Genomic DNA, 144,179 nt, shown 5'->3' on the forward strand with positions numbered 1-144,179 from the left:
AGCCGCACTTAGCCCGTCAGGGCCAGGGGACTTCCCGGGATTTAGGTATTCGATTGCTTTCTCTACCTCTCCTATCGGGATTGAAAGTTCCAATCTATCCTTTGTTTCGTCATTTAATTGTGGAATATATATCAAGGACAAAAATTCACTTTTGAAGTGGTCGCTATCTACCGTACCTAAAGAAAACAGAGCACTATAATACTCGTAAAAGGCTTTCTCAATGTCGTCTTTCGCACTTCTCAAGGCACACTTGTATGTTATTTCTGCAATTATATTACGTTGCGCGTAAATTTTTTCCGTCCTTAGTGCGCGCTTTGTAGGGCTTTCTGCCATGACCATTTTCTCTGCTCTCGCTCTTATAATTGCACCCCCAAATCTTTCCATGTCTAACAGCTCCGATTTTTCTTTCCCCACACGGATATCTGCCTTGAAGGTTCCAGGCGTTAGACACTCTTCTGTGACAAGAGTTTGCAAGTTCGAACATAGGAGTCTCTCATTAATTAGTTCTTCTTGTTTAAGTATGCTGCCTCTTTCTACAGCTTTCATTTTTATTTTTTGCTTAAATGTTTCCCATTGCGGCCCAACTTCTGCGTTATTGTCACGGTACAGTTCTTGTATGCCCTCATGTACTAAAGTTTTGAAAACATCGTCATCAAGTAGTTTATTATTAATTTTCCAGTTAATTTTTCTCTTTCTTTCTTTTTTGCTGCAAATGCTAAACATCACGAGGCAATGGTCAGTGAATGAGAGGGGTGTTACGCAATAATCCTTACACAGAGGCACAATATCCAGCGACACATATGCACGATCTAAGCGTGCGTGACTACAACCTTGAAGATGTGTGAATTGGACATTATGCCCACTGGTAATACATTCTCCCACATCTTCAAGAGCGAAGTCATTTATGATATCCATTAATTTTATCGTGGTAGTCTCACGTTGCGGCGTACTACTTGTTTTGTCTCGTGCTGAACATACACAATTAAAATCACCGAGAAGCATGAATATACGAGCATGAAGCATGAATTACAATACGCATTAATACGGCAGAAAAAAATCTATACGCTGTGCAACGTCAGTTGTAGCATACGAACAAACCACGCACCATTCATTGCCGGCAAAAAACAGTCACAAACTACAAAGCGGCCCGATGGACAGCTTATAACAGACTGTATAACAATCCCTAAGCAACTACGCACAAATAATACACACCCCTCCTGACGTCCCCACCGCATGACTGACGCACACATTATAATGAGCCGAGAACGGGCGTAACATGCCGTCGGTCTGGTCCTCGCCTTGAACTTTAGTTTCCTGCACTGCGATTATATCCTATTCTTGTTCCATCGCAATACGATACAACTGATTTTGCCTTCTTCTAGTCGCTAATCCTCGTACATTAATTGTTCCTACGTGCAGGAACCTTTCCAACGACACAATTTTCCTGTCGGACGAGACTGCCGGGAAGACGCCCTCATTTCCCATTTCGACGCTTTGTGCAGTCGCCATTGTGGCGTCTAGAGTTCACCTCTTTGCCGCCCCTTTGTCAGGAACGACGCGCGCGCCCGAACGGCGCTGCGAGGTTTCTTCTTCACCCTATTCGCTTCCAGCGAAGCTTCGACCTGCCTCAGACGCTGCTCCTGCGACACCGCAACCACGTCGTCATGACGATGCTTTGCCGGGGTTGCCTCCGCGTCCATCTTTTCCACAACACTTTCATCGACCGCTGGCTTTATGTTTGCTGCCTGCTGCGTTTGAGAGACGCTGGTCACATCCAGCGACTCTCCAGTGGGGCCCTCATGCTGGAGCACCGGACCAACGCCAACCGCGTTCGTTGTAGCAGACTCTTGGTGCTCAGCGACGCTTAACACCGTCATGGCCGGCGTCTGCAGCCCCGAGACGCTGTCTTCCTTGTCTCCTCCTTGATCGGTTCCGCTCTTGTCAGCTGTCGCGGGTGCCGCAGCTTGCTCGGACTCTTCCTCGTCCATGGAAAGCTGGCTTTGGCCTACAACCGTAGATCTGCAGACGGCTTTGGCGTAGCTGCGAATACATGCCTCCTGTCCATGGCCAAACGCATGACATTCGGCGCACTTCGGTACCCTGCAATCACGCTGTATATGACCCATGTGCTTGCAACAAAGGCAAAGAGATGCTCGTCCTGGCACCACAATGAGCACTGTACCGCTGCCAAGGCGCATCTGGCGCGGTATGTGGTCCAGTGCGATACCTTCTTTCAAAAACAATCGCACAAACTTTGTTAGAGTCAGCACATTCGAAGCACACCGATTTCCACGTTTATTGGCCACCTCCTTCAATTCGCCGTATTCACTGAATGCCTTCCGAATGTTATCGTTCGTGACATCCAAAGCCACCCAAAGCAACTTCAGACGCATCTTTTGCCTGTTGGGGTCGATGACGATGCAAAGACGATCCTTGACGACCAACCTTCCTGCTTCTATAAACTTCTTTTTAGCGCCATCCGTCCGCAGGTTAACAAGCCATACGTGGGACATCTGGTAGGCACCTGTTACAGCAACGGTCTTGATGACACCGGCGTCTTGCAAGGACTTTTGAAAGTCTTCGATGCGATATGGACGACCTGAGATGTCGCAGTGCAACATGACTTCTCGCTTCATAGCTTCACCTGATGAAACGTGGGGCCGAATAATCCTGTAGTCCTTGGGCACGGAAAACGACGGGCTACCACGGCCGTTGACGAGCGCTGTCGCAGCTCGCTCGGAGCCAAACATCCTGCGTCCGCACGCGTCGGTGACCGGGAGCAGAATGACCACTAAGCCATACAGCCACGCTTCCAGAACTAGCATTCACGCGTGCTCTACGAATGCGTTCGAGCACCCTCGGCGAAAGAAAGCACCTAGAAACATGGTACGCGCGAGCGGCGCATGGCGTCGCCAGCTGTCGGGCGCTGGGCTTGGGCGCAAATAGAAACACGCGTGTGGCGACCGTCTCGTACGCGCTGACTTCAAAATCCTTGCCCCCCACCTTGATTGACCTGAGTCTGACATATCGTTTAGCGTTGCTCCTTTCTGGCGTACTAGCCACCAAGATATTTTGCATAAAGTTAGGGTAGATAAATACTTCCCTAGTCTGCTCAGTACTGAGGCCTGCCGCCTCTACGGTAGCCCTGCCTACCGTTGGAGGGCTAACGTTCTCCAAATTCAATTCACCCCGTGGGCGAATGACTATTTTGATGTGCTATTCTGGCATCGGTGGCATGCGCGATGCCTTCACAATGCCATTCTTGATTACCAAGCCTCCACACCATTCACCTGCGCCGCTTCGTTCAGGCATATCGCTTCGCGTACCGCAATCACCCAATCCAGGCTTCGTCATGACTATATTTTCAGCTAGACACTGTCCGCCATGCCAGGTGTTCAGAAGAGTCCTTCGCCAGGAGCATTTCCGCTTCGACTTTCAATGCTGCCATGCCGGACGCGCGGGTCCTGCCGCGCTATGTCTACCAGACGCTAGCTCTCGGCCATCCTGGCGATTACATAAAAGTTCTAATGAAGTCCAAAAAAGGTGGGCCACCTCAAAATCAGGTATCCGCCGAATCCTCTCTTCTTGACGGATCCGATTATATCAAATTTGTGACACAAAATCACCAGAAGCCCGCGGAAACATTCGAAAAAGACGGAGGCGATATGAGTGTGTCCGTTCACTGCAGCTGATTTCCGCTTTCCCCCACCATCAGGAGTGGCAAACGCTGTTTTCAATGCGAAGCATTTCTTGGCGAAAATTTGCTACTTTGACAGTATCTATCTATCTATCTATCTATCTATCTATCTATCTATCTATCTATCTATCTATCTATCTATCTATCTATCTATCTATCTATCCATCTATCTATCTATCTATCTATCTATCTCTGTCTGTCTGTCTGTCTGTCTATCTATCTATCTATCTATCTAGCCGCATACGTCTTCTGCTCTCATGGTCGTTTCGTTAACCTTGCATGTACCAAGATTGGCATACTGTGACAAGATAATATGACGAACGTAAATGATTTGTAATGTCATCACATGCTGTATGTTATGTAGGTCATTAAACAGCCGCCTCCGTCTTGGTGCTCTCATGGTCGTTTCGTTAACTTGGTAGGCACCAAAATTGGCTTAGCATGACAGGAGTGTTTGACGAACATAAGTGATAAATCATGACATAAATTTGATGAAATGCGTGTCATGTAGGGCCTGAGAATGACCCAGCGAAAAAGAATAACGCTCAAAAACCAGCGAAATGGGTTTGGCCGTGCGTACTATGTGAAGGAAACACTGAAGGATGCTGGTAGAAGTCATAGTCATGACCGTGACTGAACAAAAATGACAATGACTAATCGAAAAAAAAACATTAACACTTAAAAACCACTGGAATGGGTTCTCACATTGGTACTAAGTGAAGGAAACACTAAAGGATGGTGGTAGAAGTCATAGTCATGACCATCACTGCGCAAAATGACAATGACTCAGCAAAAAAATATTAACACTCAAAAACCACTGAAATGGGCTCGGACGTGGGCACTAAGTGATGGAAACACTAAACGATTGTGGTATAAGTTATAGTCATGACCCTGACTCAGCAAAAATGAGAATGACTCAGCGAAAAAAGATTAACTTTAAAGAACGAATGGATTGAGCATGACTAAGGCTTTCGCTTAAGATCTCTTAGTTGCAGCTAAAGGGACTCCTGAAGACTCAAGACATGAATGTGATGACATGTGTCTCATGTAGGTCGTGAAAGAGCCGCCTACTACTTGGTGCTCTCATGGTCATTTCGTAACGTGGTAGGCTTCCCGCACACTGCTTCGCATAACATCGATTCCCGCAGGGCGTGTGATCTGCCGGCTTTTTTTAACAGAGAACCGGTTAATCTCGAGGTTGTCCGGTGGTGTACGCCAGAAATGTGGCCCAATCCTGGAGGTAGCGCAGAAAGCGTCCAAGCGCAATGTCATATACCCCTGTGAAGTAGCGAAGCTGTTTCAGCTCGAGGATGGTCCGTCGAGTGTACGCCGCACAACCTACGCCTGGTGATGACGTCACCATGCATCGCCTGGCAACGCTTCGCCCGAGCTGCGCCGACCGCACCGCGCCTCGCCACAGCTGCGTGAACCTCATCACACGCGCAGTATCGCTTCGCCTTAGCTTTGCCCAGCCATGCTGTCACCGCGCCGTGCGGAGTGGTCGCCGCGGCTGCGCAGAGGCGGACCTAAGTCATGACGTCACTGCGCCGACCCACGGGACATATTGAGCCTTTTCGCGGAGCAGCTTGTTTTAGAGAAACGAGATGGCGCTCACTGCGGCGCGCCAAACGTCTCCTCAGCGACCACACACGAATACGAAACCATTACCGCTTCTACCTTGCTTCTGTGCGATCAGCTGTCGGAAATGCAACTGAGTTTCCGCTAACACACTGTGCTCCAATCATGCTAGATGGAATAATGTGGATTGAAGACGAGTGCAGTAGTTAGCTGCAAAAATAGTGACTGGCATGTTAAGGAATAGAATGAATCTGTGTGGCCAAGTTCGCGCACCGCTGCTGCAACTGTCCGAGTGTGTTACCGGCACTTCGTGACGTACGGCTTTCCTCGAGGATACAGAAATTTGCTTATCCGCCAGCCTTGTATCGCTAACCTTCAAAGAAAGGGCTTCATCCCCAGAACGTCGGCAAGAGTGAGTACCTCTCGTTAAACAATCACAAAGGAAGTAGCGCCGCTTCCTGTATTAGTAAGTTTCGCGCACGTTATCATACACATCTGTCCCAAATGGCAGGAAAACTTACGCCCACTCTATGGCTGACGTATCAAGAATTAGTGAATGGGCGCACACTTGAATATATGCGCACTGTATACGCACAATAAATGACGTACTACACCGATGGCGCACGAATGGTCGCAGCTGAACGTTTCGTGACGGTCCACAAGAGCAAGCGAGTTACTAGCTGTAATATATATTTACTACAAGGTATTACACTGTACAAAACAGCTACGTTTCAAGCCTTGTGGGCAGCAAGAAGAAATCTATGGGAACGGAGCACACCCGCGAGCGATTAGGCAGAAAATAATCAGATAGTAGCAAGACCGAGCAACTTCACTGAGTCAGAAACTGACAAGCCACTGCTTCAAAATATTAGCCGAATAAAAGAGCAAAACACACTAATCCTGACTGAATTCATGAGCGGAATGTTTGGATAGCTTGGAATACATATTTAGCCCCGCTTTTAGAACAAGCACCATATACGCTGCTTATCAAGCACCATATACGCACCATATAAGCTCCGAAAACGCTTTTGCATGCCCTCGGAAGCTGTGATCAAAGCTTCGTGTCGTCCACCTAGTCACCCTCTACGATATCTCCGAAAACAGAGGTTTTATAAGCCGCGCCGGCGTCATACACTTCCATTGTAAACAAGGAGGCAACGGAGGCAGTTGAGGCAAGCAATGGACGCGTCACCACGTGATCAAACATGGCTGCGCCCGCGGGATCGCCGCGAAAAGGGTCAATAGCTCCGCGTCGCCGCCGCCGCGACACAAAAGCACCGCCGACTCCGCGCCAAGCAGATGGCCGCGAAGATGTAACGGCCTAAGAAGAGTATCACTCCTGAAAAAGAGGAAGCGTGGCGCGAAAGCCGCCGCGCCGCTACTCGAGAGCGAGGGAGACAACTTCGGTCCGATCTTGAGCATCGCGCCGCCGAAGCGGCAGCGAAACATCGGCGATTCGCAGATCACGAGCCCACGAAACCGAGCGAAAGCGTTTGAGCGTCCAGAAGCGTGCATATACTATAACGACCGAGTGTTCACTGCTTCTCGGGCTGTCTCAGATTCCGGGGTGATCTTGCGCAATACGTGGCCGAGTCTCGAAGCATAACCTCGCAAAAACTTGGCCGAAGCGAGATAAACCTAGGTGGGGTCGCCAGTTTCGCTGTTTGCCGAGTCTTCGCACCACTAGTGTAAAGCTGCCCCAATTTTTTTCTTTATCGTCTTCATGCATGGGAATTTGGCAATAGCCGGAACGCATATCGAGGCTTGAAAGGTATTCTGCGTCTTGTAGCGAATCAAAGACGTCGTCAATGCGTGGCATAGGGTATACGTCTTTTCGAGTGATCTTACTTAGAGACCAGTAATCGACGAAAAAGCGCACGAAACCGTCTTTTTTTCGGACCAAAACATCAGGAGATGACCAAGGTCTAGCTGAGGGCCATATGATCTTCTGTTGTACCATGTCCGCGACATTTTCTTCTATGATTTTGTGCTCGGCTAGGTAAACGAGGTACAGGTGTCGGCGCACTATTGACGCTTCGTCTGTCTGCGTTGCGCAGCAACTGTGGTTTCGCCCAGAGTCAACGAATGGACATGAAAAGAATTTGTGTGTTTGCTCAACAAAGCAAGCAGCTGCTGAAGGTGGCGAGTCACTGCTGATGGCTGCAGTAAGGGCGGAGGGAGAAGCAGTATCGCAAGTAGAATGGTCTTCAGAAGACGTATATTTAAGGCACACGACGCATACAGGCCCCGGGTCGGCCGCGCAAGCCATTGTTGTTCCTTGCAGAAGGAGAAGTTTCTCCCATGTAGCATTTGTTGTGACAAGCGCCGAGCCATTGTGAAATCTAACCACACCTGGTGCAAAAGCGGTGCGCCTATGAAGGCAACGGGAAGAGGGTGAGACCAAGACGTCACCATGGTCAATATGGTTGGAGATAATGGTAACAATTCGCTGTCAGTCGGGAGGCAGTTCGGTATATTCCGCAGCGATGAGGCGCAACGGCGTGTAAGTTTCCTCCCAAGTAAGTGTCCATAATATGCACCACGCAGTGCCCACAACAAATAGCCGCGGAAGGAGAAGAGAGAAAATCCCACCCTAAAATAAGTTCTTGAGCGTACGGGGACAGCACAGCTAATTGTATGTGGCGCACGATATCATCGATTAGGACACGGGCAGAACAAAATGCGGAAGGACGAACGGTGTCCCGTTGGGCTGCAACTAGCGTCGGTCCATCGTACAGCGTCGTGACTTTCCTGACGGGGGTACATAAATCAGCATGGATAACAGAAATTATCGCACCAGTGTATGTACATCAAAGCATCGACGGGATCCCCTTGTACAAACACCGAAAGCATATTGGACGGGCGCGCTGGAGGAATTTCAGTCCTGTGGACGTATGCAGTTTGTCCTCCAAAAACTGTATCGCTTAGTTTTCTGGACGAACGTTCATTTGGAGTGAGAGTCAGTAACGTGGAGGGGCGCAACGGCGAAGGGGAGCGGCGTCTGCCTCAACGGTAAGTGATTCGGTCTTCAGTCGATGCAGGCGTAGATGTAGAGTGGAGCGGAGTTGAATAAAAACGCCGGCTTTGGGAAGAGGCTCCACTGGAAAAGTTGCGTTGAGACATGTCGTACCCCCGACGCTCGTCGTGCTGGCGCTTGCGGCAGAAATGTCAAATATGGCCGCGATAGTCGCAATAGCACGTGGGACGCGACGGATGCCAAGGCGGGTAGTACAGGGTGATAGGGGCTCCGGGAGCCAGTGCAGTTAGATGGGCCAATGAAAGCTCGGGTGGCATTGACGGGATGTTCACTGGAGGCGTGGCAGCAACCGACGCGTACGTTGTTAGCGGTACCGTTGAGTTGACGTTGCCTGGAGGCGTGGTAGCAACTTGCGCGTATGTTGGTAGGGGACGAGAGACGGAGGTTTACACGTGCGTAGAGCAAGTCAAGGACGCCAGTTCATCCCTGATGACGTCACGCAAGGCCGCGCCAGAAGGCGGTCTGGGGCACACCGGCGGTGACGAAAAGACCATTGATTGTAATTCATAGCGTATCCTTGCTGTCATTGTAATACGCAGATGTACGTCGGCTGTAGAAGAATATTCGCCAACGTCCGGCTGAAGGCCAACCGACTCAAGTTTGTCCAGGTGCTGAAATGTGGTGACGATGTCAGCGATTGTAGCGGGGTTCTTAATTGCAAGAACATTGAATGCGACTTATCTAATGCCTTTCATAATGTGGCCTACTACTCTGTCTGAATCTGACATAGAAGAACTCACACGGCGGCAGAGCGTAAGAACATCCTCGATACACGATGTGTAAGACTTGCCTGGCTGTTGTTGGCGAATATCGAGAGTTTCTTTGCGATGGTAGAACGAACCGCCAGTGTACCAAATAGTTGGCGCAGCTGCTGCTTGATGTCAGCCCAAGTGTTCGTTGACACAAGATAGATTACTGACGTAAAGTCTATCTTGTGGTTGAAGAACCATGTCTTCGCCACATCCGTCAGGTGGAAGGAGACATAGCGGAGCTTTAGGGGGTCGTCCCAACGATTAGAGGAACTTGCTTGCTCGTAGCCGTTCAGCTAGTACTCCAAATCTTCCCCACGAAGACCGGCGAAGAAATGGGGGTCACGCTGGTGGCTACTTAGGATATAAGGGTTCGCTGGCGGTGCCAGAACGGTAGCGGTATATAGAAGTGGAGGGTGGGTCGTCTTGAGACATGATAGTGGACAGTGAGCGCAAGCGGCGGCCTGAACGAAGCTCCAGGGGGTAGGCTGAGCGGGCAGAGGACTGAGGATCGAAGAGTCACCTCCACCACGTATGACGCCTCTGTTGGCACGGCGTTTATTCGGCCCGAGTACTAGGCATCTAACCTGCAAGGTAAATACCCGATGATGATAGTCACAAAAAACTGAAGATGAGGATGGAGCAACGTAGGATGATGATAATATACATATGAAGAAGATGTGCGTAATAAACTCCCACAATATCGTGTATCAGTGACTCATTCCCGTCCTACTAAAAGCGCGCACAGAGATTTCAGTAGTAAAAATAAATAACGAAATAATATACAATAAAGCAACAAGAAATATATTGTTTTTTATTTGGCTGATTATTTATTAGTGCAGCTAAGAACAATTCGACGCTCTTCTGACACTCCCTGGGTGAGGATTTGACGCGCGCGTGCATTGTTAATTTAATGGCCCGGAGCAACAGAACATGGCAGTATCGATGTTGTGCGCGAGTTTGGCACGAGCGCACCAAACGTCGTAACGGAAGAAGCCAACAAAAGCTAGTACCGATCTGCGAGGTTCTTGGGGTGCAAACGCTGAGGGAGACGATACAGCAAAGCTTTGTGCGAGTGCATAAAGAATCGAAACACGAGCACAGGCACACACGCACACACAGAAATGATACCGAGCCTTTTGTAAAGCGGAGTTGCTGACTTATAGCGAGCATGACGAACGCCTTTAACGCATCATGGTTTAAGAGGCAGAATGCACATAGTTCGATTCGAAACCATTCTATCCGCAAGAAGCTTTTACTTCCTCATTACCATGCAGCCGCGGATGCGCAAAGGCGAGCTTTCTGGTTCTTTTTTTCTTTCACAAGGCGCCACCGCTGTCGCGGATTCGCGGAGGCGAGAGCCATCTAGTGGTGCTGCAAGGAACCCAGCGGCGCACGTGCTCCAGTTTGATTGGTTAGCCTATTCCGCACAAAAACAGCCAGGCCGCAGCACCCACGGTCGCGAAACCGGGCGAAGTTGGCAAAAATAAGCTTCCGTGTTAAAAGCGAAGGCGCCTAGGGTGCAGCTTGACAGGTGCTTGGACACGGCCTCAAGAGTCCTCTCATGAGCCGGTTGTGTACTTTCCGACAACATGGTGTCTTCCCGCAGCAGCCTAATGTTAGCATGTCAGTGAGCACTCGCCAGAAGATGGACGATGAAGCGCGGAAAAGCGAGGTGCTGGATTCCTGAACCTGAAGGACTTCCCGTCAATCACAGCCGACCTTTTCGAGTAGCTGGAGGTGTCGAGCTGCGACTTCTCGCCCCTCTCTGTTTCTGTCTCTCGAAACAGGCTGCTGTTTTCCTCCGACTCACGCAATTACCAACTGGCGCCGTCGTTAACATGCCATCTGCTTAAAGATCTTCATCGCAGTGGTCAACTCATTACTTGCTGGCGACGTACTTAGTTGTTTTTTTTTTTCTACTCCTGGTGCGTAAGCGTAACGAATTTGCGTTCATACAAGTGAAACGAGGCGAGGGTGAGCCGAGGATGATGGTTTGATTTCGCGCTCGCAAGGCACGATGCGCGCCATCTTCCTTCGCCCGCAAGGTACCAGGAGATGGGGGAGGAGAACTTTCTACTCTGGCGGCGGCTGCCTATTAGCGGCGAGAAATTGGAGTGGCGCCCTCTACGAGTGACGTCACGGCCAGGACGGCGCTCGCTCGCTCGCCTGCTGCGCGCGCTCGTTCCCTTCGTGCATGCTTGTGGTATTGGTGGCTCGAGCCGTACTTATTGAAGGATATGTCAGCTTCTTTTTACTGTCATGCCTGAACGGCAGTTTCTTCTTCAAAATCGCGAATCGTGAACATTTTCGACTTGGATATCGCAAGCTATGTAGCATTTAAGGGGTCTACTGGTATTGCAATGCGTATATGCGCAGTGTCTGTCCATAAACTTTGCGTAAAAAGAATGTCTGTAATTTCAACACACGACGTTGTGTATGATGCTCCGCAAAACACTTAACATCCCCGTAGTACATAGCTATGAGAGACATTGCATTGTATAAGGAAGAAAAATCTTGGTATTTCATGTCAATATTATAAATGCGTGTTAGAAGGAAACTGCACAGCGAATATTTTATGGTGATTCTTATTACTATGGTGAATGAGTTGTTCTAGTCAAATATGGCTACTTTATTAATGCGTAAAAGGAAGAGTTAGGCGCGCATTTTGCATGAAAACGCTTGCTAATTCTTTCACCGTTCTCTGAAACAGGCACCCAGAAAACGCATTGCTCATGGCTATTAACACGACGGCGCGTCAAGTATAGTATGTATATAATTCACGAATACCATAACAATCACCTGAAGGAACAGTTTCATGGTTAAGATCGAGAGCCTATCAATTGCAAGCGATAAAATGTTTTATAGTGACCCTCAGTTCCCTTTATCGACATCATGGCACAGCCCTTACGCAAATAAATCTACTGACTGTCGTTATGGCGAGGGACGCATTATTTGCGAAACCCATCAGTTCACTACAACTTGGAATTGAAGCCATGAAGTAGTTCTTTAGGTGCCAATTGCAATGCCTAAGATATACTCGAGGCTATACAGCGCAGCTTAGGCTGCCCTGAAGAGGAAAATTCAAACGCCTTCTGCCTCACCATGTCTCGATCCTGCGTTGTTTAACTACACCCAAACTGAGAACTATTCGCTTCGTGAGCATAAAAGAGAACCTCACATACCCGCCTCATGGAGAAGACACCACAGGCTTCAAATGAATTGACCTCCACAGGGGAATAGTTTTGACCTCCACAGGGGAATAACCAGGCGCGGATCCAGGGGGGATGTCCGGATGTCCTGAACCCCCCCTCAGATTTCTGCATCGCCCCCTCGCTGACAGGGGGATGGCCCTGTCGCAAAAAAATATGGCCACCAGCATTTTTCAAAAGTATTTTTCGCGAGTACCAGTGATATCAGCCATGTAGAAGTAAAGCTAGCTCGCTCACAAAAACTTAGTTGTATTCCGTTGGGGTGTGGTGTCGCGAAGTTGCCGTAGCTATTTTTTCTCATGAACACCTTGGGCCTCCTGGCGCCGGCGATGCCTTACTCGTCCCGTCGGTGGCGTCGGATGAACGAGGGGACGTCCCTTTTGCCAAGAACGCCGATGTCCGCGCGAGTGCCTTCGCGCCTGATCAACTTAGTTGCCCTTTGGGGTGTGATAGGTTGCCTCATTGGCTGTCATCGGTTCCGCGACCAACCTGCTTAATGAAAGAGATCATTTGCTGAAGTGTTCATATACAGGGTTTGTCCGAAAAGCAATGTCAGTGATTATATTGTGAAGCGACTATACGTCGCAGTGCGCTAAGACCAGTTTGGATTCGTGGAGGGGGAAGTTAGCTTACGCACGCGCTGTCGCTCAGTCGTCTGCGACCATCTGGAGAGTAAGGACAAGGTTTTTCGTCAACTCATTTTCATTTACGGTGCAAGTCGTAATGCAGTGCTCGTTGGAACAAAGGATTGCCATCGAGTTTTGTGTGAAACTCGGCAAGTCTGCAGTGGAAACTTTTCCTATGATAAAAACAGCTTTTGGTGATAATTTTTTGTGGGAACATCAGGTTTACCGGGGGCACAAGGTATTTTTAGAAGGTTGTGAAGAGGTCAGCGATGAAGCCCGCGCTGTACTGCCGTCAACGACCATCACCGACAAAAATGTGACGCGCGCGAGAAATCTTTTGTACTCAGACCCTCGTTTGAGTGTCCGTTTAGTGGCACAGAGTAAACATTCCAAAAAGTACCGTTCACGAGATTTTGACGAATAATTTTCAGATGCGAAAAGTGTGCGCGAAGATCTTGCGCAAAATGGTAATGGACGACCTACAATCGAGCCGAGTTGAAACGTGCGAGGAGGTTTGGGACTTGTGCGAAAGTGACCCCCACGTTTTGGACAATGTCATCACAGGTGACCAGACTTGGGTGTTTGAATAGGACCCCGAAACAAAAAGGCAAAGTGGCAAGTGGCACAGCTCGGCGTCCCCTTGCCCCAAGAAGGCCAGAATTAGCAAGTCAAAGGTCAAGACCATGCTGATTGTGTTCTTTGAAATCAGTAGCCTTGTCCACCATGAGTTTGTACCCCATGGCACAACCGTGAACGCCAAATTCTACGTGAAAGTGCTCAAGCGACTTAAACGAAGGATTCATCGCACCCGGCCTGATATCGGGGGCGATTTGAAACTTCACCATGGCAACGCACCATGCAGCCTGCACCGCCTTCCTCGTGACCCACTTCCTGGCCGATTGAAAGATGCCTACGGTTCCCCAGCCGCCCTACAGTCCTGACGTGACTCTCTCAGGCTTCTTCTTTTTTCTTCACTTGAGAATTGTCATGAAAGGACATCATTTCGCGACAGTTGGCAAAGTCGAAGAGGCTTGCACCAAGGCTCTAAAGGACATTCCTAAGGAGGCCACCATGACGCCTTCGATGGTTGGAAATCTCGCTAGAAGCAATGTAACGACGCAGGAGGAGCCTATTTTGAAACATTTTATTGTGTTGTACCGATCTCATCAATAATTTCTTTTTGATCAACTCACTGACATTACTTTTCGGACAAACCCTGTATAAATAATAACAACTAACAGCTAAACTAAGAACTGCGCATGGGCAACTTTTTTTAACTGTAGCACTCATTGTGATCACAGTTACACGTTGACAATATCCAGTACGAGCACAGTACCGTTCGTACGCTACAAGTTTTTCATTGTAACTTCGCAGTTTTGTTGCCGTACATTAAGCATAGTAGGGTCAAAGCCGCTGGATCCGTTTATCTGAGTGGGCGTTCTCGCGGAGCAGAGCGAAGTCTCGAGCAGCGGCTGTGAAGTGGGGGAGCGTGACGTCAGTGGCCAACGCCAGCACGCGGGCCAAGGATGGCGTCGCGTGGTTAGAGAAACGGGAGCAGATGCGCGCATTGTGTAAAAGGATGGCGTCGCGTGGGAAACAAAACATGAAGACGCTGGCTCGCGCTCTCGGCTACTACACCACATCGTTCTTCTTGTAGGTGGCGTCGTGAGTCTTTTTACGCGGTGATTCGCATATCGTAAACAACCAGCGTAATGGTTGCCGCATTGGAGCTCCAAATCAAACAAAGGTGTCTCAGCCAAACACACAGAATCTCCTTAAGGAAAACAAGGTGTCCCAACAGAACTCCAAAGACGGACCCATGCTTGCGCATTTATAACGAACCTGCAGCAGATCATCCCAAATTTTATTTTAAGAAACAATACAGGCTAGATATACCGGGTGTTCAAAATTAAGCATTATGATTTTCTTAAAATTAGGCACTGGGAGGCACGTGAGGACCACCTGCGCAAATAAGTTATGTGGCCAGGGGGACACAAAGTGAGATGATAATTATCGCTGTCAGCAGCCGAATTGACTAAAATTGAATAATTAACTTTGTATTGACTGCAGTAAGAAACACGACTGCCTCTAAGTTTTCAATACAAACATACCCACTTACTGCAGTTGACAAAAAATAATTGTTGAAATTGAGTTAATTAGGCTGCTCAGTGCGATTATCATCATCTCACTTTGTGCCCTCCTGGCTACATAACTTATGTGCAAAGGTGGTCTTCGCGTGCCTCCCAGTGCCTAATTTTAAGAAAATCATAAAGCTTAGTTTTGAACACCCTGTATTATCAGGCACAGCCGCCAAGCACATGACTGTATTGGGTAACGTCGTTTCCCTATAAGCTCGGAGAAACCGATATCTGGCTTCGCTACAGGTCTTCTTCCTCTTTCTGGGGTTTTACGTGCCAAAACCAGTTATGATTATGAGGCACGCCGTAGTGGAAGGCTCCGGATTAATTTTGACCACGTGGGGTTCTTTAACGTGCACTACAACGCAAGCACGTGGGCGTCTTTCCATTCCGCCTCCATCGAAATGCGGCCGCCGCGGCCGGGATTCGATCCCGCGATCTCGTGCTCAGGAGCTCAACGCCTGAGTTGACTAAGCCACCACGGTGGGCTACAGGTGTTGCTCTAGAGGTATAAAACGCAGGTTTATCGTGAGCAGAAACGGTGAATTTCGGTAAATATCAAAGGCTACTATCATCATCATCATCATCACTGACAGAAGCTGACCCCCCCCCCACCCCCCCTCAGAAAAAACCTGGATCCGCCCCTGGGAATAACGATATCTTCAATAAGCCCCATACTTCTAATGAATGAGGTTTCCGCTTTTCTTTCTAGCTGCAGCCATACGGTCCAAAAGGCATATTTCACTAAAAAATTTGTACCGAGCAGCCTGTGTCAGTTCGCCAAACACATTCGTGATGTCTGTTCCTCAAGAAACAAGCAGCAGTAAATTTCACAAGTGAGTTGAACGTGTAGCACGTACAGAACAGTGAATAATTATTGGTACATTCCTTTGCGTATTCTGCAAATAGCTGTAAGCCTCAATTAGCTTTACTTCAAATTTCCACTACTTAAAGTTAACTGGTGAAGAACGGCCTAATTTTGAGAAGCAGTTAAAGAAACAAGTGGTGCTGGTTGAATCTAAACTGCGTGTCAGGTCTTCGGGCTACTGCCGAGCGTTTCTGAGAAGAAATGAAAAATGAGATATTATAGCATGAGCTACTCGTCGTAAGCACACATGTTTTAATGGGTTAAAATCAGGTAAATGTAGCCGTCATAGGACATGCACGTTGCATCACTGCAGGTATGGTTTTCCTATGTGCTATGCTTATGTGTTTACGCTTTTATTAGTCAGGTGCTATTTATGCTTTTTTATTGGTCCCTCAATCTGCAAAGTCTAGATCCGCGCATGAAAAACACGCAATGGGCTGGTCTGAGCTCCTTCGGCTGGCACTGCAGCGTTGCCCTTGAGAAATAAATGGTCGTCTAGGAAATTAGCTCTTTGAATAAGTTTGTGCGAATGAAGACGTCGTAAAAATGTATTTGAAATGACCGTCATAAATATACAAGCACAGGGAACGACTGTGAACAAATGGAAACACTGCAGAATGCGCCCGGACAGCGCCCAAACGGCAGCAGACGACAAGCGCGGGTCCGTGCCCTGACGTCACGTGAGCAGCGCTCGCAGCGCCCCTGTAGGTCGTTCTCGGGGCTAATGGCATGGCTGAGCGCGGCCGGGCGGGCCCTATCTTGAAATTAATCTGTGGAGCGTGGAGAGTTTACGGGCGCCGAGGGCCGGTAGCTTCGTGTGAGCCGTATCATAGAGAAAGAAATTAAACGAGAGGGGACACTCGGCAAAAACTGGCAACAGGAAACACGTCACCATACGTCACGCTATAGTATTTATGCCGAACGTTAGCTGCGACGAGCATCGAAAAAAAAAAGAAAGTGAAATTAAGTTGACCATTGATATTTTTTAAACTCTTTCCGCGAAAACAAAAACGTTTTGCGTATAAATGAACTTAAACTTTGCGACTCATATTTCGTGCCTTACCTAGCGACAGGCCAATGACGCGCCAGATGCGTGCGTCATCCGCCAGACACTCCCCCGAAGCCAGCGAGGACGGCTGCGCGCGCGTCTGCGAGCTCGCTCGTCCGTCTTCTTTTTTTTTTTTTTTATGTAACCATGTTTATGCTCTCGGCGTATTCTTGCGTTCCTTCTGCGCTGGGACAAGACACCACTGCACTCTTGGACTACGGCAAGGTGAGATATATTGTTTCACAGTCTACGACGCAGTTAGGCTTACGGCAAGAGACCAAGACATAAGAGGCAGTTAGCGAAAAACAGCTCGGCCATCTTGGCGCAGTTAATTTGAGTAATGAATCGTGATCGTGCAGGAACATGTTTCCGACGCTTCCTAGGGGATTATGGTAACTTATTTCGGTGTTTGAGTCACACTGGCCGCTCAGGGCGCCGTGTCGCAGTTCGCGAGAACTCGGCCGTGGTGCGTAGTCTAGTGCATCTTGCTAGGAGAAGTTCGTGCCGCCTTCTCTGACGCTAGACATTACTGAAAATTAATTTCGTTACTTTCTGGGGTACTTTTGAGGCACGCTGGCCGCACGGCGCGCTGTGACGCAGTATGCGATCGGCAGCTCGGCCGTGGTGATAAAGTTAGTTTGGCGTGTAATGAATCTTAGAGGGACAAGTTTGTGACGGTTTTTGTGGCCCCACAACCACATACACCTTTGGGTACTCACGCCTGTCGAAAACGCGATGGGCGATTGCCAAGAGTGATAACATGAGAGTGTGTTGCTGGCGCTGGCAGAACGCGCGAAAGATAACGCTGAGGAACATATGAGAAACTTGTAATTCGAAAATTCCGTTTTCTAAAGGACTGAAAACAGGCTTCGCACCCACGCATTTGTCTTGAGTGCCTGTTGCGTCCGTCTCTGGGTATGTAGGGTACCGTCGCGTTGCCCAAGGCCAAGTTTTGGAAACGCGAAGTCGCCCGTGTATTTGTGCGGCTAAAGTGCTGGAAATAATACCCGGAAATGGGGAATGCTTGGAAATCAGATGTTTTCTTATTTTATGGTAATGTTTGGGATGAGTCGTGTATTTTCTACGCCATGTATGTAAAAGCGAATTGCTTTTGTTTGTGATGCAGCCCATTCACCGCTTTCGCACGTTTCGCCTCTACACGCAGTATTCCTGTATTTAAATTCCAAATGACACATGCTTGTAACATGCTGTTTCATGCTTGTAATTTACATTTTTTCAGCTGATGCCGTCCTGTGGAGCTTCATACAGTAACTACTGCTTACCTGGGGTCACAACGTTGGATGAACGCACAAAAAGCGCGGAACGAGCTTTTATATAGAGCAAAATAAATATTTCCTCATTTCACGAGGAGTCTTGCGTCTACTTTGTGAAATTTCACGTGGCACATATTCGATGGGACTTGACAAGATCGTTCGCAATCATGTTCACCAAAGAACCGATTCCACACGAAGACCGTGCGCGGTCGAGCAAAAAAAAAAAAAATAAAAGCAATAAAAGCGCAGCCGGCGTGCTAGCTAGCGTTCAAAATGCACGCGCCCACAACCGAAACCGGAAGTGATCTATGCCGATCGCTTGGCGTGCTGCTGTCAATTCGGCCGCTGGGCTCTATGGGAGTGTCCCCTCTTGGTTGAATTTCTTTCTCTATGACCGTATTCTCGCCGTTTAGTTGGCATTGAAGCGAAAGGCAGCACAAAGCTTGATTTACTCGCTGCTGGTGCCGCTCTTCCTCACGCAGGCGTTTTGACAGCGAGAATCCACGTCATCGAGTGAGGTGTGTTCATGTATGCCTTCGACAGCATGCAACTATAGATAATTTTTTCAGTAACCTTGCTAAAGAATGGCAATATACAGCCATAGCTGAGTAGACAAGTTACATATTCATAGCAAGACTGACAGTTTATATCGAGAATATTAATGTTTGTCTCCGCAAATTATATTTTAATTTTTATTTGTGAACGTATGTAATGTATCTTCAAGCTGAGAACAGAATTCCGCATAAGGAGTTGCTGGTGAGCGATGATGATGATATATGGGGTTTAACGGCGCAAGGGCCAATAATGGCCAAAGAGCGCCGGGCCAGTGTTAATGAGTTTAAATTGATGCGATGTATTACGAGTGGTGGATATGACGTGGCTGTAAAGGGGCCTAAAATTGTCGCTGTAAAGTGCATAAAATCTACAGGTAATAAGATTATGGGAACGACTAATGGCGTGTGCTATGAACATTGAATATGCATTGCAAATAAATGTTACTATTTCCAAAATATGTCCGATGCGAAAATTGGCATGAAGCACTATTGCCTCAACAGAACCCTTGAGCATAAAGGCCTGGAGGCATGTGCTATACTAAACACTATCGCAACAGCATCCTCTGGCGGGAGGATGTGCTACGAATATCTAGGGCTAATTACATGTAGTACCACGTCATTCAAGAAACCTAGGACTGCTTTGGTATTAAAAATCGGTTCTTTGCCAAGAAACATATTGGGATGGATAGGGATATGGTATCGGTATGCAAGAGGAAAATGTTTCCTTCTCTCTGTTTCGGCTTCCCGGCACTCCAGGAGGACATGGAGGACGGTCAGCCTCTCACCACATCTACCACAGGTTGGTGGTTCATCACCTGTCAACAAAAAACTGTGGGTTCCGTACGTGTGTCCTATTCTCAACCGACTGAATAGGACGTCAGTTCGCCGTGTTTTCGTTACGGGGGGCCAGAAACCTAACTGTGGTTTAATCAAGTGAAGCTTATTACTTGTTTCAGCATCCCACAAGCGTTGCCAGTGGCTTCGCAGTTTCTTTCGCAGGAAAGGTTTCAGATCTGTTACAGGGACAGCAGCTGTAGGGTTAATAGCGTGTGATGTTATTGACGTAGCCATTCGGTCAGCTAGCACATTACCCTCAATGCTTCTATGGCCAGGCACCCAGCATATAATGACATGCTGGTTACATAAATACGCTTCACAGAGAACGGAATAGAGCTCAGTAAGTACAGGATTTTTTTGTTTACCGAGTGACATCAATGCTTTTACGACGCTTAGGGAGTCCGTAAATATAATTGCCTTTTGAAGTTTTGATTTCCTTATATGCTTCACAGCCGACAACAGTGCATGGGCCTCAGCCGTAAAAATACTCGTTTCCGGGTGGAGTACACCGGATTCCGAGAAGGATGGGCCGACGGCTGCATAAGACACCCCGGCATGTGACTTGGAGGCATCAGTGTAAAGCTCTGTACACGAGTACTTGTATTGAAGCTCTAAGAAATGCATTTTAATGTGTGCCTCTGGTGCGTGTTTAGTGACCTCTACAAACGATGTATCGCAATCTATGAGTTGCCACTGCCACGGCGGTAACAGTTTCACTGGAGCCATAGGACGATGATCAAGCAGCGGAACACCCATTTCCTCACTGAGGTTCCTCACACGCAAGGAGAATGGCTTTCTCGCTGCAGGTCGATTATGGAAGAGTGTGGCAGCGGTAACGTCATTTATGGTTGAATAAGAAGGATGTTCATTGTTTGCTTGTACTTTCAGAAAATATGTGAAACTGCGATATGAACGCTACAGAAGGAGTGACCACTGGTTAGACTCTACATAGAGGCTTTGGATCGGACTTGTTCGGAAGGCACCGGTCGCGAGGCGGATACCCAGATGGTGAACGGGATCTAGTATTTTTAATGCACTTGGCGTTGCAGAATTATAAATTATAGACCCGTAGTCAAGCCGGGAGAGGACAACACTCCTATACAAGTTAAGCAAACATTTTCGATCACTGCCCCATGTTGTGCGGGACAGAAGTTTTAGAACGTTCATTGTCTTCAGGCATTTTGTCCTCAGATATTTAATATGAGGAATAAATGTAAGCTTGGAATCTAAAATGATTCCTAAAAACTTATGCTCGCTGCTCAAAGAGAGCGCATCTCCTTTGATTTGTATACTTGGGACAGGCGTTACGCCTCTCTTGTTTGTAAAGAGTATGCAAGTGCTTTTCTGAGCGTTAACATTAAAACCATTCTCCTCCGCCCATTTGGACAATCTGTTAATTCCCAGCTGTACCTGTCGTTCGCAGATGGCAATATTACATGACTTAAAGGCTATCTGCACATCATCGACATAAACCGAATAAAACATTGTGCGTGGGATGACTGTACGCAGGGAATTCATTTTTACAATAAATAGTGTGCAGCTAAGCACACCGCCCTGCGGCACACCAGTTTCTTGTGTGAATGACCTAGACAAAGCTCTGCCCACCCTTACGCGAAATGTGCGATTAGTGAGGTAACTTTCGATTGTGTTGAGCATATTGCCACGAACACCCATTGCGGAAAGATCTCGGAGAATTCCAAAGCGCCATGTGGTGTCGTAAGCTTTCTCTAGGTCTAGAAATACAGACAGACAGAACTGCTTATGTATGAAAGCATCTCTAATATATGCCTCAATCCGGACAAGGTGGTCTGTAGTAGACATACCTTCTCGAAAACCACACTGGAAGGTGTCCAAAATTTTGTTATTTTCTAGGAAGCATATTAGGCGCCGGTTTATCATTTTTTCATACAGCTTGCACAGGCAGCTTGTTAGAGCTATTGGCCTGTAGCTGCTGGCCAAGGACGGGTCTTTGCCTTGTTTAAGTATGGGGATGATTATGGCTTGCTTCCATGAAGACGGAATATATCCAGCCGCCCACATGGCATTAAAGAGAGAGAGGAGTGTTGTCAGTGTTTCGGGGTGTAAGTACCTAATCATTTCGTAGATGATACGGTCGCCACCTGGCGCTGAGTTGTTGCAACAAGCGAGAGATGCTTTACGTTCGGCTAAGCTAAATGGTCGGCTGTAAGCCTCATTTGATGAACCTTTGCGATTAAGGGGCTGCCGCTCTTCGCGTTCTTTGAACTTCAGGAAAGATTGTGTATAGTGCGATTCACTCGATACATATTCGAAGTGTTTGCCTAGAGTATCCGCCTGGTCTTCCAGGCTATCACCTTGGCTATTTACTAAGGGTAGGGGATGTGACTCCCGACCTATTAATTTATTTACCCTATTCCAGACTTTCGTTTCATCTGTATACGAGTTTATGCTGGAGATGTACTTTTCCCAGCTCTCTCTTTTAGCACGTCTGCGCGTTCTCCTGCCCTGCGATTTTGCTTGTTTAAAATTAATCAAGTTTTCGGCTGTTGGGGAGTTGCGAAACAATCCGCAGGCCTTGTTTTGCTTTTTACGTGCATTTTGGCATTCCTCGTTCCATCAAGGCAGGCGACGCTTATTAGCTAGTCCATTAGTTTGTTGTATGCACCTTTCTGCAGCGTCAGTGATAAAACGTGTTATATACGCCACAGCATCGTCTATGTTAAGAGACGCAATGTCATCCCGGCCTAAATATGTTATTTCTTTAAAAAGTTGCCAGTTAGCAGAGTTAACCTTCCATCGGGGAACATGTGGCGAGCAACCAACTTGTTTTGTTAAGCTTAGTATAATTGGAAAGTGGTCGCTCCCAAAGGGGTTCTTCAGAACGGACCACTGCAGGTACGGAATTAGTGTACTCGACACGATACTCAAATCTATGGAGGAGTATGAATTATGCGCCACGCTGTAGTACGTTGGCTCTTTCTTATTAAGTAAACATGCTCCCGAGGAAAAAAGGAAGTTTTCAATTAGGCGACCTCTTCCATCACAACGCGAGTCTCCCCACAAGGTGTTATGTGCATTGAAATCTCCGAGAACTATGTATGGCTCCGGAAGCTCATTTATGTAGTTTTGAAATTCAGTTTTATGTAGTTGATAATTCGGAGGGATGTATATAGAGCTGATAGTGATCAGCTTGTCAAACAACACCCCTCGGACAGCAACTGCCTCTAGGGGCGTACGAAGTTTTAATTCCCGGCAGGCAATACCTCTATCGACTACAATAGCCACACCACCGGAAGACACGACTGTGTCATCGCGGTCTTTACGAAAAATGGCGTATTGCCGGAGAAAGTTTGATTGTGTAGGTTTAAGGTGTGTCTCTTGAACACACAGCACCTTAGGATTAAACCTGTGTAGGATTTCTTTGACGTCATCGAGGTTGTGTAGGAGTCCTCTGGCGTTCCATTGTATTATTTGTGTATTCATGTTGGAAGTGTTTTTTTGTGCTGTGTGTTTTAAAAAGAGACTAATTTAACTTACAGAGCCCTTGTCGGGCCCTGTGATGCGGGCTTTTTCTTTTTTGGAGCGGTCGAGAGATTCTCGCCGCTCCTTTGGCGCTGGCTGCGCCGTCTGGCTGGAAGATGTGTCCATTGGCTCTTGCGGAGCGCTGGACACCCGCTCTTGAGAGCGGTTTGTTCGCGGTGAAGGCCTCGTCTCGAGGGACAAGGCCTTGGAGGCCACTAGCACGGAGGTTGATGGCCCCTTCTGCTGGGGTGGCGGAGCAGCGCTAGCTGCAGCCGCCGAGGGGGCGGATGGCGTCGCTGGCAGCTCACTGTGTGTGAGCCGGACAGCCGCCGGAAGCCGCTGTGGCGCTGCCCCCTGACGCGCCACTTCGGCAAAGCTGGTTTTTGGCAGGTGCAATACCCGCCTGCGTGCCTCCTTGAAAGTTTGTTTTCTTTTACCTTAATTGTCACTATTTCCTTTTCTTTTTTCCAGGATGGGCACGACCGCGAGTATGCGGCGTGCTCCCCATCACAGTTCACACAATGTAGAGAGCTTTCACATGACTCAGAGGAGTGTTCATGACTACTGCATTTCGCACAAGTTTGGCGGCCTCTGCAGTTCTGGGAACTATGGCCGAACCGCTGGCATTTGAAACATCGAAGAGGATTTGGCACGTATGGCCTAACACGAAGCTTGATGTACCCGGCCTCGATAGACTCGGGCAGAACACTTGAGTTCAAAGTAAGTATCAGATGCCTGGTCTGGAGTTCTTTGCCATCTCGCCTCATTTTAATCCGTTTTACATTAATGACATTCTGCTCACTGAAACCCTCCAGGACTCGAGTTCAGCCTCACTCAGCTGCAACAGATCGTCATCTGAGACAACGCCATGGGTGGTATTCATTGTACGGTGTGGGGTTACTGTTAATTGCGCATCTCCAAATGATACTAGATTGGGCAGTTTTTCGTACTGTTTCTGGTCTCGGAGCTCCAAGAGGAGATCACCGCTCGCCATCCTAGATGCTTTATAGCCTGGTCCAAAAATATCAGTCAAAGTCTTTGACACAAGGAAAGGTGAGATTGCTCGTACAGATTTGTCTGTTTTTTGCGAGTGAATCACATGGAATCGGGGAAAAGTTTCTTCTCTCTGGCGACCAAAAAACTGGAACACTTCATCGGTGCGCCCTCGTTTTAGACGGCGATCGGATAGTGGGGGGAATGAACTTGCCATAAGTATATATGGATTTTTCGGCAGCAACGCCAGCCACCCACCATGGAGCCCAACAAGGGGACGCTGGAGGGCCTGTAAACACAAGACCTGCAGACGCCAGCTGTACGTCACCACTATAACAAAATATGGAGTATCCGAGGTTGGGTACCCACACAAGGTTAACCCTAGCTGCCTGGGAAATTGGAAGTAATGGAAGTGAACAGAAGACAGGATAGACTGAAAGTGAGAGAGAAAGACGAAGATTAAAGAGGAGGACAGGAAAAGGCAACTGCCGATTTCCCCTGGGTGGGTCAGCCCAGGGGTGCCGTCTATGTGAAGCAGAGGCCGAAGAGGTGTGTTGCCTCTGCCGGGGGGCCTTAAAGGTCCGAACACCCGGCATCGGCTCAACCCCCAGGATCCCCCTTTCCCCAGACACGGCTCAGCCGCGCACGGCTACACGCGGGAGGGTCCAACCCTCATGTGCTCGGGTCCGTGGTGGCGCAACTCACCAAACGCCTGCTTGCAGCTGGTGAGCGATATATAGCACCTACTATTGTACAGCTATTATTGACCAGCAGAGAATTGCGGTCAAACTCTAACCAGATGGATTCACATAACAAGTCCCGAAAAGCAAGATCGTAACGTTGAACGCAGGGCAATGATGATCTGATGAAAATAGCCGACCGACCGCTGCGGTGGGAAGTTCGATTATTGAATTCAGATTTGTAGCCAGACAGACCATACAAATTTGCATCAGCTGATGTTAGCCAGGTCTCGGATAAGTATATCAAGGAAAAAGTGTGGTCAAGCATGGAAAGAAAGTTCAATAGATCGTCATAATGCTTGCGTAAACTACGAATGTTGCAATGAAGGAAAGAGAACGCAGATGATTTATCTTGGAACAAAGATTTCACTAGGTCACTTGAAAACATAATGCAATAAAGACCTAAGAGCAACTGTGGTTAACGGGAAAATGGCTTGCGCGATCACTGAATAATCGCCAGATCCATCACACCAGTGATGCGATAGACTCGGCTGCTGTCTGATTTCTTACCTTTAATCACACAGTTGTCAGTCCACAGGTACTTCCAATCTTTACCTCTTTTGAGCTCAAGAGCCTGCGCAAAGAGTCGTTTGTTATCAGGTGTGAGGTGGTCATTGATGAAAATTGGCTTGTTGCTGCTCTGAGCAAAACCGATGGCTGACGTAGTCCGTGTGTTCGTGTCCTTCTTAGCAGGAACACGATGCACCGCGTCAATGTCAGATTCCACGATAGGACAACCAATCCTATCACGAATGGCCTGCACCACCGCCAGGCAATTTTCGCCCTGCGTTGCGGGAACGCCCTTAATCTCGACGTTATTTAGACGAGAGTATTGTTCCAGAGCTGACAGACGCTTCGGCAGCAGTTCATTTTCATCCTTCAGTGATTTGTTCTCTTTGGTGAGAGATTCATTTTGGGTTTTCATGGACTCGTACAGCACATTAATCATGCTCATAGCCTCTTTCACAGAGGAAAGCTCTGCACGGAGGGCTGCAATATCTTTAGCTAGATCAGCACATGACGGCATGGTGGAAAAGAATTCAGTAGTTGACTAATGGCAGCAGTGGTAGCGGCAACAGGCTTACAAGTAATTGCAGAAGTGTCGAGCGACCAACCTGTACAAAGTACAGTGAATACGTTAGGCACGTTGACGTAGCCGCACCCCCTGCTGCCAAATGGAAGGCACGTAGTCCGGCAGCTCCTTAAGTAGAACTGTCGCTCAGGCAGGTGTCGCTTGAGTTGTTCCTAGTCGGTGACCTCAGATGCTGCAATCAGCGTTGTATCTGCCACGTGCGCCAGTCAGCAATTGTAAATCTTGACTTGCGTAGATCGGCTGCAACCTGTACAAAGTCCGGGGAAGACGTTAGGCACGTTGACGTAGCCGCACCCCCTGCAGCCAACCACTTGTGCCCGAAGTAGTAAGGTTCTGGTTTACATTCGCAAGGACCTTACGTATTTTGCTCAGCCTGTACCTCCACACGACGATAACCAATACGTATGTGTTACTGTGAAAAAGAAGAGGCTGTCTTTTACACTTATTGGCGTCTACCTTTCCCCAACAAGTCAATTTGATAGGAAAAGACTAAAAGATCTTATGGCTGCGACTCACGGTCCTTGGATAATAACAGAGGACTTCAACGCTCACCGCCAGATATGGGGAAGCTCCAGTATAAATTCAAGGGGCAGGTCACTCATATCCTTTGCATCAGGCCACAACCTGCGTCTTCTAAATGACGGAAGCCCGACATTTCTGCGAGGAACAACGTACAGCAGCTGCCTAGACTTAACACTGGTGTCACGTTGCCTAACTTCGAGAGTGCAGTGGTTCACTGATATCGAAACCCATGGAAGTGATCATATTCCGACCTATGTGAGAATCGATGGACTAGAAGCTGCAGAACCAACTAGCCCAACAATTAACTATTCTAGAAGCTACATTACCGATTATATCTCGCCAAATTGACTGGTCAGTCTTTGAAGATCTTGTGGAAGACACATGCAAGAAACCAATTGCACGCAGGCTAGAAGACATCATTGCAGACGCTGTGCAAGATTGTACGCGTAGCTTCACACATTCAGCAAAGCGTACAGAGTATGACATTGAATTGAAAAGACTTCGTGCACTACGTCGTCGAGCGATAGGCGCACGAAGTCAATTCTTGACCTCAGATTAGCTCGGCGAATGCAAAAGAAGATACAGCGCCGGATGGATAAGCTAGAAGATCAAAGATGGAAATGCTTTTGTGAGTCACTGGACCCCAGCAAGCCACTGTGCCGTGTGTGGCGCACCCTACGGGGTCTTCGCTCATGTCCCCAGCAACGACACCCTTTTAACGTCCTTGCTCTGTATCAAAACCGCCGTGAGATAGACGTTGCAGAAGAGTATTGCGCGAAAGTCACCGGCGGAACAGTTCTACTCCCTGACATGGTTTTAGGCGACATTCTGGTCCACGAGATACAAGTATGGACGCTCCTTTTTCTATGGAAGAGTTAGAGGCTGCTATGGCGCCATGTAGGTGTTCGTCTTCGCTAGGGCCCGACGGAATCACATATAATGCTCTGCACCACCTACGTCGAGAAGCACGACGAGAACTGCTCAACCGTTTCAATAGGTCATGGCATGATGGCGTCGTTCCACAGGAATGGAAACGCAGCCGCTTGGTACCGCTGCTAAAAGCAGGAAAGTCACCGCTAGAACTGGCGTCATACTGGCCTATAGCACTCGCCAGCAGCATCGGAAAGCTCATGGAGCGCATGATCCTCATGCGTCTCGAATGGTACCTTGAACACCACAATATTGTCACGGTATGATTGATCTAGAGGAGCATCGATGAAGAAGACGCTGATGATCTGGCGCGCGCTCTCGGCCATATGGTGGACGCTTGATCGCCTTGTAAATATACTGTAAATACGTTTTCCGGTTGTGTTTGCCTCCCCGTAACACCTTGGTGGAAGTGCTGGGGGTAGAACGCAAGACAGAGCTCCGCAGCGGCCGCCAAGTCGCCACTCTAGGCATGTCCACCAGCGGTGAAACTGCGTCAGTGGCGGCCGCCATGCCAACCGTCGTCCTGGCTCCAGCCTGTGACCCTGGGACCTTTTGCGGCACTGCTGGCGACGACGTCCACAAATGTATTCGACTCTACAAATCGTAAGCGCATATTACAGGTGGGACCCGACCATGATGTTGGCGAATGTCATATTTTATATAAAGGGAATGGCCAAGGCCTGGTTCGATAACAACGAAGAGAAGCTCACAAGCTGGAGCGTATGTAAGACTAAACTTCGCGAATTGTTTGGCCAACCTGCCGGCTGCCAGCGTGCTGCCAAGCAAGAACTTGCCTCGCGTGTGCAGACGCCTACCGAGTCGTACTTGACGTACATTCAGGATGTGCTGACCCTTTGCCGGAAGGTTGACGCCAAGATGACAGAAGCCGATAAGGTTGCGCACCTGCTGAAAGGGATCGCGGACGATGCATTTAACCTGATCGTGTTTAAAAACTCTTCGACAGTCAACGAGATTATTACTGAATGCCGACGCTTCGACGATGCTAAAAGCCGACGTATGGCCCACCAATTCGCCCGCCTTCCGAACACGGCAGCGACATCAACGTGTGAGGATGTTCGTATGCCGGCTCAGCCTTCAACGTCGGTGATCATCACCCGAATCGTTCGACGCGAAATCGAAGCCGCATCGCCCGCACATTTAATGCGAGGAGAGCCCTGTGATGCCCCACCTACGATATCCCTTATACAATCCGTTGTTCGTCAAGAACTGGCAAACGTGGGCCTTCAAACCATCTGTTCTGTGAACCACCCTGACCAGTTACCCTTCGGCCACCTTCAACCCTCTCAAACGCCGTTACCCCACTCAGAATTATCGCGATCTGAATGCGTGGCGGACGCCTGACGACAAGCCAATTTGCTTTCGATGTGGACATGTTGGACACATTTCACGATATTGCCGAAGTCCTTGGCCCTCGTCTTCTCTACCCAGCTCATCCAGCTTCCGCTATCCACCCCGAAGCCAGCACCAGGTACCAAGCCAACCTGACCAAGAAACATCTGCCGAGACCACTACTACCACCGCCCATTACAGCCGCTCGCCCTCCCCACGACGCCGACCTTCTCGGTCACCTCAACCACGCCGTTCCCCGTCCCCGTCTTACTCCCTGCGTTTTCCTTCGGGAAACTAACGGCTGCAGCTCCTGGAGGTGATGCTGCTATTCCGACCTGCTCTCCAATTCCTCTGTTGACGCTCCCTACCAATCAGAACTTGATCGACGTTGAAGTGGATGGCCTACCTGTTACTGCTTTGATTGACACCGGCGCCCATATTTCTGTTTCTTCAACTGCCACCTCCACCGGCGGTTGAAGAAAGTTATGACCCCTGCCCCATCACGTGTTGTCCGTGTGGCCGACGGTGGTACGTCTCCCGTAGCTGGCCTTTGTACCGCACGTGTGAGTGTTGCAGGCCGTCAAATTTCTGTTTTCTTCACCGTCCTCGTCTGCTGTTCCAATGACGTCATCCTCGGTCTTGACTTTTTGTCCGCCCACTCCGGCCTCATCGATTGTTCCGCTGGTACTTACTGTACAGCTCGACCTACCAAGTGTAATTGATCAACCCGGACCAATCAAGAGTCGGCTCTGTTCTGCTGAGCACGTCCGTTTGCCGCCACAAGCCATGACTTGTGTTGCTGTGACGCCCTCTCTACCAGTGCCCGACGGTGATTATGTGCTCGCTCCCATCACCGCCGTTCTGTTGACGTACAGTGTTGGTTTGCCTCACACTGTTATAACTATACGGGACAATCTTACTTGTCTTCCTGTGATTAATTTCGGACTGTGTTGACAAGTGCTCGCACAAGGCATTTCACTCGCTATGCTGACGCCCTCCTACGATTACGTTATCTCGACCTTGTCTCCTCCTGATGCTGGTCGCTCGCACACCACCGATATCCCGTCTTCTTCGCCAGATCTGTCTCCTCCCGACCTGAAGAAAATGATTGCTCCAGACCTCTCGCCCCATCACGCTGACGATCTCCTTCGCCTCCTCTTCTCATATAGGGACGTCTTTGACCTTTGCAACCGTCCTCTAGGTCAAACCTGCGCTGTCAAGGACCGCATAAACACTGGCGACGCCCATCCGATCCACCGACTGCCATACCGCGTCTCTCCAGCTGAGCGCCGCATCATTCAAAAGGAAGTCGACAAGATGCTTGCCAAAGACATAATCGAGCCGTCCTGCAGCCTTTGGGCTTCTCCTGTGGTTCTTGTTAAAAAGAAAGATGACAGCTGGCGATTTTGCAAGGACCACGGGCATCTCAACAAGATAACCAAAAAAGACGTCCACCCGCTCCCACGCATAGACGACGCCCTGGATTGCCTTCACGGCGCCAAGTATTTTTCTTCAATCGACCTTCGGTCAGGGTACTGGCAGATCGCCGTTGATGACATGGACCGTGAGAAGACCGCTTTTGTTACCCCTGACGGCCTTTATCAGTTTAAAGTCATCCCTTTCGGCTTATGCAACGCCCCGGTAACCTTCGGACGCATGATGGACACCCTCTTACACGGTTTTAAATGGTCCATTTGCCTGTGTTATCTTGATGACGTCATTGTATTTTCACCGAACTTTGAAACGCATCTTCACCGACTTTCTTCTATCCTTTCTGGTTTTCGCAAAGCCGGCCTGCAACTTAATTCATCTAAGTGCCACTTCGGACGTCAGCAACTTATCATGCTCGGTCATCTCGTCGACTCAACCGGTGTTCGCCCCGACCCTGACAAAGTTCGAGCTGTGCAGCAGTTCCCCGTTCCGACTTGCACAAAGGAAGTTCGTAGCTTTCTGGGACTGTGCTCCTACTTCCGTCGTTTTCTGAAGAATTTCGCGGAAATCGCACGCCTTCTCACAAACTTACTGAAGAAAGGCGTCTCGTTTTTTATTTGGGTGCTGCACAGGCTGCCGCCTTCTCTACCCTCATCACGTCGCTCACTACACCACCTGTCCTGGCTCATTTCGACAGCTCCGCTCCAATAGATCCTCGCACCGATGCCAGCGGCTACGGAATCGGAGCTGTTTTAGTCCAGCATCAGAATGGACATGCCCATGTTGTCGCCTATGCCAGCCGTCTCCTTTCCTTAGCCGAACAGAACTACTCTATTACAGAACGGGAGTGTCTTGCTCTCGTTTGGGCGGTGGGCAAATTCCGCCCCTATTTACATGGCCAGCATTTCACTGTGACCACCGATAACCACGCACTTTGATGGCTTTCGTCGCTTAAGAATCCCACTGGGCGTCTTGGTAGCTGGGCAGTCCGGCTCCAAGAATACACTTACTCTGTTTCTTATAAATCTGGTCGATTGCACCGGGATGCTGACTGTTTGTCCCGCAATCCCGTGGATATGCCTGAAGCCTCCGATGATACGCCTGCATGTCTACTCTCGCTCTCCGCTTTAAGCCACATCCGTGAACAGCGCCGTGATCCCATTTTAAGTGAGCTTATTCAGAAGCTGGATTCTGCAGCGCCCGATCGTTCCCTTCGCCTCTTCGTGCTTAAAGATGCCACGTTATATTGCTACAACGTCCACCCGGACGGACGCGAACTGTTGCTCGTCATTCCTGCGCATCTGCGCTTGAGCGTTCTCGGCCAGCTACATGACGCCCCGACCTCTGGTCACCTTGGAGTTTCCCGGACCTACGATCGCGTTCAGCGTCGCTTCTTTTGGCCCGGTCTTTACCGCTCCGTTCGTCGCTACGTAGCTGCTTGTGAACCCTGCCAACGCCGAAAAAAACCACCTAAGCCTCCTGCTGGCCTCCTTCAGCCCCTTGACGTCCCATTTGACCCCTTCTTCCGAGTTGGCCTTGACCTCCTCGGTTCTTTCCCGACCTCTACTTCTGGAAACAAATGGATGGTTTACAAGTTTACACGACCGATAAAACTGCTATCTTTACTTCGTATAGGTGTTCAATAATATCCTATCCCAATCAATGCTTTGCTTTTCCGTCGAGACTGCGACCATCCTCACATTTTTGTTACCTGCATCGACCAAATGTGTGCCTTACCATTTCAGGTATGACGAATAATCCTGATGTGTCGTTGGTTGCTCTGAATCAGCATGATCTGTTCAAGTGATGTAAGAACATCTCACTTATAACGAACGACGGGTGCTGAAGACACAGCTTTTTGTTACACTCATTATTTTGTTATGAATGATGTACAATATTCTCATCACGCACTTTTCCTTGCAGTTTTTTCTAGGAGACTTGGAACGCAGTCTACAGGATGTCCCATTCCTTGAGTGACATCAAAAATTATGACGTTGTAGAAAACAACTGCCAGACGTAGGTTGTGGCTTTCCTTGAAGAGCTTAAGCTTCCGCTTCCCGAAGAGGTCAGGACAATTGCCAAGACGTAAGTAGTGCTGTGCTTGCAAAACACTCCTATACTAAAGTATTACGCGACGATCTTCAAGAGCGAGCTAAAACGAGCGAAATCATCCCCCCTTTTTTTCCTCAGAAATTGCTGCACTTAGCCTACGAGCAACTAATAGAGACAATGTGTATTTGAAGCACCAGTACCTATCATCAGGAGTCGGTTACATAGGGGAAATGGCGACCGATGTAATGTCAGATTTGAACTTTACTGTACCTGAAAACCGGGTGTATGACGTTCACATTTGCCCAAGATACTCTAATGATTTCTTTACAGAGTGAGAAGATATCTGACAGTGGCAATTAAAAGTATACCACTTTGTTGTCCAACAAGTTAAAAGTGCTTTTATTTATTCAACGAAGCTCGGTGAAGGAAGCGTTCCGGAAGAGTAGGAAAAGGACAATATCAACGTGGAGGACAACAACAAAAATAATGAGAGTAGAATTCCTGTCTCCACCTGGTTTCACCTCAATAGAGAGAGAGAGTATGGAAGAAAGGAAAGGAGGTTAGCCAGAGGTAGTTCCGGTTCGCTAGCCTGCACGGGGAGAAGGAGTAGGGGGATAAGAAGAGGAAGAGAGTGGTAGGGGAGCGACAGAGAAAGAGGGACTCTGAAAAATTCTGAACTCAATTGCGTGCCATGGTGGGCTATGTTTAAAATGAAAAATTAGCAGCGCGCAGTTTGGTTTGTGCGTTGAATATTGATAACAGCACTCATTCTGAATTTTTTATTAAGTGTAATTTCACTGCGTATATAGCTGTTCCCGATTTTTCTAGAACCACTTCATAGCCCTAGATGCGCTATCACCTAAATTAGAGACGTATAAATCTTGCAGACAAACATACCTCTACAAGATTATTTTAAGCGAGGAGAGCTTATGGAGACGGATATTAGTGAAGCCTCTAGTGATGTCACCTACCATGGCTGAATTGCGATGGCGTTCGCTGCCAGAGCACAAGGTAACAGCTTAATTTATTGGTGATTTGGTGATTGTGGCAGCATTCAGTTAGGGACAGCTGCAAAAATTCTCGGGCATTTACGCACGTTGTTTAAATTATCGGGGAGCCTTTCTCTACGGCGCCCCTCAAAACCTACAGTATAGTTCTGAGACGTTAAACCCTAAAACTAGATTAAATTTTATTCGTTTTGTAGTCATCAACACAACAGCAGTGAGCAACCAGTTTTAAGGCGACATAAATTCATAAAGATATGCTTCTCTTCCAAGGTCATTACCTGAATTAAATTTCCTGGTACAATTCATTATTGCTTAGCTTAGTGGAACTGTTCTTGTGTCTTCTTTTCGATAATCTTGCTGAATTACACAGCTTCGGTTAGCGCCTGAACTGTGTTTTCTTTAACATATATTACTGCGGCTCTTCAATGTATAAAATTGCCTTCTGCTGCTTGGACCTCCTGTATTTCGCAGGGTGAAAATGTTTATTAGTTTATACCTCTTCATAAGAAAGAAATTCACAGAAGAATAAAATTCGGCATACGGCAGGCATCGCCAAATCCTGACTGGGAGCTTACCACTGTCGTTGAAACGAAAAGTGTACAATCATTGCATTCTACCGATGCTAATATATTGGGCAGAAACTTGGAGGTTAACAAACATGCTCGAGAACAAGTTGAGGACCTCACAAAGAGCAATGGAACGAAAAATCTTGGGACTAACGTTAAGATACCGGAAGAGAGCGGTGTGGATCAGAGAACAAACGGGGATAGCTGATATTCTAGTTGACATTAAGCGGAAGAAATGGAGCTGGGCAGGCCATGTAATGAGTAGGATGGATAACCGACGGACCATTAGGGTTACAGAATGGATACCAAGAGAAGGGAAGCGCAGTCGAGGTCGGTAGAAAACCAGATTAGATGACGAAATTAGGAAATTCGCAGGCACAAGTTGGAATACGCTAGCGCAAGGCAGGGGTAATTGGAGATCGCAGGGAGAGGCCTTCGTCCTGCAGTGGACATAAAATATAAGCTGATAATGATGATGACTTGGATTATAGTCTATTTACGGCAATGAGATCTGTGAAAGACAGAACTGCTGCGTGATAATTCTTAACTCGAATAACGATGCAATTTCGCCGCAGATTATTAGGATGCATTTAAGAATGCGTTTAGCCTCAGCGGCCGCATTTCAGTGCACGAGAAATGCAATAACTTCGTGTACCTTGCATTGGGTGAACGTTAAAGAACTCTACATGATCGAAATTAACCCGGAATGCCCCACTACGGCGTGCCTCATCATCAGATCCTGGTTTTGGCACGTAAAACACAAAGTTATTTTTTAACAATGCTTGCAGCACACGATTTTGGACAAAGTGGTATGACTTTATTCGTCGTCTTTCTGAAGTTTTACGTGCCAAAACCAGTTATGCAACACGCCGTAGTGGAGGGCTCTGGGTTAATTTTGATCACCTGGGATTCTTTAACGTGCACTACAACACAAGCACACGGGCGTTTTGTATTTCGCCGTATGACTTTATTGCTTCTAGGCTATAACGTTAATCAAGGTAAGTAACTGCATAATAATAAGTGAAACATTCCAAATTAACATCATTCGTAATTTTTTTCCCGCAACCAATGGTCGTTTCTTCACGCATAGGGCCTGTAAACAGTATGTCCTCCTTCGAGAGAGCAGGGCGTGGGTTACTAGCTGCATACACCTCGAGATCCCGCTCCGACACAAATATCCGAAACGCAGAAATAAAGAACGAAGCACAGCAGGTTACATGGGGCTTCGAACACTTGCACTACTAGGTGATACGCTTGTAATTAGATGTCGAAACTGACCACAAGCCACTAGTGTAGCTGCGGTCTTCAAGCCGCCTGGATGAAATAAGTCCACGTCTACAACGCTTCCGCATAAGTCTAGTACATTTTGGTTCCACCATCTCCCACTTTCCTGAAAAAATGTAATAACGGCTCACGTACTTTCAGAGGAATCACAGAACTGTAAAAAGAGCAGCAGCAGCAGCCCAAGAACTCTCTAAGAAGCCAACAGAGAGTGCAGAGGGATCGCATTGGAACATCTGCCTGTCTCCCACGACAAGTTTGCGAGCATAAAGGAAGCACACAAGAAAACTTTCCCCTATAAGAACTAGTCAGGAAAAACTATTCAACGTCGAGGCCCCAAGCCGATGTCACAGCTACTTACGGTGAAGGCATGCAAAAGTCGCCCATTATCTGGCACAGGTGGCCAACATGTAACTCAAAGACAACCGCATACTCATACCCCTGAACATGCAAAGCGACTGCATATAGGCCATCCTGGCATAGGAAGGTGCAGAACTTGAGCCATCCAATCAGTCATGTGGCCAGGCATGAACCAATGCGTCATATACTACACTTCGAAATTACCAATCTGCTCAAGAACTGTAATCCAGACGCTGAGCCCACGCTGCACAAACCACTTCCGAACTACCCACGCACAGTTACTTTGATGATGTGGATAGTGGAGTCTGGCGGTGACAAGACCAAGCGCCTGAAATACTAGCTTGGAATGATGATTGTGTTGTGGCCAAAACAGGATGATGCTAATGGAAGAAGACCATGTGCCACGGACAAGGAAGCGGTGGGCAGAGCGCGCAGAGCGTGAGAGCGAGCGGAAGCCTCGAACGTTTCGAGCGGAAGCCTCGAGCGGAAGCCTCGCAGAACGGCGGTTCAAGGCTCGGGTAATGGTGACCGGCGTCCTGCTACCTGCGGACCTGGGTGGAGATCCCGCTCATGGCTGGGCACTCCTGCGCACCAGCGGTCTGCTGTACGATAAGGGCCTTCATACTTCGGGACCAGTTTTGATGAGAGGCCAGGGGCAGTGAAAGGGCCTGAGAGCCACACGAGCGCTCCCGGATCGAAGGTGAGCGTGGAAGTGGCGTCACCGCGAGTGCTCCTCTGGCGCTCTTGATCATCGGAAGTAAAGGCCCGTGCTAGGTCGTGGCACTCTTCCGCATGCCTGACCGTTGCAGAAATAGGCACACCACACTCGGATGCATCCGGCCGGTACGGTAGAATGGTGTCGATGGTGTGCGAAGGGTGTCGACCATACAGTAAGAAATAGGGTGAAAATCCAGTGGTGATCTGCGTAGCCGTATTATACGCGTAGGTCACGAAGGGCAGAATGGCGTCCCAGTTCGTGTGGTCGGAGGTGACGTACATTGAAATCATGTCGCCGAGTGTACGGTTGAAGCCTTCTGTGAGGCCATTCGTTTGAGCGTGGTACGCCGTACTCGTACGATCAAAAACGTGGAAATCCTTGAGAATCGTTTCAACTACTTCCGACAGGAAGACGCGTTCGCGATCGCTAAACAGTTCTTGAAGCGTACCATGCCGCAGGATGAATCGGCGAAGCAGGAATGAGGCAATATCGCGCGCTGTGGCTGCTGGGAGAGCGGCGGTTTCGGCGTATCGCGTAAGGTGATCTACTGCCGCAATGGCAGTAGATCACCTTACCAGCCGACGTCAAGGGAAGTGACCCATACAGATCGATGCCAACGCGCCCAAACGGCCAAGTAGGGTAGGGTAGAGGCTGCATAGCAGCTGGCGAGAGCTGGGGTGAAGATTTCCGGCGCTGGCAGACGGGGCATGAGCGAACGAACTTTTGAACGTAGTTGTACATTCCTCGCCAGTAGTAGCGTTGTCGGGGGCGCTGGTAGGTTTTGAAAAGTCCTGAGTGTCCACAGTGTGGATCAGAGTGGAACGATGCGCAGTTTTCAAAATGCAGGCTTCGAGGTACTACTAATAACCATTGGCGGCCGTCAGCGGTGTAATTGCGTCGGTAAAGCAGGTCGTCGCGATTGGGGAAATGGCGAGCTTGACGGCGCAACGCACGAGTGGTTCGCGGCGATGACGGGTCAGCAAGGAAGTCTTTGACCGAGGCAATCCAGGGGTCCTTGCGCTGCTCGGAAGCGATGGTCCCAATGTCGACAGAAGAAACGTCAAGCTGGGATAGTGAGCAGCAGGCATGGTCGTCAGGCAAGGGAGAACGTGAGAGGGCGTCAGCGTCAGCATGTTGGCGTCCGTTGCGGTACAGTACGCGGATATCGTAATCGTGTAAGCGAAGCGCCCAGCGGGCGAGACCGCGTCAGAGATCCTTCACTGACGACAGCCAGCATAGTGTATGGTGATCCGTGACGACATCAAATTGGCGACTTCACAAATAGGGCCGGAACTTAGTAAGCGCCCAGATTATTGCCAGACATTCTTTTTCCGTGACGGTGTAATTGGTCTCGGCTTTAGTAAGCGTACGGCTTGCATATGCCACAACATACTCAGGAAACCCTTCTTTGCGCTGCGCTAGGACAGCGCCGAGGCCAACATTGCTGGCATCTGTGTGTACCTCAATAGGTGCCGTTGGGTCGTAGTGGCGCAAAATGGGAGGAGATGTCAGCAAACGACGGAGCTTAGTGAACGCGTCGTCGCACTCGGACGACCACGAATAGAGGGATCCGTTGCTTCTAAGGAGCTTCGTCAGGGGCGATATGACGGCGGAAAAATTGCGAATGAAGCGCCTGAAGTAGGAACACAAGCCTACGAAACTGCGAAGTTCTTTGACGGACGTCGGTTTAGGGAATTCGGCGACGGCACGAAGCTTGGCTGGATCTGGGAGGATTCCATCCTTCGAGACGACGTAACCTAGTATCCTGAGCTGCCGCGCTGCAAATCGGCACTTCTTTAGGTTGAGTTGGATACCAGCATTTCCTAAGCACGTCAAAACACGCCGTAGGCGTTGAAGGTGCGTGGTGAAGTCAGAGGCAAAAACAACAACGTCGTCGAGATAACATAAGCACGTGTGCCACTTCAAAGCCCGCTGAACTGTGTCCTTCATGCGTTCAAAGGTTGCTGGCGCATTACAAAGTTGAAACGGCATGACGTTAAATTCGTATAAGCCGTCGGGTGTGACAAAGGCTGTCTTTGGCTTATCGACGTCAGCCATGGTTACTTGCCAATATCCGGAGCGTAAATCTAGAAATGAAAAGAATTCTGCTCCTTGTAGGCTATCGATAGCGACATCGATTCGCGGCAGCGTGTATGTATCTTTGCGAGTGATCTTGCTCAGGCGCCAATAATCACAGAATCGTACCGAGCCGTCGTTTTTTAGTAACAAGGACGTCAGGAGATGCCCATGGACTGTTCGAGGGTCGAATCACTTAGGGGCGAAGCATATCGTCCACTTGCTCATTAATCACATGACGTTCTGTGGCAGAGACGCGATATGGGCGTTGCCGCAATGGCGGTTGGGAGCCAGTGTCAATATGGTCCGTGACAGCAAACGTCCGGCCCAGGGAAGGTTGCCTGACATCAAACGAAGAACGAAATTCTTCTAAGATGAGCAGAAGCTGAGAACGCTGAGCTGGGGTGAGGCCATCGGCAATAGATGATTCGATCACACCTATGGGCAAAGGGTCGGACGTAGAGAGAGAACCGAGCGTGTTTTAAGTAGAGCAGGACGTGGTTTCGGGAACATCCGTAATTTGTACGTCGTAGATCACCTCCACATGGCCAAGAAATTCGCCTTGAAGCAGCATCACGGGGTATGAGAAGGGGTTACAGGCGAAAATAGCTGTGGAGCCTTGTTAGACGTTCACAGTCGCAAAAGGTAGCAGCAGACCTTTTCGAGTATAAAAGCGGTCAGACGGAGAAAGTAGTGCGACGGCTTCAGAGAGGTGGCTGTAATGCGTAGATACAATGACTGATGAGTTGGAAGGCATGTTGGTGTCGTGCCTGACGAGTAGTTTGTTCGCAAAAGAAGCATTATCGGCAACCTTGATATCTGACATCGGCAACAGTTCTAGTTCGGCCCGTGCGCAATGAATGACGGCATTGTGGCGGGCGAGAAAGTCCCACCCCAAGATAACTTCGTGGGAGCATGATGAAATCACAATAAATTCGACGGCGTATAAACATCCTCGATGAGAACACGAGCGGTGCACGCCGCTATCGGGTGAACACGCTGTGTGCCTGCTGAGCGGAGGGAGAATCCCGCAAGGGGCACCGTGACCTTTCGAAAGAAGCGACAGAGCTTTGCGTTCATAACTGATACACCGGCTCCGGTGTATACGAGGGCATATGTGCGCACGCCGTCAACTAACACGTCTATCACATTGGTCGGGCTACGTTGAGGACTTTCGCGCTTCGACGGCGTCGCAGCCCTTGCCTAATGGACTGCGACGATTAGTTTTCCTCATCCCGAGCTACCGGACGAGGCCGCATCGGTGATGGGGAGCGTCGGCGTGGAGAAGGTGAGCGTCGGATGCTGGCAGACCGGCGCAATGGTGGTGACGCAGCCCGAGGTTCATTGTCGTAATATGGGCGCGGAGAACCCACCATAGGACTTGGCGCATATGGTGCAGTGCTAGGCGACTGCACGCGACTACAGTGGCGTGCGACGTGGCCTGCGTAGCCGCACGCAAAACATATCGGCCGATTGTCCACCGTACGCCACCGAGTCGCTGCGGCAGGTCCCATCCATGTGGGAGGGCGCATTGGACGTGGCGGCTGGTGAAGTGATTGGACGGCAGGCTGTTGTCGGGGCATAGCGACGACTTCGGCGTACGTGATAGGTCCCCGTTGAGGGAGTTGTTGAGGCTGCGTGACGACTTCCGCGTAGCTGAGTGGCACAGTCGTCGGGATCTGTTGGGGCCTGGCCATGACTTCGGCGTAGCTGCGAGGAGCAGCCGCAGGAACGTGCTGGTGGTGCTCAGGCAAGACGTCGTTGATTTCTTGCGCTATGGCGCGGCGACGCGGAAGCGCAAAACACGACGATGGCGCGTGTACCGGCTCCGGCTGTGCAAATCCCTCAATGAGAGTTGCCGGGCAACTTCCTCGCGGATGAACGCCTTCATTTCTGCGAGCAAAGCTGTCTGGTCGCACATGGCAATGTCACGAAACGGCACCGAGGCGACGGTGACGTGAATCACGGCCGAGGGGATAGTGACCGGGAGGCTGGGGAGGCTGGTGCGGTCAGAGTACGGTCGGAGGCAGGGGAGCGGTAGCGGTTGGGGGTTCTTGCTTCTCCAAAGTAGGTCTCCTGAGTGGTGCCTCGGTCCTCTCGGAAGTGGCTTCCTGAAGTGGAGTCTCCTGGCCACTGAGTGCGCAGTGTACGACCGCTAGACCACTTAGTCGGCGCTGACGGTCCGTAGTTGGATGCTCGGCGTTGGCTACAGTACCTAGCTCTGTGGTCAGGCATGCCGCAGAAGTAACACACTGGCAAAGGCGAACTTCAGGATGCGGATTGAAGTATTCTGCCGAAGACATCGGTTTAGGGTAACGAGGTTCTTCCCCTTTAAAGTCGTAGGTAGCGGCAAGTCTTCGTGGACGAAAGTTGCGTGGATGTGGATCAAAACGTTGAGGGGGCGAATCATTGCGTGGTTGTCCGGTCGTGTCGTAATGCGGTTCGTCTTTGGAACCGTTAAGATCCGCGACGTTCACCGGGTGGTTCCAAGTACCCGAAGGGGGCTCCCAAAGAGTGTCTCGGAAAACGGAGGAGCTGCAACGTGGCGCCGCATAACGCACCTGTTCGTCATGCCGCTGGAGCTCCTCGCGGACTATCTGGCGGATGGCGGACGAAAGCTCTGGGTGCGGAGGACTCGTCTCAACATTTGCTACGGTCGTTACGTTGGCCAGCCGTCCAAACTTTGGTGTAATTCGGTGAGTCTTCAGCGCCTCGACCGTACGGCAGTGGCGTATCAGTTCTGATACGGTCCGCAAGTTCTCGTACATGTCTTCCGCTATTCCTTTTAAGACGTTCCCCACATTATCTTCCTCTGTCATTTGAGGGTTGACTGTCCGGCACAGCTTCAAAATTTCTTCAATATAGGTAGTGCAAATCTCACCAGGTACTTGAGCTCTCTGGGCTAATGTGAATTCCGCACGTCTCTTCTTTGCGTCCGAGTCGCCAAAACAATTCTTTATCTCTTCAATGAAGCGTGTCGGCGTAGTTAGCATGTCCGCGTGGTTGTCGTACCACACCAACGCCATGCCGGCCAAGAAGAAAACAACGTTTCTAAGCTGACTGGCAGCGTCCCAGTTAATGTATTGGCTTGCACTTTTGTAATGGGTTAGCCACTCATCCACATCTTCCTCTGCCTTTGCAGAGAACGTGCGTGGCTCTCGGTAGTGCTGGATAGGGACTGGGTTCGCCAAGGCACTGCTGGTGAGGGTGTTTTGCTCGGTGGCCATGATTGAGCGCGACGGCGAAAGGCCGGCGAGGCGACGGCTTCGGTGTAGTTCTTGTGCTGAAGGCTCCGTTGTAGGTTGTGGGAGTTACCCAGCACCGCCACCAAATGCTACACACGAGGTGTTTGATGTCAAACCAGATGAATCTGATTGATGAGAGCGTTTCGACCGTTGTCCCGGGGCAGCTTTGTTCCCGTCGTTCTCCTCTTTCTTCCATGTGGTTGTCTATGCGGCAGCCGTGGTCCATGGCAAGAGCTCGTGACAATATCATTAGCACGTATATTTGCTTTTGCCGGCCGCGGCAGGCGCATTTCAATGGGGGTAACGTGCAGTGGGTGCTGTTGCGTCCCGAATCGGCCGGGCGCATTCTTTGAATGTTTACCATCGAGGCAGGGCCTTTCATCAGCGTCGCCCAGACGGCGACAGTTCCCGACACCGATGCTGACGGGCAAACAAGTGCCCCAAATCGGCAGGGCGCATCGTATGTGTGTTCCCCCAGTCCACCCCATTGATCAGCGGCCGCCTACCCGGCGACGGAGCGTGACACCGGCTGGGACGCGATGACACAGAAGCTCACGAAGCGACAACAATGGCCACCTTTCGTGGAAGCGTCGACCAGCGCTAAGGTCACTCTCCAGACCCTGGCAAGACGAACGTCACTGAGAGAGAGAAACCAAGGAGACGACTTTCGTAGAAACAGTGTGAATCCCCTGTTTCCAGGTTGCCTCGTCCTTGCCTCGAAAGTGCTACATTAGAGGCGGAGTTCTGTAAACAATAGGACACCTCTGATTGGCCGCACCAAGGTCATCGGATTCCCTAGTCGTGTCAACTAGGGAAAACCAATGCTTTATAAGCAGACACCTTGAGTGCAGTGGGGTGTACTGACGTGTTCTGATATGTGCTCAGACTCAGACATGTAGTGAGCTGAGGCTTTCAACGTGCTCTCCCATGAAGTGGGCTTCCATAATTGGAGCCACTGTATATATGTAGAATAAACCCCTTTTTCTCTCGCTTTGCTCCCGGACGTACTCATCCGTTCAGCTGAAGGATCACTGGCCTAAACGCTACCCGAGTCGCAACAAACTGGATGGCCGCGGTGAGATGGACCCTGCAGCCAACGTAAGTCAACAACATCTGGTTCGCGAGCAAAAGGATGACAGCAGCAAGATGCAACCTGCAGCAACGCAGTCACCAACAACTGATTCACGAGCGACTGGATGACAGCGGCAAGATGGAACCTGCAGCTAACGCCCATCGCCATGTGGTTCGCGAGCGGCTGGATGAACGCAGCGCATCATGACTGCACGGTACAGGGTGACTGCCTGGCTTTGCGCTTGGGTCATCGGATACTTTAGTGTAGACTTTCTAAAAACCGATGGAGCGTATACAACTGCCCATTTTTATACTGTGGTTGTTGCGCATCTCAGCGGAAAGCAGCTTTCAGCATTGATCTGAACTAGCTACTAAAGCCAGACCTTGTACCTATGTAGGAGTAATCGGAAAGTAGAGACCTACCGGAATTGTAATCAGTTAACAGGCGACCCAGGATTTACGTCTTCTTGCAATTGTTTCGATGCGGTGGAGGAGAACTTCTGTGTATAGGCGTTTGGTTTCTGCTATATTTTCCAGGCTTCAATCGAACCACTAATAGTTTTTTTACTTGCATTGCAATTTTTGCGGGTTTCGCTGAAAGTATTGTGAATAGCTGAGTCAAAGCCTAAAGTAGTGACCATGGACCTCATGAGTTTGACGAGAACTAACCTGTTGCAGTTGTGTGAAGAGCTCGACCTAGAGGTAGAGGATGACAGGTCAGACGCCTAAATTAGAGCCATTTCAGAATGCAACCGTGATCAGAAATACTTTGAATACTTCGGCAACTTAATTCTGAAAGAACAAGAAATGGAGGAGCAAGAAGAGTGAGAAAGGCAGGAGTATGAACGAATTAACCAGGAACGAAACAATATTGCAGAGGAACAAAGTAGGCAGGTAAGGTAAGAGATAGATGCCCTCAATGAAGAGATTGAAAGATTAGAACAGGGTTTTAAAGTGGAGCAGCAGGCATGCCAGGCACCCACAGAAATATCGCACCGAAAGTGTGAAGAAGTTGCGCGCACGGTTCTACCGCTGGTAGGAAGAGAGGCTGATCCCAATGAGCCCAAATGTACGTTCATAGGTGATGCCAGATCCGTAGACCGTGGCGTAGTTGTTAAGAGCCCGTTAATGGGAACCGTATTGAGCGCGACGAGATACTGTGCCATGGAATGCTAGAGAAGCAGCTAGGCCAGCTGTGGACGATTTGGCACAGTTATCCGGGGAGTACGTGGCGAAGGTAGCTCTTGCAGAAGTCCGAAGTGACACCGATTCGTCACGCAAGAGCAGCAGTGTAGAGTCAAATCGGTCAGAAAAGTGCTCAAAACTACAATTTAGGCAGGGCAGTGCAGTAGTGGACAGCTCCCAGGTATACGAGCTACGTTGCGCAAAGGAAAATAGCTGCACTGTCCCTGAGTGTTCGAAGCTCTCCGCCAGTCGATGTAGCATTGAGAGGAATGATTTACCCGCAAATCATTCAGACTGTGCGGTTGAGATGGAAATAGTGACTGATGAAATAAGTGCCGGTCAGCACGGGATTCAAGCGGAAGGCTTGAAAATGAGCACTAGTTAACGTGCTAGGATGAAACGGCGTCGGCATAGTCGGGTATGCGGCAGGCAGGGCAACGCGGCCGAACAAAGGCGCTAAACCCAGTGAGGAGCGCATTCAGAGTTCGAACAGCGCGTTTGTTACTTGGAATGTTTTCAGACAGCGCGTCCGAACAGCCGAATGAGGAAGCAGAGAAAGGGCCGCTTGGCACGAAATTGCAGAAAAGCAAAAGTGGCGCGAAGTGGGCAATTATGTTCCCCCTCGTTGGGTTCTTTTCGACGTGTGTTAGGCGTGACACAGGAGAGCGAGCCGGTAAGGTGACGCAAATAGGTGACCCGTAAAACGAGCAATTGCAGAGAATTGTGGGGCGCGCCGTCTGCAAGCAGCTTCCGGTTCGACGGACGACGCGGCGGCATGCCCGGCGCACGTGTTTTCTACGCAGTTTCAACTGTCGGTCGTGCGAAGCTTTCCGTCCGCTATGTCGACCAGCAATGTCGTACTATTCATGCAGCTGATTTCTAGGTTTCAGTTTACTATGGGCGTGACGATGAAGAGCCAAGAAAGGCAAGGATAAGATTTTATTCCTAAAGGAACTCTGGTTTTCGTTTCGGCGGCCTTTTTTGTTTCTGCCAGGTTTAGCTCTACGACATTTGCCGTTGCTTGGACTCACCCACACTGACTGCTTTGCCTGCGGGTCAGTCAGACAGGTGAAAAAGTTATCGTTATCCGATACTTTATCAAACGTATAGAAGCATTACTTAGAAAATCGGGTGCTGAGGCGCTGGCTACAGCGGTGCATCCTGTTCTGAGATCGTAGCTAGAAACTGATATCGTCGGTATAACGGCGCAGCTAGCGCTGAAAATGATAACTTAGCGCGCTGTCACCGGCATTTCTTGTTCCAAACTCTACGTTCATTTGAAGTCGTACCTAGTTATACGTTCTCGCTTTTTTTTGTCAACAATGGCCGTATCGCCGTCATATTAAGGCTGCGCATTATCTCCATCTCTGCTGAAGGAGCTAAGGAGGGCTAGTTGGTTACGAGTATTATGTATGTATCTCGCTGTGTCCCGCTTAGATTCGCGCCGTAAAACTTCGTTTCATAATACCTCTACATGTGCATGCGATTACTGACATAGTTCTGGTTTCCTGAGTCAATGTTAGAGAAAGAAATATCTTGGGGAATCATTCCGTGTCAGCCCGCACACAGCCAATCGCCACCTGATAAGTGGCACTGTACGTTCACTTTATTTTTGTTCACGGATGGTCTCTGCCTTGTTACAGTTTTGGAAGTGGCAGCCATTCGTCTGATGCCTGTGCACAGCTGACTCAGCAAGGGTTGCTGCAAGGCAGTAGTTACATGCGTTCACCTTTAACGCTTGAATTTGAGCAGCCAGCGGCTGAACAGCCGACGATGGTTTTTCTAGGCACCTGCAACCGGGTAATCTTCGAGTGGTACAAAGCCGGACTGCAAGCGCAAGTGGCTCAGTCAGCTAAGGCGTTGCGCTGCTGAGCATGAGCTCGCGGGATCGAATCCCGGTCGCAGGAGTCGCATTTCGATGAAGGCGAAATGCGAAAACGCCCCTGTGCTTGCGTTGTATTGCATGTTAAAAAATCCCAGGTGCTCAAAATATATCAGGAGCCCTCCAATACGGCGTGCCTTATAATCAGAACTGGTTTTGGCACGTAAAACCCCAGAAGGAAGAACGGACTGCAAGCGCATCAATGGAATTCAACGGCGAAGCGGTGGCGGTGGCTGCGCTGGCTCGAACCGGAAGCAACTAGCAGGCGGCGCATCCCACAATCCCTTGCTATTTTACGGGTCACCTATTGGTCATGCGCGGCAGTGAAATCGCAGTGTGATGCGTAGAAGGCACGTTGCTTGTTTGCAAAGTGTAGGCAGTGGGCAGCAAGGAGAATAACCTACGTGCCCTTTGTATTCCCTCGTTGACAAGTTTTCAGACGACGCCCACCTAGAGTACACTCTAGGGGAAATTACCCAATTTTGGAGTAATGGAGTCCGTTAGACCACCGCGATTAACAGTTTGTCCGCTAAGGAGCAACGACAAAGAGATGCGTGCCGTGTGAAAACCTGGAGGACTAAGCGTTACACCGCTCTTCGGATGGCGCTTGTCCACATGGCGAATGTCAGCATTTACTCTCACGACACAGAGATGCGTGCCGTGTGCAAACCTGAAGGACTAAGCGTTACACCGCTCTTCGTACGGCACTTGTCCGCGGGATGAATTACAGCATTTACTCTCACTGCCCACTCTGTTCACACCGGCGTCTGACAGTGGTCCCGCGACCAAGTTGGTCGCAAAGCCACCAGTCGCAAATGGCCGCAAATGTTCGCTTTTCTCGAAAAGAGACTATTTTGGGCCAGTCGCACGCTGTTCCATTTTTCAGTCGCGCGACCGTGGTCACAAAGCTGCTCAACCAATCAGCGCCGCGCCGAAAGTGATGTTATGCGTTTTTATCCGGCGGTCCTCCATGCCAAATGCATGTCCACGCCACCATACAAACTACAGGCCGCTAATTGGTGTCTTGCCTTGTGATGCTGGGACGCAGCGGTTGCAGCAACGTGTCGAATGTACCCGGTCGCATTTACTGGAAGCTAAACAGCAGCAAAAGAAAGCACAACACACATAATTAAGCCCTTTTTTTCCAGCTGCCGTTCGTTGGATGCACGCCACCCAAATGTGAACAGCGGGTGAACAGCTTCGCTTTAATATTATGCGCCGAATCCCACGCAGCGCCTAGAAATTACAACTTGTTCTCGATAATACTTGTTGTCATGCGCACAGAGTTCGGGCAGGAGGCGCTTGCGTGGCCGGCCACTTCACGCGAGCGGAGGCACGGGCGCACCCACCAGCGTCGTGTTTTCTTCGGAGGCTTCAGCGTTGCCACAGCTGACACCACGGCAGAGCACATCAGCACAGGGACGACGTCGTCCTGTTCAATCGAATCAAAATCCATGGTTGTTGCCGGAACGCGGAACCAATTTACTCAGTGCCAGTGAAGTGCGCGCGAACTGCGTACATTCCTGGAGTTCTCGCTGAGAACGATAATCTCCGTGATTACGACTTGCGGGTCGCGCTCAGCCGGGCTTGCCGATGTGAAGATCAGTCGCCTTCGGTCGCTTTTTGGTCGCCAGTCGCAAATGGTCGCGCGACCTCCACAAGTCGCCGGTCTGCTTGAGCCTTAATTGATGTCCACGGGCCATCCTGTGCATATATTAGAAATCGATACCGACAACTCAAAGACACAGGGAAATTTTATCTGTAAATGGACGGACTGAGACAGCCAGCGGCATGTTCCTTAAAAAATTACATATATTGTTATGCATGGTTACAAAGTTGTGCAGTTTGCGAAATGATTTTATATATTCTTGTTATCATCGCCACTCGAGGAAACAGCGCGCACCACGCAGAGCAAATGCTATGAAAATTTGACAACGGATGCTGCCAGCTAAGAGTGGCCGGTATCGCCCGCCATGCTCGCATGCTGCGTTGGTTGATCAGGCCGTTATATGCGCTTCCTGCATAAATTCGGCACACGCACATGTGCGCGTGTACGAGTTTGTGTGTACATGCACATGATGCTGGTATTGAATATAGTGTACAACGCGCAGACACACGCACACATGCAACACACACGTACAACTTTCCAAGCACATGCCTGATAGCACATGAATCTGTCACTAGGGAGACCAGTGTACACCCACGCACGGACGCATACACACACACGCATGCATGATGCGAGGGAGGCAAGTGTACGCATGCACTCACACTCACGCGCACCTACAGCAGTTCCCATAGCACGTACGTACGTACATGAATGCGTAGGTGGAGGCCGCGGTGTACACACTCGATCACCAACACAGGCTCGAAGCACACGCACGTATACTTTCTATGCACATGCATGAATACATAATTGTCGGTAGTGTAACAGTGCACGCGCACAGTGGCTTAGCGAGAACTTTTTTCCGGGGAGGGGGGGAGGGCGGTTGACGATACCCCTTTGACCGGGGACAGGATGGGGGAGGAGGTTTAGGCAGGCGGCATTTTATGGTGCACAGAAATCTCGATGTGGCGCACGTACCGAGTGTGCCCTCCCACCCTCCCCCTACTATGCCCCAGCACACACACCACGTGCACAAATGCACGGCTAGGATTTTAAGCACATGCTTGAATACATCCTCCAGTAGGGAGGCCGGTGTACGCCTACGCAAGCGTGCACACACACACATCTAGCCTTTCCATTCACACGCATGAACATTTGAATCCAGTATTGAAACCATGCTGCCGGGTGCACCCATGCACGCACGCACGCACGCACGCACGCACGCACGCACGCACGCACGCACGCACGCACACACACACACACACACACACACACACACACACACACACACACACACACACACACACACACACACACACACACACACACACACACACACACACACACACACACACACACACACACACAACCCGCCGTGGTTACTTAATGGCTATGGGGTCGGGCTGCTAAGCACGAGGTAGACGAACCAAGTTCCGGCCATGGCGGCCGCATTTCGATGGGGGCGAAATGCGAATACACCCGTGTACTTCGACTTAGGTGCACGTTAAAGAATCCCAGGTGGTCCAGATTATTCCGAAGTCCCCCACTACGGCACGTGCATCATAATCAGGTCATGGTTATGGTACCTAAAAACCCCATAATTCAATTCAGTACGTTGCTTGAGAAAAGTTTGTAAACGATTATCGATAAAAAGCTTTTGGTGTTCTTATGTAGTCGGTGCCCATGTTTTACACAATTGTGCCTAAATAGGCTATGTGCAGGCGCAGAAATTTATTTTCTTTCTATTGCGGCCTGTCTTTATTCAGATCGTGGTTTTGGCATGTAAAATGCGATTATTAAATTAAATAAATTAACACACACCCACATAACAAAGCATATGAAGAGGGAATGAAAGAAGGATAACACAGCTAATATTATATTGGGCTCAGATGTTTTTCTTTGTACAATGCGATAAGGCATAAACACTCCATGTGTGTTCAAACCTTCCGAATGGCAATAAGCACTCCTTTTAATTTACCATAATGAATTTGTGATCAATAGTTTGGGAGATTTAAATTCTGTGGCACCTAGCCATGAAGGAATTAAAAAGCCTTTCAATTGATCTCCACCTAAAAATGTGGATCTCTACTGCTTATAAGCATTTTTTAACAAAGTACAAGCATTGCACATTATCAGCGGCAAAATTTTGCATAGCACTGCCTTCCCCTGGAAGTTGTAGTTGCAATGCTTGGTAAGTGTTGAGAACTGTAGTGGATGAAGAATTTAAGATTATGGAAGGTGAGGGCTCGTGCTAGCGCCATCTTAGCAGTTCAATCAATAAACCGCAGCGGACAGACCTCTGTCTCCGTTTCTAACATTAAGTGACTGCTAGCCTCTGGACCTCACTTTTTAAAGAGCTCTGACGAGTCGCTCTCATAGAACAAAACATAAATGCAGAATTTTTACGTTGTCAACTGCCACACAACAAACCTCACCCCCAACAATTTCTACATTTTTTTAAAGAGAATCTTTCTTTGCCTACCGTCACATGGTTTCATCGCGTTTGGTCGGTCGGTTGGTCGATGGTCAAGTCCTCGACGAGTAGATTTATCCTCACACTTAAGAAAAGAAAAAGAACCGCACCTGGCATCGTGTTCCGAATTCGTCAGCCGCCATGCTCTAATCATTAGGCCACAACTGTACTTTATTTTCTTTACCGAGGGGAAAAAGGGTAGTAGCTCTGTACAACAATCCCGTTTAGGTACACACAGTCAGACAGACAAACACGTGCACCTAATAACGACATCCACTCAGGCTGCAGCTCTTGGGCAGGCTCCTTTCGTGCAAAACACCGACTCTCAGATGGCCGCCACGTGTTCATTGTGATGATTATTTCCATAGTATAGCCCTGTGAAGGAAGATGACTGCAAAGAGGGTGCACGTGGTCGTGAGTTCAATGCTTCAGAAGAGACAAAAATGATGACAAAGAGCCAAGCTTGAGGGCACAAGGAAGGAATTAGTGAAGCAGGAGCCAATCACAAGAACAAACAAAGCTCCAACTAAACATTCGCATGGAAACATGATGCCCAAAAAGAAGATAAAAGCAAAGTGTATTCTAGAATGCAGAGGAGTTCTATAGGAAGACACGGAGGTCTATACTATGGTATATGCCCACATTGGGAGACTGGCCAACAAGCGGCCAGTACATTTAAAATAAATAAGAAACGAAGAAGTACAAGCAATATAAGTTTTATCACATTGGGCAGCACATTGCCATGCCAGTTTCCCTTACACCTAGAAAGCAGGAATGAAATGGGCAAGCTCATAGCATTCTAATAAATGCTTCACAAAAGCTTCACTTCACATAGATTACAGCATGTGCATTGAATCTGCATAATTTTTTATTAATATATATTGCAGGCATGTCATGTATATCTTAGCATCATAAGGTCACATCTTGTCATTCGTAACCTCCCTGCTCTTGTAGCATTGTTTCTGTTACTCTCTCTTCAGACATGAATAACGCAATAGTGGTGTTCATGGAGCTCATTGCCCACATTTTTATTTTTCTATTGAACGGTGTTACACGGAGTTCTAAAAGGTAGTTTAGTGACACCTTGAGTAATAGAATCAGATGCCAACCTTTCAACCACCCTCACTTTTTCTTTCAGTCAAGTGTACTAGAAGCAGTTTGTAAATGCAAAAAGAAAGGAAGGGAGGAATACGTAATATGGGAGAGATTGGCTGGAGTGTGTGGCCACTGTCATTCCACAGTCTAGAGGACTGTTGGATGGCAATTTATAATGGCGCCTAACCAGTTAAAATGGACATTAGGGACACAATGTTGGTTTCGGCTAGTTAGTATCTGATATTAAGAGATTAAGGGTGCAAGTAAAAGAAAATGACAAAGAAAGAACTCGGCCTCCCGCTTCCTTTGTCCTTATCTTTTAGGTGAGCTGTTAATGTGTTTACATTAGAAGCATGATTTTATTCTTAAAAATGTAACCCCCATATAAAAACTGTCTCATGATAAAAATTATTTGATAATTATAAAACCACCTATAGTTGCCTGTATTTGATTACACCAGCTAACTATTTTGTTTCCTTATTATAAGTTAAGATCTTACAGAAGTGCTGCTTAGCATTGTGTCTTCAAATAAATCAAACGCAGTCACTGGCCAAGCTAAATAATATTCTGGGGTTTTACGTTACAAAACCACCATATGATTACGAGGCACATTGTAGGGGGCGACGCTGGATATTAATTTTGACTACCTGGGATTCTTTAATGTGCACCCATGCAGTGCATCGTACAAGAGGATTTTTGTATTTCACCCCCATCTAAATGTGGCCACCATGACAAGGACTTCATCTTGCCGATGCCAATAGGGCAGGAGACTGGCCAAATCGAACACGTACCGCTCATAACAATGAGCTGCACTTTCTCAAGTGTGTTAATTCAGTAATGAAAACCCACACAACAGATTTCACTTATGGAAGCTGCAAATATAGAAATTTGGCATAAATAAACAGCACAATGCACGTGAAAGTGAAAAGCTATGTTTTATGAAAGAATGTCTTCATTGTTAAACTGAAATTTGACAGAAATATCCATGCTTCTAGAAGACACGAGAAGGTTATGCATGGTTGTAATAAGCTTTATCAATGAATATAGAGCAATGTTTTACTACTTTCATTGTTCCCTAGCTGTGCTGGACAGCCTGATGCAAATGTGCAGATTTGCTAGATGTCTTTTACCAGCAGAAACCACAACAGCAAGTGTGCCTCATTTTCTATTCATTGCTCAACGTGTAATTAAAATTGCACATTGCTGGGCCCCTGCAGTGCAGACTTTGTTTTAAGCTAAATCGTAACCTACGGGTGGGCAGTGATATCAAGATCACCCAATAAATTTGCCCTAGACTTTCAGGATTTATATTCAAACCAGTTATATTCAAACCAGTGAAACCGCCCTCTGATCAACCAAAAAGTGGCTGGATACGTTAAGCTATTCCCTTTAATATTCCTGGTACTAAACGGTCTGGGCACCTCACGCTTGGGCGCGTAGGGTGATGGGATCGCGCCTGCTCGGAAGCGCCGATCGTCTCTTAATACGCTGCAACCACAATTATGTGACACTGACAGCGTCTGAAATGAAGAGGGCGAAGGGGGGAGGGGGGAATCAAAGGCCTGCGCACCGTACAGTGACAAGTTCCAGCTCACCGCTCGTGCTTCAGACGGAGTGACATCGAGCAAGCAAGCCAGCGCGCGAAAGAACAACGGAAAAGAAGGCGGCGTCTGGCTCTGCGCGACATGATTCACAGTAGATATATATAAACACGCAAACACGCAACGCGCGCGAAGGAAAAACTGAGGAGGGGACCCGACGCCACTCTTTCAAAAGCTAATTGACGACGAAAGTCGGCGTTATTCCGCCATCATGTCTGGCCAGATACTTCTCCTTCGTTTACATTCCTCGCCTTCGGCAGGTAGTCACGCTGGGCCGCGTGCACGTTCGCGCGCCGTAGTAATCCAATTCAATCGCGGTATATTCCATCGCGATGCGACCTATGACAAGTTCATCTGCAGTTCTTGAGAATAAACACGTATGATTGCTGTGGCTTTACAGGAATCGTTTTGCTTTACTGAACACGTTTCGGGCGGCCACGCACCGCGGAGATGTGATGAGCCATAGTGCGCCGACGAACATTCCGGCAGAGGAGAACGTCGTTACGCGCTCAAATGCACCGACTGCGGCTTGAGGTATATTGTTCTCACGGTAAGTGAAGCTTCACGGAAACAAAGTTCTGTGGTACCGAACAGTATAAGCGCGTATGTGTGCAGCTAGTGGGTTGACTGGTCCTACGTTCGACCATCAGCCGTTTAATCATCAGTGCACAAGCGTACAGAGGCGAACACTCATGTCTAGAACGACGGAACGTCACGCTCGAGATTGCACGAGCGACATCTGCAGTTTGAAATAGGCCACGTACATCTGAGCATGCGCGGCGCCAATGATGCGGCGGCCTTGCATTTTTATCCTTGTTTATCGCCGCGGCTGCAACAACCAAGGTCGATCCACATAGGTCGCGAAGCTTCGGGCGGAAAGCGGTTCAGAACCAATTGTCTCCGACATCAGCAACGGTGGTTATGGGAGCAGCGATTGAAGCGCGACTATGTTTGGAGGGAATAAACACTGGGAAAGAAAAAAGCGTTTTTTAACTAAAGCGAGACGCAGTTAGATTCATTCAACGAAAATAAAATTCCTAATCCATTTTGTATTCGCATGGCAACAAAAGAAGACACAACTCTATTTTACGTGATAATTATCAATAAATACCTTTTTTTCAGCGCCCACCGTGAGAGCGCCCATTGAAAGCGGTGGGCGTTGACGCCGCTATCACTTGCAATGCAATGCAGGTCTTGAAGTGCGTGGAATGGCTCGTAAAGTTAACCTGTTACAATACGCCCCCCTCACATGTTGTGTAGCTTTGCATGTCGACGTTTGTCTGAATTAGGCGACGCGGGTAGTTTTATTGCTTCTCAATCTGTGCAGTCAAAAGTAGTGAGTTGCGAGCATCAGATATTTGTTTATTTTAGTTGTTTTCGTGCGACAGCGCTGGCCGACGGGCTTATACAGAACACAAGATACTGCACGAAGCGTTTTGCTAATACCTGTAAAATGAGTGTTCCAAGTCATATCAGAATCAAACATGATGCCCAAATATTTTACATTAGTTGAGAACTCTAATGGTATGCATTTGCAGTTTATACAACTCGAGTCGTGAACAAAAAATGGCACAAGACGATCAATTTTTTATGGGGATTATGAAAGCAAACTAGTTTAGTCTTGTCTACTAATTCCAATTCCGTTACTTGTACACTAGTCCATTACAGACGAGGCATCTGCTTGGAGGTTATAAACGCACGTATTAAATGATGCTTGAGTTGACATAAGGACAGTGTCGTCGGCGTACTGGAATACGCGGCATTTTGATACAAATTGAGGCAAATTATTCACGTACAGGTTAAATAAAAGTGGAGATAAAACAGACCCCTGGGGAACACCCGATCTTAACATTATTTTTGTCCTAGAATAGTCACCTATGCGCACCATCTGAGCGCGGTTACTAAAGCAACCAGACAATAGATTTATAAATGGACCCCTGAAACCAATTCTTTCTAGCTTATCAAGAAGTAATGTGTGAATAACGGAATCAAAAGCCTTACTTCCATCTAAAAAAAGAGCACATACGAACTCGTTATTATCAAAAGCTGAATAGATAGTGTCCGCAAATTCTTCTAGTAGGGAAATAGTGCTCTTTCCCTGGATGAAACCAAACTGTGCTTGTGAGAGAACATTATTTTTATTTAGGAAATTAGTCATCGTTACGAGAAGGCGTTTTTCAATTATTTGACTGATTACAGGCAGAATGGAAATCGGTCTATAGTTCTCTACTTTGCTATGAGAACCACTCTTATAAAGCTGCTTAATCACAGCCACTTTTAAATCATCGGGAATAACATTGTATTGACAATGTTCTATTGACAACGTTCGCTCATGAAACGCCCAAGGAAATGCCTCCGCTTACTACTCATGTATGGTGTGCTTACATTTGACAGCGTTCTTGAGGTACCTACATGTGTTGATTTCAATAAATCGCATAAGTTCACGTTATCTAGGCAGCATTTTTCTGTATGTGCGATCGAAACCTGTAATTATTAGCAATTAACGTTGGCGGGTTGACAACCAATAAACGATGAAAGTAGGTTTGTAAAACTCCCTCCTAACAGACGGCAATAAACGCAATGCGTTATGCAAAATCCATGGCACGATGCGCGAGATATATTTCCGACGCAATGGCGGTATAACGTTACCGCGAACTGAGAATAAGCCTGCAATGTGAGGGCGCCGAGCTGGGCTATTCCGCGCGTTTTTCTTTTTTGTCGGCGCTACACCATTGACAGCGCTTCTGCCGGCCAAAGCAGTTGCAGCCGCGGCGAACAAGGGGAGAAAATGCGAGGCAGGCGCGTCCTTTGCACCGCGCATGGTCAGAAGTGGCCTATTTCAAACTGAAATGTCCCTCGTGCCGTCCCGAGTGCGACGCTCTGTTATTCTAGACGTGAGTGTTGACGTCTGTACTATCGTGAGCAATATGAGCTCGAACACGCGAGCGCGTGGAAAATATCCTCTAAGCCTACATCGGCCGATTTGCAGCGGCCGCTTTTGGAAACAAATTGGAAAGGGCGCCGCGCTTCCGCTGGCTGTTCACACTCCCGCCTCGATATCATTGCTGCAAAACGGTAGCTTGTAGCATGTCACTGGCCGCTAGCCGTGATATCAATTCAAATCAACGCGCACAGCTACATCAAATGACCCATCAGGCTATCGAGCTGCTGAGATATCGGCTGTGACGTAGACTGCCATAATGCACAGGTCATGCTTGTATTAACTCTAGGCGGTGTTGGCTGAGCGTTCGGATACGCCTCTTTTATAATTTTTTTTTGTACGCTAGCGAAGTGGGGGTCAGTTAGCGGAAGAGCCCCCCTCCTTTCCCCTCCGGTTTCGGCAGCGCCATCCACGTAGGACGCTATCTAGGTTTTGAGGCTATTTTCCACGCGCTCCCGTGTTCGAGCTCATATTGCTCACGATAGTACGTCGTTTATCTAGCCTTGTTGACTCTTGCACCCAATCCGCCAAGCTTGACTCCCCTGCGCCCCTCGAGCACCAGATAAGATTATCAGGAGTTAAGGGCCAGGGTTCGTTCCTTTGACAGCAGCCGGTTCTTTTCTACCCTCCACTTGGCTTTTTTTGAGTGTCACGACCAGTGGACGACGTTGTCTGCTGTCAAAAGCAGGAACACTGCACAGCTGTCACTGACGTGCAAGAAATTTATCGTACATATTATGAAGCACAGCGGTGTCAGTCGGTGATGACACGTTATCATGAATCCACCAAGGACGGCAAGTATATTCCCAGGTCGTCCTTCGTTCGTGCCGTGGTACGTGGTGTACTGCGTTGCATGCACGCGCTCGTCTCACGCTTTTTACTTCCAGTCCCCCCTGGCCCCAACAACAGCTGGGAGAGCACGGTCCAGATAACAAAGCGGAGCAAAACACGGAGACTAACGCAATCACGCTTGCACAACGAGTTTGCCACGGTACAAAACCTCCGGAGCAACACCTGTGAGCGCACACAACCATAACAAAGTCGCCATTGGGGCCCGAAAACAAGGCCCCTATAGCGAAAAAATATGTGACCTCCTCCCACACTTTTCTTCTAGCGCGCGGAGAGGGTAGGGCCTCTCCTCAGTTCTTTAATTGCAGGGTTGCCGTTGTTGGCTACTTCGCGCCAAATTGGTTCCTTTACGACCCCCTCTAGCAGTAGCGCACCCAGGATCTCTGCCAGGAGGGATTGCACTTTTGTGTGTGTGTGTGTGTGGGGGGGGGGGGGGGGGGGGAAGCAAGCACTTCGCATACTATGCGATCTCATTGCTTTAGCCAGAGGAATCAAACACCAAATAAAATGCCCAATAGTTATAATAATATAACGACGCCAAGGCTAATGACGATGTGTACTTCCGCAGCGTTTTAATCAAAGTAATTTAGGAGTGAATGAAGAAATACAAGGCAGTGGTACAGAGTTTTTGTTAATGAGGAAAATTCTACCTCAAGCCACCTCCTGAATTGCAATGGCACTGTGAACAGAGCACCGAAGCTACAAGTTGGACTGGTGGGGCTGGACGTGTGATGAGGGGGGCGGTTACAACACCCTGCCCCCCCCCCCCCCCGTCGGAGCGCCACTGCCATCTGGTGATGAAAATTGCAGGTTGGCTCCTTGGCTACTTTCTGGCTACATTGAACTTCTATTTTGGCGCATTTACCAGTTAATAAACACACAATGGCAGATATAGTTGCAAGCAAGCAAGCGAAAAGACGACCAATTGATTCTAAGCTTTCCGGTCGCCATGGTCTACGCGCGCGCGCGTCTTCCCCGGCGCAACTGAGCGGGCGTGCATGAGGCTCCGTACGCGCGGCGACTGCAAAAACGGAGTGAAGAAATCGCGCGCATGTAGGCAACCTACGCGAGGCTGACACGCTCACAATACTTAATTAACGTTGCAGGCACTGCGCGCCATCTGGTGAACACAAGGCACATCTAAAGTACTTTATCCGTTAGCATCGCGCTCCCAAAGTCATGCGCAAAGGCGCAGCCATGTGCACAGTGTAGTGCTTGGTATCGCTAGGACACGAGAAGCACGATACCGGCGTGAAAACACCTGTGCTGCTCAAACTGACAAAGCTTCTGCTTTGCACCTACAGCGTGCCGAGGACGCCATCTGCCATGGGAAAGCACGCAAATGCGAAGCGCACCTTCCGAGAATGGCGAAAGGACAAGAAACTGAGCTGTAAGGTAAATAAAACCTATGCATCAGGCGTTTATTTGCGTCTCTCGCTGCACCTCATAGGTATTTTTATTATTACGTGCTAGAAGCTGGCTTTCTCATTTCGTGAAAGCGAAACGACCGTTCGCTGCAACACTGCAATTGCAGCATTCGAGCCCACTACGGTCATCTGCTGAAGCACGCCGAAACCAAGAAGCATCGCGAGTCCGCAGTAATCCCAAGTTCGCAAAGAGAACTGCCACAGCTTCTAGCGTCTTCTAGTCAAACTATGAAAAGGCTCGCCGGGAGCTAAGGATTGCCTTGTACGCTGCCGTGCGCACGTCTATAAATGCTGTAGATGAGCTTGGTGAGATCCTGCATTCCGAATTCAAGGATAGAATGGGGCAAAATTAGCCAAGAAAGAACTTTATCTATTCCAGATGAGCAATGTGCACGCGGACTAAACATTTAATAACTTATTCATTTATTTACAACGTGCCTTGGCTTGAAGACCAAGCAAAAGGGAAATGAAATCTTTGCTCTTTATTTCTGTGCTGGTTCAGAATATTATTTACTCCTTAATAATAAAACTTTATTCATATTATCACGTGCTCTATTTGGCTACAAATTTGGCGCTAAGATTTTATGGCATGACTACATTTGGCTACTTTTAGCTTGAGTTCTGACTAGTTTTCAAACCTGCCCAACGACAACCCTGTTCCCTTGCTCCAAGTATCGGTCACATGACCAAGCATGTAGCCAAGGCTGCACGTGAAACTGGGCTATGCATAGTTCTGCAATTGCGCTTGCTTTGGGCTGACGTGTGTTTCTGTCTGTTTTCAGTTGTGCTGTCCTTTGTCAAGCAAGAATTGTAGTGTTTTGTAGTCTTACCTTGCACTGCGTGAGCAGCGACTGTTTGTACAATTTTATTTTGGAGAGCAGCTGAGTTTTAATTTGGAGAGCAGCTGATATATTCTAGGATGGATCACATCCTTGTCATCAATCAGGTAATCGAGAAATCTGCAGAGTACAATGAACCTCTCTATATGGCTTTCATAGATTATGAAAAGGCATTTGATTCAGCAGAGATACCAGCAGTCATAAAGGCACTGCGTAATCAAGGAGTACAGGAGGCATACGTGAATATCTTGGCAAATATCTACAAGGATTCCATAGCTACCTTGGTTCTCCCCAAGAAAACTAGAAAGTTACCTATCAAGAAAGGGGTCAGGCAAGGAGACACAATCCCTCCAATGCTATTCACTGCATGCTTAGAATAAGTATTCAAGCTCTTAGACTGGGAAGGCTTAGGAGTGAGGATCAACGGCGAATATCTCAGCAACCTTCGGTTTGCAGATGACATTGTCCTATTCATCAACAATGGAGACGAATTACAACAAATGATTGAGGACCTTAATCGAGAAAGTGTAAGAATTGGGTTCAAGATGAATATGCAGAAGACAAAGATAATGTTCAGTAGCCTGGCAAGGGAACAAGAATTCAGGATCGCCAGTCAGCCGCTAGAGTCTGTAAAGGAGTACGTTTATCTAGGTCAATTACTCACAGGGGACCCTGGTCATGAGAAAGAAATTCACAGAAGAATAAAATTGGGTTGGAGTGCATACGGCAGGCATTACCAAATCCTGACTGGGAGCTTACCACTGTCGTTGAAGAGAAAAGTGCACAATCATTGCATTCTACCGGTGCTAACATATGGGGCAGAAACTTGGAGGTCAACAAAGAAGCTCGAGAACAAGTTAAGGACCGCACAAAGAGCGATGGAACGAAAAATATTAGGAGTAACGCTAGGAGACAGGAAGATAGCAGTGTGGATCAGAGAACAAACGGGGACAGCCGATATTCTAGTTGACATTAAGCGGAAGAAATGGAGCCGGGCAGGCCATGTAATGCGTAGGATGAATAACCGATGGACCATTAGGGTTACAGCATGGATACCAAGAGAAGGTAAGCGCAGTCGAGGTCGGCCGAAGACCAGATGGGATGATGACGTTAGGAAATTTGCAGGCGCAAGTTGGAATACGCTAGCGCAAGACAGGGGTAATTGGAGATCGCAGGGAGAGGCCTTCGTCCTGCAGTGGACATAAAATATAGGCTGATGATGATGATGACAGCCTGCTAAATGCTATGATCATTTGTACGTGGAACGTTTGGGAGCACTGCAATCACGGCGCGCAAGCGGGTATGTCATGTGGTATTTTTTTTTGTCTTTGGAGAACGTTCTTAAAAACAGATGTGGGAAGATGCCCCAATGTGTGTTCACTTTCACGAGGGACCACTGTGCTTATGTCAGTGGAGTGAATGCGGACGATCAGTTGGGACACTACAAGGGAGCAATAATAATTAAAGTCACTATGCGCTTAAAGCGCATAGTAACTTATCACGCATTATCACGTTTTAGGTCACCTGTGAACTGCTGACTACCATTCAAGACACCACGCCAAGTTGCCATGCATTATTCCGACACTGGTGCAGTTGGTGCACTAGCAGGCTGTACTGCTGTTTAAAAGGTGACAAGACAGCGACGCAGGTGCTTGCTGTGCGATTTGCGCCAGCAATCGTTATCGCTTGCTCTGCCATAACGGTTGCCCTTTCGCCTTCTAAGCGGCAGCACACCCGGCTTAATACTATGGTTGTTTGTATGCGGAACCTTTGGAATCACTGCGATGGCGGTGAAAAGCGGGCATGTCATGTGGTATTTTTTTGTATTTAGCGGGCACCTGCAGTAAGCGGGGCATAAACTAATAGATGGAAAGTTAGAAACTGTTTTATCGGTCGTTTTGGAAACCGTTCTGCACCTTTCTAACTAAAATTTTTACCCAACTGGGTTGCTTGAGAAATTCGTTCATTATTCTTCACTAATTATGCAATTCAGCAGAATACAAAAAATAGTGTGACTTGCTCCACACAGTAGTCAGCAACATGCCTCGTCGTCTTACAGTGCATCGGCCTATTTTGTAAACTCTGGATAAAATTAGCTGGGACGTCCTGTATATGCCAGTGGTGGTATGTGGGCAAGTCTTTCTGGTGAAGTCACTGCATCTGCATTCAAAACATTTCAACTACCAGCGTAGAGTAGCATGCGTGTCCACTTCGACAAAATGGAACACCAGTGCAAATATCTGGCCCCACCTCTCCAGGGCTGCAAGTGTGTCTTCATTGGAAACAGTTCAAGTGCCAGCATGTACGGCAGTTCCATTGCCACCGGGACTGCAGAAAGGTAAGTGGTGAGCTCCCAAGCCATTAATCAACGGAACTCTGCCTGGACTATGTACAAAATATTTTTGGATGTGAAAGTGGGGGTGAACTGGTAAAGCATTTGCTCGGGGCTACATGTGTGAAAGCTTTTTGTCATCCAGAGTGTTTTTTTTTACTTTAGGAAACTGGAGATGTGTGCAAAGTGCAACATGGCAGTGTGAATGTGATAAGTGATGTTATGAGTAATAAGTGATATAATGGGTGGAGTGAAAACCTTTGAATGTCCATCTACTATTGTACACAGAAAGGCTCTCCTTTTCGTCACCGGAACAGGGGAGAAGAGCATGCAGGCACCCCTGAATGCAGGGGCGGATCCAGGTTTTTTCTGAGGGGGGGGGGGGGGGGTCAGCTTTTGTCTATCATGATGATGATGATAGTAGCCGTTCTCAATACAGCCATGTGCTTGGCGGCTGTGCCTAATAATACAGGGTGTTCAAAGGTAAGATTTATGCTTTTCTTAAAATTAGGCACGGGGAGGCACGCGAAGACCACCTTTCCAAATAAGTTATGGAGCTAGGGGGGCAAAAAGTGAGATGATAATAATCACTATGAGCAGCCCAATTAACTAAAATTGAACAATTATTTTTTGTCGACTGCACTAAGTGGGTCTGTTTGTATTGAAAACTTACGGGCAGTCGTGTTTCTTACTGCAGTCAATAAAAAGTTAATTATTCAATTTTAGTCAATTTGGCTGCTGACAGCGATAATTATCATCTCACTTTGTGTCCCCCTGGCCACATAACTTATTTGCGCAGGTGGTCTTCACGTGCCTCCCTGTGCCTAATTTGAAGAAAACCATTACTCTTAATTTTGAACACCCGGTATATCTAACCTGTATTGTTTCTTGAAATAAAATTTGGGATGATCTGTTGCAGGTTCGTTATAAATGCGTAAGCACGGGTCCGTCTTTGGAGTTCTGTTGGGACACCTCGCTTTCCTTAAGGAGATTCTTTGTGTTCGGCTGAGACACCTTCGTTTGCTTTGGAGCTCCAACGCGGCAACCACTACGCTGGTTGTTTACGATATGCGAATCACCGCGTATGAAGATTTACGACGCCACCTACAAGAAGGACGATGTGGTGTAGTAGCCGAGAGCGCGAGCGAGCGTCTTCATGTTTTGTTTCCCACGCGACGCCATCCTTTTACACAAGGCGCGCATCTGCTCCCGTTTCTCTAACCACGCAACGCCATCCTTGGCCCGCGCGCTGGCGTTGGCCGCTGACGTCACGCTCCCCCACTTCGCAGCCGCTGCTCGAGACTTCGCCCCGCTCCGCGACAACGCCCACTCAGATAAACGGATCCAGCGGCTTTGATCCTACTATGCTTAATGTACGGCAATAAAACTGTGAAGTTACAATGAAAACCTTGTAGCGTACGAACGGTACTGTGCTCGTACTGGATATTGTCAACGTGTAACTGTGATCACAATGAGTGCTAAAGTTAAAAAAAGTTGCCCATGCGTAATTCTTAGTTTAGCTGTTAGTTGTTGATATTTATATAGGGTTTGTCAGAAAAGTAATGTCAGTGAGTCGATTAAAAAGAACATATTGATCAGATCGGAACAACACAATAAAATGTTTCAAAATAGGCTCCTCCTGCGTCGTTACATTGCTTCTAGCGAGATTTCCAACCATCGAAGGCGTCACAGTAGGCCTCCTTAGGAATGTTCTTTAGAGCCTTGATGCAAGCCTCTTCGACTTTGCCAACTGTCGCGAAATGATGTCCTTTCATGGGAATTTTCAAGCGCAGAAAGAAGAAGAAGCCTGGGAGAGCCACGTCAGGACTGTGGGGCGGCTGGGGAACCGTTAGCATCTTTCTATCGGCCAGAAAGCGGGTCACGAGGAAGGCGGTGCAGGCTATATGGTGCGTTGTCATGGTAAAGTTTCAATCGCCCCCGATATCAGGCCGGGTGCGATGAATGCTTCGTTTGAGTCGCTTGAGCACTTTCACGTAGAATTTGGCATTCACGGTTGTGCCATGGGGTACAAACTCATGGTGGACAAGGCCACTGATGTGAAAGAACACAATCAGCATGGTCTTGACCTTTGACTTGCTAATTCTGGCCTTCTTGGGGCGAGGGGACGCCGAGCTCTGCCACTTGGCACTTTGCCTTTTGTTTCGGGGTCGTATTCAAACACCCAAGTCTTGTCACCTGTGATGACATTGTCCGAAACGTGCGGGTCACTTTCGCGCAAGTCCCAAACCTCCTAGCAAGTTTCAACTCGGCTCGATTGTTGGTCGTCCATTAACATATTGTGCAAGATCTTCGCGTACACTTTTCGCATCTGAAAATTATTCGTCAAAATCTCGTGAACGGTACTTTTTGGAATGTTGACTGTCTGTCCCACTAAACGGACACTCATTTGAGGGTCTGAGTACAAAAGATCTCTCGCGCGCGTCACATTTTCGTCGGTGATGGCCGTTGATGGCGGTACAGCGTGGGCTTCATCACTGACCTCTTCACATCCTTCTAAAAAGACCTTGTGCTCCCGGTAAACTAGACGTTCTGACAAACAATTATCAGCAAAAGCTGTCTTTATCATAAGAAAAGTTTCCACTGCAGACTTGCCGAGTTTCACACAAAACTCGATGGAAATCCTTCGTTCCAACGAGCGCTGCATTACGGCTTGCACGGTAAATGAAAATGAGTTGACGAAAAACCTTCTCCTTACTCTCCAAATGGTCGCAGACGACTGAGCGACGGCGCGTGCGTAAGCTAACTTCCCCCTCCACCAATCCCAACTGGTCTTAGCGCACTGCGACGTATAGTCGCTTCACAATATAAGCAGTGACATTACTTTTCGGACAAACCCTGTATATGAACACTTCAGCAAGTGATCTCTTTCATTAAGCAGGTTGGTCGCGGAACCGATGACAGCTAATGAGGCAACCGATGACGCCCCAAGGGGCAACTAGGTTGATCAGGCGCGAAGGCGCTCGCGCGGACATCGGCGTGCTTGGCAAAAGGGACGTCCCCTCGTTCATTCGACGCCACCGACGGGACGAGTAAGGCACCGCCGGTGCCAGGAGGTCCAAGGTGTTCATGTGAAAAAATAATAATGGCAACTTCGCTACATCACACCCCGACGGAATACAACTAAGCTTGTGAGCGAGCTAGCTTTACTTCTACATAGCTGATATCACTGGTACTCGCGAAAAGTACTGTTGAAGAATGCTGGTGGTCATATATATATATATATATATATATATATATATTGCGACGCAGAAATCTGAGGGGGGGTCAGGACATCCGGACATCCCCCCTGGATCCGCGCCTGCCTGAATGTACGTACACATATTTCGAAACATGATGTGATGGAATAGTTCGGTACGTATGTCTGTGTGCAGTCAGGCGGTAATAAATGTCAGAGAAGCACGAACGGATTTAAACGAACATTTATATAACATGATGGGACTGAAACAAGACAAACACTAAACACAGCATACAGAGCAAAAGTCCTTACAACAAACACGTCTACACGAGGTCCTACGCGCAACGTTCGAGAGAAGAGCAAATAGGCCTCACGGATTCAGTACTGATGTCGCCGATCGGCGGTAGGTCGTCTCGAGCAGTCGCGACGATTTCTGTTGATGGACTCACGCGCGATGACCCTCGTGGGAGGCGAGCCAAGGCCGGATGACAGCACGGGTCTTCGAATGAGGCAGGCGACGGCCCACGGCTGCATTACCGTGGCCAGAGCACTCGAACGGGTGTCAGGCGGGTGGCTTCCACCGCCACAACTCCACATGCCACCTCGAGCAAGAGGTGGCCTCCAAGCAAAGGCCTCAGTTAGGCCTCGAGCAAAGGCCTCGGTTAGGCCTCGAGCAATGGCCTCGGTTAGGCCTCGCCCCGGACACAGCCTGAAGCTGCTCCAACAGGCGGCAACGAGCAGGCAGCAGCCAGGCCTGCTCCAAACGGCGTCGCACCAGGCGCCACTCCGCGTCTGCACCGACAGGCAGGCGCGTTGTCCTCAGGGCCGCCTCAGGTACCGCGGCAGGGGCTCCCGGAACAGCGCACTGGTCCTGCGTCTTCCAGTCACGAGCCCGCTCTGCCCGTTCGGCACCCGCGTCTTCTTCTTCCTTTTTTCTTGCTTCGTTTTTTTTTTGAGCGCTGCCAAGCGCGCAAGCTGCCCCTGATGATGATGTCCCCAGCACATGGCTCGTACCCACTTTGAAGCTGTCCCTAGCTCGCCTTCTTCTGTTTCTTCATTCTTCATTCACATGTCTCGATAGTTGTCAAACCGTCCACGCACATACACAACACTGATAAGGTCACTGCACTACAATTATCCCCCCACTTAAGAAAGTTGTTTGGGGAACAACTTGTCCACAGTGCACACAACTAAACAACATACACAAACATGATTTGCACGCTGCTGTACACATTTGTCCAAGAGTATGTCATACACGGCTAAGATAGTCGGCACCTATGTTGTCTGCCCCTTTGATATACTCCACCGTAAAATCGTATTCAGTAAGGAGCAAACTCCACCGGAGTACGCGGTTGTTCATCTGTTTCGCAGAGTTTATGTAAGCAAGTGGCTGGTGGTCGGTCTGCAGCACAAAGCATTTACCCAAGAGATAAACGTGAAACTTTTGAATGGCCCATACAAGAGCCAGTGCTTCTCGCTCAACAGTCGAATACCGGACTTCGCGTGGTAAAAGTTTACGGCTGGCATAGGCTACAGGGTGAAGCACAGCGTCATTTCGTTGCATCAGGACGGCTCCGATGCTTGACGAGGAGGCGTCTGTTCGTAAAATAAAGGGTTCGTGTAAGATCGGGGATCGTAGGACAGGACTAGAGGATAGAAGATGACGTAGCGTCTCAAAAGCTTCTTGGTGGCATTCATCCCAGGTGACCTTGTTTGGTGCCCTCTTCCTCGTAAGTTCTGTCAAGGGTGCTGACACTTCGGCGTAATTTGGTACAAAGTCTCTGTAGTAACCAGTTAAGCCCAGAAACGATCGGACTTCCTTCTTTGTTTGAGGTCTCTTCGTAGCCTGAATCTTGTCTAATGTCTCTATCTGTGGCCGAAGGAGGTTGTGGCCGACGATGTGCCCTAGGAACTTAACTGAACTGACGGCAACTTCACTTTTTGACGGCTTTATCGTCAATTGCGCTGCTCTCACTTGGTCAAGAAATTTCGTGAGCGTTACAATGTGCTCGTCCGAAGTTTGTGTGGCGACTAAAACGTCATCAAAATAATGGTATATGTTAGGTATCCCCTCAACTACCCGTCTCATAAGACGCGTAAAGACTGCAGGGGCGGTCTTGATGCCCAAAGGCATGAATTTGAATTGATACAGTCCCGAGGATGACTGAAACGCAGTAAAAGCCTTTGACTCCTCATTCATTGGGACCTGCCAATAGCCCTTCGTGAAGTCGAACTTGGAAAAGTAACGGCTTTGTCCCAATTTGGCAAACATCATATCCACTCGTGGTATGGGCTCATTGTCCATCATCAAAACCCGATTGAGCTGTCGAAAGTCAATGCAAAGCCGTATAGTTCCGTCCTTCTTCACCACTACAATAGGTGCTTGATACGCGGAGTCAGAGGGCTCAATTATGCCTTGCTTCAGCATGTCTTGAACTTCCTGCTCGACAGCATCTTGAATGGCAAAGGGTATGGGATATGGCCGCACATTCACTGGTGTTTCTGTTGTGAGGCGTAGCTTGCATTCAACAACGTTCGTCTTGCCTGGCATATCGGAGAACACGCCTTGATACTTTTCGAAAAGATTATTAATCTGTTCCATCTGTTGGTAACTCAAATCCCTCGCTACGGCGACATTTTTATGGGTCTTTCTCTGGTGTAGTCACAGATGGAATTTCATGTTCTTCTACCATATCCGACTCGACGGTAATTGCGGCGCACTGCTGGTCGGGTGGTTCCGTTTCCCTTTCCTCATATTTTATTGCGATAGCAATTATATGGACACTTCAACCAGATTTCTGCCGTCGCCGTCGCCGTCGCCGTGAGGTTCCCTATAGATAAAATCTTCGCCGCGTGCCGTATGCCCGGGCGGAAGCGTGCGGGGACGCGCGCTATCACGGAGAGCGAACGCACTCAATCTCCCACGCGCAAGCAAGGAAGCGGGAAGCCAGCGCCGAGGGAGCGGGAGGGGCGGGGGGGGGGCGCACTTCCACTCTGCCAACAACCGCGCTCGTCGCTCGCTCGCACCGTCTCTTATCTCCACACGGCTCTGACCTTTATGCGCCGCGTGCATTCGCCGCTCGGTTTCCGTTGCAGCGATAGACCGCACGTACCTTCGCCGCTGCGGCGTATCCGCTTGCTGCCAGAGTTTTGACGGTCGTTGTCTGCAGTCATTCAGTGTGATCTATTCATGTTTGTTTGTGCGCGCTCACACCACGCTTGTTCATTCAGTTAGTAATAGTCGGGCCACATTTTCCAACGCACGTTACACATGCGATGCTGCCCAGATCTGCAGTGCAGCGCTACAGGTATGTCCCTTCGCACGCGCTGCCCACGGGAAGCACATCTCATCAACACCACCGTTTCACACGCGCCTTCTCGTGGTCATCGAGTCTCTCTTCATGTCGGTCTACTTACGCCGCAGCACACCTGCTTACTTAATCAGCTCATGTTTACGACAATTCATATTGCTACTAAAGCCGCTCACCTTACTTCGTATGACATTGCTGTGTTGCTATCGCATTCATTGCTTCGCCCTTAGGGCGAAACTGTGACATTTTTTTAAGCAGGTTGATATGGAATAGGCTCACTCGCGAACCGAGGTCGATAAGGTAGTCATAGTCGTTTCGTTTTTCGACCACCGTGAAAGGACCCTTCCATGTCAAGATTAGCTTGTTCTTCTCTGATGGAAGGAGCAGTAACACTTTATCACCTGCAACAAGCTGTCTGGCCCTTGACTTTCTGTCATAGTACTTCTTTTGGGAAGCTTTTGCTTTCTGGAGCTCTTCATGAGCCATTTTGCATGTGTCCTGTAACCTTCCCTGGAGCTCTACGACATATCCGTACGTCGTCTTGGTCTCGGCGTCGAGATTATCGCCAGTCCATAATTCCTTAAGGATGGACATCGGTCCCCGCACAAATCTTCCATACAGGACGTCAAATGGCGAAAACCCCAGGCTTGCTTGTGGGACCTCTCGGTAGGCGAACAGCAATGGGGCTAAGTATCTATCCCATTTTTTAGGGCATTCTTGACACATGCGTCGGATCATTTGTTTAAGCGTCCCATTAAACCTTTCCACGAGACCATTCGCCATGGGATGGTACGGCGTTGTGGGCAGTTGTCTAAATGACAGTAGTCGTCCCAGTTCCTGCATTAGGCTGGACGTGAAAGACTTGCCACGGTCACTCACTATCTCACGTGGAACACCAACACGGGAAAACATTTCTAGTAGGCCTTCTGCCACCCGCTCTGTCGCAATACTTGGCAATGCTACCGCATCGGGGTAGCGTGTGGCAAAGTCGATCATGGTCAGTACATATTTATTCCCTTTATCGGACGTTGGTGACAACGGACCAATAATGTCGACTGCGACTCGTTGGAATGGTGTCCCGATGATGGGCATATTCCCTAATGGCACGCGACCTACAAGGTGCTTTGGCACAGTTCTTTGGCATATGTCACACGATTTTACGAAACGTGTAACATCCGCCTGTACCCCCGGCCAATAAAATTCCTCAAGGACACGGTCTATCGTCCTCTTTTGTCCCTGATGTCCAGCAAGTAATCCTTCATGCGCCATCTTCATCACTGTGCAACGGAGCTTCTTCGGAACCACAAGTTGCTCCAAGTCCCGTCGTTCTGCAGTCTGGTAGCGCCGGAAGAGGATGCCTCGAACCAACACGAACTCGGTTACAGCTTGCTTCTTGGACGTGCTTCTTTTGTCCAATGCTGCGAAACAAGCTTCTAGTGTGGGGTCCGTGCTTTGCAACTTCCGCATTTCCTCCGGGCTGATGTTTAACGGGTTGACTTGTGGTGCGGGTAGTTGTTGCCGTTCTTTCTTTGTCCCTGCAGCAGCTGTCATTCCGTATTCGCGTGAATCTTTCGCACTGCGGATTGACAATTCTGAACTTGCTTGCTTGCACTTAGCATCGTCAATCGGGTAGACGCCTTCAACGTTGCCTAGTACAACGTCGTATAGAGGATTCTCCATGCAAACTACACGAACGTGTCCCTTGAAAATCGGAGAGTCAATGTACACCTCCGCCTCTGGCAATTTCTTTGCGGATCGGTCTAAGAGGCGTATTATGCGGGTACTACCCGTCAGTTTGGAGTTCGGTACCAGGGACCGTTTCACTACGACTGTATCACAGCCGGTATCTCGCAGGATGGTCACCCTTTTCCCTTCAAGCTGACCCATCACCGTCGGCATTGCTTTTGACACATCTGCACACGTTGTACCACTCTGAGCAACGTAAAAAACGTCGTGATCGTCTTCCGCACTTGGTTGGGCAAGTTCCTGTTGTTTTTCCTCTTCACCTTGGATATGTTCCGGTCGTAAGAGAGAGCATGACGCTTCACCACGCCTGTTAGAGCCAGTAGGGCAAGCATCTGCCCTATGACCTGTCTTCTTACATATCCAGCATGGTGATGCCTTTGGAGCTCTGGATCTAGTCCAGCAGCCGGAAGCTCGGTGACCCTGCTTGTTACAAAGACAGCAGAGCGGCTTTCCTTTGCTTTCATTTGTAGCCACTGCCTTATTGTGGGCTATAAGCTTCCCCTCCTTTTCTTCCTTGCCTCTCGCAAGATTCCTAATACCTTGTGCTTCCAGGTACTGGTCGGCTGTCTTTGCGAGTGTGTCAAGGTCACGACAACCTCGTTCCTTGAGAAAGATGGCCAACTTTGCCTCGCAGCGTCGTAAAAACTGTTCAGACACGACGCTATCTCTCAGCGCCTCATAAGTCTTCGGTCTCTTGGCTAACTCTTGCCAGTGGTCAAAGTAGCCGAGAAGACGTCCTGCAAACTGTCTTGCCGTCTCAGCATTTTCTGGCTTCGCGTCTCGAAACTTCACGCGATACCCTTCTTCCGTGTAGCGGAACCGCAGCAGAAGAGTCTGTTTCAACTTTACATAGTCCGTGGCGTCTTCTGCAGACATCCGACCTACTGCCGTTAATGCTTCGCCGGTCAGACACAGACTTAACGACAAGGCCCACTTGTCTCGTGGCCAACCTTGACTAGCAGCCACTCTCTCAAACCTTTGAATGTAGGCGTCTAGTTCATCCCTATCCTCGTTATAGGGTGGAATCATCTTACGAGGACTGCGAAAACTATCACCACCACCAGTCTCATCGCTTACGACACTCGCCTGTGAACGCTCTGCCTCTATTATCCGCCGTCGCTCCTCGAGGAGCGCTCGTTCAGCCTCCATGCGGGCTAACTCTCGTACATGTTCTTCCTGTGCCGCTATCTTTGTTTCTTCTCATTCCTTTGCTCGCTGATCTCTCATGTCCTTCTGCTCTGAGCTCACCCATTCCTTCAAAGCCTCTCCACTCAGTCCCATCTCCTTCCCTAGCTCAACTAGCATTCTCTTTTCGTCCATTATCGTCTACCACACACAAACTACGTGCGGCTCTAAGATGTAACGTTAGAGCTTTGTCCTGTCGCGGACGCCAGAAATTGTGATGGAATAGTTCGGCACGTATGTCTGTGTGCAGTCAGGCGGTAATAAACGTCAGAGACGCACGAACGGATTTAAACGAACTGGGATGATGGGACTGAAACAAGACAAACACTAAACACAGCATACAGAGCAAAAGTCCTTACAACAAACACGTCTACACGAGGTCCTACGCGCAACGTTCGAGAGAAGAGCAAATAGGCCTCACGGATTCAGTACTGATGTCGTCGATCGGCGGTAGGTCGTCTCGAGCAGTCGCGACGATTTCTGTTGATGGACTCACGCGCGATGACCCTCGTGGGAGGCGAGCCAAGGCCGGATGACAGCACGGGTCTTCGAATGAGGCAGGCGACGGCCCACGGCTGCATTACCGTGGCCAGAGCACTCGAACGGGTGTCAGGCGGGTGGCTTCCACCGCCACAACTCCACATGCCACCTCGAGCAAGAGGCGGCCTCCAAGCAAAGGCCTCAGTTAGGCCTCGAGCAAAGGCCTCGGTTAGGCCTCGAGCAATGGCCTCGGTTAGGCCTCGCCCCGGACACAGCCTGAAGCTGCTCCAACAGGCGGCAACGAGCAGGCAGCAGCCAGGCCTGCTCCAAACGGCGTCGCACCAGGCGCCACTCCGCGTCTGCACCGACAGGCAGGCGCGTTGTCCTCAGGGCCGCCTCAGGTACCGCGGCAGGAGCTCCCGGAACAGCGCACTGGTCCAGCGTCTTCCAGTCACGAGCCCGCTCTGCCCGTTCGGCACCCGCGTCTTCTTCTTCCTTTTTTCTTGCTTCGTTTTTTTTGAGCGCTGCCAAGCGCGCAAGCTGCCCCTGATGATGATGTCCCCAGCACATGGCTCGTACCCACTTTGAAGCTGTCCCTAGCTCGCCTTCTTCTGTTTCTTCATTCTTCATTCACATGTCTCGATAGTTGTCAAACCGTCCACGCACATACACAACACTGATAAGGTCACTGCACTACACATGACATACAGAGATGTATATATATATATATATATATATATATATACAAAAAAATAAAGGCAGCGACATTGCAGCTTTCTTCTTAAATTGACTTGTACTGCGCAAAAATACACCACAGATCACATAGAAGCACACCTGTTAACAGATTTGATACTTCAGGTGTGCTACTTTACACAAGAGCGAAGGGAAAGGGGAGAAAATCAGAAAAAAAAGTGGAGACAAAATGAAAGCAATCGTGCCAAAAAGCATGAGAAGCATCGTGCAGCCTGGTTTACCAGCAGGACATCTTAGAAGCGCAGTGAGAAAATTACATAGCACAACCTTAAGTATTGTTTTGTTTCAATCAACCCAGATCACATGCAGCCATTACTGCAATGCAGTTGTTTCCTTATGGCATGTAAGGGAGTGATGTGGGCCAAAAAAACTGTTTAGAGCTGAAGGATCATGCTCTATGCTAGCCTCTTCGCCCGCTTCTTTACAATATTGTTATCAGCCGCTTATGTTAGTGCCAAAAAATAGTACGAGCGGTTTCCTGGTTCGCAATTCCACCTAACATGTCTTTGTGACTATATATGTACGTGCAGATGATCCATAGATGAAAAATATTCAGTAAAGTAGAATCTGGTTACAAGAGACACTTGGCTGCAAGATGCACTTGAAAATGGTTTGGTTGGTTTTTCGATGTGTGCCACGTTAATAACATCGCATACAAGAGACATCTTTGTTTCAAAGGATGAGTCTAAGTATTCTTCACTATGTCGACGGGTCACAACCTAGACACATTCACTTCGTGCACCTCATGTGCTCCGAAGGGCTTCAAGATCATGCATTCCTCACACAAGTCAATCGCACATGTCCCCTTAAGCGTGAACTAGAAAAAGAGGGCAACGAGGACAGTGCAGGACAGAAAGTGACGGTAGTTGGAGCTGACGAGTGTCTAAGAGCACCTAAAAGGTATTGCGAGCAACAACGATGTTTGCAAAGTGAAGTGCTTAACCTCCAGAAATTGGGACGGAAGCTAATACAATCTGTAGTCACTTAAAAACAAAGTTATGTGAATGTCTTGTTTAAAGGGCCCCTAAACCATCCAGAGGTCGAAATTTAGTTGCGGTGTTACAGTTGTACACGAAACGGCAACGAACACGTAGCCACGAGAATTTTTCGAAACGGTGCAGTAATAGCGGAGTTACCCGTGTTTAATGATCGAAAAGTAGTCCCCGCTCATTTCACTCATCTGGTACGCGCCGTCTCGACGGTATCATCTTTCCCTCACCGAGTACACCTCCATATGTCACGTGACAGGCCATCGCAAATGAGCTCTGTTGCTGCCATGCCGGCCCGTCGTCCTGCGAGGGTTGCCGCTAATGACCTTGCCAATACAATGGAACCGTATGGTGACTTGCTGTGTTGAAGAGCCTCATAGGGAGACCCTTCTGTCGGCGTTTCTGTTCTTTGCCCCCACTGGCTGCCCACAATGGCACAGCGAGCAACGCGACGAGGAAGAGGGAGCGGGTGTAATTGCTTGCCGACTTTGCCGGCAGTCGTACTTTCTCGTTCGACCAATCGACAGCACCAGAAACTGGTGACATCATCAGAGACAGCCTGGTGACGTCAGGAAGAACTGAGGAGAGCAGGAAAAGTCCGGAGAGGCGCACGTTTTCTTCATTTTGTGGCGCTCGCACGGGCATCGTTGATCGTGACGGCATTCTGGTTTCGATGCGCGTGTTTACTTGAACTGTTTAAAAAATATCGAGAGGTGGTTTGGGGGCCCCTGAGCAATTATTCTTTCAGATATATCTAAACATACTTCAGTGATGATGCATAATAAGTGATCTAGTCTGGCTCCTCAGCGTTTTTAAAAATTTTGGTTTCAAGGGACATGTTTCCCGTGCCCTTTGAGTATCTCTTCTAATGAGGCTTTACTGTAATATGCAGACACAATAGACGAGTTGCCTAAATGCCAGCAACACTGTAAAAAGCTCTGGAGTGTTCAAGCAACACTGCGCAGCGCCGCCATCCGTGCATGAAAACACTACACAAAACGCAGTGCACATGGGAATGCGATAGGGATAGACAAGTTTTATCTTGACGTGAACAATCGTCTGCGCAGCATTTTGTGTTCCGTGTTTGTGCAATCACTCCCAACGATGTCGCACCATTCAAGAAAGGTAATTTTCCCCATCTCTGGATGGAAGAACGACCTCGCCGTCTTACCTCCGCTGTCAGATCGGAGCGTACACGAATTTTATGCAGGACGATCGGGAACGAAACGAAGCTATGAACGAAGCTACAACTTTCACGTGGAATCGTACGTCAACGTATGTGCCCTGAAGACCAATGTCACCCAAAGCAGGTAAATATTTGTGCAACTGTATCGCATGTAAACGGACGATAGTCGCAACCGTTGACCTTCTGTGATAAAAGCGCTTTGTTGTTGTGTGAATGTTAAGAAATCATCATAACTTTATTTAAGCTTAGGTTTAAGAAAACAAATTATAGATGAGTTGGTGGTATAGTTGATTCTCTTGTCTGAAGTCATGGATGGAGGAGGTTAGCATTATTTATTTCCAGCGCCCGGCTCATCTTCTTGAAGGCACCATGCTACCGAAGCAAAAAAAAAAAAGAGCGCGCCACCGTGTTCCGTGATGATAGCATTGGACACGACACGCATCATCGATGGAAGCTGCGACTGCCCGGCAAGAAAGCTCGCCTGCAACCACATGATCGCTGTTTTGAGGACTGTCATGCTCCTACAGTCAAAGGGTTTCTCCGAGGCGCCGGACCAGCTCTCGTGCACGGATTTGCCTCAGCAATGCAGGATTCCCCGCAGAAGCGCGATCAGAGAATGCCCGCTTCAATCCGTGGACTGGCGCAAAGTGAAAGAAGGCGGGACTGGTGCGCCAAAGTTTGCCTTGCCGAAGGAGCGCCGTGTACGCCGTAGAAATCGGCAGGAGCAAGAAGAGGCGAAGCAAAAGTTTGCTCAAGAGCTGCTTTCGTTTGACCCCGATAGTGACTTCGCGAAAGCGCTCCTGCTAACCGACGAAGGCGAGACCGTGCAGTCCAGGTTCGGGCTGGTGTCCTCATTGGCGCCACAGAGCTACCAGCAGTCCCTGCTGCCACACGGTTTCACCGTTTTTCTTTCTGGCTTACAACCCGCAAACGAAGAAGATCCTTGGGAAAGCATCCCGACTCTCACTTTCTTCGAAAGCGGCAGAGCCTGGAATCCTCCAGCACACCTTGGGACAAACAGTGTTGTGCAGGTCAGAGGCTGGTCAATGTTCCTTGCAAGGAATTACTATGAATCTCTCAAATGTTGTGTGTTGGTGCCAAGCCCTTGTGGAAATTATATTTAGCCATGGTTTCGATGCTATAAGCTGAGTCATCACATTTAATATTTTAATTGCCCTTGACCCCCGTTTGGTACCACATAGATACACACATTCATATAGTTTCTCGTCACTAGGTCGTATCGGACAGATGTAATATTTTGTATTTTTAGCAACCCCACAAATATTAAGATGTAAATCTTTTTATCCGTTAGGCCATTGTGTGCACTGTGTGTGAGAAACATGCAATTGTTTTAATTTTCATATCTGTCTGGCATTTATTTCATGCATCAGGAGATATGTCTGACACGAGTGGCAGCTGAAGCACTTGAAAAGGACAGCCGCCAGCAGGCAAAAAGTGCAACATGGCATCAGGAACGCCGGCTTCGTGTCACATCCTCCAAGTTTGGTGTGGTCCTGAATAGGAAGGAGTGGACTGTAAAGGGCCTGCAGAACCTCACATGCCAGTGACCTTTCTAGAGTTGCTGCAGTCAAGTTAGTATTGTCTTTTCATCCTTGTAAACGCATGCACTAAGTATATATGCCACAGAGTGGCATTAGCATATCCAAAAATTGTACTAGACATTGTGCGGTAACTGACATTGCACTCAGTTTATTTTCGTTACATTTTTCCAGTTACGGCATCAAGATGGAACCGCTAGCTGCTCAACGCTACGAGGATGCTCTACGCCGTCTGGGCCACGCTCCTACAGTTAGTACCTGTGGATTGCTGGTTAACCCAGCCTTTCCTTGGTTGGGTGCGTCGCCCGACAGGATTGTGTACGACCCCACAGAACAATCCTATGGTGTAGTAGAGATCAAGTGTCCCTACTCTCTCCGTGACCACAAGGCGTCTGCCCTTCCAAACACCGATTTCTGTTGCATAATCAGGGATGGTGTACCAGAGCTTAAGAGGGACCACCAGTATTATCATCAACTGCTTGGGCAGATGGGTGTATCACAGTTGCGCTGGGGTGACTGTGGTATATGGGGGAGATTTTCTTTTGATCGAACGAATAAGATTTAATGAGAATGAATGGAAAAGTGCCAGAGAGGTGCCGACAACTTTTACATTGGCACACTGCTGCCATATCTGTCAAGCACTGTAATCTGATACAGAAAACAATGCAAAAATGGCATGTCAAAAAGACAAGTAGGGCTGCAAACATTTTATTGCACAGAAGATGATGGCAGCACCACGAGGTAGTGAGGATTGACAACATATGACCAGAAAATAAGGCGTCTTTAAGGAACACTGCGGACAGATCAGTTTGTATCTTCTTTCAGAAGTGATGGCTGGAAGTTTGTAAGGAAGGCACACACGGCCCACATCTGATTCGCTAAGGGTATAAGGGAGATTGGAATCGAGCGGTCAAAAATGTGATATCCCTTGATTTTCTTGATCTTCCTTTCCACATGTATCCTGATTGCTGCGATTTCCTGAGTCTCCTCCACTTCTACGGGAGTAAATTGACCTTGCATGAGGAAGGGTGGAATGTTCAGCATAACTATCTTGCTTTGTAGCAGGTCTATTATTTTAAATCCCTTGTCAGCCATGACTGAGTCACCTGTGTCAAACTCCAGGTCTAAAAATCCACTCTTCTCCACACACTCTCTGTCAGACGTACACCCAGTAAATAGTTCCGAAACAAAATTAAGTACTCCATGAGGGGAGATGCCTACGACGGCTTTGAACGTATGGGTAGACTTCTATGAGGAATAGACTTGTGAGTGCGTCGCAAAAGATGTTGGCACATCACATCTAATCTCAGTGGCATCCAAGATGACACGTGTTGATGGATATTTCTCCTTGAAAGCAGATGGCATGGCAGCATCAATAGCTTGTCGTGATATCCATGTTGTCGTTTCTGTTACTTGCAAATAGATATAGTCGAGCACTGCGGAAAAAATTCTTGACACCATGCTGATAGAGACGTTGAACAAGTGGCCGATGTGTCTTTGAAATAAGCCAACTCGAAGTTTAACAAGCACAAGAAAGAGAGAGTTGGTTCTCTACACCAATCTTGTGTCGCCGACCTCTATATTCAACATTTCGTAGCCCACTCCTCGTACGCTTGCGTGCAATGTTTTCACCATTTTCCCCAAAATCAAGGAGATGCATGAGAGCACAGAAGTGCTTGTAGCTGGGCAGTCCAGTGTAAAACTCAATGTCATCAGTGTTGTCCTTGAATCTTTCAATTCTAAATGGAGGCAATTCTTCGAGCTTCTCAATATTTTTCTGTGCAGTGACAAGCTCCGTACGAAGCAGCTTTAATTCATTATTCTGCGCCTTCATTTGCAGCTTCAGGCGCTAATTTTCTGCTTCAGTTACTTTGCTTGTAGCGAGTTTATTTTGTAGGAGAGCAATAGTTTCTCCTAAAGAACTTACTTGCAGCTTCAGGTGTTTATTTTCATCCTGTGTATCTACTTCGCTTGCTTTTCTTGCAGCCAGCTCCTACTCTAGGGCAGAAATATTTTCTCTGCATGCAAAAATACTTCGAGAGGCTGGCTCTTCTGGTGACTGTTGCTGTTTGTCAGGAATCAAAGTGGAGCCCGTACCTTCAACATTGAAGACATCAGTGCCTTCACTATTTTTGGTGCATCCATCTGCTGAGTTTTCCTTGTCATCTGCTCGGTTATCGTTACGGGTGTCTACCTTTTGTCCTGTAGTGGGAAGCCCTTGAGCCTTACCATTACACTTCCTTTTAGATGATGAAACTTTCTGAAAGGGTGCCCGTTGAGCTGGTGGTTTCCTCGGCGGCTTTGGCTGCTTGAATAAAAATTTGGATGGCACAGTAGACTGGTGTAAGTGTCGGTAACCATTAGCAACGTTAGCAACAAAGTCACTCTCAAGAAAGTGGAGAGAGCAGACCCTGGTGGCCTTCGAAACTGTGAAGAGTGGGCCTTCGTCTCGCCTGATGGCTGCAATGCACTTTTTGTATATGTCCTGGTCTCTTGGGAATCTGTGGTATGACACCTGTGAATAAAAGTCAATATTCAGAATGCTTTCTGTCTTGATTGGGACATATCTAAACAATGCTCTCTTAAAACAAGAAATTGACGATTCTATGCAAGACAGTTATGATTTCGAACACTCGACAAATCTGCGCAACCGCGGTGTACGCACATGGCTGCACCGTTACGAATTTCTCGATTTCAGGTGCTTATATGCGCAGGGCTTTACGACAACACACCGGATTTTTTTTCGGTGAAGGCAGATACAGTAACTTTATAGCAAAATAAAACACGAAGTGCCGTTTTTACATGCATACAGGGCTCGACTATAAGTGCGTGTGCACAGTAATGCAGCCGTCAGGCGAAATGCACGGTATGTCTGACATTGTCGGTCCACACACGCTTAGCCGTCTTGCTTGACCACATCACACGACACAAGTACTGCCTGCGAACAACGCGAACCGGATGTGTTTCGCCGCCAACATAAACGGCGAAGACGGTGCTTCGACTTAAACATTCACAGAGCTGTGACAAACCACAAATGGCCTCCGCCCTTAAAGAATGGTATGCGCGCACAGCACGGTTTAAAAACGTTCCTTTTAGAGTGTAACACAACGATATAACCCTTTGCTTAGGGAGACGATTGGTCAAAACCATGTAACATCGTGCCGCATCCCACAAACCACAATTGGTTCTAGGTTTTTAAAGGCGTTTACCTATAATTTCATCGCTAAAGCGTATCGCGATCACTTATAGATGAATGAAGTCACATATCTAGCGATATAAATAAGTAAAAACATGCTTAATGACAAAAACAAGCCACTGCCTGACAAGCGCACGACGGAGGTGCGACGCAGCAAGAAGGAACTTACTTTTTGTCCAGACTTGTCAAAGCCACCAAATTGCGTGCACAGTGGCACACAGCAGTTAACTGGCATTGCGCCAGTTCACAGTCGCCCGACAACAGCACGAAAAAGGATGAGTTCGCCACAAACGTCGATTCAGTACGCCAAGCCGGTATCACGCGCGTACAGAACGGGCGAAACGCACACGACTATTCATGCACAATGGCGGTCGCTGGCTACTTCCTGTACACAAGTACAGATGGCGCTGCAACGAATCTTGTTTTGCAACTTGTCTATTGTGTAACTCCTGCTGCAAGTATTATTTATGAAGCCTGGTCACGATGTGCAGAGCTTGTGATTAGGTTTTGATGTCCGTATTTCTTAGAGCTATGTTCATTAACTCAGGCTGTTCTTATTGGTCATTCGATGCAGGAGAAAATGCCTACGAAATTATTGGTCCTGATGACGAGAGCCCTCAAGGGGCAAACGACATCTTTGTTGCAGAAGTGAGTCCGATACAACCTGAAGTTACCATGACAGATGACACGGCTGCAATAGATACAGAGACTGTCCTGTCTACTGCAGCTGCAACAGTGTACGAGGCAAACAGCAGCACGTCAGCATCAGCAGCAGTCTCATAAGGAACCGCACGAGGCCGGGTAGGGCAACATGTGTGCTACCTCTGTAACTTTTATTTGTAGTGCATACACCTTATTTGCTCAACATACACAAGCTTTTCACCGTAATATTTCACCATAAGCTTTTCACCATGAATATTTAGAAGTACTTTCCAGTACTTCTAAATATTCAAGGGTTTTCAATCACTTGAAAATGACATTTTAGAAATAAATATTTTATAAATATTTTAGAAATAAATAAATAAATAAAAAATAAAAATTTCAAGGATCGCTACAAACCCTGGATTCTAGCCCATAAATAATTTCACAAGCTTATTTTGGCAAGAAATTGAGAAATTGGTGCTTTTTAACTGACACTGCACTATTTCTATACACTGAAGCCACGAGAGCGCAACAATTTTGGAGTAAGGAAAAATACTGAAAGCCTTCAACACCATTCTTTTGTTTTCTATGTAGCTTCGTCTTGCCCAGTTAAGTTTACAAATGTCCCTGGTTTTGGCGGGCGTTTCTTCGGCATTTTCTGTGAGAAGCAGATGACTAAACGTGCACAATTCGGGGCAACGCACTGTGCCATTGACACTGCGAGGAAACGCGGAAAAACATCACACCCCCCCATGCCCCGAAACTTTCGTGCACCTGTGGTGTGCATGTATCGTGGAAGAAGAAACAGCGCAAACACAAGGACGACGAAAAAGCTTGAGCCACAACAGCCCTTCGTGGTTTGGTCCATGTTTTGTGTCATCCTTGTTTGCGCTGTTTCTTCTTCCACAATGCTGAACCAACTATCCGGCAAGTCCATCCTGTGCATGTATGTTGTAGACACGCATGAGTGTAGATGGTTTTTGAAGCTTTCAGAACGAGCGCTGCCACAGGACACGAGCAGTGCTCACGCAACAAGTGGACACATTAGCAATTTAAACATGCGTGCCGATGCATGTGACGCGGCTATCGGCATACGCAGTCTCTGAATGCTGGAATGCATGCGCTCCAAAACGCTAACGACCCGCTGCTAATGCAGGACAACAGCTTATAGCGGAGTGTACCAAACTAAACCAATGAACTTGAAAAGAACGCACGTCGAAATGCCTTCGTGACACTGGTACTGGCATCGCAGTTGACCATATACGAATGTAACTGGCAGAAAAAATAAACAATGCTCATCAGCACACACTCGAATTATATTCACATACGTGGATGGTTGGCGCGACACTTATTTGTATCCGCGTATTTTCGCACAACATATAATGCATGGACTGGAGAAGCACTCGATCGTAAGCAGAGCGGCACATCTGTTATTTTCCGCGGTGACGACAAGCCGTGAAGAATAGTTCTCATGTTGTCGTCTAAGTCGTCTACCTTGTCTTCCTTCGTTAGTTGCAGCAAGGAATGCAAATGATGCAAACGCAAACATATTACGATACTCAACAGCACAGCACTGCTTCAGAAAAACGCCACACATCGCCGTCAATTCCTCAAATACATTTGGGAGATATGTATCCCCGTAAAAGAACACCCTGGAACACCTCCAAGGGTGGTGGCGCTGTGGTGTAATCATTACGATGTGTGCTTTGGATTTTACCAATGCGAGTGTACGCGGGTTCGAATCCACGTGATGTATAGAGTATTGTTTATTCTTGATAAGTGTGTAATCGCATTGATGATTGTGTTCTAATTAAGCTATGTGACCCCTGATTGCGAAACTTGCCACAATAATTGCGGATGAAGTCGCAAATTCGCAATACTTCAGTCGTTCCTATTTTATAGCGCAGTATCCCCCCTTTTATTCTTCTGTGAATTTCTTTCTCATGATCGGGGTCCCCTGTGAGTAGTTGACCTAGATAAACGTACTCCTTTACAGACTCTAGGGGCTGACTGGCGATCCTGAATTCTTGTTCCCTTGCGAGGCTGTTGAACATTATCTTTGTCTTCTGCATATTAATCTTCAACCCAATTCTTACACTTTCTCGATTAAGGTCCTCAATCATTTGCTGTAATTCGTCTCCATTGTTGCTCCTCAATGTCATCTGCAAACCGAATGTTGATGAGATATTCGCCGTTGATCCTCACTCCTCAGCCTTCCTAGTATAAGGGCTTGAATACGTCTTCTAAGCTTGCAGTGAATAGCATTGGAGAGATTGTGTCTCCTTGCCTGACCCTTCTTGATAGGTAACTTTCTACTTTTCTTGTGGAGAACCAAGGTAGCTGTGGAATCCTTGTAGATGTTTGCTAAGATATTCACATATGCTTCCAGTAGTCCTTGATTACGCAATGCCTCTATGGCTGCTGGTATCTCTACAGAATCAAATGCCTTTTCATAAACTATGAAAGGCATATAGAGAGATTGATTATACTCCGCAGATTTCTCGATTACCTGATTGATGACATGGATATGATCCATCGTAGAATATCCCTTCCCGAAGCCAGCCTGTTCTCTTTTGCTAGATGTTTGCAGTAGTACTCTCCGATTCCGTGTTCGAAGTGAGCTAGAGAGGACAAGCGCGTACTTCTGCCAAGTAAAAGCTAAAACAGCTGGATTTAGCTAGCAGAACACGTGTTTTTTCTCACCTGAAGTAAATTTTACTTCACATTTGTTGCGCATAAGACCGCACATGGCACGCAAAGTGTATGCATACAGGTATGCCACAAATTATCCCGCGTGACACATGCTCTTCATATAAAACCACTGAGGGTGCACGGACACACTCGCAGCGAAGATCCGGTCTAAAATTATGTCAGTACCACTGTAAGCTAGTTTCTTCACCCTGTCGAATGTTAGGGAATGCTGGCGTTCGTAACAGTGCTTGGCTAAAGTGCCTGATGTGGGCGGCCCTAATGTTTGAAACCTCGCCGGAAAAACCACTGGGCTTGCCTTTTAATATCTCTAGATACACTTCTATTTCTTTAAATTTAATAAACCTCACACATGCCATACCCTCTAGCCCTCTTTTTACACAAGGATACACTGTCAGCATGAATTACATATACTGCCCAAGAAGAAAAGACAAAAAATTGCATGCCCTGAAAACGACAGGGCCGACTTTGTGCTGCCATGGCTACGTAGCACTTAAAGTAAGGCATAACAGTGAGGCTTTACTTTGAACACATGAGTAGCATTTTTTTCAATCATGTTATATGTTCACTTTTGCTTTTGCGTGCATAGTGACAGCTTTCAGTAACTCCTCAAAACATGTGGGGTAAGCGTATTTTCCTGCTGTTTTTGAAGCCTGCATTTGCTGTTGAAGGTACATGTCAGCTGTACAGACGTCTTCTGGCTGCGAGAGACTACATAGTGATTATAAATGTATGTGAAGGGCGTCATGGGAATTTCTCAATACTGAGCATGCACAGCTTGGTGAGGTTTGCATACTAGGCCTTAGGTATAGTCAGAAATAGATGACACATGAGTATTAGTAGGATGGCATCTGATGAAATGATTAATTTTTAGGTGCACACATGGGAACTTTCCTTCTCAGCATGTGATAAATTGCTGGGCACTGGACCTCCAGCTCTGTTGCCTTCACAGCTGGAGGTGAAGCAAAGGAAATAAAAAATAGCCTTTGCCAATGCGCATTTTCACTGCAACTGAACAACAGTGACATCACTAATGCAGAATTTGGCGCAAGCTCCCGTGTGCATGTCAAAATTAAGCTTCTGCTGCTAATTTGAGCCACATGCTGTGTGTCTGTAGTGTGACTTAATTTACTGGATGCATGATGCAACTACTAACATTTTCATTTTTGCTTTGTGCAGAGGTCATCGTCCAAAAACGTTGGAAAAGTCTGAGGGACAAATTTCGCAAAGTGACCAAGGTACACTAGGATGCCCGAAAGAGCGGCGTAGGGGCAGATGGCACTGAATATTCATTGCCGGACAGCGTGCAGCTGTACAGTGATCAGCTCCGCTTCCTGAAGGACACTGTGGAAGGAAGGAAGGGCGTAAGTTAGTGGTACACATTTGTGCATGAAAGGGTCCTTCAAGGGCAGATCACTTTCTCTTGTGTATGCATAACCAAACTAAAGTAATGCTGTAGTTTTCAGGGATTCAGGCATGTTTTTTTGTGCACATGCTACCACTCTTATTGAAATGCCATGCCTCGACAATATAATGCAGTGCATTGCTATGAGTGCACAGAACTTAACTACCTTCAAAATACGGAGTACACTTGCAACTGCAACACTGGCTCAACAGTCCAAACAGTACTACACTTGCTAAAAATTGTTTGTGCTCAATGAATCTGGGATGCAACAACCTGTATATCCTACAAAAGTGGCCACAGCTAGAAGAAACTTTATACACTAGTGAAATATGGCATTCTGGGATTTTACCAACGTTAGTGTGCTTTAGGATAAAAACACCTATCCTGTGTTTGTTTCACTGCTTCTTTCTTTAAAGAGCAGTACAACAATCGGCTAACTTACAGCCAGTAGTAAACAACATTGACGTTGTATGAACTTTCTTAAATATGTGAGAAACAGCAAATGTAAGGTGTATTCCATAACTATCTTGTTACCTCTGTGTTTGTGGAACTATGTACAAAATTGAAAACGTGATGTACCCTTTGAGGTATTCTTAGACAGTGGCTATGGAAACAAAAAAACTTGCTTCTATTAGGCTCGCTATCTGCCTGCTAAAGGTGATGCTCATCGTTTGCACATGGCTTACTGAGGTAGGGACAGTTGTAAAAAATTAATTGGGCAATTCGGGCCTCGAAGTTTTGTGTGTACAAGATGCTCACCAGCTTTAGTAGGCAGGTTATGTATTCAAAGAAGCAGGCTTGTTTCAAGTAGCCATAGCCACTGCCTTAGAATTCCGAAAAATTACGCCTTTTAGTCTATACATGGTTGCAGGAAGCATGGGGCAAGACGGTCTAGTGATCCTTACGTTCACAGATTGTTATACAGAGTTCAGGTTGGTAGTTGATGTGTGGCATGTGCTTCTGCTGGTAATGAGTTCGGAAAGTAAGGTGCAGCTTGGCAGAGAAAGAAAAAGCATTGAAACGTAAAGACCCAACTGGTGTTGTGCAAGATAAACAAACATGTAAAACATTGTACTATAGTAATTTATTAAAATTTTAGGTGTCACTGTTCTGTAAGGCAGAGAAGTTATTGCATAGACAAGAGGTTAAAGTGACATAAACAATTGCTGGCCAGTGCATCCCTGCCTAGACTTTCATTTCACTGTTTTGATTGTAAATGTACTCCTAGTCTTGAAGATAGTGAAGTTTATTAAGATTCAGAAATGAAGAATTATGTCTTTATTATCAAGGCATGTCATTTCAGTAATGTAGTAGAACGTGATAAAGTCAGCCCCAGTTGAGAGCACACATGCATATCCGTGACTGACGCTTTGGCACCTTCACATCAGCATATACAGATGGTTTTTCAGTCGTTATTTTTCTGCCACTGTGTGACCTTATAGCAGATGATAAGCACTTTTCTCCTCTTTGTTCCACCACATTTGGTATGCCTCCTTTTTCATACCACATCTTGTCATCGACCTTCTCAGTTTTGTTATTCATAGGTCTTACCATAATGCCGACCGCATTTCATTTCATGCACAAGGTGTAAATATCAATTTAAATGGAGAATATGCCAAGTTACTTAGTAATTGTGAGAATTTTATAATTGTCTGCATGTGCATATGCAGAATGTCAAGCACCATTTACAGACTTTTTCTGCCATCTTATTCAGGGTATGGCAAAATTCAACTGCACACACAGCAGCACAACTATATGCATACCCGCTGTTATCACCCTTGATTTCTGGTGTCCTCCCACTGCTGTTCACTGATATAAGTGAAGCAACAGATCCATGGCAGCAACTTAAAGTTGATCAACTTAAAGTGGGCACAACAAAATGAGCTACTAAAATCAAACCATTATGCGAAACAGTGATCAACGCTGACTATACTGCCGACTCTGTACTTCTACTAAGATGCAAGAGTGTAACATTTAATTAATATGTCCGTTGGTCCCTTGTGTATTTAGTGCGGCTATAGCACAAAAGTCCCCCCCCCCCTACCGGCCCTTGGCAGACATTGCACTCTTAAGTTTGTTCCAGAGGAAGTAAACGAGAAAACCCCGCTGCTATGGCATCAGCAGTGTTGCGGGTGTGATCAGTGTTGCCAGATAACTGTACATTTTTAATAATGGTATTTGCACCCAGTTAGAAAGGCACATTTAAAATGTAATAAAGAGTGATATTGTGTAAGCGTGTTAATGATGACTTGTCTGGAGAGCTCATTTTACAGCATGACTTCACATTTCAGGACATCTGGCAACCTCGATTATGGCAAGTCAGCGCAAGAATTATTTCACAGTATGACTCGGCCACGGAGCATCACACTACCAGGCAGCCCCGTGCAAGAGAGGGCGGACATTGAAGATTTGTTCACATTAGAAGATGACGCGGACGTGTCCCAGCCATCAACCAGCAGCAGACAAAGCCCACATCAGAAACCGCTGGACAGGATCCTCCCAGTTGGAAACCACAGGCGCAAAGTCAAATTAATGGACAGAGGAGTAGGAAACGGAAAGAGGACCCTTTAGAGTGAGAAACTGACGAGGTGTCGCAACGTTTAGCGAAGCACAAGCCCCTCGATGAAGACGAATATTTTGCCTTGTCTCGTGTCCCAACCGTGATGGAATTTCCGAAGCACAAAAAACTAAGGATGCGAATTGACGTGCTAGAGCTCCTGGAATCACTCAAACAAGCTTGCTAGCTTGAGTGATTCAAGTATTCAGAACGAGACAAGCACTACGAAATGATGAGAGGTACAAATTGTCATCCACCCAAATGTATCACGAAGCTACAAAGGAAACCCGTATGTGTTTCCTTTGTAGCTTCGTGATACATTTGGGTGGATGACAATTTGTACCTTTCATGATACTTCGGCCCCCTTGCGGGATTCCTCAGAACTGATTTTCCCTAAAGGCTCATTCACACTAGGCCGACATGACATCGAATTTCGTCTGCCGACTTTTGGCGACAGCGTTTTTCTTCCTCTAAACCATTGGCCACAGTGTTTGCCGTCCTGTAAAGTGCTGTCGCCATCAGTCGGCAGACCAAAATCAATGTTGTGTTGGCCTAGTGTGAATGAGGCTTTAGTAGAAAATCAGTTCGGAGGAATCCCGCAAGGTGGAGGAACCAATTTTTCAATTCTCGGTTTTTTTGTGCCAAAACCACAAATTGATTATGAGGCATGCCATAGTGAGGGACTCCGGAATAATTTGGACCACGTGGGATTCTTTAACGTGCAGCTAAATCTAAGTGCACGGGTGTTCTCGCATTTCACTTTCATTGAAATGCGGCTGCCGTGGCCAGGATTCAACCCCGGGACCTCGTGCTCAGCAGCCCTACACCATAGCCACTAAAACCACGGCGGGTATTGTGCAATTTTTAACTAAACATTTATTGAATTGTGTGACCGGGGTTCCAGGGTATGTCACAGTGGGGCAGCCGAGTCTGCGCGATTGGCACTCTAGTCGGTAAGGACAAAAGTGGAGATTGTACAAGTAATAGGAAGACAAATTATTGTAAGCTATTTGTGATAATGTATAGTTTATAAAAGAAGAAAGTTTGGATGTATGCAATGAGCACTTGAAGTGGTTAAAATATGTGTGGTGCATGTTTCTTAATATGTCTTGTTCACCTGCTAGTCATGCATTGTTGGGCCGAGGATGAACGGAAGGCAGAAGATAATGAAGCGCCCTTGTCTACCTTTTATGGTATAATGTGCAGACAATGTGATTTTTTTTATTCCGAAGCCATGTTTAAGTAAACCTTCAGAGCTCCTTGTTAAGATAAAGCAAATTTCTATATTTCGAGTGAGCCGTTGGGTACGTCTGCGAGTAATCCTGTAATGGCTTGTTTCTAAGTCATGTTTAGCTAGTCTCACAGGCCAAAGTTGGTGCATTTTTATGTGTGGCCGTCTTATTTAATTTATAATTTTTCTCCATACGTCTCATCCCACATTGTCACGGCTCACTGGAGACGAGAGCAGAGAGACATATTTAATCTAGACAGAACAAGCGCTTAGTTCAGGCTGCTTCTTCTCTAGCAACTTGCTCACACGGTCGAGGCCGTCACCTTTGTCAGCGTGGTTGGGCACAGATAGGAACGCGGCATTTGCCCCCCTCCAGAAGGAACATCGGGACGATGTTCCTTCTGGAGGGGGGCAAATACCATGGACACCAGAGAGTGTCCATGGTATTCAGAAAAATAGAGTGTCATGCAAACCACGTGCACAGTCTCGTGCAGGTCCTGACGGCACCTCAAGCAGGATGGTCTGTCAGGAACGACTTCATAGAACCTTGTACGGTCCGAAGTATCGGCGTAGAAGTTTCTCGGTGAGGCCTCGGCGGTGTACTGGAGTCCAAGCCCAGACTCTGGCCTGGCTGGTAGACGACGCATCGATGGTGTTGATTGTAACGTCAGGCATCACGGTCTTGCTGGCAAGTTATGCGAACGCACGTGAGCTGTCTTGCCTCTTCGGCGCGCTCTGCAATATATCCGGCGTAAATCTGAATCGTTAGAATCATGAGGCAGCATTGCTGTCATTTCTCGACCGTGGAGGAAACTGAATGGCGTCATTCTCGTTGCTTCTTGCCGAGCCGTATGGTAATACGGGTAATATTTTGTCCCAGTTCTTCACAGCACTGTCGCACAAATGAACAAAGAAATTTAGACACCTACTGAACCCGTAGTTTTCATAATATGTTCATCTATACATATGTATGCCACCATGAATTCTCCTTTTCTCTAGGCATTCTTATTTCTTTCCCTTTTTTTCTCAATTTCTTTTAATTTTGTTATTTGTTTTATGTGCTCGCGATATGTGCTTCATTTTGTTATGTTTATGGTGCATTTTATGTTTTAGTAATGTGCCGCTTTTTATTACCTTGAATTGTACTTTTCATTCCTTTCCTGATAATCCTTTATATTGCTTTGGCAACTTTGAAATAAACAAATAAAATATAGCTGACTTCAAAGTTAACACTGTCCATGCCTTGCCAGATGTAGTGGCGTCTTCTAATATTTAATATCGGCCGTGTTTATGGTGGTTTATGTGATGATTACTTTTCAATTGTTTTGGTTATTCTAAAGAGTACTTTCACTCTGTGTCGCAAATAAGCTTTAACGTGTATGCTGACCAACCAGGACAGCATACATGTACTTGCAGGATTTTGTAAAATGCCAATTTCGCCTTCCACAATATCGGTTTACAGTTCATACCCTGAAACATTGCCAATAAGGACATGACTTCGGAAAAAAGAATATAACTGTCGTGTTTGCATGTGTCTTAAACTGTCGAACACTGTAAAGAATATAACTGTCGTGTTTGCATGTGTCTTAAACTGTCGAACACTGTAAAGATGGCATTTTATTCTAGGATGTCTGCAGAAGTTTGCTAAGCGAATGTGATTTAAAGTCACATTCTGACACTATCCGATTTCTGATTGCACTGCATGATGATATACTATTTGACATTTTTACTCATAGGGCTACATAGCTTGTGGAGGGACAGCTTCAGGAAAAGTGCACTTTATGCAGAGAGAGAGAGAAGCCTTATACACAGCCTTATGCACACGAGCTCACGTAGCTCTTCTGCTGTGCATTGTGTGGTCCCCTTTATGCAGATGATTATGCACTTAAAACATTTCCAATTAGAATACTTTGCAGCCACATTCGCATCCACTTTTCATTAGCTGTTTAGATTTAACACCTTCCTAATACCCCTGTCACACGGCACGTGTAATGTAATTTGCAGCGAATGAGATTACGTGTTAATGTCATTTTTGTTGCTTCTACACGAGCATAGTGAATGACATTCACAGGTAATGGCATTCGCCCATTGAATGAATTTCCCGAACTCATTCACGCGCCACTTGTGTAATCTCGACGACAGGGGCTTGGCAAAAAGCCACAATATCGATAAGTGAAAACGAAATGTAACATATTTTCAAATAACCATCCCATGTTTGCCAGTGTATTGCTAACAATATTGTGAAAATATGTCAAGAAGCACGGATTTGTAAGGTTTCGTTATAGCAGCCTGCCGATAAACACTGCCATCAATTGCGAATGCCATTTTGTTTACCCGTGTAGACGGGGAATGCAAGACCGCAATGACATTCGATATGAATGTCATTTAGTGCAAATGAAATTAAATGTACCATGAGACAGAGGTATTACTCGAGTACTGTTCGTTCTCTAGACGATGAATATGACCATGTGGTACTCCAGTGTATAGCCCCCCCCCCCCACTAAGAACCCTTGTAAATACACTGCACATTGCCTTCACCTTTTTGTTTTTGAAATGCACTCGGGAGTTATTACACGAAATAGTCATTCTGGTTATGAAGCACGGTGCATGTGCAACTCTAAAGAAGTGGTTTACTCATTCTTGTCATCCGCATTTCAGAAATTTGACACTAAATTGATCTAGACCTCCAGATCATCCCAGACGGGCGACAGCAACGTGGCACTGCTCTACACTTAGTTTTATCTTCATCTCTGCGTTTAAGCAATGAAATGCAGTTTTTATCACAGAAAAGATGAGATATTACAGATGCACCTTTTGGCATCTAAATGTTTTCAATTAAATCTTTTTTTCAATTTCATAACATAATAGACAATAAAAACCACCTTGAAAAGAAGTTATGTCCCCTAGTTGTGTCGCTGTCTGCAGCAACTGCACATACATGGCGCTGGTTCGAAGCGGAGCGCGAGGCCTATAGGCCCCTGGGCTGCAGTGCAGTCTTTTTTTGTGGTTTCTGCGGTTAAAAGAGTTATCCAGCACCCGCAAAGACTTGTCAAACGTAGCAAGCCGCTGCACCCTTCCTGATCTCTCCAGTGTATGTGATCACCAACAGAAACAGACGGTTGTGTGTTAAATTTTTTTCAAAAATGTTATGTGCTACATGCCACGTAAAATCGGAAAAGAAAGTTGACAATTAAGGAACACTCAGTCAGTTGCAGGAAGTGAAATGAAATGATGAACTGTCAGTGATGCAGCTGGTCACATCCCATTTTTCATATGATAAAGGGTCTGTAGTGGGGATGACGCAACGCATGCGGCAGTGGGACACTGTCTTGGCTAGAGGTGCGAGCGCAGATGGCGAGCTGTTAACGCCGGCTGAGGCTGTCTTTGTGCCAGTCGTGCAACCCTTCCGCCTGAAGTCCAACGTTAATAAACCCCTTCCAAAGTGGTGGAGGTGCGGGGTTTTCAACCCTGGAACTCTGAAGTCGGACACTACCATCTGCCCCGACAATGACTGACGAAACCACCCAAGACGCCGCCGCCTAATCTCCGCAGGTCTTCGTAACCGGCGCGCTGCGCCTACGCGACACTCCCTTCTTTAGTGGTACAGATGAACATGATCTGGAAGATTGGCTGGCGACGTTTGAAAAGCTGAGCCGCCACAATAAGTGGGACGACCCGTCCAAATTACAGAATGTGTCATTCTATCCCAACGAAGTCGCAAGCCTGTGCTACCACAACCATGAGGCCGACTTCGCTACATGGAGTGCGTTCAAGAAACGCTTCGCAGACGTGTTCGACCGCCCTGCCGTGCGCAAGCTCCGCGCCGATCAGCGCCTCCACGGACGTGCGCAGCAGCAAGGCGAAAATTTTACTAGCTACATCGAAGACGCCCTAGACTTGTGCAAGCGCCTGAATCCGTCCATGCCCGAGCAAGACCAGATTAGACACATCTTGAAAGTATTGATGACGATGCCTTTGATATGCTGCTGGCAAAGGACCCACGCACCGTAGCTGAGCTCATGACCTTGTGCCAGAGCTTTGACGTGCTCCGTAATCAACGCGTCTTAGTTCGGCGGCTGACAACAGACGATTCCCTCGCCGCCTTAACCATCGCGGGTGACCACGAGGCGCTACTGTCGCAAATCAAAGAATATGTGCATGAGGAAGCAGCACGGCAGCTCTCGTGCATATCGTATTTGCCGACCCCAGAAGTGCTTACGCACACTCTCGCGCCGTCTCTCCGACAAGTTATTCATGAGCAAGTCTCCGAGGTGCTGCCTTCCGCGGCTCCGCTGACGCCTGTTGCCGCACCACTCACTTATGCGGCTGCCGCTGCAATGCCTCCGCGTCGGCCGCCATCGTCGGCCCCTCAACCTCTCCGACAGCCACCGGCGCCATTCCCTGGTGCACAGGAGCACATCGTCAATCCGTGGCGCACTCCTGACAACCGACCAATATGTTACTCTTGCGGAATTACCGGTCACGTTGCGCACTTCTGTCGTAGGCGCTTCACGGCTGCCCCAGTTGCACCAAGATACCGTGACTATTCTTTCCGGCCCCGGTACTACGCTTCACAAGAAGTGCCACCTGAGGTATACGCACGCGACCCCCAGCCTGCCTCCGACTTTCCACCCTTCGCTTCCCGTCGATCACCCTCACCACGCCGCGGTTCTTTGTCACCTATGCGTCGCCGACCCGCCGCTGAGACGGAAAACTAACTGCCGCAGCTCCGGAGGCACGAGCTGCGTCGTCGTCGACCTGTGTAAGTCCTCGCTTGTCCCCCGCCAATGTTGTCGAAGTTTTGTTGAAGGTGTTCGAACTCTTGCGCTCGTCGATACTGGTGCCACAATATCCGTAATTAGTCAGAAACATTGCCGCTCTCTTCGTAAAGTGACAACGCCACCTACAGCGTTTTCTCTGAGTACTACAAGCGCACAGCGAATCCATCCGATTGCAGAATGCACGGCTAAAGTCGTCATTGGCGACGTACTGTACAACATTGAGTTTATTGCGTTGACTTCGTGTTCACGTGATGTGATCCTTGGGTGGGATTGTCGCGCCATCACGCCGTTATAGACTGCGCTCACGCTCAGGTGGAATAGTCTGTATTTAGCGATGGGCCTTCTGCCCATATGCCCGTGCCTGGTGTTTACAAGCTTGTCGTGGCTGCTGACACTGACCTTCCCCCTCTCAGTGCCGTCATTGTTCCTGTTTACTGTGCTGCCCTCACTGAGAGTTATGTTCACGGCGTCTGACGTATTCAGTCACCCGCCTCATGCGTCGCTGCCATTTGTCGTCCTATCACTTCACCAGGATGCCTCCGGAATACTTATGCCTAACGCTACCTTATGCCCTCTCACATTGCGCCGTAATGAGACGCTTGGCCACGTGACGCTTCTGGTCGCCTTGGACGTTGGGCTCTTCGCCTGCAAGAATTTGACATTCGCGTGGTGTACCGATCGGGGCGAAGGCACTCTGACGCGGATGCGCTCTCCCGATTTCCCGTGAACTCGACTGAGGAGCCGCATTCAACTGGTGCGTTTTCCTTGACTGCTCTTACCGCCACAGACATGGCATTTGAACAGCGAAAAGACCTCTGGATCGCCTCCCTCCTGAATGTTCTTTCCGCTCCGGCAACTTCTGCACCCCCACGTGCACTTCGCTGCCAAGCCACGCATTTCGCAATACGGGACGAACTATTATATCGTCGCAACTACCGACCGGATGGCCGTAAGTGGCTGCTCGTCATCCCTAGCCACATGCGGTCCGATCTCTGCGCATACTTTCATGCTGACCCCCAACATATGCTCACGCTGGTGCGCTGAAAACGTATGAGCGGCTCCGCCAACGTTATTACTGGTGTGGACTATAGACATATGTCCGCAAATACATTCGGTCTTGCCAATCGTGTCAACGACGGAAACCATTTCCCAATTCGCCTAGTCTCCTGCAGCCTTTAGCGTGTCCTGCACGCCCCTTCGACCGTGTCGGAATCGATCTTTGTGGCCCACTTCCGTGCTCTGTCGCTGGTAACAGATGGGTCATCGTCGCAGTGGACCACCTAACGAGGTATGCAGAAACAGCCGCGCTTCCTTCGGCTGGTGCTCGTGACGTTGCGAACTTCCTCTTACGTCATTTTGTCCTCCGCCATGGCGCACCACGCGAGCTACTGAGCGACAGAGGGCGTGTGTTTTTATCCGATGTCCTTCAGGAGCTCCTTCGTTCATGCCGTACAGTTAACCGCACATCTACAGCCTACCACCCACAAACCAACGGACTAACAGAGCGCTTCAACCGCACGCTGGGAGACATGCTGTCCATGTACATTGATTCTGACCACTCTAACTGGGATGTCGTTCTTCCGTTCGTTACTTAGGCGTATAATACCGCGTCACAGTCGACCACGGGCTTTTCCCCATTCTTTCTTTTATATGGCCGCGAACCATGCACCACACTCGACATCATTTTGCCATATCGTCCGGAAGTATCCGAATTCAGCCCAATTTCTTAAGGGCTGAATATGCTGAAGAGTGTCGTCACCTGGCCCGCTCATTTACTTCGGACAACCGAGCCCTCCAGAAAGATCGTCATGACCGCAATCTGACTGAACAAGCTTTCGCCGTCGGCTCCCTTGTAGGGCTCCGCATACGGTTTCATTCCCCTAGTCTGACTCCCAAGTTTGCCCCCAAGTACCAAGGCGCTTATCGCGTCATCGAGTGCCTATCTTCCATCACCTATGTTATTGAACCGGTCAACCCAACCTCCGACAAACGTCGTTTTGGCCGCCAGGTGGTCCACGTGAGCCGCCTCAAGCAGTACCATGACCCCCTTATTTTCACGTCGCCTTGAGTCGCCAGGATGGCTCCCCTTCGCCGCCGGGGTACTGTAGTGGGGATGAAGCAACGCATGCGGCAGTGGGATACTGTCTTGGCTAGAGGTGCAAGCGCAGATCGCGAGCTGTTGACGCCGGCTGAGGCTGTCTTTGTGTCCGTCGTGTAACCCTTCCGCCTGACGTCCAACGTGAATAAACCCCCTTCCATATCCACCGATGCTGAATCCCTCCGAAACGCTCTCGCTGCCACTTCAGGACTACTGAATCTGTACTATATCCATGCAAAACATTGCACAGGACACATTCAAAAGTATTCTTGGCACAGCGCGGCCTTGTACGGGCACATGTATTTCGGGTGGGCTCATGGCACATTTGTGTTATCTGTGATTGGTAGACTGAGAAAAGCAACACAACTGTGCTACAGCATATATTTCAAAAAGTCCCCCAAAGCGTTCTCCATTCGTACTTTAACGTCTGTGCGGGACATACCTTTTGTCTAAGGTATGTATGTACCACGCAGACACATAAGGTCAATCTAACCTAAAAAATTGGCGGCAACAGATTGTGGAACAAATAGGCTGAGATGCAGGCAGGCTATGCAGCAGACATGAAGAGGTGCCCTAAAATACAAACTGCATCTGTGATCTTCACTTTTCTTGGCTGCAGTGTGCCATGTAATGTTGCATGCAACGGCACATACTCCTAATCGTCACCGTTTGCTGTCAACTACTGGTATCAAATAAAAACATACAACGGAGCACTGGGCAGCGTGCTAGCTGTCGTTTTTGTGCTAGCTGTAGGTTTGTTGCGTTTTGCTAGGTTTGCAGCAGCCACATGGTAGTGGCAACATTTCAGTCAACAGAACAAAGTACAGGTTTAGTGCACCAGGTATATTCGACTCCACAGCATACACTGGCTCTGCAACTCAAAGTTCACCTGGAGTACCTAAAAGAATCGAAGGGGGGGGGGGAGGCCTATTGGTCCGCGAGGTGCAAGCACCACTGCTTTTGCTGTAATGTGCAAAAGCAGGCCCCCCATCCGCCACCTGGGGACTACGCTGTCTAGCAGGCAGGTGCTGCCGAGAGTGCCACGGCAATGGTCTGGTTTTACAGCATTTTGTTCAAGGACGCGAGAGTAAGATAGCACCAACACAATAGTTTCAAAACCAATAAAAACCAAAGCGTACACAAAGGTATCTGTCAACTGAGTATCATCATAACCAGCAACTCCAAGATCCCATCTACTTGATGCTGCAACATAAAGGAAAACAGATAAACAAAGCATAACTAAAATAATTACCGACATGCATAGAACATTCATGCTCAGCGGCAAGGCCTGGATGGACATTATCTTGAGCAATGCCAAGCGGAGGCAAGGGATAGCAAAAAAAAAAAAAAAGAAAACTCATGCGAGTATTCTGCACCCACAAACAGGGCATGAAACGTTTGTAACTGATTTGTACCAACACTAGGCAGTTCTGAAAATCTAACATTCCTTTATTATTGCAAGCCATCAGCATTCATTTAAGAGGAGACACGCCAAGCGAAATCTTCTTTGCCACGCAAATGCATGGTTTTGAGGTATTTAGAAGACACTATAAGTACACATTTTTATTCGTTTACTTGCACAGTTCATGATTCCGCCTGCACTATGGCATTCTGTCCTAGTATTAGCACTGATGAGTTTAAGCTGATTTTAAGAATACCGCTGACTTGCGAGTGCCTTGCATCATAGCAACGTGTGGTAATGCTCATATGATGAGCTAGCTGTCACGCAGGGAATGTCAAGACGCCGTTAATTCAGGTCTGTACTCAAAACTAGTGAAATGTGTTTTAGCTGTTACGTCTGTCGAACGTCCAAGCACCATCTGAACCAGTTGGTGTGCCGCTGCTCCATCCCGATGCTTTCAAAATGTGCACGAAAGGTGCATGGCTGACTCTCAATATTTCTGAACCCTTTTTATGGCAACTAAAAGTACTATTTGCGGGCCGAAGTACCCTTGTAGAACGGTGCGAAAATGGCGTGGAAACGATGGGGAAACTGTTTTCGCCTACGTGCTGCATCTACACAACGCCAGCTAACGTTGCTTACCGGTATATTTAGATGTGCAGGCTAGCATGTTGTGCATTTGTCACGGCTGGAAATTTAGCTCTCTATCCTGATAAAAAAAGGCCGCGAGGGGGCGCCGACCAGTGCGGACGACTGAATATCGGCTCCCGCTTTGTTAAATGTTTTCGGCGGGTTCTTTTGGCTGCAACGTTAAAACATTTCATCATTCGACGCGGTTCATCGCAAGGAACCGGAGGACACCGAACTTGCACCAGTGGGTGCTTTTGTGACCTTTCTCCGAGCTGTTATCTGGTGGACAACGTTGGTGCGCCGCTAAGCCTAACACGCTCAGCCTAACGGTGGAGCGGGTGCCGCTTGGCGAGACGCTCGCTCGAGACGCTCGAGTCGCGGCGAGACGCGGTGCTATGGCCTCCTATCCAAGCATGGTCATTGTTGAAGGCACGGATATTAACCCGGCGGACGCGGAGTACTTAGGCTGGGTAACAGCGCTGGACAAAAAGAATAAAAACAGCGGGCCGGGCGAGCCGAGGATGCCGGTGCCCGAAGCGAAGCAAAAAGGCGACAAACGCAGCCGCCGCACGGTCGCCCCACGGTGCGCGTTAAAGCGTATCGTGGACGCCTCGAAACTCCCCAGACTACCGAGGGAGCAATTCAAGATCATCGTGAGACCTCGAGGGGGGCTGGACGTGAGAAAGTGGGATTTGATACAACTCGCGTGGGCACTGGCCCTGACACCGGAGCAACTGCGGGATGACAGGGTGTGCCCCCAATGGCATCCAGAACATTCTAGATATTTCCACGCCGCATGAGGCGAATGCACGCGCCTACGCCAGGATCCGAAGCAGGGCCCCTTTAACGCGGCAGCATACATGGCGGCATCGGATGACACCTGCAAGGGAGTGGTGCGGGGGGTGAACCCTGAGAACAGCGACGCCGATCTAAAGGCGCTCATCGTCAACCACCGAAACCCCGAGACATTGGAAGTACGAAGAATCAAGAAGACCCCGACGATCGCGGTGCTCTTTGAAGGACAATGGGCCGCGAATCACGTAGTCTACGGGACGGTCATGTTGCGTCTCCCCTGTATCGCAGGCAAGTAGACGTTTCTGCATGTGTGGAGAGCTCTGCTAGAGCAGACGGTTGCCCTAACCGCGAGGGCGAAATGAGATGCCATGGTTGTAGCATGGTTTCCCCACCGGAAGATCATCAGAGCAACGCAAAGTACGCCATTTGCGGAGGCGCGCACCCGACGGCCGACCGCAGTAGAGTTATTGTATATGCTCCCTATGCAGGGAGCATATACAGTAACTCTAGACCGCAGGTGCAGCCAGCGCTTCCAGGTGCCGTACATTGTGCGCTGGAAGCGGTGCGCCCGGGATGCGCAAGTGGCAGCAGGATCACGTGATGCCAGCGTGGCCGGCGTGGCCCCTTCCCGGGGCCGGTCAGAAACAAGAGGTCGCTCCCGATCCAGAGAGCAGTCCTAGGGTGTCTCGATGCCAGCGCCGCCGTTCAAGGTGGTGCCATCCTTTGACCGCGCCCGCGCCGCCGCTTTCTCGCTGCGACGCCATCTTGAATCACAGCGAGCGGTTGCGATTGCTTGGTGCCGGTACTTAGTTCAAGACACAGTGCGCGCGGATGCTGCCCTGACGCTTCTACTTGCTGGACAGTGTTCAGCCGCATGAATGACAGCTTGTCAAGTGCATCGAGTTGACATGACGGGCTGTTGTGTTCCCAAGTGCACCGGCTCGACGCGTAAAGGGCTTCGTTGTTTACGCTTCCCCCGGGACCCAGAGCGAAGGAAGAGATGGGAAGCCCAAGCAAAGCGGTATCACTGGAAGGCAACGGATAGCTCCTACATTTGCGAGGTAAGTGTCAAGAAAGTTTAGACTATCGCACCGTGTTTTTCATTTAAATAAGAAAGTATTCTCTGATCCTCGCTCACGTACCTACGTTCGCTCACGAACTAAGCACTGCACCGATGCTGTCTGAGTAACCTATGGTTTGCGAGCGCGCGTCGCATAGGCTTTTGCCGTTTTGATCGGCGCTGTCTATGCGAGTAGTACCCTTATTTTAAGGACTGACGAAAAAGGTTCGCTGCGAAATAGTCTTACATTAGCTACAAATCGTCATCTAAACCACCTATTTTACTTTTTCACGGGAAGCAGACATCGTGTGTCTCTTGTTTCTTTTTTTCCCCCTCAGTTTCTTTTTTCGCTACTGGTTATTTGGGTCTAAAGAACGCAGTGCTTCTTCTGGGGAGAGCGGCTGTTGTGTACGTGGCAAGCGAAGCATTGTGATTTTCTCTGATTTCTCAGCAGATATCTTCCGGATCTCAGGTTGTTACGTTATATAGCAGACTTTTTAGACGAATATATTTGTAGCATGGTGCTCGTAAGCCGATGCTCATTCGTGCTCATTCCCGATCGTAGTGGGTACTGTGACGGTCTTTAAATGCCTGTGCACGGTATGCCCAGGTGTAGTAGAGTCAAGGGGCATCATGGGACCAAAATGTTTCTGCGCTTTCTGGCATGGTGTCTGTTGTAGCCTGTGCATTTCTTCGAAACGTGTGAAGCGAGGTAATACAGCATTACTTCTGCGAAAATGTATTTTTAAGCACTGTAATGGGTTCTAGAGCTGTATTTACAAGGCAACCTTTCATATCAATGATCACTTTTGTTGGTGTACTTGTACTTGGAAATAGAGCACTGCACGGGCCCGGGCCGGCCCGAAAGCCCGGGCCCGGCCCGGCCCGCGGGCCGGGCCGGGCCGTCCGAATCGTTTTGTCGGCGGGCTCGGGCCGGGCCCGGGCTTAAAGCCGCCGGCCCGGGCCGGGCTCGGGCTTGAGGCCACGGGCCCGAGCCGGGCTCGGGCTTGAAGCCACGCGCCCGGGCCAGACTCGGGCCCGCTCATTGAAGGGCCTAAGTAGGCCTTCGAGCACACGCGACCGTTATGCATTACATGGTTCAATGCATTCTGTGCCAAGCTGAAGTGACGCGTGCAAGATGACTGTCATCATCATAATCAGTCTATATTTATGTCCACTGCAGGACGAAGGCCTCTCCCTGCGATCTCCAATTAACCCTGTCTTGCGTTAGCTGATTCCAATTTGCGCCTGCGAATTTCCTAGCTTCATCATCCCACCTAGTTTTCTGTCGTCCTGGACTGCGTTTCCCTTCTCTTGGTATCCATTCTGTAGCTCTAATGGTCCATCGGTTATCCATCCTACGCATTGCATGGCCTGCCCAGCTCCATTTTTTCCGCTCAATGTCAATTAGAATATCGGTTATCCCCGTTTGTTCTCAGATCCACACCGCTCTCTTGACTGTATATCTTATCAGATGACTATATCTTATCAAAGAAAATAGTAAAACAGATGAAGTTTTCATTTTTAATAGCGGAGCTGTTTCAGCCGGGCCTAATGTGTCCGCTGAATCCAAAAATGTGGGCCGATCCTGGCAGGAGTGCAGAAAGGGTCCAAGCGCAATGGCACATACACCTGTGAACTAGCGAAGCTGAGCCTGGATAAGTCTAGCTAAGAATACTGGGGACGAATTGCCTATCGATAGGCAATTGATAGCCAATCAATAGCTAGTCGATAATCGATCAATAATCAATAACTTGCCGAAAATGCTGGGGATGACTTGGTAGTGCTTAGCCTAGCCCAGATACGTGGCCAATACCTTACAATAGCCAATCGGCAGCCAATCAATAGCTAATCGATAATGGATCAATAATAAATAAATTACGATAACTTGGTAGTGCTTAGCCTATCCTCACCATTTATGTACATTTTTTTTTCTGTATTGGTGTGCCAAAAAATGGTGAAATAAAGCCAATATCAATATCAAATATCAAAATACGTGGCCAATATCTTGCAATAGACAATCAATAGCCAATCAATAGCTAATCGATAATCAATCAATAATAAATAAATTCCGGGAAATGCTGGGGATGACTTGGTAGTGCTTAGTCTAGTCCAAAAGCCAGGACTAGCTAGGTGCCCATCATCTCCGCTGTCTCTTTAGCATTGCGCAGCCAGTGCAAGCTACGCTAATTTGTTTTTTCCTTTTCCGCAAAAACGAACATTGTTTCCGCGTAAGGAAAAATAAATTATACAAAGAACCACTCCTCAAACCATTTCCATGTTACCGCTTTTGCGATCGTACTATTACGAGTGTCGATAATATGGCATTATTTTAGCGCTAAGGCCAGTTACTTTTTGCTTCAATGCATAAAACAGCGTTTTCCTCAAAAAGTTAATCGGAACGCCCATGAATTTTGTCGGGCATATTGAAAATTAATATCTCGAAACTGGTTCAGTCCTGAGAATTCGTTCCAAGTGGATACGCCTTGCGAACTCAGCGGCTATAATTCGTAGATTGAAAGATGTGCAGTAAAATAATTAAAAAGTTAATTCGCGTAATTATGTTAAATATTCAAGTAGGCGTTTTTACCATCCATTAGGCCATCCATGTCAGAATTAGCTTGTAACTACAAAAAAACAATTAGCCTCCTTAGAGCGTCGTCGCATTAATGCGAACACAAGAAATCCTAAGATATGGTCAATTCCATACTTCAGAACACTCTATAAGCATCAGTCGTTAATACATGACCTACCATTCACTTTCAACAGATAGAAAAATGGCGGTAATTTCAGTAAGAAGGAAATCAGCTGACACTTTGGCCACTTGTAATGTATATGATGTGATTATTATTCTGCCTTTCTGTATGGTTCTCAGTATATAATGTAAATCCTGTTTCGTTTTCTTAGCAAATGTTGATCTTGTAAAATTCAGTCTCATGCTATGTTGTATAGTTGGTGCTGCGTTGTTTTGTAGAGCTAGTATTGTTATTGCAGTGTTGTTTAAAATGCATTCTGTTAAAACTTTTCGAATTCTGTTAACTCGCCGTTACGCAAATATTCTTTGCCTTTCCATTCATAGCTATTTCGTCTATGAGGAATTCCAGCGATAGCTGGAAATATATGTGAATTATTTTGCATGTGTGGTCTTTCGGGTCATGTCAAGCTACATATGTAGCTTTTAGTCCAAAATGACCGTCCAGCATGTAAACTGGACGATAAATTGATTTGATTTGATTGATTTCGTCGGACACTTTGAAAATTATTATCTCGAAACTGGTTTAGTCCTGAGAATTCGTTCCAAGTGGATACGCCTTGCGAACTCCGCGGATATAATTAGTGGATTGAAAGATGTGCCATGAAATAATAATTAAAACGTTAATTAACGTAATTATGTTAATTCTTCAATTAGGCGTTTTGATTTCTCGGGGAAGTAATGGGCGCCTCATCGAGTAGTTTAGATCAAGGATTGTAACTGTGCTATCTGTCACAGGCAATCTTTAAAAATTTGGTTCAGCTAAAATGAAACGCCCTATATATTTGCATGCTAAATGACATCATAGAACCATATCGTACAAATCAAGGTAAGTACATGCGCACCACCAGAAAAATAGTAGCACAGGCAATGGGCCGGATTGCTGATGTTCCCGTGGGAGAAACAAAGATTTCGGCCTTTTATTGCTTATATACTGCAGCTGATTAAACCTCGAGAAGGTGAGGCTGACAGATACGGCACAATCTGTAAGCAAAAAAAAAAAAGAATTTTTTCTTACAGGCCGGGCCTGGTCATGCACACGCGGGCCCTAGCTAAGCTTAGTAATGAACGCCCGGGCCCGGGCCGGGCCCGGGCTCAGTAACACGGGCCCGGGTCGGGCCCGGGCTTGGAACCACGGGCCCGGGCCGGGCTCGGGCTGGTCTCGGTCATGTACGCTCGGGCCCGGGCCGGGCTCGGGCTTTGTATTACGGGCCCGGGCTGGGCTCGGGCCTCGTAAAGCGGGCCCGGGCCGGGCTCGGGCCGAAAAATCAGGCCCGTGCAGTGCTCTACTTGGAAACACTTTGAAGATGACCAGTACGAGGGAAATCGACAGGATGGGTGCCGTCTGTTCAACAGCCCGACATCATCATGGACTATATTTTCGAAGTGAAAAACATTGCTGATCTGTATTTGACTGTCTTAGTTTCATTTAGGGTTTTTGTACGTGATATGTATGCAGTGTTGTTTATTTTTTAAATGTAGTTATCAGTGTTCTAATGGTTATTTATAAAATGTTCTGTACTAGTCATCGATGTGTTTGGCTGATGCGACGTATTCGATGGTAGCTGATGTATTCTGGCTGGATATCTTGATTAATATTACCCGCGGTTGCGTTTTCTTGTTTGTATTCTAGTTTTCGGTTTATATTATGTGTAATAAGGTTGATGTACTCACTTGAACCCGCCGCCCATGTCATGAATAAATTAAAAAGAACTCTCCCTATCCCGAATTGTGTGTGTCGAGCCTACCTTGTAAATTTTTTTTATCTCGTCTTTCACCATAACCTTCAGGCGCCACACAGTACATATAATTTTTCATGTACATATCTCTTTCATGATTGACTGTACTAGACATTATAAGTAAATGTATTTCGTGCATCGTTTGGTTTCTTGTGTGTACTACGCAAGATTGACACAGACAAGTTACGTTACATTTTTCTCTACAGCACTAACTAAACCTTATTTTCACATCGCAGTTATTTTTACACCAGCTTAATCCTGTCAGCACACAGTTTTGTGGGCAAAAAAAGCAAGATTGCGCGTCGATATCATCAAATAATTGCAACGAACGCGAAGAGCACGCGCAACGCAAGGGAAATTAACCGCCATGCGCGAGTGGCTGACTACGGTAAAGGAGGCGTGACGTGTAAACCAAAATACAACAGCGAAAAAGAAAAACTACTACACACAGGGGGTCGCAAACCTTATATACCAAGCATCGAAGCGCAAAAAAAAAATTGAGCGCATTTCAAACATACACATGGTATAATAAATGTGATTGAATTAGGCAACTTGGGGCACGTTCCCGGCGCCATACATTTACGACTTCGACCTTCGACAAGGTAACGGCTATTGGTTATAAAGATGTGCAGATGCGATACCGATAAAAAAATCCTCATCAAATCCTCATCACTTGGAAGTGCGCCGCGAGTAACACTATTTATGAACGCAAGCGTAGCTGAGTCTGAGCTCGTGTGATTCAATATGGTGGCGCCAGCGGGGTTGTCTCCATCCTGAACGGCGGCGCTGGCATCGAGGCACCTTAAGCACTCCGGCAGCAGAGCGCGCTCCCGTTCCTGAGGGCGCTCGCGATCCAGTGTTCGTAGGCAGCCCACATACAAAACAGCGTGACCTTGTCCACCCAGTCACGGCGACGACGACTGGAAAGAAGGTAAGTCATGGTACACTGCCAGAGCAGGCATAGGACCCGCGTCTTGCCGCTATAAATTAGGAGAACGCGCAGCTCAAGGAGGAAATGCGCAAGTTTATGGCAGACCTCGAATCCGCCTTTTGCATGTCCCTAGTGCGCATGCGCTGTACCCTAGCGGCGAGCGCCGAAAACGTATTGTACGGCGTCAGTGGTTCGTACGACACACGCGTATGCAGCATAGGCGTTGAAGACGCGAACTCTTTATTGTCGGCGCTGTGCCGATTGACGAAGCGGTATTTGCGCTATGTTTCGGTAGAAATTTCAGCTATTCACAGCGATATTCGGTGAACGTTCGGTAGATCAGAATATATGCCGACACGGCACCGATGTCGGTCACAAGTCGACTTCACGCCGGCGCCAACGCTCGGCTGGCCGTAGTTGTCATACTGTGGCAGTGGGATACCTATATTGTCATACAAGTATGACGAACAAGCGACCCACGACGCGACCGACGACAGCGAGTGATCGTAGTGTGATAAGCTTTCGTGTCCACGACGCCGTCAAAACCAGTGTGCTGATCGCCCTGCGAGCGGCCGCCGAGTGAGAACATTCCACCGACGTGAATGTCGCCGCAAATGCGCTCGTGTATGTATTTATTGACGCTCAAATTCAGTCGAAACGTGCTTCCGACGCTGATATGCACAATTTCCAGCCCTTTCCAGCCCTCCACATCAAGTTTGAGGCGGTGTCGATCTCGTTCAGGTAGCTTCATTAGGCCTAACACCGCCTACGAGTTTGTCCGCTACCGGCTAACCTGAAATATAGGATAAGCAAGTACGACGAAGGAAACTACTTATATAGTTCCGTCCTGACCTTACAGACTTGAAGTGAACCACTCTTAGCATAGTGTGCACACACAGATAGTGGGAAGCGGCGACACGGCGCATTGCTAATACCGCACCGTTTTTGAACGAAGGCTATCGGTTGCAGTCGCCGGCGCTTCCATGAATAAAGTGCAAATACGGAGAGTGTACCTTTATGCTGCCAGGTTTAGTAGTTACCGAAAACACAGCTTGCCTGATATGCTAAACGGGCAACAAGTGATGGCCCTTTCGACACTGCATCGTAAGCAACAACACCGCTCGTTGCCTCGCGAGTACGGCAGGCGTTGGCATTTTCGCGTGCCAGTGCGGCTAGGTGGTCGTTGTCGCCGTTTTCGATGTGCCCGGGACGTTCATGCCTTCTCGTCTCAGTGTGATCACTTCTGATATGTGCATTATAAGTGTTGATATATGCTTTGAAGATTTTCTCATTATTTCGCGTGAGCGGTGCACGGTTTCTACTGTACTTGAAGCGAACAGCGAGCGGTGGCCGTACGCGTGCCGATGTAAACAAATGCGCCGTTCTTGCGTTGCATAAATACGCTGAGCGCAGTGTTGCCCCTTCAAAGAACTATGGCCACTATGGTCAAGACGCAGCTATAAAAGCAGTTTTTATTATCCTATTAGCGTACGTTCAGTGCAGGTCTAACAGTGGCAAATGCATGAACTCGGCTGCTATATACGATACGGCTAACCTCCGCTCAGCGGATTCGACCCCAGCTTAAACTTGTTGTGGGCGGCTGGCGAGTGCTCACGTTCGTGCATTTCAACTTACGAAGCATAATTGGACTCATATTCGGCAAGAATAAATATGAATAACAGAAGTACAAACCTAGGCGTTGTGTCAATCGCGCTACGGTGCGATGTATTCGTTCAGAGGCACATCGCACGGTGACTGGTTTTGTCGGCGTAGCTGCACGAAATCCCCGTCATCATATTTCGACGACTGCGGTTGTAAGTCGCACCAGAGTCATTGCCGGCCTAGACATCCTGTCCAACAAGCGGCCACTCACACAAAACGAAAATTACAACGACTGACAAATGCTCAAACCCATTTCAGCTCGCTTCTTGCAGCGTGCCTTTGCGTCCCGCGGGGCCCCGACGCCGTACATATTGTTTCTCGCGGCGCCCGCTAAGATGGCGCCACAGCGCAATGCAAATGGCGGATTGATTCGGGAACCACAGAACGGACAGAGCGGCACTTCGCCCGCGCCCGCACTAAAGCCGGTGCTGGGGCAGGCGCCTCCTCCCGAGTCGACCGCGGCCGCGATGGAGGAAGGGCCCGCGTCCGCGTCCACGCCCGCCGCGACGATCGCGAAAGGATCGCTTGCTGAAATTTTCGATCCATTAGCGGAGGCGATTAGGACACAGTCCGGAGCTATCTAGCAGCAATCCGAGGCCATCAAGAAACAGTCTTAGGCCATTGCTACCCTCAATCGCAGAATGGGGATAATGGAGGATCAAGTAGTTGACGTAAGGAGACCGAAGGTGGTCGGTAAGCTTAAATAAGCACAGCAGAATTCCGAATCCTCGGGCAACTGCACCGCGCTCAAGGGGATGCTAACGAAGTAAAGACACAATGGCGGACACCACGCATAGAGTTTAAAGCGATAGCGTTAATAGCGCAGAAAATCCGGCGTCGGCGTTAAGCATCGGCGTCAGGCAGAAATAATCATGCCGAACCACCCAGACCACACAGGCCCTCCGCGTGGCGCAAGGCGTTAGTGAACAAAAGTTGAATTTCTCAAAGTAAAATCTGTCAGAAAAACCGTAAAGTACAACTTGACCACAACCTATAGGCGTGGTAGCGCCGGATTATAATTTTGAATATATGAAAGAAAAGTCTAATAAGCAGCCAGGGATCTTTGAAGGCTATCCCGTTTTTCTCTTAAGGCGAAGCTTAAGCGTCCGCCAGTTGTGATGGTGTTTCGCTGTACTTTGCTTCTAGGCAACATTGAGGGGAATGTTGAAAACCGAGCCTTTTTAAATTTTGAACACGTTCACGCCTCGGGGCAAAGCAAACTGTTAATAGAGCAATGCAACAAGTGGGCAAGTTTGCACTTTGTCGTGCAAAGCTTAGGCACAGCGAAAGTGTCAATCCTCAAGTATTACTCGCTGCTACTGCTAAGTATTAAGTTTGTTACTGCTAGGTCTTTACTTGGTGTAACCTAACTACGCACGTAGATAAGGTATTCTCGAGCGATCATTTTCGGAGGTACCTTCCCTTTCGCAACATTTCGCGTGACTAGCTCTAGACGTGTCGGCGCCTACGAGAGACAGCGTTCCTGGCATGCCACAAACGCAGGCAGGAGCCGTGTCGGTGTCGGGCGAAGCGAGCGCGCACCTGCGCCGGTGGTTACTAGGCAAGGCGAGGTCACGTCATCGGTACTGCTTCGGCGCATGCGCGGCTTGGCAATGCGGACGGCGTCGGCAGCAGCTCTGCGCGTTGCCTCGTTGGTGCTGCTACAATTTTTTTCTCTCTCTATCTCGCTCTTATTTTCTCTTTTCCTCTCCCGAGCATTGCGCGCGATGCGCGCATGCTCTCCTTCCATCTCCTTAACGTCCCATGTCAGGGCAACATGTGCACGGCACGGAGAGGAGGCGAGGCACACGACGCTCCACGAGGTGGTTTCTAGGCAACGCAGTGACGTCATAGCTTGGCGTGGTTTTGCGACAGCAGGCGCTACTTTTTACGCTTATCTAGAACAGCCTCGCGGTCAGAAAGGTCCTAGGGCCTTCACATTTTGATATAAGACAGCTTAGATTCCTCCGTCGATTCTAGGAATGCAATAGGAGAAATGCTAGTAGAATTCGCGGAAAGGAAAATGCTCACAATAATGAATACCTTCTTCAGGAAGCGCAGCAACAGGAAGTGGACCTGGAAAAGCCCTAATGGAGAAACAAGGAATGAAATAGATTTCATACTCTCTGCCGATCCAAGCATAGTGCAGGATGTAGAAGTGTTAGGCAAGGTTAAGTGCAGTGACCATAGGTTAGTGAGGTCTAGGATTTCTCTCAATTTGAAGAAAGAGAGAGTGAAATTAGTCAAGAAGAAACAGGCCAACCTAGAGGCAGTAAGGGTAAAAGCAGACCAATTCAGGCTGGTGCTTGCAAACAAATATGCAGCTTTAGAAAAGGAAGATAAAGACAACATAGAGGTAATGAATGAAACCGTAACTAGGTTGATCTCAGAAGCAGCAATTGAAGTTGGACGTAGGGCACCAAGGCAACCAGTAGGTAAGCTCTCCCAAGAAACAAAGGACCTAATAAAAAAACGACACAAGATGAAAATGTCCAACTCAAGAGATCAGATAGAATTCGCTGAACTGTCAAAACTAATCAACAAGAAAAAAGTAAGGGATATTCGAAATTATAACGTGGTAAAGATTGAGGAAGCCGTAAAATATGGACGCAGCATTACATCAGTAAGAAGAAAGCTTGGCATAGGACAAGGCAAGATGTATGCACTGAAAGATAAGCATGGTAATATCATCAGCAATTTCGATGACATAGTAAACGCAGCGGAAGAATTCTACACTGACCTGTACAGGGCCCAAAACAGCCAAGCTTCTTTCATTCAAAATAGTGATGAATCGGATACAGAGGCTCCTTCTATAACTAGCGCTGAAGTTAGAAGGGCCTTGAAAGACATGACCAGGGGAAAAGTTGCTGGAGAAGATGGAATAACAGTAGATATAATCAAAGATGGAGGAGATATCATGCTTGAAAAGCTTGCGGCCCTTTATACGCAATGCCTCACAACTTCATGTGTACCAGAGAGCTGGAAGAACGCCAACATTATACTAATCCATAAGAAGGGAGACCTTAAAGAACTGAAGAATTATAGACCCATTAGCTTGCTTTCAGTATTGTATAAAATATTCACCAAGATAATTTCCAATAGAATCAGGGCAACACTTCACTTCAGCCAACCAAGAGAACAGGCTGGCTTCAGGAAGGGATATTCTACGATGGATCATATCCATGTCATAAATCAGGTAATCGAGAAATCTGCGGAGTACAATCAACCTCTCTACATGGCTCTCATAGATTATGAAAAGGCATTTGATTCCGTAGAGATACCAGCAGTCATAGAGGCATTGCGTAATCAAGGAGTGCAGGAGGCATACGTGAATATCTTAGCAAACATCTACAAGGATTCCACAGCTACCTTGGTTCTCCACAAGAAAAGTAGAAAGTTACCTATCAAGAAAGGGGTCAGGCAAGGAGACACAATCTCTCCAATGCTATTCACTGCATGCTTAGAAGTATTCAAGCTCTTAGATTGGGAAGGCTTAGGAGTGAGGATCAACGGCGAATATCTCAGCAACCTTCGATTTGCAGATGACATTGTCCTATTCAGCAACAATGGAGACGAATTACAACAAATGATTGAGGACCTTAATCGAGAAAGTGTAAGAATTGGGTTGAAGATGAATATGCTGAAGACAAAGATAATGTTCAATAGCCTGGCAAGGGAACAAGAATTCAGGATCACCAGTCAGCCTCTAGAGTCTGTAAAGGAGTACATTTATCTAGGTCAATTACTCACAGGGGACTCTGATCACGAGAAAGAAATTTACAGAAGAATAAAATTGGGTTGGAGTGCATACGGCAGGTATTACCAAATCCTGACTGGGAGCTTACCAGCGTCGTTGAAGAGAAAAGTGTACAATCATTACATTCTACCGGTGCTAACATATGGGGCAGAAACTTGGAGGTTGAAGCTCGAGAACAAGTTAAGGACCGCAGAAAGAGCGATGGAACGAAAAATATTAGGAGTAACGCTAGGAGACAGGAAGAGAGCAGTGTGGATCAGAGAACAAACGGGACAGCCGATATTCTAGTTGACATTAAGTGGAAGAAATGGAGCCGGGCAGGCCATGTAATGCGTAGGATGGATAACCGATGGACCCTTAGGGTTACAGCATGGATACCAAGAGAAGGTAAGCGCAGTCGAGGTCGGCCGAAGACCAGATGGGATGATGACGTTAGGAAATTTGCAGGCGCAAGTTGGAATACGCTAGCGCAAGACAGGGGTAATTGGAGATCGCAGGGAGAGGCCTTCGTCCTGCAGTGGACATAAAATATAGGCTGATGATGATGATGATGAAATTGCTCCTGTAAAAATGTCTTCACAGCAATGTATTTGTGTTTAAAAGTGAAGCCGACCTTAAGTGGACCAGTGTAAGCTTGGTCTTTGTAAGCTGGCTTTCCCACGTTGTGTGCCGCAGTGAAGCCTACTCATAAAGAAAAATGTCGCAGTTTCGCCCGAAAGGCAAAGCATCGATTGCGATAGCAAATTAGTAGAGAGCTATTCGGAGTAGGGATAGTAGTTTTATGGTGTGCATAAACTTGGACACATTGGCTTACTAACTGAAATAACAATCGTGGTGTCAGCGCGCACAAGCAAACATGAATAGATCATACTGAATGACTGCAGACAACGACTCTCAAAACGCTGGCAGCAAGCGCAGCCGCCGCAGCAGGCGAAGGTTCGTGCGGTCTATCGCTTAAACGGAAACTGAGCGGCGAATGCACATCGCATACAAAGTTCAGAGCCGTGTGGAGATAACAGACGGTGCGGACAAGCGCCACAACGGCGGGCAAAGTACGAGCGCAGTTGTTGGCAGAGTAGAAGCTGCGCCCCCCCCCCTCCCTCCCGCGCTGCCTTCCCGCTTTGAGTGGCAAGTTCCCCTTACGCCCGGTTGCAAGAAACGCGTTTGGTGCGGGAGCACAGCGTCGCCCCGCTTCCTTCCCTCCCATACCCCCACGGTCTTTCGCGCGGCGGTCGTGTTTGCTTTCCGCCGTGCGTTCGCTCTCCGTGATAGCGCGCGTCCCCCGCGTGCTTTCGCTCGCGCATACGGCGCGCGGCAACGATTTTATCGTTCTTGAACTTTATACGGAACCTCACGGCGACGGCGACACCACAAATCCAGTTGAAGTGTCCATATAATTGCTATCGCAATAAAATGTGCTGCGAACGGAGCCCGATAACGCTATCGCGTTCCACTCTGAAAGGCGAAGCTTAAGCGTCCTCCAATTTTACAGCGTAAGCTCATTCCAATAGCCTATTCCAATTGCCATTCCTACCGCCACGTAACCACTATCGCTGGAAACGCGAAAAAAATTTCCGATTTCCCATATTTTAGATACAGCGGGATCGAACCCGCGCCCGCTGCGTGGGAGCCGGATATTTTACTACTGAGCCACGCAAGCGGTTGCTATCGGGCCGCGGAACGTGCAATTAATGCAAGCACGCAGGGGCAGACGACTCGAGCCTACGCCAGTATGGTGGTGCCATCTAGGTGAGATGCCGGCAAACTCAGCATCCACATGCGCAGACGACGATATGCGATTCAGACGAGGCAAGCAATCAAAGTACTCCCGAGCTGCCGAGCCTCGGCCAGTGTGGTGGCGCTATCTAGTTAAGGTGCCTGCAAACGCGGCGCTCCCGACATGTAAGTTGCAGTTGTAAGGCTTGATTGGGCTCAGCAGACTATTGTGCAGAGAGCATTACAAGCCTCAGCTCGACGCCGGGCGGACAGTTCAGACCGGTCTCGTCAAAACGTGGCGAACAGACTGCCGCGAAGACCCTGTTGTGCGTGGTGCCCAAATTAGAACTACTGTTTAGCCGCTCCACCAGCTTACGCTGTGACTGTGCTGCGTGTGCCGTGCAGGCCTGTGACTTTTTTTGTGAGGCAGTGGAACTGCGCCAGTTTCCAGCGGCGCAAGGCCGCGCTACAGCAGTTTGTGAAAGCACAAGGGGACAAAACGCACGTCGTGCTCCTACAGGAGACCCTTTGCGAGGAGACGACCTTTCCTTGGTACCGCGTCGTCTCGACGAGAGGTGATCAGGGATAATCATGATTGTTAAGAAGGCCATTTCCTTCCAGGAGCACGATATCACAACAGGCAGGAGCGATGCCAGCACTAGATTGGAGGTGCAGCTGCTTGACATAATCCATAGTGGCAGGATCAAACAGAGCACATTAGTCCTCAATGCGTACAGCCCTCCGACAGATCAGAGGCAGAGTTTTCGCAGACACCTAGGCAGGCCAGTCGCCATAGCGGTGACAGCACTCTGATAGTGGCCAGGGACTTCAATGCCCGGCACATGGCCTGGGGATGACAGAGAAACGGCGAAGGGAGTGAACTTAATCAGGACGACAGAAGACTTCTCATTGACCCGAGTGGCGGACCCGCGCTTTCCAACGAGGATAGGCACCTCGGTCTCGAGGGACACGATGCGAGATTTGGCCTTTGTTAGAAACATTGACACAGCCTTGACTAACTTGCCAGAAAATCTAGGAAGCGACCATCACACTGTAGCGTTATCAATCAGGATCAGAGCGGCTCCGCTTAGGATATCTAGGTATGTTGATTGGGATATCTTCCGAAAGATGCGGGACGAGGAAGAGTCTGAGTGCGGTGCACTGGAGGATCTGCTCCCGCAGTTCAAGACAGACGTTCAAAGGGCTACCAATGAAATATCCACGTACCTAGAGACCCCCAGAACGGACGCGCGCCTGGCGCATCTCCTGGAGGCCAAGAGGTCTGTGCTGGAGAGGTGGAAAACGCAAAGGCTAAGACGCTGGCTTAGAAAGAAGATCGCGGAGCTTAATCGCAGCGTAGAGGAACACTGTCTGAAGCTCAACAGGCAACAGTGGAGCGAAACCTGCTCGGCAGCAGACGGGGAATGCGCACGGGGGGAAAATGGAACCTTCTTAAGCACCTGCACGATGATAAACAGACCAAGGGCAATCAGAGGCTCGCCATAGATAGACTAGTTCATAAGCAAAAAGAGGGGGCCATTCCGATACCTCCCTTCTACGAGATATGGCACGTAAGTATCTTCCGATAGGGAAGGATAAACTACGGGAATTTCCTGAATACGAGGGGGAGGACGCCCCAAAGCGCGATGATCCGTTTTCGGAGGCGGATAACAGGGAGGTCCTCCACAATCTCAATGGCAGGTCAGCGCCTGTGCCGGATGGCAGAACCAACCGGCTCTGGAGGCACCTGGACGACCGGTCCATTAGCGCCATTGCGAAGGAAATCAACAAGGTATGGGAGGAAGGTAAGGTTTCGGACTTGCGGAAGCAGGCGATGGTGGTGCTGATTCCTAAGCCTGGAAAGCCCCCAAGCCTGGGAAACCTCAGGCCCATTTTACTCACGTCGTGTTTAGGTAAGGTTGCCGAGCACGTGATACAAAACAGGATCTTCAAACACATAGAGCGCGAGGGGTTGTTCTCGTACAATATGACGTGGTTTAGACCATCACTTTTCACGCAAGACGTCATGCTACTGCTTAAGAGACAGGTTATTGACAACAGCACTAGAGCCGTCAGGGGCATTCTGGCACTGGACTTGTCTGAAGGCTTGGACACCGTGTCGCACAATTATATCTTAAACGAAAATTCGGCGTTGAACTTGGACGTAAATTTTTCGCGTTCGTGGAGTCCTGCCTGAGAAGCAGGACGGCGGTCGTCAAGGTGGGGCAGACTAAATCAGAACCATTCGCGCTAGGAAACAGAGGCATGCCACAAGGGGCGGTGATCTCCTCCCTCCAGTTTAACATTGCTATGCATGGGTTCTCGAAGCGGCTGGCCGCCGTACCAAATGTGGGACACGCGTGGACACCGACACTGGATAGCCCCGTCGCATCAATCGCCGAAGTGGTACGTGAGGAAATCAGGCAGTCGTTGCCGGCAGTCGATCTTCCCGACCACCAGCGTTCCATGAGTTACGCCGACGCTGTCCGATGTTCCCCACCTGTTACAACCACATCCCCCTAGAACCAGCTCCCAAGAGCCGCTCCTTGGTAGCCGCCGCAAGAGGAGGCATTGAGGCGCGCACCCGTGATGCCGGTGCAGTCGTACCGCCAGCCGTCATTCGCCGCACCTTGGACCACGCCGCAAAACGACCCTACGCGACGGCCACAATTTCGGAGATCCTACGCGTGGCACACCGCCGATAACCACCATCTCTGTTTTAACTGCGGGGGTGCCGGCCATATTTCGCGCCATTGCTGGCATCGCGACACATCATTTCGACCTCTTCGTCCGTGGTCTGATGGTCGACGTGCGGATGGTGACTCCTTTCTACGCCGCGAGGATGCTGCTTTTCAGGGACCTTCCATAGCGCACCCGAATGACGAATCCGTGCCCAATGATCGGGCTGATTCGGCCGTCGGTCGCGCCCTCCAACTCCTCCACGCCAGATGCCTGCTGAACGTACTTTTGCTAACCTTCAAGGCCGAAGGTCGGCCAGCCCCCCGCCGGGGACACTGAAGGCGGCGACCTCTGGGGGTAAGGTTGCAGGCCCGCCGCAAGAGAATAAAAAGCCCTCAACTCGCCCGCTGCAAAACGCCGAGAAGCCGATAACTAGCGACTCCGAAGAAATTGTGAGCGCCGAACTTGATGTATTCGTGGATGGGCAGCCAGTGACAGCATTAGTCGACACTGCTGCTGACTTCTCTATAATAAGTCACGAATTCGCCCTCCGCCTGAGGAAAGTAAAGACGCCATGGACGGGACTTCACATAATGACGGCGGGCGGTCAATTACTGATGCCTACTGGAAGAGGCTGCAAGAATTAATATTGCAGATTCTTCTTTCGTGGCCGCTTTCATCGTTCTTCCTACGTGCTGTAAAGATTTGATTATTGGAATGGATTTCTAAGGCAATATGGCGCCGTTTTTTACATTCCAGGCCGCATGGTGACGTTTTATAAGAGCCCTGGTTTAGTCCATTGTTTATCGCCGCAGCACAATAGCCTTTCGTCTAACAGAAGATGACGTCGTAATCCCACCTCAGTCATGTATTCTTGTTTCGGTGGCCTGTGACGTTACATTTCATTGCGAAGGAGTTGCCGACCAAATAACCATTCTGTGGCTTACTCACGGTATCTCGGGCGCACGGGGAATTGTAAATGTCACCGACGGGCGCAGGAACATATTGCTAACAAATTTTAGCACAGAGAGACGGCACCTTCCAAAAGGCACGGCTCTGGTTTATTTTGACGATGTTGCGGATGTTCGCGGCCGCTGTTCACTGCTCGAAGAAGCGCATTCACAAGACCCAGCTCCTGTACTTGACGTCAGCACTGTTTTGCCGCAGCACGAACGAGAACAGCATATTACGCTATTGGCCCAGTTTGTTGACTGCTCTGCGTCGACTTCAAGAGTCGGTAGGACGCCTCTAACAAAGCACCGTATCATCACAGAGGACACGGCGAGACCAATTCACCAAAATCCGTATCGTGTGGCTCCCAGAGAACGTGAAGCCATACAACAACAGGTGACAAAAATGCTTGAAGACGACGTCATCTAACCATGAACGAGTCCCTGGCCATCCCCTATAGTTCTAGTCAAGAAAAAAGACGGTAGCTTGCATTTCTGTGTGGACTACCAAAACTAAATCAGGTGACGAAGAAAGACTTGTACCCACTTCCCCGTATCGACGATTCCCTCGACAGGCTTCGACAGGTACGTTACTTCTCTTCAATGGACTGAAAGAGCGGATATTGGCAAATTGAGGTACACCCGACAGACCGCGAAAAAACTGCTTGTGTGACGCCAGACGGCCTATACGAATTTAAGGTTTTGCCTTTCGGCTTGTGCTCTGCCCCTGCTACGTTCCAACGCCTCATGGACACTGTGCTTTCCGGTCTGAAGTGGAAAACCTGCTTAGTTTACCTCGACGACGTCATCGTGTTTTCCGCAACGTGTGAAGAACACCTCGAACGGCTTGAAGCAGTTCTGCAGTCCTTAAGATCCGCCGGCCTCACCCTGAAACCGGAGAAGTGCCACTTTGGCTTTGCGGAACTACAGTTTCTTGGTCACGTCGTCAGCCACGCCGGTGTCCGCCCGGATCCTGCAAAAATTACCGCTGTCGTACAGTTTCCCGTACCATCCGATAAGAAGGCTGTCCGGCGGTTCCTCGGCCTGTGCGCCTATTACCGGCGGTTTATTGCAGACTTTGCTCGCATTGCGTCGCCGTTAACTCAACTTACGAGAGACGACGCTCTATTTGTATGGGGTGATGAAGAGCAAGGTGCATTTAACGTCTTGCGGCAACGTCTCCAGACATCTCCAGTGCTTGCGTACTTTGATGAGACCGCTCCTACATTGCTCCGCACGGATGCCAGCAATGTTGGCTTGGGAGCTGTTCCTGTGCAGCGGCAGGAGGACACGGAAAGACTGATTGCCTACGCAAGCGGAACACTCTCACGCGCAGAGGCTCATTATTCCACAACTGAGAAAGAAAGCCTCGCCGTGGTATGGGCGGTTATGAAATTTCGCCCATATTTGTACGGCCGCCCTTTCAAAGTTCTTAGCGACCATCATTCACTGTGTTGGTTGACGAACCTTAAAGATCCGTTTGGACGATTGGCACGCTGGAGCCTAAGGCTGCAAGAGTTTGACATGACGGTCATGTACAAGTCGGGGAAGCGACATACGGATGCTGACTGCCTGTCTCGATCGCCGATAGAGTCGGCTTCTCCACTCGAAAGAAGATAGAGCATTTCTTTGTGTTCTGGACACAGCCGCCATCGGTCAACAACAACGGGAGAACCCTGAGTTGCTTGCACTCATCAACTACTTAGAGGGAAGGTCTGCGAAAGCACCTAGAGTTTTCGCAAGAGGACTGTCGTCGTTTTGTTTACGGGCCAAAGTCCTTTACAAAAGAAACTTTTCTTCTACCGGGTCCTCCTACCTGCTCGTCATTCCTGCAGCTCTTCGTTCGGAAGTACTTGAAGCCTGTCACAACGAGGTGACTTCTGGTCACTTAGGCTACACGCGAACATTGGGCAGAGTGCGGCAAAACTACTACTGGCCGAGGCTTAGCACGGCCGTGAAACATCACGTTCGCACTTGCCTTGACTGCCAGAGGCACAAGTCACCTCCGACGAAACCAGCCGGCCTCCTGCAACCTGTCCAGATTCCTCGAACTCCATTTGGTCAAATTGGAATGGATATCTTGGGCCCACTTTTTACTTTCACTGCTGGGAATCGATTTGTTCTCGTCGCAACCGACTATCTGACACGTTACGCCGAAACAAAGGCCATCCAGAAAGGCACAGCAGCCGAGGTGGCGCGATTTTTCATTGAAAATGTAGTGTTGCGACACGGAGCCCCAAGCGTCGTAATTACTGACAGCGGAACCGCATTCACGGCTGCACTTTTAGATCACGTCTTGCTGCTAAGTGGAACGGCTCATCGGAAGTCGACCGCCTACCATTCACAAAGCAACGGACGGACAGAGCGCCTAAACAAAACAAATGAAGACATGCTTTTAATGTACGTGGATGTCGAACATAAAAATTGGGATGACATCCTCCCTTATATCACGTTTGCGTACAACACAGCGAATTAAGAGACGACGCGCATGACTCCGTTCACCCTTGTTCACGGCTGGGATGTACGAACGATGTTGGATGCAATGCTTCCACACGAATTTGACGACATTGAAACGGACGCCGATGTGCTTACGCAACGCGCCGAAGAGGCTCGGCAGCTCGCGCGCGTGAGGATCTGCCAGCAGCAGGACTACGACGCAGGCCACTATGATGCTCACCGTAGAACCGTAACCTATGAAATCGGCGACAGAGTGTGGGTTTGGACACCGATACGGAAACGAGGCCTCTCCGAAAAGCTGTTAAGGCGATACTTCGGCGACTGTGTGATGCCACCTACGAGGTCGTCCCCGATACTCCCAACTGTGCGAGGCGCCGCCTGCACCGTCCTGAACTTGTGCATGTTGTACACATGAAGCAGTATGTGAGCGAATGGCTATGCGACAGACCCTCACTTCCGCAAGTGACATTTCTGGCATAGCATCGGGACGATGCTCTTCTAGGGAAGGACAAATGACGTGTGTGCTCTAGGCAGACGACAACGACGATGGGGGCTCTAACGGACTCCGTGTAGTGGGTCAGTGGGTTTTGACTGACGACGAAGAGGACGTGTCTCTGTTCTGTTTTGCTAGAACAGGTTTTATAAAATAAAATACGGCTCTAACATCAGTTAGTTTCATGGCATAATTTGAACCCACCTGTTTAAGCGCCGGCTTCTTGGCCAATCCCCCGTGGTGGGTATGCGCCATGGCATAGGAAGCAAGCAAGCAAGCAAGGTTGTCCTGCTGTTCTTGAAGAACGTCTCCCTGTCCTCTCTTGGCGTTGTACCACGACAATATTTTCTAAGGAATATCATGTTAAATTATGTTTATTGTGCTTCTTCACAGGTAAGGACTGCTACAAATTATATTAATTAAATGGCAGAAGCATTCACATGGCAAAAATGCTAATTGTTGCAACGGTTCACCTATAGTAGGCAAAGTTACGCATAAAAGTATTCCCTTCTTCCACACCAAATGCACAAGACTTTGTGACTGCTTGCACGCCACATGCCCCTAAAGGTGGAAACATTAAGCAGTCACCATAATGAATAGGCACAAGCCCCATGATACCAGCTGCATAAAAATGACGAACACATCCACACTGCACAGTGGATACGCACAGATCATATCTAGGTATCTATATCATCAGAGAAACGGCACTAGAGCAAAGGACTATAAGCCACCAATACGGCTGCAAACACATCGTACACCAGCACATTTGTTCCACACACCACTTAGTACACATGCACGCTGCAGAGACATGTTTTTTATAGGAGGAATCTTCGCGAGCCGCACGATAAACACAGAAGGCACGGACGACAGGAGCAAAACCCGCGCACATTCAACACACTGACACAAAAGGAAATGCGGACGATACGGGTGTAACCTGTGCCGCACGAGCTATCAGCCCTCGTGGATTTGATCCTTTCCGATTGAAACAGTCACAACGCGCACGGAAACATCTCACACTGCACATCTGTACCTCTGATACCGTGTCAACAATTCCTGAGGCTAGAATTCATGTTGACGACATGAGAAAGGTATGTAAAACTAAGTGATGGCGTAGGAAAAGTAGGCAGCATCGTGAAACGTCATGGATTGACTTCGAGACAGCTTCGAGACGCTGGTTGCCAGCACTTAGTTACGCAAGTGTATTGCTTCGATGCGAAATTGAAAATCTTGATAAGCGTTTTCTTTCGATGAGAAATATAATGTTCGGAAATAATCGTGCTCATCGTGTGCGCGCTGTGCGTGAGCTCCCGCTTTTCTGCTGAAGTTGCATAATAACGACTCATTTGCCTCTTCAACGATTCTTACTGCAATGGCCTTTCCTTGCTTATAAATGCTTCGACGATGTAAATAATCGCTGCTTACGAAGTTTTCGGTTTACGACAGATTTAGAGAAAAAAATGTAAGCAATTACAGCTTGCTAGTAGTACAACTTACTTTTAAAGATAATATGTTTTGACACCTTAAACGTAACTAAACATGACAGGGAAAAGGTGCTTAAACTCAAGTCATTAAAAATGAATTGTTTTGTAAACAAACATTTCTTTGCCATGTGCTGCTATTGCGTGTCCATAATTTTACTGTGATGAAAGGGTCCCCATTATCAAGACATTCATCTGTGACTTCTACTTTGTGCTGTGTTGCCACCCTGCACTAATGCAAACATTGCTTTCGTGACTATTTTTAGATGATCCATGCATGTGTAGACAATTTGACAGCTTTATGAAGCCATGTGCCACGGCTATAATTTAACGAAGAACTTATTTTATAATGGCGAGGCTGTGACCCACAACAGTGCCCAGATAACGGAGGAGCCACCAGACACCTTGTCTATGCCTGCCGTAGCGCAACGTGTAATTGGGATGGTCGGGTCAGGTATATATGTGATGTTTGTGTTCCAAAAAGTAGCATCTCTGTATCATTCGTGGATAAGTTAATGGACATTACTCAATACAGCTTACTAAATAGGCCAAATATTTATGCAACTTGCTGTTTATTTGTGTTCATAGCTGTTATGCACACCTTATTGTGTTCTATATAAAACTAAACCTAACCTGTCCTGATGTTAAGTATTTTTTCTTGCATCAATCGCTTGGCTGCAAGTTACATTTTAATTTTGCTTAGTACACACTCTATTTATCACTTTTTATTTTGGTTTCATGGTTTTTAAACTGTTTCCTATGCTGTAGGTTTTATTTCCGAATTTTTTTGTGTTTATGCTACACTCTTGTGCAGCTTCTGCGCATGTAAGAATTGAAAGTGTAGTGGGCCAAATGTGTCATAGGTGAAGCACACTGTTTGCTTACCATTGTTTAACATTCACATTCACAATTATTTCTGTCTTGTTCCCAGAATAACTGCCACTGGCAAATACACATTTCATGAGCTTAAACTTCTTGAAATGATACATGAAGGCCAGTATTCACTGTGCTGCAGTTACTACAGTTCTGAAGTGTTTTCTAGTTAGCTTGCTTTTTTCTCTCCCATTTTTTTATATTCTTGGCAAGCTATCCCCATTCATGCAAGTAGGCATTGTAGTAGTTGCGAGTCTGTGTCCAGTTACATTATTTTTCCCTTTAAGTCAATACAGCACACAACACATAGTTAACTGGTAGGTAGTTCATTGTATTGATGCTCTATCATTAAAAAAGCACACTATTTCGCACATAACCCGCCGTGGTTGCTCAATGGCTATGGTGTTGGGCTGCTGAGCACAAGGTCGCGGGATCGAATCCCGGCTACGGCGGCCGCATTTCGATGGCGGCGAAATGCGAAAACACCCGTGTACTTAGATTTAGGTGCACGTTAAACAACCCCAGGTGGTCCAAATTTCCGGAGTACCCCACTACGGCGTGCCTCATAATCAGAACTGGTTTTGGCACGTAAAACCCCATAATTTAATTTTTAATTTTATTTCGCACATAATGCTAAACTGTCTGCTTGCTCTTGCTATGGTGTTTGCTGGCTATTGAAATGTTGCTCATCAAATGAATTTGGTTTGAACTACACCACACAGAACATTCTGATTGGCTTTAGTGTAATTTAGTAGTGACAATAAACCAACAATCCCTAATTCTACAGCTGCAAGAATTATTTCTAATACTTAGGGTCCCTGACATGACATGACAAGAACTTTATTTGAGTCCTGAGGAACTGAGATCTAGGCGAGCCGAAGGCTCCCCCAGATTAAGTCGGTGGCTCCGCCCACGATGGGACCGGGAGACCAAGTCCCGTCGCGATGTCGTGGGCCCTCTGGACAGCCTGGAGTTGAATTTGAAGATTGCTGCTCTTGAGGGATTCCTCCCATTGCTCTTTCGTGATGGGTGGAGAGTCGTTAAGGGCTGGGCACAACCAGAGCATGTGATCAAAAGAGCATGAGTCATGACCACATTTGGAGCACGACTGTGAATGATCAGGGTCTATCCTGTTAAGGGACCGGGGAGTGGGATACGAACGGGTTTGCAGAAGTCTGAGTGTGACAGCCTGAGGTTTGTTCAATTTGGGGTGGGGGGGGGGGATGGAAATGTCCTCCTGCCGAGACGATAATGGGAAACAATTCCGTCGAAGGTACATAATGGATCTTTGTGGATGTTGACCTCGTTCCGAGCCTGGCAACCCCCGACAGCGCGGTACGTGAAATCGCGCGCTATCCGACGGGCCTGGTCGTTAGGATTACATCCGAGCGGGTTAACTGAGGCATCTATAGGGGCTGGGAACCACGAGATGTATCCTCCTTCACTGCTCTCCCGATTTCTTTGAAGTGCTTTGTTCACAGTATTGTTCGCCTGTTCAGACACTTGTGCGGCCGAGAAGGATCTAACTTCTGTGCGTGAGTCCGAGAAGATGTTAGGGGGAACTTTTGCGCTGTGAAAAGCCAGAGCGATCGCCGCTTCCTCCGCCACATGTGCATACTTAGTATAGACAGAAGCTGCATTAAGCAGGTTGCCCTCCGCGTCTACAACCGAGACGGCAAACTTATCCCCACTGTCATATCTGGCAGCATCAACAAAGAGGGCCTCTAGTTAGTGCTGATTTATCTTTTTAAGGATCGACTTGGCTCTCGCGAATCTTCTACCCTCGTTATGCACTGGGTGGATGTTTCGCGGTACGGGGTCAACCATGATGCGAGTTCTGGCTTGCTGGGTCAGGCTAATTTTGGTCCCCGGTTCATGTCTGGGTTGGATACCCGCTTCTTCTAAAATTTTGATCCCTGGCTTAGAGGACGACTATCTCATTATTTGAGCCACTGTGTGAGCTTCTATTAGCTCATCAATAGTCCTAGCTCCAGCAGCTTCTCGGTGCTCGTGGACTGCGGAAGGCCGAGCACGCGCTTGATACCGGTTCTGATTAGAGAGTCGAGTTTGGCCTTTTCCGCCTTACCCCAATTAAGGTACGGCGCGATGTAGGTAACATGACTTAAGAAGAATGCCTGGTAAGCTCTGAGCAGATTGTCCTCTTTGAGACCGCCTCTCCGATTTGAGATGCGGGCTAAAAGTCTTAGGACATTACTAGCCTGTCCAGTGAGCCTGTTGAGGGCCGTCGAGTTACAGCCCTTAGCATCAATGTGCAGACCTAGAATCTTGATCAAGTCCATCCTTGGTATGGAATGTCCATTCTTAGCTCGAATTTCTATCGGCAGAGTTTTCAGAGGCTCAAGGTTTCTGACCCCTTGTCGGGACTGTCGGTATAACAGTAGTTCTGATTTAGCGGGGGAGTGTTCAAGGCCCGTGCTGGAAAGAAAGTTTTCCGTTGCCTCCAACGCGCTTTGTAACGAGTGTTCGAGCATGGCAAGCGAGCCGCCCGGCGCCCAGATCTTGATGTCGTCCACATATATGGCGTGACCCACGTTTGGGATTGCATCGAGGCAAGTGGAGAGCTTGTGCATGGCTATATTAAATAACAGTGGGGAGAGGACCGAGCCCTGCGGGGTGCCGCAGTTGGCTAGCTGGTAGGGCCCTCCCGAGACCGTGCCTAGTCGGAGGTGTGCCTTGCGATCCGCGAGGAAAGATTTGGTGTAGTCATGAAAATGCTGACCCACGTTAAGAGAGGAAATCTCTGTTAGGATGTGTCTATGCGCGACCCTGTCGAAGGCCTTGGAGAGGTCTAGTGCCAGGATTCCTCTCACGTCACGAGTCTTGTTAACAAAGAGTGCACTCTTAAGCAAAAGCATAGCGTCCTGTGTGGACAACGCCTGTCTAAAGCCAATTAGGTTGTGTCTAAAGAGCTCCTTGTTCTCAATATGCTCAGTGATCCTGTTGTGTATCGCGTGCTCCGCAACCTTGGCGATGCATGATGTAAGGGAGATGGGCCGCAGGTTGTTTATATGTGGGGGTTTGCCTGGTTTGGGTATGAGTACCCAGATTGAAGATTGAAGCTTTAGATTGAAGAGGACATGCCTGATCTCTGATACGGTGAAGGGTTGGTCTAGATCAGGTGCCGAGAGTCCCATGTAGTTTACATCTACCGGGCGATCTCCGTCTTTGGCGAGGGGGAGATAGGTATATGCTAAGTTGTTGGCGAATTCCCTCTGGGTGAGACCGCTTGCGAGTTGCTTATTTATAAGCCTATCCGTCGCGAGGCTAAGGGTACCCTTAGACTGTTTATCGTTGAGTAGACTTTTGATTAGGCTCCATTTGCTACCTCTTCGCATACGCCCGTCCGTTTCGGTACACGTCTCGTCCCATTGCTGCCGGGCGAGCTGGGCCGAATAGGACTCAATCTCCTTGTTAAGATGCGCGATTTTCGCTCTGAGTCTACGATTAAGTTTTGGGTCTTCCACCTGGTTGAGAGGGCGTGTTTTGCCTCCAGAAGGTGAGCTAGTCTCGAGTCCATTTTTGGAACCTCCAGATCCGTAGTGATTTCCTTGGTTGCTTCTTTAACTGCCTTGTTGAGATTCTCTAGCAGATCTGCATACATCTCGTCTGGTGGGGCTGTTTCTGCTCTGATTTTTCGAAAGAGATCCCAGTCCACATACTCATATCTGGCGGGCTGTCTCGATTTAACACGCAACAGAATTTCGAGTATGTGATGGTCACCGCCTAGCTCCTCCTGGAGGTTGTCCCACGTGCCTTCGATACCTCGGAGGAAGGTGAGATCGGGGGTTGTATTTCGGCTAACCAAGTTACCGGATCTGGTGGGGAGCCTAGGGTCTGTTATAAGTATTAAGCCGAGCTGTGAGGCATTGAAGGCCAAGTTCGTCCCTTTTGTACTTTTATAACCGTACCCCCACTCCGTATTGGGGGCATTAAAGTCACCCGCAACGAGAGGTGTGTTTCTCACCGCCCTAGCCGCGGTGCCTAGTAACGTTTTGAATTCTCTTTTCCTATCCGATGGCGCGCTGTACACGTTTAGGATGAAAACATTAGTCTTGCTTGTTCTGCTGGGTATGATCTCTATAAGCTGAGCCTCGAGGCCCGTTTTGTACGCGGGGACCTTGTGCTCAACGAACGAGATGTTCTTTCTGATTAGAGTAGCAATACCTCTGCCCTTTTCTCCCCTGTATGCTATCGTGCGGCACCCCGAAAGACAAATTTCTTCTCCACATAGAGTTTCCTGTAACAATATGACTTGCGGCTTATCCGCAATAGACCTGATAAGCTGTCCCAATGGGGCCTTGCGCCTCTGGAAACTTGCGCAGTTCCACTGCCAGATTTTCAGATTGTTGATATTCGCGTTCGCCATTTTGCCTACTGATGATGATCAATTAGCCCTTTAGCCCCTTCGGGTCCCTTTCCCTATTTTTTGTTTCATTCTGTGTATTTCATCAGCACAGTGGGCAGTCGGTCTATTAATTCTGCTTGGCGCTGCTAAGGTCAGAATATGTTCAACCAGCAAGTCCAAATTATAATATCTGTAAGACTTCGTTTACTGGGTGGATGAATTGAAAGCATTATATCTAATTCTAAGAGTATTTTTGACAAAAATTCCAGTGTCTAGAACAACCATCATATGCACTGCAACGCTTATAGTTCTAGGTTAGGTAGGCAAATATCTATAGCTATGTATACTTGTGCATATGCTTTTTACATATTAGCTAGTGTTTTAGCTAAACGAAACAGCCTGTGTTGTCAATACTCAAGTCAAATTTATGGTTGGTGCGCCGCTTGTTTTTGTTGTGCACTTACACTTACTGCTGTGCTGTCTTAAGCACTGTAGATGCCCGACAGCTGAAGTATTGCAGCAGTGTCGAAGCTAACTTGCACCTGCTAGTGCTACAATATGCCAACAGGTACCTATCACCGTATTTGTGCATTTTCTGAGAACCAGCCATGTTTACTAGGTGAAATTTGTAGTGTACTTATGAGTTTGCCGGTCAGTTCATGTAACTTTTCATAATAGAATTAACACGGGGAGGAAAAGGGTACCATACAACATGACTGCTGCTAACTGACCATTTATTTTGATGGAAGGATTAAAAAAAACAACACTGGATGTGTGCTTATATTGTGCACAATTTCTTTGAGGAAGGCGTAAGTTGTAATATAAAGGCATAAAATCACTATAAACGGTATTTGTGTAAAAAGAAAAGTAAATATGCGCAGACTAACCTAAATCACTTGTCATCTAGAAAGGACGCCTTTTTTTCCATGAATTGATCACGGGGTCTGGCTCGCATGTCTTATTTATGTGATATGCCTCACTGATCTCTCTTGTCAATTTTTCACCGTGGGTGAAAACAGATGATCTTAATGCAGCCTGAAGTCCTATCGCGGCAATACACGGCCAAGCTAGATGAGCATGCTGGTCTTTTGAGTGAAATATGGGAATTTATTTGGCACATTTAGTTACTGGCCAGTCTGCTCTGTGTACATTTGACCAGGTGTGAAAGGAATACAGTACGCTGGCTCATACACATTAGACAAATTTGGTGGTATCTTTAACCAAGCAAACCTCCTTTGCCTGCTCGCCTTTCTCAATTCACTTGTGGACTGTCGTGCATATCCTGCCTACTTTATTTTTCGCTGGAAATGTGTGCATAGCAGTGCACATGCGAATTGAGAAAGGCACCCATGCAAGGGAGGCTTGCTGAGTTAAAGATGCAACCAAATTTGTCTTGTGTTCGTCAGGGGTAGCATAGTCTGTTCCTTTGATCATGTATATATTCAGTCAAATGTACATGGGGCAGACTGGCCGGTGCCTCAACATTCGCCCAGGAGAGCATAATTCACTCAAGGGTTCACAGAAGTATGCTCGTGCCACTTGACGATGCATTGACACAACTGGTGCTGCGTGCCAGATTTCGATTGTTCATCTGTTTTGTTCATCTATGGCAACCAATTGACCATCAAGATCAGTGAGGAATACCACATTTAAAAAATGGGACAATATGTGTCAGTTGTAGAGATACAAGCTGTATTTTGGCTATCACTAATTGCTCAGAGGGTGATTAGAGGCAGTTACTAGGAGAGCTCCTCATTTGGTTGGCTGGCACAAACTGTACTTGTTTCAGCATTTCAAAAAGCTGAACGACTCTACTTGGGCTCACTGAAACTGCTCATGTGTCGCTTGCATAGTCTCCGAAAATAAATTTGAAACAGGGTAAGCCATAGAATTTTGTGTGCAGCCCCTACACTAATGCAACTGGACGTACCTGCCATTTCCAGTTACATTTATTGCACAGTTAGACATACTTCTTTTTGCAACCAGCACTTAATGACATAAAACCGATGGCCTATTGCACAAGCAATAAAAGCACATCAAAAATGTTTGGAGTGGTGTCAAATTTAGGTAGGTTCATGTAAACAAAGCAAATTAATTGCTTTCATAAGAAAGTTTTGCACACTGGGTGGGAATAGAACCTGGAGTGTGAAAGGAGCACGCTTCCGTTATGCCACGGCAGCTCTTTGGTTCTGGCTGACTTAAGGTGTGCCTAGTGCGTGTGTCACATTGTGCACGTCACATTGCAGCCATTTGGTTGACAAGGTGCTTTCACGTTCCCATACGTAAGCAGTCTTAATGTGTCTGCCATTTTTTATTGCAGGTACACCGAGGAAATGTTCTATACATTGGCAAGGATAAGTGGGACCTGCTCCAGTGCCATGGCCGGGACTCCTTGTTCTGCAAAGAACTGGCGAAACTGGTGGGGCGAGTCCTGGCGCTCGACGTAGGAGCGTCACAGGGGCTCCTTGTCGGTGCTTGAAGGATGGCAAATGTTGTTGAGAAGCTGACATTGAGCCCCCATAAATTGGAAGCTGTGGTTAGTGAGAATCATTCACATTCATTCAAGTTTGATTTTCCAATGTTTGTAACAATACATGTGTTGCACTGAAATGATTAAGTTTTCAGATGCATTTGATGCATATCTTTCGAAATGTGGTGCCATTGAGGCGAAAAAATCGTCTTCTCTCCGTGCTTGGTGTTGACCGGGCGGTTGAATCGAGTGACAATGTTTTTAGCGTTTAGGTAGCCCAAGAGACACTATCGTATTTAAAAACAAACAAAAGCAGAAGTAACGAATCAGATTATTTGTGGCTACCCATGAGTCGCGTTTCTTTGTTTAAAAGTGCCTCCGAAGTGGTGCTAACATATTTATCAGGTCCAGAATTTTCGATTAACGCCGCTTCCAAAAGCTCGCGTTCTAATTTGCTTTTACACGGCCAGAACTTCCATATTCCTCATCCGCGGATAGCAACCGCAACTTTTGCAGTGTAGAACAACATTCAATCCTTCTCGCGATTTGCAACACCTGTAGCGTTGTCGTAGTCGGTCGTTCAGGCACTGGTCGGTCTGTCCCAAATAAACACGACCACAGGGGTGCATGGACCACACTTATGCAAGTGTTTTGATGTAAAACAAAGCCTTTCCTGACTACCCGTGATGCGTTTGCACAGTTGTGCCAACTTGCGTGACACAGAGAACACAAGATCCACTCCATACCGCCCTTAGACTTTCTTTAAGTTTTGCGAAACCTTGTGCACATATGGCACAACCGCGAATAAACACCTCTTGTGCGGGGTACCCGCAACGTTTACCGCTGGCTTATTGCTCAGCTGTTTAAGCAGGGTTTCTGTGATGGCTTGAAGGAGCAGATGCGGGAAAACGGCCTGCTGTAATGTTCTTGCTGCAGGAAATTTTTCCCAATAAATGTTCACAGTTGACAGTAGCGCTTGTCCCGTCCGTCTGGCCTCACTCTGTCCCGTCTTTTGTGCTTCACCGCAATCAAATATGCATCACCAATGGGTGCAAAATTCCACTCTTCTGACTACAATTGCTATTCTTGAGGTGAACAAATGAAAAATACACAATTCTGTAATCTCAAAAAGACCATAAAAAGTATTTCATCTTTGCATCTCTGGTCTACACACACTAGTTGCATGTAGCTGCTTCTGCTGAGTGTGGCCTCCGAGATCTTATAGCATCCTGAGGGTTGGTTAATGTATACGTAGCACTGTCAATGCAATCGAGTGTGTTGTTGATGCGCAGTAACAGGTACAGTCGCCTCTGCTAATTGACGTTCGCAGGACCCCAAGAGCTGGTTGAATTATCCGAAAGATTGAATTAACAGTGGCAGAATAAAAGCAGATATTTTTGATCACCCGAGGTGGTCTGTAATGTTTTCCTGCTTGCTCTTGAAGCACAACTCAACCGACATGCATCAACGAGCGCCAACATGTTTAACACTGCGTCAGTCTTAAACTGTAAGGAAAATTTAAGTTCTGCAAGTTTTGAAAAATAAAAGTAAAGTAAAGACAAATGAAACAGCTTCACAACAAGGGAAGCAGTAGAGCCGTTTTTTGAATTTCTTGTTGTTCAAACCTTAGCAGCCGCTGCTCGCATGAGGGGACATTAGAGGCGGAATTCACCAAAGCGACGTGCTTATGCATTAGAATAAGTGTGTTTTGTTCCATAGCAGTATGTGGTTTCTTGTTGGGACATTGCAGTGCGTTCGAAAGTAAAAAGTCAAATTAACCGAGGTCAAGTTACTGAGAGTTGACTGTATATATGAGTCATTTTTCGTTGTATTGTTGTGAAGGTAGCCGACATAAAATTGCCTTTTGCTGTTCTTGTTTTTTCGCTAAGGCGTGCCCCAGCTATGCTCTGATAAAGTACGGGCTTGCCAAGTGGCATCTTTTCAAGAAAAGCTTACGCCATATCATCTTGTATTGCTATAGTGAGGAACCACAGAACCATATCATCGAAGTCCACAAAGCTTAGGACTCGCCGAACTAAGGTACAAGTGCTACAACGCCAGTTACCAGCTCGACATGCCACTCAGGCACTTGACTGATGACAAAACATATATTGTGGCAGTTCCGCAGGCTACAGAGACTTTGTGTAGACATATCTGAAGCAGCCCATTTGGACTTAAAAAAAGGACAATACCTGATAACAGCCCACGTGACCCTACAGTCCTTCACTACAGTCCACGTCTAGTCTACTTCGACACTACAGTCCACGCGACACTTCACACCTTTTCTGTCGTACTCACTTCGTCCCGTCCTAGCGCTGTTTGTTCCCGTCCTAATGATGTACTAACCAGTCCAGACCGACACACTCCATCTGGGACTTCATAGACGAGGCACGGGTGCACCATTTTTGTGATTTCTCCCTTTCTCCTCTATTTACCCCATTTTCCTATATAGTCTTTCAAGCCAGTAGTTTCTATGCATGTACAAATTTATCGGTGAATTGCGAGAGAGAGAGAGAGAAAATGATTTAATGAAAGGCAGGGAGGTTAACCAGGACTGAGCCCGGTTGGCTACCCTACCCTGGGGGAAGGAAAAAGGGGAGAGAGAGATTAAGAGAAGAATAGAAAGTCCACTGTTGATATCGCCGATATCAGTTCTGTAGTTCAGTTCTGATCAGTTCTGATAGTTCAGTTCGATATCTGTTCTGATATCGCGGATATCAGTCCTGTAGTTTTTAAAAATCGCAGCATCGCTTTTGCGGCCTTTTGCAGCTGTGATATTTGAGGCCATGGTCCCAAGATCTTGCTCAAAGTGAATGGTCTTCTATCTAGCCTATTGAGAACGTTGCAGAGGACATGTCTTTCGTTTTGAAAAGATGGACAGTAGCATAGTAGGTGTTCTATAGTCTCATCGACACCGCAGGCATTACATTCGGCGCTATCAGCCATTCCAATCAAACACGTGTAAGCATTGGTGAATGCAACACCAAAGCGTAAGCGGCACAGCATTGTTTCCTCATTTCGCGGAAATCCAGGCAACAGCCGCAGCTGCATAGATGGGTCGAGAGAATGCAACCAATGTTGGGTGAATTCAGTTGTATGCCACTTCTCCAATGTCATAGTTTGCGCTAGCTTGCTTAGGTGTTGGGCTGCGTCAGTCCTCGATAAAGGTACAGAAACAAGATTTGCTCCTTCGTGTGCTTTCCTAGCAGCTTCGTCGGCGATGTCGTTGCCGGTGATACCGCATTGACTCGGCAGCCACTGAAACACGACGTCGTGTCCTTTTGCGATGGTATGGTGGTGCATTTCTCGTATCTCCGAGACGAGTTGTTCGCAGGACCCGCGACGGAGAGCTGACAAAAGACATTGTAGGGCCGCCTTTGAATCACATAATATTACCCACCGATTAGCCGGTTGGTTGTTAATATAATCAATGGCACCTTGGAGGGCAACAAGCTCCGAAATGGTCGATGATGTCACGTGAGAAGTCTTGTATATGATGCTCATTGATCGTGATGGTATAACCACTGCTCCGGTGGAGCTGGTCTGAGTGGAAGAGCCATCCGTATATATGTGGATTAGGTCAGAGTAGAAAGAGTGCAAGCAATCGAGAGCTGCTTGCTTCAAGGCCAAAGTAGGCAGGTCCATCTTTTTTCTTATTCCTGGAACGTAAAGGCGCACTTCAGGTTGTTTTAAACACCACAGCGCTGACGGTGAACGTGTCGAGGGTGTGAACCCCGATGGTAGGGAGGCACTATGAATGCTGACCACGTTGGAGAATGACGCCTGTGGTCGTCGTTCTGGCAGGGAGGCAAGAGAGCTTGATTGCATCCGTGAAACGTGGCGAATATGGACCCTAAGCGTGTCGATGGTCATGTAAGTCGTGATCGGATGGTCTTGAGCCGTGATAACTGTTCCTGCTGTTGAGGCGCTCCGCGAAAGGCCGAGGCAAACACGTAATGCCTGTGCTTGCACGCTCTGAAGCGCTCGAAGATTTGATTTGCATGTTTTAGCAAGCACGGGAGAGCTATAGCGTAGGAAGTCGATAAAAAGTGCTCGGTACAACTGTAGCATAGAGCTCACTGATGATCCCCACGTTTTACCGGCGATGAATTTGAAAACGTGAACCATAGATGTGAGCTTCTTCTTCAAGTGGGCAACCTGAGGGCTCCAGGAGAGGTCTCGGTCAACAAAGACACCCAAAAACCGATTTCTCTTGTAGGAGATACGCTGGCCATTGATGCACACTGGATTACCATACATCGCTTTTCGCGTAAAAGCGACTAACGCACATTTTTCTGTCGAGATGGTTAGGCCTTGTGTGCAAAGATAGCCAGTTGCCTGTGTTGCTGCCTTCTGTAACCTTGCACGAACCTGCGGGCGAGTCACCGCTGATCCCCAGATGCAGATGTCGGTGGCGTAGATGGAGACACTCACTGTTTCCGGTAGGGAATCGGTCAGCCCAAGAAGTGGGAGGTTAAAAAGAATAGGGCTTAGAACACCGCCTTGAGGAACGCCACAGCATGTGTAGTGGTCAGTAGTCGGACCATCTTCTGTGCGTACGAACAAGGACCTTTGTGTCAAGTAGCTTTGGATCTATCGAAATACTCGCCCTCCTAGTTCCAATGTCAAAAGAAAATGACCGCAAGAATGTGACTGCTTCATTCTCAAAAATATTTGTACAAGCACAGGAACTGGCAAAAAAATTGGATGTGGAAATCACCAGCCGACGAAACGGTGTCCGACAGCGGGATCGTGAGGGCGTTGCATCAGAAAATGCTGAGGAATATTTCCGTATAACTGTGTTCATTCCATTCATGGACCACATATTAGCACAGTTACACTAACGGTTAGAAAACCACAGGACAATCTCAAAGGACTTTCTTTAATTGTACCATCCGCAATACCGCCAACGCAAGATGTTTGAGAGAAATGAGCAGAAATTCTCCTGGCTGTTATTGCGAAGGATATGGATGCAAGGGCTACTTTGGGAGAACTGCGACTATGGTGGACAAAGTAGGTGAACAAAGCAGCAAGCCAGCGCCCCAGCACCGGAACAGATGCCCTCTCTCATTGCGACTGCAGGTTCTATCCAAATGGTACAAACTGCTGCATATTCAAATCACCCTTCAAGTGACCATTGCCAGCACAGAGAAAATATTTTCAAACATGAGATTGCTAAAAAACTTCTTGTGCTCTACAATATCTGAGGAACGCGCGGTTAGGCTGGCGCTTCTAACGCCCACAGAGAAGTCGGCATCAACGTGTCCGAAGTAATTGACCGCTTTGCTAAACTTCGCCACCGAGTGAAGTTTTTCCTTTAGATAGCGAAGCAGCAAAAATCAATGCAAACAAAAAGCTTTGTTCCTTTAGGTCCATAAACGTGTAATTACTAAAATGCTTAACTGTTCATTAGCTTTTAAAAACGCAGAAATTTTCGCTGTTTATTGTAACAGCATCATGATGAAAATTATCATGCGAATAAGAAAATTATGAGGGTATCAATAACCAATTTTGACCGACCTTGCTCATTGAAAGCCCGGCCCATGCGGCGTTTCCCAACAAACTCACTTGGATATTGGGTAGTTCTACTAGCCTACAATGCAGCTAAAACAAATTTTCAAGAAAGAAAATTTGACATAGCGATGTCATTTACGTGCCGAAAGGGCTCGATAACCATATCATCACCATCAGCCTATATTTATGTTCACTGCAGGACGAAGGCCTCTCCCTGAGATCTCCAATTACCCCTGCCTTGCGCTAGCGTATTCCAACTTGCGCTCCAAATTTCCTAACTTCATCATCCCACCTGGTTTTCTGCTGTCCTCGACTGCGCTTGCCTTCTCTTGGTATCCATTCTGTAACCCTAATGGTCCACCGGTTATCCATCCTACGCATTACATGGCGTGCCCAGCTCCATTTCTTCCGCTTAATGTCAACCAGAATATCGGCTACCCCCATTTGTTCTCTGATCCACACCGCTCTCTTCCTGTCTCTTAACATTACTCCTAAGATTTTTCGTTCCATCGCTCGTTGTGCGGTCCTTAACTTGTTCTCGAACTTCTTTGTTAACCTCCATGATTTTGCTTCATATGTTAGCACCGGTAGAATGCAATGATTGTACACTTTTCTTTTCCAACGACAGTGGTAAGCTCCCAGTCAGGATTTGGCAATGCCTGCCGTATGCACTCCAACCCAATTTTATTCTTCTGTAAATTTATTTCTCATGATCAGGGTCCCATGTGAGTAATTGACCTAGATTAACGTACTTCTTTACAGACAACCATATAATGTCACGCAAAATTTTTAATATAGGAAAATAAATCCATTCTCCACGTCAGCTCCGACTAGCCAGCGCCAGAGCGGTCGGCGGGTACCCACCTTCTATTCATATCGGAACGGGGCAGTGTCCGGCTATTAAAAATAAAATTAGGCTTTGATCGGCGTAATAATGCATCTTTAATGCGTACACGCCACTTTGACGCAGTGATTTTTCACGGTTTTTGGACGTCAGGTGACAGACAGGGGAAGTGGGCGCAGCTCGAAGTTTTGGCCAATTGCGGAGGGCTGATGATAAAAAGGCATAGAATAGAAAAATAGTATTTTTCTGTTGTTCGGTCTCACATGCATAATTAGTGTGCACACGTCATATAAGAGTTAGTAGCTCTCGCGGTTTTTTAACAACGGAGCTGTTTAAGCGAACCGTTAGTCCGTAACCTGCGAACAGAAATTGTGGGCCGATCTTGGTGGTAGTGCAGATAAGGTCCAAGCGCAATGACACATACCTCTGGGAACTAGCGAAGCTGAGCCTGGTTAAGCCTAGCTAAGCATGGTTGGGACTACTTAAGCTTAGTCTGTCATCGATAGACAATCGATAGTCAACCAGTAGCTAATCGATAATCAATCAATGATCAATAAATTTTGGGAAATGCTGGGGATGACTTGGTAGTGCTTAGCCTAGCCCAAAAGCCAGGCCGAGCTAGGTGCCCATCAGCTCCGCTTTCTCTGTAGCATTGCGTCTCTCGTGCAAGCTACGCTAAGTATTTTCCTTTACGTTTCGTGAAAGACAAGTGAAGTTGGGCACTCATGGAGGCCTGATTGCAAAAATATAGAATAGAAGCAGTTTGGAATAGCTTTTCGTTAAAGCGCCCCTGATGCCTTCTTGTGCGGTGTGTTCTCGGCGCAATTAGTTCGCGTTGAAGCTAGAAGTAGCACGATGGACAATTCGCTCGCTGTTGCTGCCGCTCTCCCCCACGCCACTGTTTTGACAGCGAGTGTCCGCGCTTATCGAGAGAGATGTGTTCGTGTGTGACTGTGCGCGTGTGACAACGTGCAGGTTAATTTAGTTAGTAAGCGAATATTTGCAGCACTTTATGCAGCTGATAAAACGACTAACCTTAGTTTGCGCAGCTGTCTAATCAATTTCTTTCGCAATCAGTGATCCGCCTGTAGGGCGAAATTCACCTTATTGTTAATATTATTGTAGTTAATATTATTATTAGTTATTACGCTCAAGCCAGGCGCAATACACATACAAGTTTCGAATACAGGCGCAGTTCTGTCTTAATGCGACTGAGTGCCGGTACTTTTTTTCGAGCAAATGGGGCACAGGGTGTCGTTTACAAAAAGCAGCTTGGTGCCTGCCACTGCGGGTACGGTGACATAGACATGTTGTAAATCCGGTTTTCTATTGGATGGCGCAAATCAGCACGCAGAAAGAGAATTTCGGGTGGTGGGTCGATTCCTTGTTGGGAAAATGGATGTATTCTCTCGCGCAAGCCGTAGCTTTAGAAGTGAATCCAAAGTACAAGCGCCCAAAAATGGTGGTATTAGGTCGTGTGCGCTCTTTCCCGTCTCTTGTTGTTTTCTTCCTGTTTGTTTTGGGCAACGTCTCAATACATTAACATAACGTCACTGTCTCGTTCGGCGTTCTTGGAAGTAGTCCCCTTCCGAGGTGATCAACAAGCTCAGTGCTACTTAGTCTGTCTTTTCTTTTTACTAAACGTGCGACATTTAACGGTAGTGCGCGAAGGCGAGTATTACAAGCTTTTGCGCTGTAGTCCTTTTTTTTTAAGTTGCACACGTGGCTCCACTCTCGTGCTGCCGAGACATGGACTGTCAGGGTATGGTCATTTAGCGGACAATTCCAGGGCTACTACTTTGTTTTCTCGCTGAAGAACCGTCCCACCCCCCTAGTCGGTTAACTAACAGTCTAGCACTCCACTAACTTACCACAAACAAGACAAATTGGCTTTGTGCTTTTGAAAGCGGAAAGTGACAGTCTATCAACTGTCTGTATTTAGATTTTAGCACTTGCTTTCTTTCTAGCCCATGCTGCGCTAGAAAAAATTCGGAAGAAAATTTTTTTCTGGTTACAATAAGCATTCTCAATATGAAGTCAACATTTTCGTCAGTATTCGCCTTTTCCCGCAATAAGACGTGTGTGGTGGCGTTGTGTACAGCTTCGGGAAAAAAAACGGTGAAATACGATATTCAGCAGCTGAGTGATGCACTCCCGTTAAATGCTAAAAGGTTTTTGAGTGGCATGACACCATTTACACACCCTTACGTCGTCATTTTCTTGGTACATGAAAAATTTGTGCGCTCCAAATCAATGTTCAGTGTTGTAAGTGCTGCATTGATTTGATTTTTTCGTTTAGATCGCCGAGCGTTTAACCCATTGCGCCACAAACGCATTTGCAGAGAGCTACACAGACGCGCCTTATATATCTAACACTCCTCCGTGTACCCGCGCTCTTGCTCGGGGCGGTGCCGCCGCCTACGAGCAGAAAAGAGAAGTACTGCATTATGACACTAACGCGCACCGACAGTGAACGCTTCGGTGGTCTCAGCACTACGACGCCTCGATGCCAGCATTCGAAGGGACGCTGGCATCAAGAAGCACTACCAACGCTACCTAGGTGGCGTTCACCGTACTCAGCACAGCGGAGCGTGGCCTCCGCAATTAGCTCTGAAAATGTTTCTGAAGTTGATCGCGGAGGCTGCAATTACGACGCGCTGTACACGCTGATTTGACTCGGTGACGATTCAGTTACGTGCTTTGTCTTGCGCGTTGTATTAGTGTGTCAGTTACGTGCTTCGTCTTTCGCGTTGTGCTAGCGTGTGCAGCGTAGTGCAGCTTCCATATGCACGACGGTTGCTCATGGTCATCGACGTTGGTAGTCGTGATGGAGGAGACGCGCCACCAGGCGTCAGCGTGGGTGCATCAACGCCTAAGGGCGCTTTAGCCACAAAACACCAATAGACATTATATATCAATGTGCAATAAACATTACACTACTTCTGTGAAGACACGTTTCACTTTCGTGTTCTATACCGATTCCTATATAAGAGGGATCAACCACATTTTTTTCGTTTACTCTACTAAGCTTGAAAATGCCGCTAGTCAGAAATAATAGAGCACAGAGAAAAGGCACAACTGCACGCGGCATGGTCTTATCCTTACAATAAATTCGCTAACGAGACAGATCATGAATCCAACTACAACGTGATATCTCGCACCAAATGAATGAGGGAAAACCACTAGGACACACTAAGTTTGACAATCTTATTGTTAACAGGTGATTCAAGGGCGATGCAAGGCGACAACTGTTGCATATGACGGCCTGCATACGACTAGATCATCAATAGAATAACATGACTTTAGTAAACCAAGAACCAATATGCAGGCCATGCAGTACAACTTTATTATAAGAACACATTTTCAGCATTGTTCGCACAACTCAACGCTTGAAGCCTTTGTATATTTGCGGTGGCACGTATATGTTTTATTGCTGCTTGGCCCACTTTGGTTATTAGCCTACGTAACACCGTGACTAAATTTCGCCTCATCGCACGCACATTTAAGCCTTCTTGAAGCCAGAACCAGGACAATTCAGTCACTGGAACAGCCTTTCATTTATTTATCACACAGTCCCATATTCGCTCGAGGAGGATTATAGCGGGGAGGATGTATACACGCATTGAAACTTTTTTCAAGGTAACATTATTGGAAGGGATACCCAAACCAAACAAGATCTAAAACAGAGAAAGAAAGCACCAGGGGCCGAATTCACAAAGCTTTTCGATCCTAAGTGCTGCACCACGATTGGCTGACACATGCTTCTGCGGACACTTTTAGCGTGAGAACGTTTTTGTGAATCCGGCCCCAGTATGTAGCATAAAGTAGGTACAATGAGCCTAAAAGAAACAGATATTGAAATTAAACGCGTCTAAAATTGTAATACATTACAAGGAATTTGGTGATGATGATGATGATGATTTATTGACATCCCCTTTGAAATGGGGCGGCGACAAATAGTCACCTAGCCTGCTTGATTTAATCAGGTATACTATACATGTTCTTTATCTAGCATTTTTGTATACCTCTCATTATTATTTTTCTTTTTCAGAAAGTTGTCGCAGTTTCACCTGAAAGGCGAAGCATCAATTGCGATAGCAAATTTGTAGAGAGCTATACGGAGTAATGATAGTAGCTTTATCAGCTGTATAAACTTGGACATGCAGCAGCACCGGCAACACGCAGAACTGTTGTCGACGCCCTCGGCGTTTTGCCCGCACAAAATGCGTGCGGCGTTGGTGACTGTTGCCGGAGCCTCTGATATAAATAGGCACTTGGTGCCGCAGCTAAACGTCGCCTCCCTTCCCTCCCCCTCCCCCCCACGGCCTTTCGTGCGTCAGAAGAAGGCGCGTTTGCTCTACATATATGGTGTTGGTAAAGGAGGAAAGAGACGCCTACTTCTGCAGCCCTTAAGGGAGCACAGCACAGAACGCGCGTTTGTTCTCCGCCGTGCGTTCACTCCCCGTCAAAGCGCGCGTCCCTCGTGCCCTTTCACTCGCACATACAGCGTTCGGCGGCGCGCGGCGACGATTTCATCTCCATTGACATCATACGGAACCTCACGGCGACGGCAACGGCGACGCCGACGGCAGAAATCTGCTTTTGAGTGTCCATATAATTGCTATCGCAATAAAATTTACCTTGTGCCGCTGCCTATGATTTTAAGAGATCAGGTCGTATCCATCTTTTCTCTGCTTTTTTTCCACCAGTACTCCAATCGTCTCTTGCTGATCTCTACGGCTGATCTGTTTATGTTTCCTTCCACTTTGAAACCAAGCGCTTCTGGGAGTTGCACGTTACCTACGGTTCTCGCTGGGTGGATCCCGTCGCGTTCCATCAGGATGTGCTGAGTGGTTTCAGGATCTTTACTGCAGCATGCGCATGTCTCATCTAGTTCCGAATATTTGTTCCGATATGTTTTCGTCCTTAGGCAACCGGCTCGAGCCTCAAATAGCAAGGCACTGTGCCCTTTGTGTTATCGTATAGATTTTCCCTTCTAGTTTCTTTCTTCTCATTCTTGTAAATCTCCATTGTCCTTTTTGTTTCCATTCTTTGCATCCAATTCACGGTCTCTATTTCTCTCACTTTCTTTCTGATGACTCCTGGTTGTCTATTTGCACTTTCGATTATCCTGTACTTGGTTGCCAACTTCCTTGACCTCTTCCTCCATTCTGTGTCTACGCTTTTCATGTAGAGATACTTGTGCACTTTTGCCGCCCATTTATTTTCATCCATGTTCCTGAGCCTTTCTTCAAAACCAATTTTGCTCTGTGCTTCTCTGACTACAAAAGAGGCCCAACCCATGTCACCCTGCACTGCCTCATTTGTGGTATTACCGTGGGCTCTCAAAGCCAACCGGCCTACTGATCTTTGGTTAACTTCCAAACCCGCCAATATATCCGATTTTAAGCATATAATGGCATTTGCGAATGTTAGCGCTGGCACCATTACTCCTTTCCAGATTCCACGCACCACCTCATACTTATTGTGGCCCCACAGTGCTCTGTGTTTCATTATTGCTGCATTCCTCTTCCCCTTTATTTTCAGATTATCTTGGTGGTTGTTTGAGTAATTCTTTCCTTCGTTTATGTGTACGCCGAGGTACTTATATTGCTTCACTATGGGTATTACTTGCTGTTGAATTGACACCACGAAGTTACTCGTGTGTTCATTAAAGATCATAATTCCTGATTTCTCTGTGCTGAACTTAAGGCCTAGATTTGTTGCTGCATTCCCACAGAGATTCGCAAGTATTTGTAAATCTTTTTTATTGTCCGCTAGTAGCACAATGTCGTCTGCGTACATCAGTCCGGGGACCTTCTGTTGCACCATTTGTCCATTACGCATGTAGGATAAATCAAAACCTAATTCGCTGTTTTCCAGTCGTCTTCTATACCCTTGACGTAAAGCGTGAACAACAATAGTGACAGAGGGCATCCTTGCTTCAATCCTTGGTGAATTCCCACCATTTCATTTCCTTTTCTACCTTCCCATACCACTTGTACTTGGTTGTCTCTATATATCTCCCTCAGCAGCTCCACGAAATCATCTATGCCTTCGTATTGAAGAATATCCCACAACAATTCCCTGTCTACGTTATCATAAGCTCCTTTAATATCTAGAAATGCTATCCATAAAGGTCTTTTCTAAGCTACTGAAATCTCTATGCACTGAGTTAGTACAAACATATTGTCTTCTAAGCGTCTGCCTGGCCTGAACCCATTCTGTAGTTCCCCCAATACATCGTTTTTCTCCACCCACTTCGACAGTTCTAATTTTATGGCTTGCATTGCCATTCTATATATCACCGACGTTACTGTAACTGGCCTGTACGAGCTCGTCTTATCCTTATCTCCTTTGCCTTTGTAGATGAGATTCATCTGGCTTTCACGCCATCCAACGGGAATTTTCTTTGTTCTAATCACTTGCTGTATGGCATTAGTCTGCAGTGCCTTGCTTTTTGGACCGAGGTTTTTGATTAGCTGTATTGGGATTTCATCGGGTCCTGCTGCCGTGTTGTTAGGGACATTTTCTGCTGCCTTTTTCCAATAAAAGCTGTCTATGCTAAATTTTGATCTCTCTGGCCTCTCTGCTGTTGCTGGATCTGTTGTCTGAACTGTGCTTTTTCTCGTGCCGAAGTTATCCCTGATAACGTCTGTGATGTACCGCATCGCATCATCTCCTTCGTAGATGTTACCGTCTTCATCCCTTATAGCCGTTTGCGAGTTTTTAGTTGGAGCTCCGAGTGCTTTTATATGGTTCCAGAATCTTTTTGGAGCGCTTTTGTCTCTTTTGTGAATGTTATGCACCCAACGTTCACTTGCGCATTTAATTTTCTCTTGCACGAGCTCACTCGCAACCCTTTTATTTTCTCAGTATGTATTCCATCTAAGGAGCACCTCTTCTTCTTGTAATCCCCACTTTTTGGCTTCTCGATGAGCCCTAGATGTCTCTTTACGCTCTTCTATAGCTTGTTTTATTTCCTTGTTCCGCGACTTACGTGGTTTCCTCTTGCCAATCCAACAATTGTTTTGCCGCGTCCGCCTTATTTCATGCTGCATAACGTCCACCAGTTCCTTATATTCCCAGACTGCTGTAGGAAAATCCTCAATTTTCTTCTCTATGTTGTTTGCGATCTCTGTTATTTGCTCGTCATTCATATTTAAAAATTCTGAGGCTATTGGTTCATGTTCTGCGCTAGTATCTCGCCAAAAATTTAATGCTAAACGTCTATGATCGCTTCCCAGGCTATTTTTTTCCATTTTCGTCTATTATCATTTGGTCTAGTTGTTCGTAGACCATTTCTGAGACTAAGGCGTAGTCGATACATGACTGCCTGTTTCCGCATTGCCACGTTACCTGTCCATGACACTTATTCTCCCTGTTAACTACTATAAGGTTCTGTTCATCACACAGATCCAGCACTAGAGAGCCGTTGTAATCAGTATATCCGTCTAAATCGTCCATGTGTGCGTTCATATCTCCCACTAATATCACCTGGCCCGATTTACTGAACTCATTAATATCGCTTCTAATGCAATCAACCAATTCCTTATTTTTTTCTCTGCTATCACTACCTGTCCAAAGGTAAGCTACTCCCAGCCACGTCTTTTTACCTTGCCATGTGCCACTAATCCATAAATGCTCTTTACATGTCTCGTTTACCCTTTGCCACTTCAGACCTCGCCTAATTAGTACGCCTACGCCTGCGCCTTTCCTTGACCCGGTCATTCTGTTGCACCCTTCCCATAGAAAATTGTCAATAACAGGCGGCTGCTCCAAATCTCTTAGATGCGTTTCGGTCAAGGCGTACACGCTAATCGCTTCATCATTCAGCTGCGTTTGAATTTCCAGCCATTTTTCCTGCTTGCGACCACCCCGCATGTTAATGTAGCAAATTTTACCTTCTCTATTCTTATCCTTTCTGCGTCTTTTCCTGACTCCTGGTCGTCTAATTCTGCCCTTTACTGGTGTTTCGCTACGTTCAATACTTAATCCTGCTTCCTGATTGCCTGGGGCCCGCCTAAAAAAGCTACAGCTCGCGCTGCGAATCGACGTCCGACCGGTGTTGCTACCCTTTCGCTAAAATGTATCCCGTCAACCACAAAAGCGCCTTCGCGGCCTGCTCGGTGCACTTCTCGGTTGATGTCAATGACCGTAAAATTCATTGCTTTAGCTAGAGTCCAAATTTCCCTGTTTACTGCAAGAATTGCCCTTTCAATTTCATAGCCCTGCCTTTCAACCTCTGGCACCGTGCACACCGCGATTTGCACTTCCTTTGAAACATTCCGCAGGTCGGTGACCCCTTTGGCTATTTGCTTTGTGATCCCTGCTCCTCGTCCGTGCAGTACATCAATCACTCCGCTTATTATCACCACTAGGTGTCTCTCCTCCATTGTGTCCCACATGCGTTCCTTGGCCTTCGCTATCACCTCTCTAATCGGCTTTCCCGGAAGCGCGCTAACCTGGACTCGTTCGCCTGCACCTACCCTCTCTGTTATCGCCGGTTCTACTCTACGCATGTTGGAATCCCCAACAAAGACTACTCGACGCTTTTCTTCCCCCTCACCGCAGAAAGCTGCCCCCGAGGTCACAATGCCCTCCCCTCCTGTCTTATCCTTGGGACATCGCCGAAAAGCGCCTCTAGCGGCCGCCTATGAAAACGTACGCGTTTTCTATGGGAGAGCATCGTTTTTTCCAAATAACTAATCATAGAAGCCATCTTTTAAAATATTACCATGGAAATAGGCTCTAGGCCCTTAGCCAGAAATCTCATGCAAGTGGAACCATTACTTACAGCAGAAAACCCGTTGCAAATTGCAGGCGAAGTTTCAAGTATGGGAGTCTATTGAAAAGCCAAAATTTTGGAGGCATTTTTTCGGCCAGTAAAAAGCAATTTGCGATGAACCTATTGCATCGATTGACGTATTCCTGAGGATTTATCAACTGCAATCAATCAGCTTTCAGCTAGTTGCAGCAGCAGCTCTTGAAATGGCAAAGAAGTCGTTCCAACATCGCAGTTTTCCTAACAAGTTCGCGGAATTTATTGTGGTACATATATAAATCTAGTTTTTGGCAACAGCAGCGCTTCGAAGCGGTAGCCGAGAGTTTTGACCGACCACAGATCAAGATCACTGATCCCACGATCGTGAGTTCGCAGGTTCGAAGCCAGCTGCGCCGCGCTTCTTCTTATCACTTTGTCGCTGCTTAGTTTGGCGGTTTTCCGCAAGATGGCATATTCCGAAATGCAGGTAATTTGGTTACGGTTCTTGTTTGGTTTCTTTCTACTGTACTAACATCTTCCTAAAAAAATAGCTGGCTGGTTTCGAGAACATGCGAAAGTGCTTCCAAACATATTTTGCGGTTTAGGTATATTGTATTTTGGAGAATAAACCCAGGTAAAGTGCTTTGAAAGTTCATTTCTTTCTTAAGGCGAATATTTCTGAAGACATTAATAAGAAATAGTTTGCCTTTTCACATATGTCATGCGAAAGGCGTGTTTGTGCAACTCTTGTGCGGCTTGAAACGTACGACAAAAATAAATAGCCCCCAGTGTGTGCAATTAAAATACACAGAAGTAGAAAACTTGGCGGCAGCCCCAGACGTAGTATTTTTACAAAGGAATACAGTTGAAGCTATTTGACTGAGTATATTTGCTTTATATCAAAGCAGAATTTTTGCGTACCTGATTTTCAGTGCAAATGAAGGCTGTCCGAATTATTGCACAAGCTTGTTTGCGTAGTACAAACCGGTACCTCGAAAGATAAACATTCTACCCGCAATATGCAGCGCACGTGTCTTATCATTTGAACCATTCCCATATACCTTCACAAAATTCCAGAAATACTAAAGGTCTTCATATCCTTTTACCCTTTTACCACGACTTACGCAGAGGAGTATAGGAAATAATTCTAAGAGACTTCGGGACGTGTTAATGTAGCCTGTCGTGTAAAAATAGAGAACGACTCCAATTACAGACCACACCCTTTTTGAATTATGCCCACAAAGTTGTGCAGGAAAACATTGTTTTCGGCTACAATTACCGAATTTTCCATAGCATTCTGCTCTTCTTTTTTTGACTAACTCTATTGCTGAACCAGGTCGCAGCACCATGATATAATTACTGGGGCAATTGTTTAGTAATTCTGTCAGAATATTCTCCTACCCTAAATTTACCATGTTTTCACAATTAAAGAAACATAAGAAAGGACCGTGAGGGTTTGCAGAAATGTTCCTTTATTAGAATCGTTTATAACCCATATCGGTACGGTGGTTTTGTCATGATCACGCCAGCGTCCACTGAGCATAATTTATCATTTTGTCTACAGCCTATCAATAAAATACAAAAGTGTCGTTCCTTGTGCGTGAGTAGCAAATGGCAGCGGAACCTTTCATATAGTCCCACTAAGCCAAAACCTTCCCTTTTCTGCCATGGTGCCACAGTACATGTCAATTTCACACTTGAATTTTGCCCTTTCAGTTTCCTAGAAAGCATAGGGAGGTAGAAAAGGCGAACAGGCGAAGTTTTGAAGTAGTCCTGAGATTTGAGTAAAATTTCATAGGCAATGTTGGTATCCTTTATTTGTTTACAAATTTATCACACCTCCTTGGTGATAATAATAACGTACTACATAGTAGTTCAGTTTTTTACTTAATACATCATGTCTGAGATGGCTTTCCTGAAAATTAACCAGGTGTAAGCATTGCATGACGTTGGCTGGAAGGCCATTCATTAACAAAATGTGTGCAAATCCATGTTTTCAATGGCACAGTCGCCGTCAAAAGTTTACGCGGCCGAGATTCTGCGAATAAATTCATTTTGAACGCAGCTACGCCCGCAACCAATAAAAGTATGCAAAACTTTTGTTTACTCTAAACCAGTATACGCTGTAAATCCGAATACCACGATGCGTGCCTCAGGCGTAGAAAGATAATTTTTTTCAGCTTCAGGCGTGCGAAAGCTTTGGACGCTGACTATACGTTCTGATGGCGAGGCTGCTTTTTAGCTTATACGTGATGACAAGCGCCGAGGTCTTGATGACGGAATATTAGAGCGTAGAATTGTAGAGCTTGTGCAAAGTCAGGTGACTTCACGACGCAAACGAAGCGATTGAAGCTCAGCATGCTTCTTCTTTATTAACACTGATGATAAATGAATAGTCAGAGTAAATTAATGTTACTGGCCGTTTCTGGACAGACTCGAGTGTAATGCATACGTTATATATCACTGAAGGATCCATGCTTATTCCATACCGGGCATTGATATTCGAATTTTGGCCTGTCTTACGCCTACCGAGTCTTTTTCAATGAGAAGAAGTAGGCAATTGCTTCTTGGGATGTAGCCGAGGCCATGGTAGATATGATTAGTAATGCGGTATATGTGAGTAGGCTGACTGGGAATATTACATGAAGTACGCCAACGTACCTAGGTGAAGTCACGGTGGAAATTACAGAGCCCTTTATTGTATATATTGTAAAGGAGGAGACACAGAGACAGCACCCGTTCCTGGGCCGGCTGTTCTATATTCTCTCTTCGTCGTCTTTCTCCCCAGCGCCCGCCTTGCGAGCGCGCGCGGCCAAGTTCACTTCGCCTTCACACTCGGCCACGCTGCAAGTTTCCGCTTGCAACTAAGCAACTTGTCCAGGGTTGGAGGTCGTCGTTGATGATCCGTCCAGCGCGCAAACAGCTGCTCTGGAGGTCGGCACTGAGTGTTGCGCTCGGGTCGCATGTCTCGCCGATGACCTTCCCGTCCCATTTGGCAAAGCAAGGCAGGCCGTCTCGGACGCCGAACCGCCGTCTGTCTCG

The sequence above is a fragment of the Dermacentor silvarum genome, chromosome 5 (assembly GCF_013339745.2).
Source record: "Dermacentor silvarum isolate Dsil-2018 chromosome 5, BIME_Dsil_1.4, whole genome shotgun sequence".
In the NCBI taxonomy this organism is placed as follows: domain Eukaryota; kingdom Metazoa; phylum Arthropoda; class Arachnida; order Ixodida; family Ixodidae; genus Dermacentor; species Dermacentor silvarum.